Source organism: Pseudopipra pipra, chromosome 13 (genome assembly GCF_036250125.1).
Source record: "Pseudopipra pipra isolate bDixPip1 chromosome 13, bDixPip1.hap1, whole genome shotgun sequence".
Lineage (NCBI taxonomy): Eukaryota > Metazoa > Chordata > Aves > Passeriformes > Pipridae > Pseudopipra > Pseudopipra pipra.
In genome coordinates, this window is record NC_087561.1 from 1,924,850 (window position 1) to 2,067,598 (window position 142,749).

General features: G+C 49.5%; 1 protein-coding gene and 2 long non-coding RNA genes across 4 annotated transcripts; 1 reads left to right on the plus strand and 2 right to left on the minus strand.

The window, feature by feature from the left end:
* Nucleotides 1–4,106: 4,106 nt before the first annotated feature.
* On the minus strand, nucleotides 4,107–23,699 carry LOC135421281 (uncharacterized). Its single transcript, XR_010433948.1, has 3 exons — nucleotides 23,263–23,699; nucleotides 5,494–5,571; nucleotides 4,107–4,529 (listed from the first exon to the last, which is right to left on the minus strand). It is a non-coding gene; the product is annotated as an uncharacterized LOC135421281 (long non-coding RNA).
* A 16,681-nt stretch (nucleotides 23,700–40,380) lies between these two features.
* On the minus strand, nucleotides 40,381–111,660 carry GABRQ (gamma-aminobutyric acid type A receptor subunit theta). Of its 2 annotated transcripts, none has more exons than XM_064669576.1 (9): nucleotides 111,335–111,660; nucleotides 107,650–107,738; nucleotides 85,481–85,548; nucleotides 63,801–64,021; nucleotides 50,878–50,960; nucleotides 46,580–46,717; nucleotides 44,924–45,076; nucleotides 41,998–42,242; nucleotides 40,381–41,509 (listed from the first exon to the last, which is right to left on the minus strand). In XM_064669576.1, exons 1-9 carry the CDS (start codon nucleotides 111,412–111,414, stop codon nucleotides 41,132–41,134), a joined length of 1,455 nt encoding a protein of 484 aa, XP_064525646.1. In that variant the 5' UTR covers nucleotides 111,415–111,660; the 3' UTR covers nucleotides 40,381–41,131. The 2 variants fall into 2 exon arrangements, with proteins under 2 accessions (XP_064525646.1, XP_064525645.1); XM_064669575.1 differs by having other exon boundaries at nucleotides 41,986–42,242.
* A 659-nt stretch (nucleotides 111,661–112,319) lies between these two features.
* On the plus strand, nucleotides 112,320–115,104 carry LOC135421283 (uncharacterized). Its single transcript, XR_010433949.1, has 2 exons — nucleotides 112,320–112,620; nucleotides 113,094–115,104. It is a non-coding gene; the product is annotated as an uncharacterized LOC135421283 (long non-coding RNA).
* The last annotated feature ends 27,645 nt before the right edge of the window (nucleotides 115,105–142,749 follow it).

Consider the following 142,749-nt stretch of genomic DNA (forward strand, 5'->3'; position numbering starts at 1 on the left):
GATGGGATACACCTCATTAAAATGCTGCACATACAGATCTCCCTTGGCAAGACAGCAAAGGGAGTCCAAGTCACAGCAGCAGGGTGACCAGGCACTGGTGTGCTGCATTCCAATGGCTGTTCAAAGTCCTCCTCCAGGAACATTTCCCCCTGCACCCCCAGCCCACAGCCCCTCCTGCATCTGCTCACTCATCCCTGAGGCCTCACTGAGTCCTGCTCTCTGTTTGCTCCTTGCAAAACCCCCCTCCCAGTTGGCCAGGCTTGTGCCTCCCCATCATCCTGCAGGCTTTTCCTCCAGCTCAGCCTGGGATAGCAAGGGAGAGACGGTGTTGCCAGCCAGGCAGCAGGTCTGCCCTCAGCCCCTGCTTCCTCGAGCTCCTCTTCCATATGCAAAGCCAGATTTGGGAGGATTTCATTGTCTAACTCCATCCCCTAAATCAGCTTGTTGGCTAATCCTGTTTTAAATGTACTCCACATTTCAGGGAACATCACTGGTTGCTGAAGCCCCTCTTGCTCCAATTAATTACAAGGAATAACGTTAAAATCAGCCTCAAACTACAGGAGCCTGGTCGTCACAGGGCAGATGATTTGCAAAAGCAGTTTCCTTTCCACTGTGAAGGCTATAAAAATTAAAAGCAGGAGCCACCTGCATTCATCACAAGGGGAAAAAGCTGGACAGCTTCCCATTATCAGGACAAGTAGTTCACAGTAGCAGCACTCACTCAAGGTAGCACTCCTATCTGATAACTCAATTTTTCTTTGAGTTTCTTAACCACTTAAAAAAAAAAAAAAAAAGCCAATTTAAAAATAAAAAAAGCCACTTCACACTGAAGTGTCCAGGTGTTCAGATCTGCTGTTTTCCAAGGGGAGTGTTTAAACTTTTCCTGTCCTTTTCTCAGCTGAAGTTAATCAGCAAATTCACATCAATTCCTCAAAGTGCATCTTTAGAAAAAGAAATCAGTGCTGTTACTAAATCCTACTCTTACCATAAGAAGGTGTGTTGTCAGTGCCCTCCAGTGATCCCAGGTGTGGAATGGGACTGGCAGCTACTCCCACCTTCAATCCCAGCTGCTTTGCCAGCTTGAAGGACCCCAGTGGCTGTTTAAGGCTCACAAGGGGCCTCCAGCTGCTCACAAAACCCAAGCATCCCCCAGCATGGGGTGGAGTTCCAGGCAGCTGCACAACAAGCAAGGCAAAGGCAATCAAGCCCTGGACAGCCCATCCAACCAGGAGACTCTGCTGGCACAGCTGCTCCCAGTTTGGGGGCTGCTGCACACCAGAGATGGGTGACCAGCACTGGGTGGGAATGGAGACCTGGCTCTGAGCCTGCACTGAGCACACAAACCAGGGGAGGTCTAACTACACTGAGAGGTCATTCCAGTATTTGTGAGGATAAAGCAAAAAAAAAAAAATAAATAAAATACCTGAGCAAATCCAAGTCAAAATGCTGATTGCTGCTGCATTTTAGGTAGAAAAGTACAGTCTGTGCTCCAAACCTTTTGTCTGTTGACATCTATAAAACACATCTCCCCGAGCTCAGCACAGGCACAAATGTCTCCCCTTGGGACTGCACCCTTGTTTCCTGCTCTGTCTGCAGCTCTCTGCTCACAAGAGCATTTGCCTCTCTGCTCTCTTCTCTTTACCTTTGCTTCTTCCTTTCGAGGAGCCTTCCTTCAGAGCTGACAGTCCAATACTGCAGCTCTTCCAGATATGTCACCCTCCAAAGAAAGGGGAACATTTTCCTGTGATTAGAATCCTCTCTCCTACTAATCCACTGCCCACCCTGCTGCAGGCCTCTTACCTCCTGTTGCATCTCAGCCTGGTTTTTAACATCATGAAGCAGGAACACCTCATTAAAGGCAGCAAAATTCAAAAGCATGCTATCACTACCCTGACTGAATCATGGCTAAAAAGTGGCCTTACAAGTGATACAAACAGCAAAAAAAAAAACCAAAACGAAAAACCAACAAAAACACACCCCCTACAACAGCCCTGAGCCCTTTTCTCACCTTTCCTTTGCTTTCCTCCTTAAAAGATGGTGTTTTTGTTCTAGTATTTCTGTAGGTTCCCCACTGTCCCACACAGTCAGGGAAAACAGGCTCTCCCCATTGTTACCAGACAACCTTATTCACTGAATTTGCTTCCTGCATTTCACACTGGAAAGAAGCTTTCACATCACTGCTATTATCTATGTACTTCTTTCAAGTAGTAAAAAAGACAACACCAAGTGCCATTAAACCTACGTGATACCAGCAGTTCCCTTTGTGTTTTCCCACTGCATGGTGTGTCTGTGCTTCCCTTCTCACAGCCCCCACCGAAGAACCAACCCTCCCCCACAAAGTCCCAGCCCATCACACATTTGGCCAATAGCAATAATTATTTTGGAGTCCCACAGCTGCAACTGAGAAGAACCACCATGAGTTCTGTGAGCAGCTTAATTTGGTCATCTGGATAATCTATTTGTTTTCTCAGTGTTAGGTGGTTTAGATTGATTTTGCTATTATTTTCAGCTCCACAGGAAAGAAAATTGGTAAATAACTTCTTTTTTTTTTTTTTTTTTTAAACTGTAACAATCATTAACTATCAACAAACCATCAGACAATCAAACTGCCACCAGCAGAGATCACTCTGTTGGAGGGAAAAGACCACAAGCTTCATAGGCATTGTCAGGTCAGGCTTGGGCAGAGCTGCTACTCCTTGAACACAACAAAACCAGACAGCCCTCCCATCTCTGGCCCCACACTACCACGGAAATCCAGTTTTTTTCTGGAAAAGGAGGCATCGTGGGTCCATAAGGCTGCAGCATGACCTTGCACCTCCAGGAGGGTGCAGGCACACACAGGACATAGCTCTGAGCCTGGCCTTGCCCACAGAGCTCAGAACCAGCTGGGTCAAACCCTGTTCCCAGGCACACAGAAAGGCATCTGCCAACTGCCCTGCTGCCAGAGCAGTTTGTGCCACCCTGTGCCCCCTCAGCAACAAGTCCTGAGCACTGGAGGGGAAAATTAAACCACCCCAAGCTCTGAGCTCCAGACCTGAGCTACAGCCAAAGCCAACTTCTCTATTTCACAAGTCCCTCCCTATTATGGCTTTTCCTATCCCATTTTACTTGCTCCTCCTCTTCCTCGCCACCTACCCAATGTCTCAGGCAAATCTTTAGCAGCAGATCCACATCTCCACACCTTTGTCTTCACACTGAATCCTCCTGCTTCCCCCAGCCCCTGGCCAGTAACACAGCACAGCACACCTCAAAGCTTACCTGAAAACATACCCCAAAAAACCACCCTCCAAACTCCCCCAGCCCAACCCTCCTCCCAAACCAGCCCTGTCCTGATGGGCTGTGCCCATTTCAGCTCTCACTCCATGCAGCTGTGGCAGGCAGGGCTGGCTGACCTGGGCTGGTGACAGGCAGCTCTGCTGTATGTGAACACCATTTCTTCTGAGATGAGGCACCCCACGAGCAATCAAATACCACTTCTTTTCCCCCTCCAAATGTAAGATTTCAGGAAGTCAGGGAGAAGTGTGCATCCTGTTTAGCATGGAGCTCCTCTACAAAGCATTCAGGGCAAGAGGAAATGGCCTCAAGTTGTGCCAGGGGAGGGTTAGACTGGATATTAGGAAAAATTTCCTCACAGAAAGGGTTGCCAAGCATTGGAGTGGGCTGCCCAGGAGAGTGGTGGGATCACCTTCCCTGGAAGTGTTCAAAAGACAGGTGGACGTGGCACTTGAGGAACATGGTGGTACTGGATGATGGCTGGACTCGATGATCTCAAAAGGCTTTTCCAACCTTAATGATTCTGTGCTCTGCAGGTAACATAAACCAAAGGTCCTACTGCTGCCTGCTCCCAGGATTCAAATCATTTGTGGCCTGGGACACAGTTTTCCTGGCTACAAAGATCCTCTCCTTGCAGTGTGTGAGATGTCAGAGCTATGTTTGCCCTCTCCCATCCCTAAGGAGCAATCCATTCTCCATTTCCCTGCAGCCAACGTGCCCGTTTGGTGGCTCAGAAGAGCACAGATCCCTCTGCAAACTGCAGCACAGCTGAGCCAAGGGCAGCACTCTTCGTTTCCAAAATGGTTACACAGAGTCTTTAGCAAGGCCAAATACTTTAAACAAACACTTGAAGACATGTTCACATTCTGGGAATTCTTCAACAGAAACAGATGGATTGGTAGATGCAGTAGATTAGTTTGGGTACAATATGACCCAATATGATACTTGATTGATTCGAGCAAGGGAACCACAGGCAATGCTCTGCTGAAGGAAAAGTAATGTGTTTTCTTGTCAAGAGCACCAAGATGTTCTGATACTAACCCTGCTCCTGCACACATTTCCCATACAAATATGCCCTGCTATCATCCATGGCCAGATGGGCACAGGTTTCTCTGAGTGAGCATTATAGACCAGATTTTGTTCCCACATACCGTGGGTGACAAGGATTCCAGGGGAAACTCCAGGAGAGGATTTCCAGTCAGGCTAGTTCAGGACTGACTCCACAAGCAGTTCTGTCCCAGGAGAGATTTGGGCATCTGGCAGGGAGGAGAAGCAGCATACATTGAGGCTTAATTTTATGCCCAGTCAGGCCTTCACACCTCCTTCTCACCCAGCTCTATATAATAGGCTACCCTTTTCCTAAATATTTGCTTGAAAACAGTTCCTGACTTTATCCTTGGAGCTGGAAAGATAAACTCTGAGGTTCTGTATCAGGCAAAGCTGCTACACCAGCCCAGCTCTGTCTGAAGGCAGCCTCTCTCTCCCCAGGCAGATTTTGAGGAGCTGTCTGCTCTTGGCTGCCAGCCTGTCACCCTTTGTATGCCCTGACAGAGCAAGAAAAGTGCTGCAAAAACTGCAGGGCTGAGGGGGGTGTAACCTTTGTGCAAAGGGGAATGATGACATGGTGGCATCCAGGTGAATTCCCCTTCCTGAGTGGTTCCTGGAGTGTTTTGAGGGTAGGGGTGGGACCTGTTTCACCCAAATGCCTGTGTGGTCTCCCCACCTAGAACAAATCCTTGCTTTTCCCTTGGTACAGTGTCTTTTTTTGTAGCATTTATCTCTCCTGGGAGAATGACTGGTGTGTGTCATGATCAGACAGTCTGACACAGAAAAAATTACACATATTACACCAGAAAGGGAAATGAAAGAGGTTTTTTTCAGTCATCTGTGTTCATTAATAGTCTTTAGTTGCCTGAATCAGCATCATCTGGGCCCCCCTCTCATGTCACCCTTCAGTCTAAGAGCTATACTTCAGCTGTGACACAGTTTTTAGCTTTGTCTTCAGCTACTCCTGACTGAACTGGAGCATGGGCAGTATCTTCTCTTGCCTGATGGTGACCACAGGCTCACCAGAGCTTGTTTGACGTGGTGAGGTTGCAGCCTGGCTGGTGAGGGGACTGCTGGCACCCAGATTGGTTGTCCTTTCCTTGGCTTTCCTTTCCTGCTGGATTTCACGAGTAGACAAGATGGGAAAGAGAGGATGAAAAGAGAAAAACTTACCCCCGTGCTCAGACTGTCACTGGATAAACAGCAAAAGGCTGAAAACCAGGATGTGTTGGCAGTTTGCAGCAGGCAAATCTAGAAAATAGAGAAATAAGTCACCTGGCAGGGGGGGAACACAAATCACACTTTCTACTATCCCTTACACAGCCCTTGTACTAACCTCAAAAAGATGGGGGAATAAGACCTCCCCAGCTCATGTGTTTGGCTGTGAGCATAAGATTAGCTCGTGGAAAACTGCATTTCCAAGGTGCAGCTCAGCCCTGGTGAAAGCCTCTGGCAAACTCCTACTGCTTCCGATAGCAGGCGTGGAGAAATACAGGAACACCAGGCTCTCTGCTGGTGTAACTTGATGGATTTGTCAAACACATTTCTGCAATTTTACCATGTTTTTATGTGGTGCAGAATCATGAGCTTTCTCTGCTTTTGATACAGCTTAAATGCCTTGAATTGCTTAGAAGGGAAAGCTGACCTTTTGTGTGCTGCTGCTGTTGCACACCATGTCGAGGCAGGGATTTTAGAGGCAACACATGCCAAGGCTGGGAAGAGAACAGTTTGCCATGGTGGGTCTGTTCTATGAGTCTTGACTTGGGAGAGTGTGGGACAAGCTGTACTGGGGGTGTTGCTGACTTGGGGAGGGTGGGAGCTCGTCCCTGGGGCCAGCAGTGTTCCCTCAGGTTTGGTTTTCAGGATGGCCCTTGGAAGATGGCACGGGGCTGTGCAAAGGGTAGCAGTGAGGAGAGGACTCCTGGTGGGGGGAGACCATGGCAAGGAGATGCAGGGATAGGGGATAAATGGGTCCTGCTCTGCCAGGCAGTGTTGCCCTGGGGTCTGGAGAGAGAATAAGTGTCCCAGAATATCTCAGGAAGGAAGAGTCAGATCTTGCTGATTGTCTCATGGGAGAGGGAAGGAAGGACAGCCATGCTCTGCAAGATGCAAATGCTAAGCTGGATGCATGTTGGGTCAGGAGGAGATGCATCTGCAGTTCCACAGGTGGGATGCTTGTCCCCTGGGTCCAGCATCTTCACAGCCCAGCTCTGTCCCTCACCATTCCCATCCCTACCAGCAAGGATGGTCCCACACAGACAACGTCCTCAGCATAACTCAGGGTCAGATTCCTCTTGCAGGGGACTTCTTGCACTTTCTGCCTCTCCCTTTGCATCATGCAAGGGCTCCCTGGTTACTGCAGTGTTAGAAGACTTGATTGAAGAAGCTCACTTTCTTGCAGCCAAACTTCAGAAGAGTCTCTCTTGGAGCAGTTTAAACTTTTTTCCCCTTAAGTAAGGCTTTGGCTGTCAGCAGCTGCTGCACTGTCACTGATGACAAGTGGAGAGTAGTGTAGAGCCAAATATGGAGGAGGAGCAGAAGGAACAGTAATGGAGAACAGCAGCATTGCCATGGCTTGTAAGTTTTGGCATCAGCCAAACTGGAAACAGGGACATGTGGGAAGCAGGGTCAGGGGAAGGTGAACAGCAGAGAAGTTACTGAACAAGTCAGCCAAGCCTTTTTATGGTTGCTCAGCACAAGCACCACTGTTGTGAGGATATTTCAAGCTGTTATTAGTCCCTGATCCTTGCAAGTCTGGCTGCAGCAGTGGACATGGGGTGGGAGCAGGGTTTCTCCAAGACATGAGTCAGATCCTCTGACTGCTGCCAAGTTCTGACCACCAGAACTTGGTGGTGTGTGGTGCTGGGGTCCTCTGTGCCTGTGACTGAGGTCAGAGCCTGACCAGGCTCCTTTACGGACCATGACTAAGCCAATCTCTGTTGCACTGCATCTCTCTTCCTCACAGGTGTGACAAAGATGCAAAGGCTGAGCATGAAATTGTGGTCTCAGCCATGCCTACACTCCACATGGGCAGAGCACTGCTCTGCCTTCTTGTCAGGGAACAAAAGAGGATTCTTCTGAACACACGTGGGGTCCACACTCAACACACAAGCAGACCCTGTAAACTACAGAGGGATGTTGCCCCTGTTCACATGGGCAGGAATTGTTAACTGGGGACAGGCAGTGGCACTCAGGAAAATGGAATAGTTTTGTTCTGGATGCTCCTTTCTCCTCATATACACATCCTTCTGGTTGGGCCCAGCCAGAGTCCATCTGTGGCTGTGCTAATGCTCAGTGGAGAGCACAGGAGGCAGGGGAGGCGTGGGTGCTCCCTGCATGGCAGGACAGGCACTGGGGCTGGAGGAACTCACTCTTGCTCACGTCCAAGGCTAATCCTGGCTCTTGGACTCGGTGCAAAGAGCCTCAGACATGAGGTGCATTAACAAGTGGGCTTTAATGGTCCCCAGCAGGCAACCATGGCCCTGCCAGGCTTCCCACAGCACAGTTGGGAAGATCAAAGCTGTCATGTGCCAGTGCCAACCTCCCCATGGTGACATGGGGAACAAACAGGATTAAGCAGGAGGGAGAAGGCTCTGCCCAGGTCTTCCCTGACAGCAGCAGGAGTTTGGACAACAGCTGGCATTGATCTGATGTCCTGTCCTAGGCTGGGAAGGATGAGGAGCAGGTAGGGGAGGAACTGGTCCCCATCCCAGTTTCACATAGTGCTGTGTGGGAGTATCTGCAGTGCCAGCTCCTGGCACTGCAGCTTTCAGCCCTTCCCTCTGCTCTGAGTGCACAAGGACAGTCTCTCCTCCTCCCCCAGACCCCCATCCCCAGTTTGGGAGGCACTGTGGCACACACTGAGCTCAGGCCTTTCCTCTTTCCTCACTGGGAGCCCGAGAGGAGGATGGGGAGTTTCCCTGTGGTGATCCCACTTCTGATGCTGACTTTGTAACAGACACTTATCATGAATTAATTATGCATTATTAGCATCCATTATTCATTCCTATTATGTGTACATTCATTTGTGGTGCTGAATAATAAGGGAATTATGCCAAACAATTAAGGGAAACAGCCTTGAGAGAAGAGGGTGCATCACAAACAGAGGGGGTTTAGTCAGGGCTGGCACCAAACTGGATGGGGGAAGGAGGCAAACAGACCATGCAGGGGGAAAGCCAGGGCAGAAGACAAGAAACTGGAAGAGATGTGTGAATTACAGCTGGTTGAACAGACCATTTTTCATGTATGTGGCTGAAATCAGCAGAAATTTGGGTCAACCATTTTGTCAAAACAAAGTCAGACTTAAGTGGTTTCTTCAACAGGAAGAGAAAAATGTCATTTCTTGTCTAGTCTAGTTTTTAATGTTAGGCTAAACAAAATTTGCATCCGTTTTGAGATTTCAGAAACGGCCATTTCAAAACATTTCAGTTTCATGTCAAAACAAAACTGTTTCAACAAAAACAAAAACGTTTCAACATGTCCTGCAGGCTTTTGGCTGAAATTGTTTGTGGAATTTGACCTAAACTTGCACAAAGGTTGGGTCTATTTCAAAAAGGAAACTTTTCAGCAGTTTGGTGTATTTGTTTTGATTATTCGTGACACTGTGGGGAGGGGAGAGGAAGGAGTCTCCCAGTGCGCAGGGGAGAAAAGCAGATCAACCAGCACAGTTCAGAGATACAGCATGTCCATGAAACACCAGAGCTGCAGCAGAGCTGGAGAGAGGAAGCTCAGGTTTTCAGAATCCATCTCAATTGGAGGAGATAATTACAGGTGCCATGTTCCCAATTTCTTCTTCCGAGGATTCTCTTCTTTAATAAACTCATTCTAACAAATTGATCACAGCCTCTCCGGAACTCAGCACACATCAAAGCCATTTTTAAGATTGAAGAGAGCACTTTAGGTGAAAAATAGGAACCAGTGCCAGACTTTGTAGAGATCTAAATCTGCCTGAGCTGTAATACAATTGAATTAACTTGCTGTCTTCACACGCCTGCTACTTAATATGTTCATGGGTATCTGTCTGCTTCTGAGCTTTGGTTGGTGCTGAAACCAGAGCCCCAAAATCTCAGGAGAGACAAGGACCTGTGGGACTTGCCCCTGGTGTCCTCTGGGGGCTGCACCCAATTTGAGGACCCCCTGGCAAGCTCAGATGAGTATCACACTGAAGTGTCCCAATGCAGCTTGGATGCCTTTCCTCTGTTTCAGCTGTTTTGGGCCGACTTCAGAGAATCAGAGAATCACAGGATGGTTTGGGTTGGAAGGGACCCTAAAGCTCATCTTATTCCAGCATCCTTTCAGGGGCAGGGACACCTTCCACTAGCCCAGGTTGCTCCAAGCCTCATCCAGCCTGGACTTGGACACTTCCAGGGATGGGGCAGCCACAGCTTCTCTGGACAACCTGTGCCAGAGCCTCCACACCCTCACCCAACAGGATAAGTGCATTCATATAAACAACATAAATGATAAAAATACATTCATAAATTCTGGGGGGGTTGGGTAGGTAACTGCTTACTTGGGTCTAAATGACTCCTCTTGGTCCTTTCCAGTTCTTTTTTCTATACTCTCAATGAAGTGTTTGTACCAACATACACTAGTGAGAGATCTCACAAGTCTAGCGAGATAACTAGACAAAGAGTAACTTTTTCACAGGAGCATCCAACATGTAAAGACCTTGTTTTCTAAACTGGTATAATTAAACCAACTCCAAAAAGAAAATCAACAATTGCTTTAAACCCAGGCTTTTAAGTGCATTTCATTAGACACAGGCAAATGCCACGAGGATGCCCTAATTTCCTTTTTCGAATTAGTCTGAGCTAATGAGGAAAACATCACGATTAACTCCCATGACTCCAAAATAAACACTTCTTAACTCAGACTGTGAGCACCCACACTGGTATTGTCCACCTGAACCAGCTCCCAGTTCAGGTGCAGCTCTGTGGAGATGGTTTGCTCCCCACACAGGGAGCAGTGACCCACTCCCCCTGATCCTCCACAATCCAGGCTGCCAGCTGTTTACAGGGAGCAGAAATACAGGGATAGGACTTATGCTGGACTGTTTTCCTGGTGTCCAGCTTGAACAGTGCTCAATCTAATGAGGGCTTCACCTTCTGCTCTGTAAGTAAAGCAGGGGTGGTGGAGAGAACATGGTTTGCTTCCCTCAAGGCACTGTTTCCCTTCTCTGGACGTGCTCCAGCCCCTCAATGTCCTTCTTGCTGTGAGGGGCCCAAAACTGAACCCAGGATTCAAGGGGCCTCCCCAGTGCCCAGCACAGGGGACAGTCACTGCCCTGGTCCTGCTGCCACACTGCTGCTGGCACAGGCCAGGTGCCCTTGGCCTCCTTGCCCCCCTGGGCACACACACTGGCTCATGTTCAGGTGCTGTGGACCAGCTCCCCCAGCTCCTTTCCCCACGGGCACTTTCCAGCCACTCTGCCCCAGCCTGGAGCTTCAGGGGGCTGTTGTGATCCAAGGGCAGGACCTGACTCTTGGCCTGGCTGAACCTCATCCAGCTGGCCTCAGCCCATGGATCCAGCCTGTCCAGACCCCTCTGCAGAGCCTTCCTGCCCTCCAGCAGATCAACACTGGCTTACAGACAGATACTTCTCAGGGCATCCCACTGAGAGATCAAGCCTTTGTGGGAACAGCAGCAGCATTTTGCAGGGCTGGGACTGCAGGAATGAGCTCCTGGCAGACCCCTCGTGCCCAAAGGGACTTTGCAAAGAGCTGGGTGGGTGGCTGACAGCCTGGGAAATGAGCCATTTGTAAGCAGAGGGAAATGCTGTTTTGGTTTTTTTTTTCCAGTTCAGGTGTGGTTTTAATGTTTCATATGCATTTCTTCAGCCTAAATGAGGGTGAAAATTTCGAAATGAAAACAGAATTTCAAATGAAAAATTAAGTTCTAAAATGGACCAAAGAGCTGCTGAAACATCGTTCCTCTAATTTGTGTTTCACTTCAGTGTTGACTGTTTAAATGCTGTGTATTTTGAGCTGTGGGTGGACATAAATTTACTGAAAAAACATGTTCTTTTTGTTTAGAACACATTTATATAGGGCTTTTTTGATTATTTTTTGAAAGTGGTTAATTTACTGAGACCTTCTCTGTCCCACATCTACTTTTGATTTTACAGAAGTGTTCTCTGATTGCTTTAAAACAATTTTTCAAGACACTCACAACCCCTTTCTGGCTTTCTGCAAGGATGATGTAAGGTAGGGCATGTAAGGCATGGTTCATAAACCCAAAGGACCTTATAATCTAGACTCTCTGAGGAAATGAAAAAGTTGGAGGCCTGTGGCCTAAGATTCATCCTGAGTTAGTTCAAAAGCATTTGGTGAACTAAGGCTAAATTTCAGCCTTGTAATGAAAGATGAAGGAGGGCAGCCATCATTTGCTCTGTGGGTTTCACCCAGTGGCAGGGATCAAAGGTAAAAAGAAAGCCACGAGTGGGTTAAAAGCAAAGCACTGAAATCCAGGAAAGCCTGAATTTGGCTTGTAAGAGCAGAGAAAAAACCTGGTGGAAGACCAGAGAGCACATTTGCTGCAGGGAACTGGTCTACTTCTGCCTTATTGCCCACCTGAAGGTCCGTGAAGCATTAAGGCAGCACCAACAATCCATGGAACAAATCCAAATGCACAAATGTAAAGGAGACAGATTGCTGTGCTCCAGAGGCTTGTGCCTGCACCTCCCCACTGCTGGGCTGGGCTGCCCTCTCAGGGACACTGAATGCCCCTGGGCCATCCCCAGTGTGGTGACAACAGTCACCTGGGCCAGGGGAAGGTGTCCCTGCCAAGGTAGGGGGTTGGAGGAGATGGTCTTTGAGGTGCCTTCCAAACCAAACCATTCCATGACTCTGTGATTTCCCGCTCCCGGGGGGACAGCAGGAGCAGGGCAGGCACCACGAGCTGTGTTTGGGGACAAAAGGCCTTTCCTGCTCTGCAGAGCAGTGCCCAGCCTTAGCTGGTGCCTCCAGCAAGCTGGGGGGACTGAGAGAGTTCTGCTGTGGATTCATGGAGATGCTACATGGCCCTTGCTCTGGTGCCTTTCCTCACTGTCCTGCAGCCTCTCAGCCCTCTTCTGGTACCCCTTCCTCTGTGTCCTTGCCACTGCCCTGCTGCCAGTGCCTCCCTGCCCCCAGCACCCCTTCCCTGCCCATCCCTGGGGGATGGACTCGGCTGACTTGGCAGGAAAGTCCTGGAGAGAAGGGCAGCTCATGCCTACCCTGAAGTGGAGCAGGCAGGACACCCAGCTGGGCCACTGCCCCTCCAACCTTGCTGTACTTTTCATTTTTGGCTGGGGAGGGGGGCCGGGGGGAATTTATTTTGCTGCTTTGAACACATGCAGGCTTTTCTGCAACGAGAACATTGCTGTGCTCATTAAAAGCAAACCCAGCACGCTGACTCCCAGCATCAACATCGATGCAGAGGGACAAGGGGAGAGCTGGCAGCCCTCCAGGGAGTCCATGAATTTTCTGAAGTGAGGACAACTGGCCTGTTTGGATGAGATGAAGACACTCTCCAGACCAGGCTCAAGATAAAGAGTCCAGCCATACTCTGGAGAATAAGAGAAAGATCAAACCATCTGTCCCCAAAACATAAATAGTCAGTGCAAGACCCTCAGCTGCAAGAAAAGCACATTATTGGTCTCTATAACTCCCTGAAAGATTGTAGGGAGGTGGGTGTCAGCCTCTTCTCCCAGGTTATAAATGACAGGACAAGGCCTCAAGTTGTGCCAGGGCAGGTTTAGATTGAATATCAGGGAAAATTTTGTAACTGAAAGGGTTGTAAAGCATTGGAGCAGTGGTAGAGTCACCATCCTTGGAAGTGTTCAAAAAACATGTGGATGTGGCTCTTGGGGACACAGTTTACTGGTGAACATGGTGGTTCTGGGTCGACAGCTGGGCTTGGTGATCTCTTCTAGCCTTAACAATTCCACAATTTTATAATTCTATTCCCTTGGCTTCCCATCATCACTGCTGTGCCATCAGTTTTCCACAAGACAAAACTACACTGACCAGGCCTAGTGATGTTGGCAGCCCTGTGCTGAGGTCAGAATAGGTGGTCCCCACCACCAGTACCTAAGGCATGAAAACCAGGGGGCTGATTGAAGGAGATTCCTCACCAGAACCCAGCGGGACTGGCCAGGCACCCTCAGCATGGATAACAGCAGACAGACAGAGGGTTTGCCCACACTGGACAAACCCTGGAGCTGGGGGGCACTTCTGCACCCCCAGTTTGGCTCACAACCTCGTGGCAGAGGATACATCATGTCTGAGACACACCAAGGTTGAATTCTGGTGTGGGAAGGTCCCAGATTATCAGCATGTTAACAAAAAAGCACCTGCACCAGGCAAGACCAGGCAAGAAAGGTCAAATCTATTACAGCAACTTCTATTTTGGCTTAAAAAAATATATTCACTTTTAGCATTAAAAAAAAAAAGGCTTCTCCTGGGGTTAGTATTTTTGTGGCATTTATGAGTAAAACAGCCCCCTGCTGTCTCGCTTTTCAGGAGTATTTTAGGATTTGCTGAGGCTCCCGGGGTGTCCAAAGCTAAAAATACTATTTGAGTTTTTGTTGTTACTGCTTCCGAAAATAAGTCCAAACCAAATCCCCCAACAGAATTTCATGAGGGGTCATTTAAAGGTCAGTTTAAAGAGTCCTTACGAGATGGATTATCAAGTTTGTGTTAGGGCAACGTGGCCTAGAGCTTGGCATGGGTCTGGAGAGGTCCAAGTCCCCTCCTCTCTGCCAGCCTGCTCCCTTGCCCTCGTGCCCACCAGAGCAGAGCCACCCATCCCTGGGAGCAGCAGTGAGAGCAAACAACAACACAACTAAGCCAAAAATCTCAGTGCCCCGCGGGGCCTGGAGCTGCTGGAGTGCCCCTGGGGTGTGTGTCAGCACTGGCATTTGGGAAGGAGAAGCACACACGGAGAGGGAGCTGTGGGGAGGGAGGGGAGGGAAGCCACGGTGCAGATGAGCTGCAGGAGCCACGGCAGGACATCACGAGTTCCCCCCAACAAGCTGGTGTGTGCAGAGAAACTCAGGCTGAGGAATTCTGAGCACTGAATTTACATCTCTGAAACCAGCAGCCTAAGGGAAAAGGTTACACTCTTTTTTTGTTTGTTTGTTTGTTCATTTTCTTAAGTGGCAGCTCGGATTAGAGCTGACACCAGAAGGATAAGCACTCAATCCTGGGCTAAATATTTCATTTCCACAGATGCTGACACCAATTTGGTTACAAAGAAACTCTTTTGCATTGGGTTTTTGTTTGGTTGGTTTTCTTTTTGCTGGCATTCATTTAGTTTTATTTGGTTGGGTTGGTTTTTTTTTACATAATTTTGGGGTGGACATGGGAAAGACAACTGAGTTCCCAAAAATCAACTTGGAACTGGAAGGAGATAAGTCACAAGAAAAAAAAGGCTGAAGAAGTAAAACCACATTACCTCTGCCTTTCTTAACAATTTTCACATGCTCAGCTGACCTGCTTCATGCAAAGGTCAAGGGCTGCATTGCCCTAATTCGGGGCAAAGAAGAGACTTTTTCACCAGAGGTGGGCTTCAAATTTAGGCAGAAGGGGCTGTGGCCAGGGCCGTGGTGGGGCTTTCAGCTGGCTGTTCCCTGTGCTGTGACAGGCAGCCCTGACCTCAGAGAGCCCACCTGGGACAACCCCAAGGACGTGCTCCTCTGGGATGCTGCACTCAGCCACGCAGGGGACATGGTGCTGCTGGGACAGACAGCCAAGGGCAGCTAAAGAAAGGAACGATGCTGAGGGGCCACAGCTGCCTTTTGTTATATTTCAGAGAATCACTAGAAAACTTCACCAGGGAAATAATGTTTATGCTTCAATGCAGTGAGCAAAAGCATCTCATTTCCCTCCTCTGCCATTCAGGCTAAATCCAGCTCTCCCTGACACTGGTCTATTTGGAATTCATCCACTGAACTTATTCTGGATTTCTGCAGTGGCATCTGGGAGCAGAGCACGGAACCTTATTTATTTATTAAGGCTGTATGGGTTTGAGATTTGCTCTTGCAGGGGGAAACTTCCTCAGCATTGTTGTTTCTGCTCGGCTGGGGAGGGCTCAGTGCTCCATCCCAGGGAGCAGAGCCAATTAGCAGAGACAGGGCTGTGCATCCCAATCCTCCCGTGCCACTGCCAAGCTCCAGCTCCCAGAGCTCTACCCAGGGTCTTTCCTGGCTGAGCAGCCTTTGACGTCGGCGCTGATGCTGAGGCAAGGGAGACACAGATGGATTAAAATAGCACAGCTATTATCAGCTTTGCTCAAAATTCTGGTTCAGTTTAAATTCATTTGTCAGGAGAAGAAGAAAACTGACTTTTCCTTTGAGTGGCTATTCTCCCTCCTGGCTCCAGAAGTATCTCAGTGCCAGGAATAGCAGAGTCCAAGGCCTCACAGCAGAGGCACCACTTGGCTCCCAAGGATGCTCCCAAATTCTTTCCAAACCCAACCGAGCGCTGGGGGCTCAGGCTGCCTGTTCCACTGGACAGCAGTGAGATACAAGAGGCCAATCCCATCCTACTGCCCCAATTACTTTTGAGGTAAGGAGCCAGCCCACACAAAGAGAATTCCCATTGGCCTGCCCTGGTCAGAAGACAGTCTCTGAGTCAGGAACTGGAGTTCCAGTTTCATATTCATTTTGGGGCAAGTGGCTCCGAGCCTCTGTCTTCTCTGCTCACTTAGGAAAACAGCCATTAATGGCACCTTCCACTTTGCAAAACGTGTTATCTCTGAATGCAATTCTCTCTGCATTTGTGCAAGCTGGGATCTTATCAGACTGGTCTTTAGGAGCTGGCACATTATGTTTCCCTTACAAGCAAATTTAGGTGCTGGGTGCTCCAGAGCTTGGTTACATCCAGGAGAACATCCCAGTTGTTAAGTTGGTCTAGACCATGAGAGTGACCCCACTGTCTCCTTCTCACCCCAGCTCTGCCTTCCTACCTTCCCACCCTGCACACACCGAGCTCCCACAGAGCCCAGGGTGATCCTAGCACTGGGTTGGTTACCTACTCTCCCCGTGGTTTCTGGAAAGTCCCTTTGCCACCCAAGGCTGCTCTCAAGCAGGTGACTTGCTAATGCTGCTGACATATCCTTCCGTGCTTCCCTTTAGGTGTTTGAAGGGGGTAAAAAGAAAAATACAGAGCTGTTAGGCAAGGATGGTTTGCTTCTCTCTGCCTCTGAGTTTTCATTCAGGAAGACAGGCTGAAAACCCTCGTGCCTTTTAGTTCAGAGTTTGCCTCAGCAACACCTCATTTTACAGCACTCTGAATTGAGATGTTAAAAAAATTTCTTCCCTTGCTAGTCCAGCACATTTCCATTAAATGTTTCCCTGCTGCTTTGGAGACTACAGGAAAGTGAGAGCTGTGTGTATAGTAATCTCTCCCCCACATGTGATTTCTTGCTCCAGTTCTTCCCACTTGCTCTGCCTGGCTGTTTGGCAGCAACACCCCAAACACAGCTGCACCCCCAAAGGGAGCTGGTCCCAGGGAATTCCAACCAAGACACCCGCCCCAGTGGAAGTATGGATGCTGTTTGCAGTTGCTTCATGCCTATTTGACTGGGCAGCTGTTCCCAGGAGGATCTGGGGGCCATCAGCCAACCCTGGAGCTCAGATCACACCTTCAGTGCAGGACAAAGCACAGGAGGCGGCTCATGGGGACCTCAATGAGGGCAACCTGCCCCAGGGACTTGGATCTCAAATTTTGGCTCTTGTTTCAAGCCAAATTCCCAGCTCTTTGGAAAGCTCACTTAGGAACAGACACCTCTGGCCTCACCCAGCCTACCCCAAGCCTGAATTAGGAACAGCAAGGGAGCAGCTGGACTGGACTCAGTGTCCTGCTGCTCCCCGGGTGCTCAGGTTGGAGTAGGTTTCTCAAGAGCTGGAGTAGGTTTCCAGATCTAAAACCAGCTCCCAGTCCTCAGTGTGCACCTGCCAGAGCCACTTTCTGCAGCTGGGTTTTGGCCACCAAGGGAAAGAGACTTGGTGCTGCTCCTACCCTCCTCCTGGAGTGGCACAGCCCCTTCCTTGTTTCCCACCATCCCCAAGCAAGAGAAGTAACAGGAGTGTGATGATGTGACTCAGAGGCAACTGCTCCTCCTTTTGGTGTGAGGTACATGGACACCCTGTACTGTCCCCAGCTTGTGAGCAGGACAGGGCTGTGCTGACAGGCAGAGGCCAGGCAAGGAGGAGGAATGGGGAAACTGGGATAAGCACAGACAATGGAGGAGGACAAGCCATCACAGACAATAGCCAGTGCATTCACAGCACCTCTGCTCTAACAGCTACAGGCTTCCTCAACTGACCCCTTCTCTCCTCTCCCTCCTCAACTCCACTTCCCCACGCCCTCCACTAGGATCAGAAGATGTTTTCCTTTCTCCTTCCCCCCTTTTCTCGTGGTAAATCTTGCTGAATTCATGAAAAAAAAATCCAAACTAAAAAGATGAACACATTTCACACATAGCTGCCCATCTCTGGAGACCACTGGAGCGAGAGCAGGAGCTGCATCACAGGGTACTCTGTGGCAGAGCCCCTGGGACCCCCCCTCCCCTTCCCTGGGGATGGGGCTGCTCTGCTGATGTGCTTGGCTGGGCACGAGAAGGGTTCATTAGGGACAGAGGCCTCCTGCTGGCCCTGGCCATGGTGCAGGCAGTCCACCCCTTGCTCACTCTCCTCTGCATGTCTGAGGAGGGATTCACCACTTCTCAACCCTTTCAGAGCCTCCCCTGGTCTCCAGCTGGAGACAGACCCTTCCCTGCCATCCATCCATCCATCCATCCCAGTCCTGCAGCACACTAGCAGCATGTCCAGGAAAGGGGGATTCAGGAAGGGGAGCCTGGGTTTTTATTTAATTTGTTAAGTCCTGCAGCTGCTTCCAGGCAAGGAGATGTGGAATGCCTGCCCTCCTGCAGAGCCTGCCATGGAGTTTGGAGAGGATTGCTGTAACCCTTCTCTGAGCAGGGGCTCTCTAGGACCACCTGCCCTCATGTGACTTGCTGCACCCCTGGCTCTCTCTCTGCTGGTCCTTGCTGTGCTCTGCAAACCCCCCTGACATGGTTATCGAGGCTTTTGCTGGCTCTGCTCCCTGCTGTGCTGGCATCACCTTGTTGGATTGCAGGTGTTCTCTGGGCCCCAGCTCTCCATCAAAAAGGAAGGGGTAACATGTCACCTTGTCAACAGGCTGGGATAGGAACAAGCAGAAGGAGCAGTCAGCTGCTCAAAAGATGAATTCAGCAGACAGCAGTGATTTTGCTCAGCTCCCCATCACTGCTGACCACAGCTTTCTGTGAAGCAGAGCTGACACAGAGTAAATTTTGGGTGGGAATAGCAGCATTTGGCCATAATGGGAGTTGATGCTATTCTTTCTGTGATGCTGGTTCCTCAATGCCCCTGAATCCTGGCCCCCACCATAGAACTGCTCCCTGCTGGATGCTTAAGCGGGGCCCAAAGCAGAGCTGAACCAGGAGCAGGATTACACTGGTTGGACTTGTGGACTGGCCCCATCACTGACTGCAGTGACAATATGTGCAAGACTCTTCTCCAGACACCACTTGTACATGAAGAAGTCTCCACTCTGGGCATGTCAGAGACCTTATTTTGTTCCCTGTCACTGTTCACTCGAGTGAAGCATCTGGCTGATTTGGGGCAGCTACGAGGGTGTGCTAATTGCTGCCCACATCTACCTCAGCAATGCAAACCATGGGCTGCTGGGTATCTGTATGGGGGTACATGAAAAGACTACAGTGATACCTCTTCATCTGCCCTCTCCAAAGACCAGACCTTACCCTGGAAAAGCACCCACTGATGAAGAAAAGGGCTGCTCTGAGGCAACACTTTTTCCACCACATAGTAGCTACAAAAACATGCAAACACTTGACCAGCTCTTGACCATTCAGTTGAAATCCCAGAGCTTAAAAAGCAACCGGGGAGAGGAAAGCAGGATTCTCCTATCCCTTTGCAAAGGTTTGTTCCCTATGCAGGGAAGACCCCTGCTTCCCACTCATCCCAGCTTTGGAGGAATTGCCCACACTGTTTTGATTTGGAGTTTCCCACCCCTCTCTCTCTCATTTCAAATCCCTGGGCTTGCCACACCTTCTGCACTGAAAACAAAGCCATAAAAGAAATTAGAGGAGAAAGGGAAAAGACAGCCCACTGATCTCCCAATTAGCACAGAGCACTTAAGCAGTCAGAACTTTGCATTTTAATTGTAATCACTCCAAACACAAAAAGCTGAAGTGACAAACCCCACAGCTAATTCCAGTTGATTAAATAACTCCCCATCCCCAACGCCTGTGTGTGTTTGTGGTTTAATTCCTTGGCCCCTGGACACAGCCCAGTGATAAAGGCAGTGTTTTATTTTTACTCTCCTCCACTCAAATCAGTGTGCTTCACTGAATCCTATTCCAGAGCTATGTCTGCACACCTGAATTCTTTCCCCTGGCCTGGACCATGCCCAATGTTGAAGGCTGGAGGTGTGGGGTGAAAACAAGCCAACACAGAGTTCACAACATAGCAGAATAACTCAGGTGGGAGGGAGCTCTGCAGGTGCCTGGTCTAACCTTTGACCAAAGCAGGACCACCTTTGAAGTCAGCTTAACTAGTTCAGGTCTGTTCAGTCAAATAATGAGTATTACAAGTAGAGAGATCCCACAGCCTACCTGGGCCTGTGATTTGATGGCTAACTGCTTTCACTATGGAAATTTTTTCCTTTTATCTAGTAGAACTTCTGTTGCAATTCTGCCTCTCATCCTCTTACTGTGAAAATTAATTAGGACCAAATTACATCAGAAGGGAGGCACACAGACCCAAGAAGAGCTCTCGATTCTCCGTGAAGAGCAAGATGTGTGGTGCAGCTCCAAGCACAACAGACCCAAACCAAGCCACAGATCCAGATATCCTGGGGACTGAGCTCCACATCAAGATGTGTGTAGTTATGTACACCAAGAGATAAGGCTCTCAAGAAGAAGCTTCCCCACAGCCTTCCCCAAAAGGGGCTTCTCTTTCCAGTATTCAGTATGGACATAGCATTGGATCTTCCAAGATGGTCTGTGCACTCTCCCCACCTCCTACCCACAGTGCCACCTCTTACCCTTCAAGCACAGGGTCTCTCCATTTGAGTCTGATGTGCTCTCCCTCCAGGAACAGACACCCAAGGCAAAATGAGGATGGAGACCAAAAATGATGACGTTTGTCACCAGCTGAACCAACATCACCACAGCAACACTGTGTGTGGAAGGACGTGCAGCAGGGAACTGCATATGTACCACAACAGTGCAGGAGGAGTTGTGTGAAGAGGAATCCAAGACTAGGGATGCACATGGTGGGTCAGTCTCTTTCCATTAATGGTCCTGCATCAGGTCCTAAAGGTGGAATCACAGGATCATGGAATGGGACCTTAAAGGGACCTTAAATCTCCTTTAGTTACAACCCCCCTGCCATGGTCAGGGACACCTTCCACTAGACCAGGCTGCTCAGAGTCTCATCCAACCCAGTCTTGAACACATCCAGGGATGTGCCATCCACAACTTCCCTGGGCAACAAGATGTCAGGGACATTACGTGTAAGGGCAGGATCAGGGTGTGGACCTTTAATTGTGATGCTGGCAATTCCTTTTGAAGGTCCTGACTGAGAAAGCTGGGACAGACATTGGGAAGAAAAAGAGCTACGAAAACTGAGCACAGAGCCCTGTAACACATTTATTAAATCAGACAGCAGAGAAGCAGGCAGGAGGTGTAAATCCAATGTGACATTACACAGGAAACTCCTCCTGAAGTGGAATCTGAGGGGCACAATGCTTGGGACCCCACTGCTTCACTATAAAATGTTGCTCTGGGGTAATCATGAGCCTACTCAGGAGGAGCTGGTTGTTGAAAGAGCCAGAGGACCGAAGGTTTGTGTGACCTCTCTGGTCCCCGTTGTTCCTGCTGCTTCCACACAGCAGCTGGAATGAAATGTCAAGTTGGTCTTTAGAGCTCGGAAGCAATGAGGTGCTTCTGCTGTTCTACAGAGTTCACACAAGGATTTTTTCCTTTTTTTTTTGGCTTATTGTTGCTTTGTAAATTAGTTCTTTTAATCAAAGTGTCCTTTACCTGAAAACAATTCCTGGAAACAAAAGGACAAGTAGATGTGAGGGCTCTACCCTCCTCTAGAACACATCCCTCTCGAGTCCTGCAGCTGGGGCAGCACAGCTCACACCAACGAGCAAGGGAGAAGCAGGTTCCTAGTCATTCCTCCCCAGCAGGAGAAGGGATGCACAGTGTCACCTCAGCTCTGACACTTTAAATTGTGCAGGTTCTCACCTGCACTCAGATCTTGCACAGTCAACCATGCACTTCAAACATATCCCCTTTGCTGCAGGGGTAGCTCAAACTCTTTTTGTTTAATACAATATGTTCCAGGATATCAAAGCCCAAGACTGTGGGCAACTCTGAACTTTCATTTCCTCCTGTAAGTAGGGCTGTGCTCACGCAAACACACTATTTTCTGTTAGTCAAAGTGAAGAAGCAATTCTCACAGAAGGGTGGGAGATGCAGAGTGTATGGCTTTACACTGAATCAGATATTTCATACAGAAGGCTTAATTCTTTTTTTAGCCCTCATAGGAAGAAAAGAAATGAAGAAACTAAGTAGTCTCACAGAACTGGGGCAGGAGGAAAAATCCCAACATAGGCTCAGCAGTTACAGTCAGGATGTGGACTCAGCTCCCCCCTCTGCCCAAAGGGGTTGGAAGCAGCAGGTCCCACATCTCTGGGGTGGACAGGACATACCAGGCTGCTCCACCCCTCCCATTTCTATGGCTTTCCAGTTTTCATGAGCAACTGAACGTTCACTGTTAAAGAAGGTAGAGGCCATGAACTGCATCCCCAGAACATGTTCTCCAGCAGCACCAGGGAGTGGGTTTGACCTTGGCCTAAGAAAGGATCAGGAGATGGTAGGAAGCAGACAGGCTCAAGTCTCCCTTTGTAATTCCACTGTCTGCCTTTAGGGCCTTTTTGGCTGTGCTCAGGAAATTCCTCACCTGTAGGAGTATCATGAGATAGCCCCGTGCACCACAAAGAAAAGGATCAAAGGAGCTTGCTGACCAAGGGGAAAAGGAAGGCAGCTGCACACCTCTCCCCTGCTCCCTGCTAAGTGCAGAGAGGGACCAAACCTCAGGAAAAGGCCAGATTTACTGCTCAGATTCCTCGCTCCACAGATCAGCTCGAGCCAGACCAGCACTAGTCATTCAGACTTCCAGCACACACACTGCAAAGTGACCACATCCAGGGGACAACTCCTCTGCCAGGGTCCCTGAGAAGAGCTGTTTGGTCTACAAAGAACTGAGGAGCGACCCAGACACTTGCCAGCATTGATCCCTCAGCCTCTGATTAAGCAGGAGGACAGAACTCCCCCTTGAACACGGCTGGGGCAGGGAAATCAGGCACCTTTCCACAATAGAAGACTGTTTGCTCCAGTCTCCCTCAGCCCCCTTCCTTCCCTCTTGCTATACATTTACAGCAATAAATCATTTCATTAATTTGCCTTAAGGGGAAATACAAACCCCATGTAGGTAATGGAATTTCTAGGGACAGAAACCCAGATCAATCACTGGAGCTCACCATTCATTCATCTCCATTAGCAAATGCATTTGCCTGCCCTGCTGGCCCTGACCCCCCAGGTGCAGTGCCTGCATTTCACAAAGCCCCATTTTCTACCACTGCACGAGCAGCAAGACAACAGAGTTCAACAACTTCAGTATTAAGAAACAGCCTGTGCAAACCTGAACTCTGAAGCACTGGATACCATGGAATTAGCACACCTGAGGAAATCCCTTCACACTTCAAGACCTCCTTAGAGAACTTGCCACCCCACCCCTTCTCCAAGAGCTCAGGGCCTCCTGCATCCCAGCCATGGAGGACAGGGCTTTCACCGATATATTCTGTCTATCTCAGATTTTACCTTTTCAAAGCCAGGAGTTGTCCCAGGAGTCCTGTCCCAAACGCCAGTAGATCTTCTGGGATGACGGGAAGCAGGAGGAACAGAGCTGCTCCATGGGCTGTGACAAGGGCAGTTACAGTGCCACAGCACCCCAGCACAGAGGGCTGGCAATGAGATTAACTGGCAGCCCAGGAACTGTGAGAAAAATGTGAGGTGAGGAGAGAAATCCAATGCCAATCCCAGCAGCAAGGCAGGACAGAGCTGAGCACAGACCCAACAGCAGCACAGCTCATTGCAGGACCAGATCCCAGGTGGGATTTGTCCACAGTAACAAGCTCAAGGCTGAGCCCCCACAGCTGACATGGGGAGAAGTAGGGCTGGGTCCACAACAACCTTCCACGTCCCAGACACACAAAAGAGAGTAAGGACAAATCTCCATGGGCAAGTTTGGTGTGTGTGTGAGTCCACTGGGGTATTGAAAAAAATAACAGCACATTAAATAAAACAAGGGCATTCAACCTGTCGAGGACTATGGGCTGTGTGGCCTGGTTAGCTGTCACTGCTACCAAGTTCTTGCAGCTCCAGTCTTACTCCTTATTTCTTTCTTTTCTAAGCATAACTGACAACTGTGAATGACCTTCTGTGTTTCATTCATACTCTTAGGAGCCTTTCCCCTCTCTCGTTTTTATTTCCGCTCTGCATTTTATTTCTGCTCTGTATTTTTTATTTCTGCTCTGCCTTTGTACAATGCATCATCTCTTCCTTGTTTGCCTTCTGGCTGAAACACTTAACCAGCTGAGGTTTCCCTCTCCTAAGACTTTCCTGTCCTCCTGGAAAGCTTACAGAAGTGCTGAGGCTGCAAGTTCCAAGAAGATGCATGGAGCAGGTGGGGTTGCTGTCCTGGGACTGTGGGATACTCTCAGGTTAATTTGGGAAATTAACTTCAGACTCAGCAGCTGCTGTGGCTGTTAGTACTTCAAGGGAGCAGGAAAATGCTGATGGTAACAGCTGCCTCTGTGATTTATAAGCCATACAGGAACATCTAGCTAGCTCTGGAGAGCTGCATATGGAGGGGAATTTCCTGTGAATGACCTTCTTTAACAAAAGGTACAAGGCATGTGTTTGAGGGGGAATTGCAAAAGATTCCCTCAGTGGTGAACAGTTTCATCTTCCTTTTGCCTGTCTACACATCAATCCCCTCCCAGCCATAAAGAATGATGACAAAGTGCTGATCTGAAAACACTTTCAGGGAAAGGATCCTCTGTAAAATACTGTCCATTCACCTCTGAGTTCTGTGAAAAAGATGCTTATCACAGTTCCAGCCCCTCAATGTGACTTTGCCTATGAACTCTGCATAGTGGCAAATAGGACAATGTGCATGCAAATATCTGAGGTGGTGAGGTGATGATTAAACATCCTCATCTGTTTTATCACAGAACCACAGAATGGTTTGGGTTGGAAGGGACCTTAAAAATCCAACCCCCTTGCCATCAGCAAGGACACCTTCCACTAGCCCAGGTTGCTCCAAGCCCCGTCCAACCTGGCCTTGGACACTTCCAGGGATGGGGCAGCCACAGCTTCTCTGGGCAACCTGTGCCAGGGCCTCACCACCCTCCCAGCCAAGAATTTCTTCCTAGTATCTGATCTAAACCTGACCTCTGCCAGTTTAAAGCCCTTCTGATTCCTGACACCCTCCTGTGGACACCATTTTCATACCATTAGGGTGACCTAGGGTCAAACAGCTCTGCCAATGCAGCACTCACATTGTCTTAATAGGTTGCAGGAGTTTCTCCCCAAGCTGCACAGCAGATACCTTATCCTGCCTCCAAAGACTCCAGTGCATCCCACTACTCCAGCTGGACAGCTCTACCAGTAAATAATGTCATCTCATTGGGATGACAGTCTGCTCTTCCCAAACCATCACTGCAGCAGGAATAAGCTCTTCTCAGCAAGAGGAATTCTTGTACATTCCCTATCAAGACCACAAATGCTCTGATTCTGCCACTCTCCAGTGGAGTGGGATCTGCACCAGGGGACCTGGAGACCTGAACTCTGTTCAGGTTTATACCTATATCTGTTTCTTGTTTATACCATTCTTGGGTGGTCATTCTTGCTCTGCTCACGTACCTCCCGGGGCATTCACATGCTCCAGTCGTGGGATTCCTCATCACTGTTTCATAACACGAAGCCAGGTGGAAACTCTGTCCAACAAAAATGTAAAAATGAGCAGTCATGTGCTTCTGTGCCACCCTTGCTTATACTGCATTGATTATACCTTTTTCTTTGTCCAGCAAAGCTGATCAGAAACACTGTTTTGAGAGAATCCAAGAGGAGAAAATTATCTTCTCCCGTGGGGGTTTGGGGGTGGGCACATATATGTTCATTACAGGGAAAGGGACCTCAGGAGATTCTGGCCTGGGAACAGAAAAGCTGTTAGACACAAATATTCAATAATCGTGAGTTATTTGCAATTCCATTTCTCCAAAGTCTTGTTTTTGACTTGAAATCTATTACCTGGTTAATAACATTTAATGACAGATTCCTTTAATTTATCTTCTGCTAACAGGCTCCAGCAGTCACATTTATGAGAGCTTGTCTCCATGACAGAAACTTACTTTTCATTTTTAAATGCAAACACAGCCCTGGATACATTCCCATGAATCTAAGAACATGTTGTTGTTTTTTTTTTTTGAAGAAGGACTTAAAACTAGGCTCATGATTAATTCACCAAATTAAATTAAACCAAACCAGTTGGCAACTCTGATTTCAAGTTGGCTCATTTTCACCCATCTGACTTCAAAATGGCAGAAGGGATTTTGCTCAAAATTTAGAATAAAAAAAAACAAACAACAACACACCAAAACTTGCCTTGGGAAAAGGAACAGCAACTATGAATAAAAATATGAAATATTACTTTTGTATCCTCCTTGGTCATCCAGCGCTGAGCAGAACAGTCTTGCCAGCAGGGGCACGGCAGGCGAGGGGTGTCTGTGTCAGCCAACAGTGGTGTCCACCTGCAGAGCTGAGATGCTGCAGCAGTTCCTGCTCAGGATACAGGCTGAAATCCACCTGCATGGCTGGTGGTGCTCAGCTCCCTGCTGAGTTTCCACCCTCCCCTAAAAAAGAAGTTCCACCTGTACCTGCAGCACCCGCCTTTAAACTCAGGACTTTGACAAACAGCTCCTGCTGTGATCTGCACGGCACCCGGGGAGGGTGAGCCTCCCCATGGCAACAGAGACATGAATCCAGCTGAAAATGAACTCATCATTCACCAACAAACCCACGGAGTGAGAGAATATACAGCGTGAGGCCGTGGGTGGGTGAGGAGGGATGTACCCCGTGGGACCGGGGACGTGCCGGATGGGCCATTTCCAACAGCGCCGCTGGGAGCTCTGGATCACGCCACCAAAATGTGCTGCATGGAGAGAGCTCTTCCCTCAGGGCCTGTGCAGCAGGAATTTTAGACATGGGGAGTGAGGAACACAGTCTCGTATCTGCCCTATCTGCTGGTGCTGCTTCTTATTTCACTGATTACACTTTCTGATTGGTTTTGGGAGTTTACCTGACAGCATCTCCTCGGAGTGCTGGGAGTGCTGGAGAGGAACTCTTCTGGTGTCACACGAGTGAAAGTACAGGTGGATCTTTTTTCCATATATTATAGGATACAGGCTGAAATCAGACCCCTCCTTAACACAGTAGGGAGCTCTTCTTTAGGGAGCTCTTCTAAATCTTGATCCAGGACCTGCCCTGTAAATACACAACACAGATGAGAGTGATATTTAAAACAGGCTACAGAGGTGAATTTTTGGTCCTAAAACTGAGATGATCATACAAACCCACTGTCCATAATGGGTTATATAAGTCACATTTTTAACCAGGAATTCCTCTGCAGACTATTTTCTGAGCTACAGACCTTGTTATCATAACCTGTGCCTTCATTATTGCAAGGCCAGGCTCCTGCACAGTGTTCAGTATGATGTCAAAACTTAAACAACACTTAACCAAAGCTGGTGCAGATCCTGACACAATCCTTGTCAGCAAAATCTGTTGTTGGGTTGTTTGACCCCCAGAACTTCATCTGGTTTGTATGAAGCAGGTTTTACATGTTGTTTTTTTCTTTTTCTTTTTCTTTTTTTTTTCTTTTTGGCCAAGTAGCCCCTGTTTTGGAGGTAATAGGTCCTCAGTTTGATGGAGGAGGAGCTTTCATCCCTTCAGCAGACACACCATGGGATGCTGAGCTACTTTTGCACTGTGTTTGCAGCAGCCTGGCCAAATGGACCCTGCAGTGGTGGGAAAAGCCCTGTCTTCCCACACAGCCTTTTGGTGTGAGAAATGGAGTGACACTGCTGGCTGTTGGAAGGGAATGTGGGCTCTCTCCAGGCTGTTCATGACTGCACAGCTCTGCCTGGGGGAAGAAGTCCATGGGTGGGATTCAAGGTTAAATCCTCTGGCTGATCCTGCATTTCCCACAGAACAGGGAATATTCAAACTGTTGACACAGTGTCTCATTTTGGCAGCTACTTCAGCATCACCCTCACTTGGAGAGGTGGATTGTCTGGGGGGAATGATCCAAACAGCAGCACAAAATGTCAAGGCTCCCCCAAAGCAGGCGTTGCTGTTGCAGCTGGGTGGGTTTGGCTGCTCCTGCTCTCCAGACAGACAGTGACTGACAAGGGCTCTGCAGCACAGAGTCTGTCAGGTGAGATTTCACAAGACAACTGGCTGGATAACGTTGGTTGTTCTTTTCCTTTTCCTTCAAAAATATGCATTTTGTCAAAAAACTGTTAAAAAAAAAAAGTGAAGTCACGGTTTCAAAGGAAATGCTCTTCAGCTGCATTGAAATAAAATAATTTATTTCATTTAAGTTTCAGTAGCAATTTTGCGCTCAGTTTTTCTCAATTTCCCTCCTTCTGCCTCTGCCTGCCTGAAATTAGTCAATGAAAATTGTGTTGATACAGATAAAAATGTAATTTATTCTCAAACACAAAATGCCATGAAGACATATCAACAAAAAAAAGAAATCTTTTGACACTGAAGGTTTCACATGCATCAAAGATATTACTTTGAAATTTCCAAAACAACTCCTGTTTCTTTTTTTTTCAAGAATCTCTCCTCATTCTCATATTGAAGAGACTGTATATTTGCTTTAATGCACGACAGTTGGCAGAGCAATGCACTAAACTCTGCCTTGTTGCTCACTTCCAAACTTTTGGAGGTTGAGCTGCGGTGGCATTTCCTGCAAAGAGAGTTAGGAGAGAGTGTATTGATGCTGTTATACAAACTGATCTTGAGGGTTTCTTCTTTCCATCAGCAAGAGAATTTCCACAATAAACCGGTCTGAACATGCGTTAATGTTTTTGCAAACTTTGCATATCACTTTGGATATTTTACTATTACAGAACTTAAATGCCCAAGCCATTGAAAAGTCAGAGGAGCATGGATGTTTAATCACTTAAGGACTTGTGAAATTGTGGAGCTCTAGCATTATTTGAATATTAAATAAGTTTACTAGCACCATTAATGATCATTAATAATTGCCTTTGACTGTTTCTGTTGGGGAACAAAGTCTCTTTAGCTTCCATCTGTGGCTTTGGTGAGGATGAGACCCTCAAGAGTTTGGACATCCCGGACTGAGGACCAGAAGCCTGGCTCTCCTGTTAGCTTTCAAAGAAACTTCAGCTCTAAGCAAGTGTGGAGTCAGTGCTTCTCACTCATCCCACATTTGCTTAAAGCTGAAGTTTTACAGGGAATGAGGAGACAGTAAGAGAGGGCAGTGATACTCCCAGGGCTTCCCCACTTCTGTGGCTGTAACTGCAGCTTCTGAGCTCAGCAGGGCTTTTAAAGACCAGAGCTGTCCTGATGGCTGGTGAGGAGAGCTAAAAGTTCACCTGTCATAGCTGAAGAAAACAGGATAATGGGTTTATATTATATATAGACTTCAGTGGGAAAAAAAAATCCAAAGGCAAAAAAAGAAAAAATCTTCCTCCCCATTATCTGCCAAATACCACACAGTCAGTTTGCTGGGCAGATGGTGACTTCAGTTGGTGTTGGAGAGGTGACCAAGGACTGGATTTCACATGTTGAGGGCTGAATGCAGTTCCTAGTATGATTTTTTTCCCCCTGACTTCTCGTCCTAACATCCACACTGATCCCACTGGCAGTAGGTCCCAGCTGAGAAGAGCTCCAGATGCCTGAATGCCCACCTGGAGCACATCAGGCAGTGTAAATGTTCCTGTTTTCCTGCCTGGCTGTGGGGGGACAGCATCTCTCTGCTGCAGGGATACAAGGATGGTATCAGTGCAAACAGACTTCCAGCATCCCACCAGCATCCCTGTACTACTCACTTTTCCTTGTGTTTTCAATCCTTAGATTTATGTTTACAGAGTAAATCCAGATCAAGCTGTGAGGAACAGAGCCTGGATGGAGCATGGACACCCAGTGCAGCTGTGGTGAGGGACTTTGGGGTGGTAACACTGCTTTGCACCACAGGGAAGGGGTATTCAAAGCCAGCTCCCTCCTTTAGCCTGCTGTCAAATCTGACCAAGTATCCCACCCCCTCCCAGCATCCCCCCACACCCCCAGGACACTTCAGCACCCACTGAACACACTCTCCCACTCTCCTGGATGGGCAGACAGGCTTGACTTGCACATCCAAAGACTCCTAGATGGTCTTTTAAACCTTTAAAAAGAAATTTGGGAACTGAAGACAGCCTATGATCATTAAATACCTCAATACCCTGCTCTAAGTGCATCACTTGGTTCTGAATATGGTCCTGTGTAATAAAGCAACCTGTCCTAGTGGGAGGTGTCCCTGCCCATGGCAGGGGCTGTTGGGACTAGATGATCTTTAAGGTCCATTCCAACCCCTTAACATTCTAAGATTCTGTGTTTCTAATTCACTTTTGGTTAGCATGGCAAAGTCTAGAAGGCCTTGAGTGCTTTACTCGCTCGTGGAAATAGGATTGAAGACCCTTTGAAAATGTAATCTCTGATCTTTGTTCCCCAAAGTTAGGGTAAGTCACTCTCACTGAGGTGTAAAAATAAGACTGGGAGTTTATTCCAATTTTCCCTTCTGGTCTAGGCCATGTCATAGAGCTTGTGCATATTCCAGCTTTGGGTTCAACCCAGCAGAACGCTTGGACAAGCAGAAAACTTTGCTTAAGCCTCAGCAAAGTCCTTTGGACACACATTTCAAGTGGTATTAATGCAGTTGTGTTCAAAGTTAAGGACAACTTTGAGTCCTCTGGATGGCAAGGTACAGATCTGGCCTAAAGACAGTGCCTTGAAAATGGAAACACGTAGAACATTCAGACCAGCAGAGAAGGAGTTGATTGTTTCACCTTTAAAGGCTGTATTTTATAAGTGTTACTTTTGTTCTGGGTATAGGAAAAAAAAAAGCGCAAACCCAAAAGCCCAAGAAAGATTCCTAACAAATTAATAATCAACAGTGTTCAAGTACATTTATGTCCACATACAGCATTTGTTAAAAAAGAAATATTTTTTTTTGTGTTTTAACACCTTTTTTCAAAAAAAAAAAAAAGGAAAAAAAAAGAAAAAAAAAAGAAGAGAGAATAAATTAATGTACACATTACATTATTTTGGCACTGGTATGGACCATTTTTAAAAACATTTGCTGTTAGTATTTATAATGTTTGTACAAAATTGTAAACTATTTTCAAGTTTGTTGGTTTTTTTACTTTTGTTCAACCATCACCTTTCAAAAACTGTCACTGCAGGAACAAAAACACCCCGAACAAAACCCCCAAAAGAAAACCAAGGCAACTCTCTTTGCCCCTTCCCACCCTTTCCTGCCCACTCTCCCTACAAGAAGGTGAAGGAGACAGTTTTTGAAAGCACCTGGCAGCAGTTGGTGAGCAGGTCCTTCCCAGGAGCCTCCTGCAGTGGGGGGTGAGTCCGTGGGCTCCCACAGACACAGCCCAGCTCTGAGAGCAGCAAGTGCCCCCCACCACTCACACCTTCCCACCTCTAGAGTAGACAAAGATGGCTCTTTAGGTCATTTTATTTTATTTCTTTGTTGGTTTCCCCCCTCCTCCCCCCTCCTTTTTTTTTAAATAATTTTCTCTTTTTTTTTTTTTTTTACAAAAATTTCTACATCTAAATCACTTTGCTAGAAACATTATTTTTCTTTCCTTTTTTTTTCTTTTTTTTGTTTTTACATTAGTTAAAGCAGAATCTGCTTTCGTGAAAAAAGACAAGGATCAAGGTCTTATTTCATGCAGAAAATGCAAATTAAAGATCATAAAAATGGGTGGTTTGTTCCGGTTTGGGGGTTTTTTTCTTTTTTTTTTTCTTTTTTTTTTTTTTTTTTACAACGCTGTACAGGATGCAACGCAGCCACTCAGAGTATGTTAAGATGGTTCACAGCAGTCCCTTGGATAGAATACATTGACACTGACATTTTTCTTCCTGTCCTGTTGTCACTGTTGTCCAGTTGTTTGAATTTCAGGCCACAGAAATTGTCCCCAGTTAGAGAAGACGCCGCGGCTTCTTCATCTTCGAGAGGAAGATGGATGGGTGCAGCTTGAGAGGATGAGACATTGGCAGAAATGGAATAGATTTGCCTGGGAAGGATGCCCCAGCCTTGCTTTCATATCTCTTGGCATAACACCCCTGTGGTGAGCACACCGTGAAAGGCCATTTGCCCTTCAGAAACAGGTCTCTCTTTTGAAAGGGGATGTGATTTCACACAAAGACACAATATTATGACATGCCAGGCAATGGAAAAAAGGAAAAAACAACCCACACCACAGCCCAGACAAGAGTCCTGCCACCAGGGTCACGTGTACGTGCCAGCGGATGGGATATTTCTGGGTAACTCCTGAGGCTTTCCTTTATCCTCAGTTTTTCCATTTTCTTCTCTAGCACCTAGCTGCTCATCTTCCCAGACACTAGAAACCCTTCTCTGTGACAAATGCTGAGTCTTTCTAGGGGTTTGTTCACTCAGAGTCTTCCCTTTTGGCCTGCCAAGCACATTGGCCCCAGCCCAGTGAAGCTGTCAGATCCAGGCAAGATTTTAAGGAGATGCACAGTCACCAGGGCTGCTCCTGTGCTCAGGCTTGAGCAAGGCGTGGGGCTTTGCTGGACTGGGACACTGGGTGGGCTTAATCTCTGCTTTGCCCATCCCCTTCTTGCTTCAGTGCAAGTGAAATGGGAGAGGAAAGGTTGCCAACTCCCTTGCTAACCTTGCTAGCCTTGGCAGGGGCTGAAACTCAGGGACTTCTGCCCAGTCTCTGCCTGACAGAGCCTCTGGAACACGTCTCCCTTCTCTTTGCCTCAGAACTCAAGGGGCAGGAGGGTAACAAGATCTCTGACAACAGCCTGGAAGCTGCACTAGCAAAAGACCTGTTCCTGTTCAGAACACCCATCGTGGGTCCCCACACGTCCCTGAGGTGGGAGCCCAGTGGTCCCCAGAACTTCAGGTTCTGTGGGGCACAGTCTCTGGAGAAAAGAGGTTAAGCACCACCAGTTATGCCAGCACAGCTCTCTCACAAGGTGTGCCTCCTCTCTGGCCTGCCACCTGACATGTCATGATTTTGTGCAGCAGCCACCCCTGCAGGGAGGAGTTCCCTGCCCCCCTGCTGCACTCACCACTGAGACCCTCTGGTCCTGCTGGGAGCCACCATTGCCTCAGCACAGCCAGGAGATGGTGATGGGAAAGAAGAGACCAACGAAAGGCATCACCCCCTACAGCTGAAATTAAAGAGGATTCCCTTTAGGACCAAGTGGGTCAAGCAGGTTTGTCCCAGTGTGGGGCAGAGCATCTGTCAGCCAAGGGGCAGTGCCAGTTCCTTTCTCTGCAGGTAAGAGGTGAGATCAGCCACAGAGAGAAAAGCCTCTGCTAACCTGTTCCTGATGCTGAAAACCCAGCCACTGCCCTTTGTCTGGGTCCCCAGGAGGCAGCAGCATCACAACAAAGAGAATCACAGTCTCCTTCCTTGCTGGCTTGGCCTTTTGGTCCCCAAACCCTCCCCACCAGGCTCAGCAGCAACAGGACTATCTGCAGCTGGGCAGCATAAGCCACATGATGGCACATCCAGTGAAGCACACTGTGGTCAAGACATGTCCAGAGGTCTGGGAAAGTCAGGGAAAAGATCTTTGGCCCTTCTGCCTGGACACTGTCCACCACTTGCCCAGCAAGGTCCTGGACTCAGCATCTAACCAAGTACAACAATTAACCCTGGTGCTGGCACAGCACTGAGAGCTGGGAGGCATTAGCCTTTACAGGAGGCAAACCAATACTCATCTACTGTGTAAAACACATACTGGAAGAGAAATTATCACCCTCTTCAAAAAAATAATGTTACTCACCACTATGCTATCTCATCCTTTTGGGGGGAAAAGTCTGCCAGCATAGATGCCAAGCTCAGCCTGTGCAAATGATAAAATGTGCATCCCTGGATCACAAATGGGTCTATCACCTCTCCCCTCTTTGTCATACACATATTCAGTATTACTCAGTTAAGTGCTTTCTGCCTGTGACACTGGGAAGTTCTGTCTATCTTAGATGGGAGCAGGCAGCCCACAACCTGGAGCTGGGAACTGGAGGTTTGGGATGGTTTGGATCCATTATCTCCAGGGGGGTTTGATGACAGTATCAGATTCTCGGAGCAAGGGACTACATTTTGTCCAAGGGTTTTGTTGTCTAGAGCACAAGGGAGTGCAGAAGCTCCTGCTCACACAACTCTTCTTTGTTTTGTCTCAGCAAAACCCCTGTCCCTGGTTACCCACCAGTCCTTGGGGCCTGTTTGTCAGCAGAAAAGGCTGAGTTGGGGCTGTGGGGCTGCACCACACTGGGACACTCCAGCTGGAGTGGCAGCTACAGTGGAAGGAAGCCTTTCTGCTGAAGAACAGCCTTTCCCAAGAGGATTGAGACTTCCCCTTGGTCTGCCTTCCACACAGAGTGGTGTTTAAGTTTTGCTTTTTGCCTTTTACTCTTGCTGTGATAACACAAACACCATGACACTCGTTGGCTGAACTGCAGAGAGAAGCCACATTTCTGCCCCGTGGAGGCAAGACTGTCCCTGCTTGTCCAAAGCACTAAACGTAAGACAGGCAATTTCTCATCTTGCTTGTCACCCTTGACACTCCCCCCAGCCCAGGGTTGTAACAGAGGGTTACCCATATGCCTCAGACCCACTGCCATCATCATCACCCTTGGCATTCCCCATCACTCATTTCTGCTAACCGGAAACCAGGTGACCCTCAGTTCAAATTCAATCAGTGCACCACACTTGAGACCACTCATTTGTACTTCTGACTTTCTGTACTTCTGCTGAAGAATTTGTCTGTGCAAGGACAAGGACCACTCCAACAGACAACTAAGCTTAACACAAGGTCCCTGTTTGCACTCTGTTCCAAACTCATCCTTCACAAAGTCATGAACCCACAGGCAAGGTTCTGTTGAATTGCAAAGGATCTTAACTCTTTTCACATGGAGGACTGGCTTTGTACCTCTTCTGAGCAGCTGGGCATTGCCTAACATGTGTCACCCTAGACTAAGACACAGGGAGGAAAGCAGCAGCAGTAGCAAAAGCCTCTCAAAGACAGTTCAGGCTCATATTGTCTTTAGTCCCTCTGCATTACATCTTTTGTCCAAGCGATATCTGATATCACCTTCCCCTCCTTCACTACCTCTCAAAACACAGTCAGGCATAATGCAGGTTGGCTCTCTGGGAAGAGACTGTGTGTGCAAGAGATTGGAATCTAATACACAGCCTCCTCCTATTGGCCTCAGGGATGGTGGGATCAAACACTCCAAAGTTACTTACATACCATCACTTCCACCTCTACTGCCCTCCTCTTCTTTACTGAGCTTGGAGGTGGATCAGGGAGCCAGCCCTAAGGTCACCATCCCAGTGGGCTGTGCCTTTGTGCAGGCACAGGTTTGCCCTCCAATCCCCGTGGGAAAAGTCTGGGGAAATGGTTATAGTAGCCTGAAGGACAGTGCTTCTTTATTACACTTGTCACCTTTCAGCTGTTCTTTACTTCTGAACGTACAGAACCATTTTTATTTGGTTTACATCAAGACATTAGAAATCAAACATATTTTTTTTCTTAAAAAAAAAAAAAGAACAAAACAAAATGGAAAATAAAACCCAACACTATATACACCTTCTTTTCCCCAGTCTCTGCTCCCCTCCCTCCCACCCTCCCACCCTCCCTCCCTCCCAATGTCTGCGTTAGGTCCTGCTTCCAACATATTGGTTTCACATCTCTCACCCAACTCATGCCCCCCCCCCCCCAATTCCACATCTACTGTAAAGACATCCCACCCTGCTTGGTAAGCCCAGTCTCATCTCCAAGAAAGCATTTGGTAACCAGCAGGACACTTCTTGCCTCATTGTCTCTGATCTATGACACCAGGGCAGGGCTCGGCCGATGCCCCAGCCTGGCACAGCTCCCCTGCACATCCCAGCCCAGCTCCTGCAACTTTGTCCAGATGCAGCTGATAGTCCCTGCCTGCAGGGACTGAGCTCCTGCTGAGGGCCCTGCACCGTGAGTCTGCCCCTGTTTGCCCCACTCCTGACCTCACCATCTCCAGAGCCCACGATGTGCCCGCGGGGGCTGCTGCCATGGCTGGGCTTCCTGGAGTGCTGCCTGCAGCTGCACCCAGCCTGTCTGACTCACTGATGCCCCCGGTTTGCAGTGCTCTAGTCCCTTCAAACCTAGTGCACGTGTATTTTCACAACCTCTCTCCTATTTGCTCTGCTTCTGAACTTACAGCTCTGTCCCAGCAACTTTCTCCTCATCCCATCCCCTTCACCAGGATTTCAGGAACTACCTTCCCTAAAGCCACAGTCCTTTGGTCTGCAGCTCCAGAGGTTTTTCTTCTGTCTGAAAACAGCTCAGCGATTTAAACCCCTTCCTCCTCCCTACAATAAAGAAAACAAAACCAACTCACTTTCCCACCCCTTATCTCCTCCTGCCAGAGCCTCTAGAGCAGATCTGGTCAAATAGACTGGCCAGATCAGTTCCCTTCCTGGCTCTGTTTCTGGGAAGTGGATGTGCTGTCCATTGGACAGTGGAAGTGCCAAGCCTTGGCAGGTTCCCTACTTATTTGCAAGACATAAGCTGCTGGCACGGTGTCAGATGTGCATGCAAGAACGTTGGATGCCAGTTAAAACCTACAGTCCTGTTTGTTTCATGCACTGTGAACTTATCCTATATACACTACTGGCTGGTTTATGCTTGAAGACATGAATATAAAGGTATACATTTTCCTTTTGCCTTAGTAACCAAAGTTTTACTTTCACCCATGGAATAGCAGGGGTTTGCTAGCAGGGCTCTTTTGCACATTCTCTCATTGTCTTTTCATTTCTTAATACTCAAGGTGAAGGGGGGATAGGAGGGGGACAGATAGAATTACAGTCCCAAGGTCCTAGTTACTAAAGGTCCCTGAGTGACAGCACTATACAGTATCAGAAAATGAAGCAATAGAGTTGCGTTGGCCACGGATATCCTGAGAGAGATTGCATTTCTATTTCTGCTCCTCCTTCTCCTCTTTCACGTGGTGCACAACATTCTCCCCCAGCTCAGCTCCCTCAGGCAGCCTGGAGCATCCCTCACGTTCAAGTTCTAGCCTCTGCTAAAAAACATGACCAACAGCAAGTACCAATCCTACCCCAAGCTGCCAACAAACCAAGCCCTGACCATTGCCTTCTGCACCACTGCAAGAGAAGTCAGAAGCAGCTCCACTTTGGAACAGCACTCACACTCTTTCCTCCCCCTTTCCCCACTGCTCTCCCTTTGTGGAGGAAAGGAGGACAACAGTGGGCACGCAAGATGCAGCATGGAAATACCCTCCACCCTTCCAGTAACACTCGTGCTTGTGTGATGGCTTGAAACCTCTGAGCCTTGAGTATGATTAAAATGCCTGTTTTTCTTCACTATCTCCTTTCTGGATTGCTGGACCTCGAACCAAGGCGTGGGTTTGTTGCCTTTCTTAGGGGTGGACGCAGACAGCTGTGGAGGGGGGAGGTGGGGGTGCCACCTCAGTTTTGGAGGAGGGCATTTCTAAAGGCCTTCAGCATTCTTCCCTCACCCCAGGGCGAGAACACATCTTCTATTACTCATCTGACTCACAGGACATTCGGTTGTTCTCCAGCATTCTGCCCCATCATCAGAAGTTATAAGGCAGCTCCTGAACTGTGAAAAGTCCTGACTGCACACTCTTTGGCAAAGATTATTGTGTCGGACCAAATAGTCCAGATGTCTGGATATACTGACTCTATGAAGTAAAACTGACCTGGTAATACCAAGTTAGGAACATTCAAAGAGAGAAACTAGGATGACTCCTGATAAGAAAGAGAACCCAGCCAACAGAGGACCGAGGCAACAGCAAAGGAGCCTGGCTCCCAGTCCCAGCAGGTGGAGAAATCGGCTAAGCAGTGCTTTTTCCCTGGAAAGCTTTTGGATTGTCACTATGAAATTCTGGGCTCAGTCTCTGATTGAAGCCTCAGATACTAAACACAGCCCCCCTGTGCCTGATGTCCAGTTTCTGGAGGCCCTGGGCTGTACCTGCAGGGCACTGGATGCAGGGGCTCAGCAGGGGGCTGAGCACCCAAGGAGCAAAGAGCATCAGTGGGTTTTGCAACATCTGTGTGCTGCTGCCCCTGCCAGCCTTTGGGACCAGCTGAGAGAGCTCTCAGGTGCCTAATTCCTGTCACACATTTGTCAGGATTTTACTACAACCACCAAATCACTGGAGTTCCTGAGTCATCTCCCTCAGCTTCGTCATTTCTTACCACACAGCCATTTGTTTTCCCTCCAATCTTAATAGGCTTCTTATAACTGCCTCTTTTTTTCCTACTTTTATCGTTCTGATCACCCTTTACATTGTAATCACATATATAAAGGGTAAGTGTTTAGATATTTTATTTAATCGTCAATCATCTGGTTAGACTCCCCTTAAAAACTGAACCTGCTGATAGGCAGTCTCCAGCTGGGAACTGCAGCCACGACATGCATATACCCACTGACTTTATACTGCTGATGTCATAAAACATGACTTTATGACTTCCACTAAAACATTGAAAAGATATTTCTGAATAGAATCCCACTAGACAGCGTGACTTCCTCCATTGGCCAAGCTTTAAATTCCTATGTCTCGGGTGGAGAGGGCTGCCCAATCCAGCCTGAGCCCTATTATCCAGCTCCAGTCACTCTCCAGACTCTTATTCCTGTACAGACTCCATATAAAAACTGCAGTAATAGTGGGAAAACCCCATTTTCAACAGCATTGTTCCTGAATGTGGAGAGCAGTGAGAGACTGTTCTGCAGGGCAGCGGAGAATCTAAGTCTGATTTAACAATTGTGCTAAAACCTTGGTGAGTCCAGGGAGGCCTGGACCAGATCTGTGCACACATGGACATGAGAGAGGGAGACAGAGACGGGGGGACTGGGAAGGATGGATGCTCTACTTTTATGCTTCGGACTCTGCATAAGACACCTTACTGATACAAAAATAATAATACTTATTACTCTGATGAGGCCTGATCCTGCTTCATCCAAGTCATGGCAAAACTTTCCATGACTTCAGTGTCACTAGGTCAGGCCTGTAATGATTCACATTTCCATAGCACTGTACAGACACAAATTAGTGAATCAAAGATGTGCATTAGATTTATCTGCCATCTGAAAAACAGGAGTTTCCCTGGTCTCAGAGGATCACTCTGCTCTCCCAAGCAATGGGAATTGAGGAAAAAGGGAAGAGAATGCTAGCAGGAAAATAAAGGGATGGTTGGATAAAGGGCAATGTGAGTGTCTGTGGGTCTCTCAGGAAAAAACTACCAGGTAGGAACAAGGTTCCCATCATTACTCCAGGAATGGCAGAATGACCCTAGGGTTAAAGTTTTGCACTTGTGAATAAATTATTTTCATGGCTTTTATTAATATTATAAGGGAGATTATCAATCATCAGTGATTGCCAAAGTGGCCAGTAATTCAGTGGTTATCCTGAAAGTCACTGGCTCCTTTGGAAAAAGCTGACCTTGCTCTCCAAGGCCAAATTACCCTTCTGGACCTTCATAATGATTGCCCATGGATGGAAGCTGCTAAAGACTTAGGGGCTTCCACTAGCACTGACAAGCTCAGCATTTTCATTGCAACCTTCACCCTGCCCAGCCTTTGAAGACCATCCCCTTCCAGCAGGATGATGTTCCACGGAACTCTCCTGCATCCTTAGCCACATCATCTGTAAAGAAGGGCACATGGGGCTTTTCTCTACATTCTGCATGTATTAACAGACACAAAGCAAGGCCTGATAGAAGCAGTACAGAACAGAGGTTCCCACCCCACCATTTGCTTCTGAACTTCTTAGGAAAGGGGATAATAATCGTTTCCATATTTTTTTTCCTCCTGAAGCATAACAAAGTTAAATGACATCCAGCCTTTCCTGCACCTTGATGTAGGCTATGGTCACTTAGTGGGCTGGAGTGTGGAGTCCATTGCCTGGCATAAAGAACAGGAAGAGAGGGGAAAGGATTTTTAGAGTCCTGCAACTGCTCTTCTCTCCAAACTCTCTAAGAAAGATGCAGGGTAGGAATGACTAGGAACAACCTCTCCTTTCAGGACCGAATCAGCTTAGTCTCCTAGAGATCAGATGCCAGTGGTGAACAGCCCTGTCCCACTGCTGATGCCCAAGTCCCCTCTCTGTCCTCAGCAAGCAGATATTTGCACACTCTGCCTCCCCAGCTCCGCCTCTGTCCATTCAAAGACGGGGCTCCGACCTCCGACCCCACCGAGTTGCAACAAGCAAACAAACCCCTGCTATTCCCCCCAGAACACTGCCAGTCAAATGTCATCTGTGTTCTCTTTCTTTCTACAAAAGATATTACAAAACCCCCCCTCCCCAGCTCCCCTCCCCAGAAAACATGCTTGCACTCACACGTCCACGCTGACACACGTGCCCACACACGTGCCCACACACACACACACACACACACACACACACGTACATTCATCCAGGAAAAACAGCTTGCAAACTCCTGAAGGTGGAAAAAGGCATCTTGCAAATGTGCCTTGTTTTTGATAAGTTCCCTCCTCCTCCCCCCCCTCCCATAACCCCATGTTGCCCCTTCCCTCCCAGATAATAGCCTTGTCCTCCCCCCTTCCCGGCTCTTCCAAAATAAATATTCTTTTTATTTGTCGGTTTAAAAGATTCTTTCAGGCTCGTAAGCAAGAGAGAGGGAGAGAGGAAAAGAAAAGAAAAATCTCCTAAGCATGAGAATGAAACCCCATCACCTCATGAATCCATGAGAGAATAAACATGAAGGGGTTAAGAGCAGTGACAGAAATATTAAAAATATAATAAAACTGAAAAGTGAAAGATGAAGTTCAGTAGTGAAATGGAAGTGAGGATAGCACATTAGTGAGCACAGCCAAAGATAACCTATCACCCCCACCAGTTTTTGACTCAATTTCTTTAAATCTCCCCCCTCTTTTTTAAAAAACTTTTCTTGGTTTTGGGGGTTTCTTGTGTTGGTTTTTTTTTTCTTTTTTTTTTTTTTCTGTCTTTTTATCTTTTTTTTTTTCTTTCCCTTTTTTTTTTTTTTTTTTTTTGGGTTTTGGTGTTTTTGTTGATTTTTTTACAATGGTTTAAGTCCTTCAGCAGGAAACCAAAATCAAGACAAACACATCCCTCCCTGAAACCACACCCCCTCCCATACCCTTCTCTCCCTCACCCCGCCCCACACTCTGTGGTTCTACGTGTGCTGAAAAGAGAAGAGTAAGCTTAGAATAAATCTAATGAACCAGAGGAATAAATGACAATGATAGTAAAGAGTAAAACCCAAACCCAAAAGACCACAACACTCCTGTGTTGTCATTGTCTGAGTGTCTGTCCCTATCTCTCTCTCGGAGGCCGCAGGCATCAATTTACATAGTACAACCAGTAAACAAGGTTGAAGAATCCAAAAGTGATTGGAAAAATGATTCGTGACCACTTGTCAATGGTGCTGACGTCTGTCAGGTCGGGGATTTTGAGCTTCAGCTTGGACGACCGCCGGCGCAGGCGGCAGTTGGCGCGGTTGCGCGCCGCGGCGTGGTGGCTCAGCGGGACGTGGCGGTCCAGGGTCGGGTGGTGGCCAAATCCATCCCGAGAGGCCAGAGGTTTCCGGAACTGGATTCCTGAGCCTTCAAAGGACATGACAGAGTTTCGAGAGTCGCCAACGCTGCTCATCATGTCCGTGGCCAGCAGCTCATTGTTCATCTCCAGAGTGCTGAGGAGGATGTTGCCGTAAGGGTCAACCTAGAACGGGGGAGACAGAGAGAAGGGTAGTGGGGGTATCCTGTGGAGGGTGTACACACCAGCAGGGGGGATTTTGAACTGTTTTCTGTGTAGCAAAACCACTGAGCGGGTCATTTGTGAGCTCTGAACATGCTGCATTTGTTGTCCGCTGCCGCTGGAGTGGAAGGACCAGCCACATGTGCCTGCAGCCAACTTTTGCATGGGGTGCTGTGATTCTGCCAACACAGCAGGACCAAGAGCCACAGGAGTGCTTTTGGGTACACCTGCCCCATGCACGAGGGCAAGTCCTGATGAGACTGGTTTGAGGGTGATGAAAAAACGATCAAAGAGAAAAAAAACTCCCAGTCGTCACCAGACGAGGGGAACTGGAGTTCACCTCTCCTGGTGAGGACAAAGGCTGCTCCACAGCTCATCTGGGACAGAACGAACAGCGGGGAGCCTGAATTCTCCTGCCACAATGAAAGTAGAGGACAAACCTGCTCTCTCACCCTCTTCTCCTCGTAGCGGTGGCGCTCGTTGTTGGCCTTGCTGATCCGCTCACTCTGCTTCTTCTGCTGCCGGGGCCCTCGCCCGAAGAATATGTAGTTGACAAAAGCGTATTCCAGGAGTGCCAGGAACACAAAGACGAAGCAGCCCATGAGATAAACGTCGATAGCCTTCACGTAAGGGATCTTGGGGAGAGTCTCCCGCAGGTGGGTGTTGATGGTGGTCATTGTAAGCACCGTGGTGACCCCTGTAAGGAGAGGGGAGGTGCTCTGTTACCAACGTGGGATGCTTTCCTGAAATGCCACCCTTGGCTTCCCCGTTCCTCCCTCCTAGCTGGACAGCCTCAGGAGGGATGGGAGCAGTGCAACTGGGGAGAAAATCCTCATTATTCTAAGCCCAGGTGCCCAGCACAAATCGCTGCAGAAGATAAACCAGCTGCAAACAGTGGGAGAAAATGCCAAAGCTGAGTATCATCAGGATGATGGGCATCAACATCTTCTGGACCTCGTTTCTTTAAGTCCTCCCTGATTCTCCTTTCCCTCAGTGTGGTGGGAAATATTCAGTTTTCTTCTGTTTTTTAACCTCTTCTCCTCCCCTTTTTCTACTTCATGAACTCATCAGGCCTCACTGTGTGCTACTGAATGCCTCAGTGTCCTTGACATGAATTTCTAATCTTCTATGTCTTTCCAATGCCATGAATAGGAGAAAGAGTGAAGAGATTCCCTCTTCATGGTTCTCTCTTTTTTTTGCCTTCCTCATAGGCTTTTGTCCACATCCTTGACCCTGTCAGTTCCCACCTTCCTCTCACCAGCTTTACCACTCATTACTTCAATTATCACTTGTACACATTCCTCCCATGGTTCTCACACTCTCTTTTTTAGGCCTACTCATATTTCTTGCATCTTAAATAAGCATTTCATTAACACTTTTGTCCCCATCCACTCAGCCTCCAAAAGCCTGGTGCACCATGGTTACTCTCACAGCTTCAGGCCTCTCCTTCAGTGTCTTCTCAGACTCTTCCCTTCTCTGGACTGTCAGAGTGGCCCCAGATCTCTTGATTTCTGTTGAAATCTCAGATTTGACAGTCTGTCACCTCCAAAAAGATGGCAATGAGCCCTCATATTTCTTTTGGGGGTGGTAACTCTTCAATTCAGTTTTCTTCTCTCACTTCTCTAGCTCAGCTGCCCTCACTTACTACCTTTTTCTCCTTTTCTTCTAGTGTCCCTCCTCCTTATCCATCTGTTAACAGCATTATTAGTCTCAATGACCTTCATTTGCTCCTCTGGTTTCAGCCCTACCTCTACAGTGATGGCTCTCAAAGCTCTCTGGGCATCCTGGACCACTGCTTGTCCTGTTCCCCCTTCACCCTCGTTGTGTCTCTAGTGTAAATTCTGATTAAAGACTTAAAGAACTGTTAGTCTCCTGCTGAGTAAGCAGAAGGGAGATGTATTTATATACATACAATATAATATTGTCTAAATTTAGACAGCAATCTAAACATCCAGAAATCTGAGGCAAAGGAAGGGAAATAGAATGTTCTCTCTGGCTCCATTAAGAGCTGGACAAATTGCAGTGGAGACTTAGGGCAAAGGCAAAGAAGAGCTTTTTGACTATGTGACCAGGTAAACCTGGAGATTAAATGACCAGAAGAGCAGAGAGTTTCCTTTGGAGTTTTTAAAGCGTAAGTTAGATAGAGAACTGTCAGGAGTAGTTTTGGGAGAGCTGTTCCAATTCTGATCTACAATGTTTTTCTTCTGTCTTTTCCTTCAAATCCAGATGTCAGAAGACATTCACCAGCTGTGCATCTCACATCCCCCCTTCTGCTTGTGCTTTCACTGTGCCAGCAATGTCTGCCACGGTCTCTTTTTCTTCTCTCACTGATTGTACTCTTGTCAATGTAACTTACCTTTTTAATTTACTGTGTTCTTCTTCTTCCCTCCCTGTCTCTCTGCTCCAGCCTCTCCAAGCAAGCACAGCCAAATTACCTATTTTATATCTTTGCACAAACCATCCCTCCCCTCTGAGTCTTCTCAAACTCTGTCTTCTCCTACAGCTAATTCAAACCCCAACCTTTTCTGTAAGACCTGTGCTGCATTGCCTCTGAGCCTTTTTCCACTCACAGATCCAATCCTGCTCCCTCCCTGCCTCTCCTAAAGTTCACCTCTGAACCTTATATCATGTTGGACAGCTCCATTCTCATATGTCAGTCATCCCCTCTTTCTCCTGTTCCTTCTTCAAAATCCTCATCTCCAATCCACCCCCACTTCCCTTCTGTTGCTAAAAGACCTCATTTTTTTTTCTTCTCATAGGAAAACGTTTCTTTTTAGGAATGCTTAAGAAGAACTTGGACTTTAACTACTGGCCCACATTTGCCTTGGCTATGAAGGTCTTCAGCTATAAAAAGTGCCTGCAAGGGGTCTGAACTATCACAAAAATGTGTAATGCCCCTTCCTCCCTTTCTTTCATCTTTTAACCATTCACATTCTGCTCTTTGGCCACCCACCCTCAGCATTTATCATCCAACTAACCAGTCCTGGCACAGGGAGGTGCCCAGATGTATCTTCTTAAGAAAACCAGCACAAACCACAGTGAAGGAACCAGTGGCATGTCAGAATCCCACATATCTGAGAATCTGTGACCATCCCTGTTTTTGTTCAGACAGTTTAAACTCCTGTGGTAGAACTTTTACTGACTCAAACAAAACAGACTCCAGCTTGGGAAGTACTAACACTTCAGAACAAAGAACTATAGCTCTCCTGATTGAAAATTTAAAGTTTGATCTCAAGAAAAAAAATGTCCATTTGGGATGATGGCTTTGCCAGATCTATGGGCTTAACTGCTGCCTCATAAAGAAAAGGTATTTTCTTTCTTACAGGTGACCTCCCTCATGGAAACACCTTCTCTGACATATTATGGGAAGGTACATACCCAGTGCCACTCGTGCAGCAGAAGCATCATAATTGATCCAGAAGGAGACCCAGGACAGGATGGTGATGAGAATAGATGGCATGTAAGTCTGCAGGATGAAGTAACCAATGTTCCTCTTAATCCGAAAACTCAAGGACAGGCGCAGATACGAACCTGCCAACGAGAAATTAAAGGGAGACGTTGTTTGAGAGGAGGGCGAGGCTGTATTTATGGTAAGAGCTTAGGTTAGGAATCGAAATTTTATCTGGAAAATGTTCTCAAGAGGCAGGAATAAAAATCTCTTTTCTTCTTCATTTGGTTATGCAGACTCATCAGTTTTTGAAAGCGGTCTCTTCAGAATCCGCTCAGTTGTCTCAGAATATTAAGAAGAAAGAAACTACATAAGTTACATTATTATATCAGCCACCATGGGAGAATGGCTGTTATTATGGGATCAGCCAATTTGATAGAGACTTGCATGGGAGACTTTAACCCTATATTTGGGTGCCATGAGATGATTTTCCAATGTTTCATGTGCTACCTTTGCCTCCAAACAGCAATGAAGATCTGAATCATACTTTTCCCATGCTGTTCTAAAAATGGGTTATGGTCAGGCTGGGCAAATTCAGATGCAAATAGAGTGGTGTTAGTTAATCTGTAGGTCTCTTTTTTATTATTTTCAAATTGTTGCAACTTCCTCCTAATCTTTTAGCAAACCTAATGAGGATAGTGAGGACAATAAGTACTTTTACAGTCCTTCCACTGGAGCAGGCTAATTTTGGCAGAGACTCTTTCATTGCTGTGAAACGAAGTCCAAGTCATTCCTCCTTCCCACCTCTGTCCCTTAGGGAACACAGCAGCCTGAAACATGGGTTTTAATCCTGGTTTAGCAGCTAAAGTAATAAGATAACAACAGATTTTAATGATCAAGGAGTCAGACTGGGAATAAGGAGGCATTGTTCTCTCACCACCCTGTGCCACTTTCGTAGCTTGAACACAACATCCCACCAGTCTTTTTTTTGAAGGTTTTACCTATTTAGACTGCAAACTTCTTCTGGAGCAATACTGCCTCTTGTAGTGGGTCTCTGGGTTGCCATTGCAATGGGACCCTGCTCTCAGCATGCCCCCGAGACACTGCTGGAACATCACCATCTGCCACCACTGCTGATACCCTCGGGCTGTGTTTTCATGGCACTTCAAAAGTTGTCCTGTTTAACAGGTGTGGGGTTTGCTGTTTTGGCATTGATCCCTACATCACAGCAAAGTGAAGGCAGCAACCAAAATGCAAACCCCTCCAACCTGCCAGCTGGCAGTATCTGAATCGTCCCAGGTATTCTCACCAAATCTTTTTACTGCCCTGTACAGATGGGTTTGCATAATTTCATAAGCCACTTGCTTTTCAATGGATATATTCTTCTTCTTACTATTGCACCTACATTAGACCCAGGTGTACACCACATAAAAATTAGATAAAGGCTGAGAACCTTCTAAAGAGGTTCTGTTTTGAGCTCAGTTGATGTTCTGACTTAGAAAGGAGAACAACTGCAGCAAAGAAAATGATCCTGTAAGTCTTTGAAGAGGAGCAGCTGAAAAAAACCCAACAACTAAAACCCAGGAAAGTTGGCAGGCCCAGAAGCTGCCTCTTTTCTAAAGGAACAGAAGCCTGGGTTGACTCACCAGTGGTGAAGACCACTTCCCTGCTGACCAGCCTCTGCTCAATGATGGTGAACTGGGGCAGCTCGAGCACCTCCATCCCCGTGACAGCAGAATCATTTCCTTGCCAGAAGAAGACAATGTCATCAACCGTGTAACCATCTGCAGGGAGGAGGAAGCACAGAGGGAGAAATGAGCTGACAAGCTGGACCAGATGACACACCCCATTTTCAATAAGGTGATCTGGAGAAGGATCCAAAACAAAGTCCACACCATCAGACAGCAAGCCTAGACCCTCCCTCTCCTGTACTCTTCTGCTTCAGCTGAGCTTGGCAGTACAGTCCCCAGGAGACATGGAAATATTGGTCAGAACACCCACTTCTGGCTAGAATTCAGGAGAAAAAGGTGAGACGTGGCCCATCAAGCCTTGACTTGTGCTACATAATCTCCATGCCTGACATGACAAGGATTTGTGCACCAGAAGCCTCTGTCAAATGCACCAAACACAGCATTCTGCTTTTTAAAACTGCCTGCTTTTACCAGGAGGGGGAGACCACACAATATAGACTGGTGGGGACTGAGTAAACAGGGCATTGCACTATTAAAAACTCCCAGAGACAGAAAGATCTACAACAGCAGTTGAAAGGAAGTTTGAAGATCAGAGCACCTTCCTCTTCCAAGTAATCCCAGTTGAAATTGGGATCCAAGAAGTGGACAGAGTCTCTGAGACTGGGGGCTGCTTTTACCAAGTGCTGGCTGAGAAGGGCAGTAATGGGACAAGAGAGGAAGGGGAGTCAGGCTCATAACAAATATTCATCCCTTGCATTCCAGGGTAGTGGGTTTGTTGACTCAGCCAAGGGTACAGCCTCTTACTTTAACCCCAAACTATACACACCAAACAGGGCTGCATGGGCTGGAAACACTGAGAGACCCAAAGCCACAGTCTCAGAGGAAAGACCCCCCCAGATGCTCTGGACTCGTGGCAGACGAGTGGAGAGGTCAAGGGGATGAAACCATCCAGCTCCCCTCCCATCAGTGTGTTGTTCACTGCCTTGCCTGTTGCCCTTGTGGGCAAGGATTCATCTCTACTTGAAAATTCACACCTCTCGTGGCAAGCTGGGTTTAGGAGCCTCTTATTCCCAGCGGAGTGCAGAGCTGCACGGGAGCACCTCTGGGGGCAGTGGGATATGCCCAGGCTGTGGTACAGCATGGTGCAAGGCTGCCTTGAGAGCCTGAGCCTCACCTGTGCCCACAGAGAGCTTTTATTCAGCGCCTGCACTGCAGCACAGCAGCCTGACTTATCCACACACCCTCGCAGCACAGAGGCAGCTCCCTGGCAATGCCCAGCAAGGTTAACATCCACTAAGGAGGGCTGCCACCAAAACCAGCACCAGTGGATTAGTGGGATCAAGGGAATAAAGAGCCACTGAATATAACATGAAGGAGAAATTCTTCTCCCTAGCCTTGGGGGCCAAGGGTTACCCCAGATCAGAGCTGAACCTTTGAGGATGGTCTCATTCTGCAGCTCCTGAGTGGACGAAGGGCTCAGTAACCTGGTCTGATCTCAGAGCTGACCCTGCCTTGAGCTGCAGGTTGGACTAGAGACCTCCCGAGGTCTCTTCCCAAACTGAATTATTTGATGACGGTGCAGTCTCCAAGCCCACATCCTGTGCTCTCAGTCATTACCACGCTTATTCATGGGTGCTAAAAAAATAAAACCAATCTTCCAAATGCCATGCCACATCTGCTTCTGATGTAAATCAGCTAAGCCAGGGCTCCACCTCTTCTCCCAGCTGGCACGCTCCTGCTCCCACAGCAGTAAGTGCTAAAGCCCCCACACCCATGAGCCCACCCTCAGGTTTATCCTCTCATCTGCTCAGTACCCAAGCTCTGTGCACAGGAACTGATGTTTGCATCTGGATGCAGCATCTCTCCCAGAGCACTCAGACCCAGGGTAGGAAGCAGCAAGAAACAGCCAAGTCCCCCACTCCTCCCCGTGGCTGATTCCAGCAGCTCCAACACTCTCACAGCTAAAAACACTGCATGCAATTTTACATTCGAATTCATCTGGCTCCGACTTTCAGGCTCTGATAGTTGCTCTGAATTTCTCCAGGAGGTTCCCAAGCCCTTTCCACCCAGCGCTCCCCCTCTGCAGAGGTGCACCCAGCCTGTAAACAATCCACCTCTCCACCTCCTTTGCAGTAAACAAACCAGACTGAGCTATCGAGGTTTCTCGCTGCAAAACATCCGCTCTAGCCCTTGAACCACTTTTTAGCATCTTTCCTCAAACTCTCCCAATTTGCCAACTTCCTTTCAAAATTCTGGAACCCAAATACAGACAGAGCCCTTTTCCCCTCTCTCACCAGCAACGAGGCCAGTGGATTCTCTGCTCTGCCCCACGGCTCCCCTGGTTTATACAAGCCAGGCTCACTCACTCCAGCCCTTTTTGCCAGAGCCCTGCCACGACCCCTCCTGCCCTGGTGCCCAGGGCTCCCGGCCCTCCAGCACCTCCCCTGGTTGGTGCCCACGAGAGTCCAAGCCCCTGGGGATGGCAGCCTGGCCCTGCACTCCCACACCTGGACCTCTGCATTCATCAGCACTCGAACACATTCCGGACGGATTCAAACCAGGAAGGATTCAAACGTGCAGCGAGCCAGCCCCGCACGCTGCTGTCCTCATCATCCACAAATTTAACAGCAGTGACTTCAAATTTACTTCCTGAGCAGCAACGCAAATGTCAAATTACGGTAACTAATTTTAGGAGGTTTTGCAGTTTAACCAGCTCTGTTCCATTTATTTGCTGACCTGCTGGTATCGGGTACCAATTTTTTGTATTTTTATTTTTTATTACGGCGTTATGCAATGTGAAATCAAACGTGTTTTTTTTCGGGAAGCCATTTTTCAAAAGTGTTTCAAAAGGGAAAGGTTGTTCGGTCTAAAAATAAAGGCTTTGCTTTGATTTCTAGCTTTAAAAAGAAAACCAAATTTCCATTTTCCTTTTTAAAAGGTAAATGAACTTTCACAAAGACAAGTCGTTTCAATCTGAAATATCAAAAAGTATTGATATGACATCCTAAAATGTCAGATTAACAGCCTGTTTGCAGCCTGCCTCATCAGGTTTTTGTTGAATCCCGGTGCACAGATGGGCAGGGGTACAGGGGGTGAGGGCTATTTTTGGGGTGGATGGATGGGATCAACAGGCAGTACCAGCACTGGCTTTTCTCCTGCAGGGAAGTGCCTCGAGCTGCTGTGGGGCAGGAGACCCCATCTGCCTGCTGCTGCTTCACAAACCCAGCAGCCCTGCACCACACAAAGGCTATTTCTCTGAGGTTTGGGTTGGTTTTCTTTTCAATATACTTCAAGGTTTAATCCGGCCATAAGACCACCATTATTCCAGAGTTGTGTGGTCTTGGAAGCAAAGAAAATGGAGCCCTGCAGGTTTCAAATGTGCAAGTAAAAGACAAAAGCTCTGAGGAAGGAAGCAACTGAATCTCTTCATCTCTGCCTGGATCTCAGGAATATTGTAAGGAATCGTAGCTTCAACTAACAAATTGGCTTGACATGACCCATTAAGAACAAAATCGCAACACGGGGAACTGTGGGTAATTCTCTGCCTTCTGTTTTCTTGGTTGTACTGTAAACCATTCTCAAAATGCTAAGGAGTGCCAGGAATGACATGACATGGCATTAGTGCCTCCAGCAGGACCTGATTTCCATCCCATTACCCGCCACGCCAAGCGCTGCGGTGGCAGCACATCCCGAGGCCCAGGCACGGGCAGGATGGGCACCTTCCCACTGTGGGTGCTGTGGGACCTCCAGGGTGGGAAAAGCAATTTCCTGAGAATCACCACTGAAGGTGCATCATCATTAACTGTGAGATCTGCTGCTCTGGACCACTCCTGGAGGGATGCTGCAGTGCATTTGTATGAGGGAGAGCTGGACCTCCTCTGCCAGTGCAGTTGGGAGAGGATTTCCGTGGGAGTCAAGGGAAGATCCAGGCAGGGAGGGACTGTGGGAGGGCTCGGGTCCTGCTTCCCACACAAAATAGAGCCAGCCTCGAGTGAGGACAGGTTCCCAGGGCTTCCTCAGGGCGAGTCACTCCCGAGAGTGATTTTAACGCCCAGCCTGCTGCTGGAGCTACGTTTTCCCAGGCATTTCCCCCACGGGGTCCCCTCAGGATAAAGTTTGGATGAGGGAGCCTGGTCCTGCCCTAGGGAACATCCTCCAGGACGGGTGGCCCGTAAGGAGGCATCCCAAGAGCGGGAAGGTGTGGCTGGGGCGGGTGGCACAGGTGGCACGGCGCGGGCAGGAGGCATACGCACAGCTCTCGATCTCCAGCGTGCAGTTCTGCTGGTCCAGGGGGTACCTCCGCAGGTCCATCATGCAGGCGGCCGTGGTGGTGATCCTGAAAGGAGAACACAGAGGGGAAAAGAAGAAAAAAAAATCAGTTGTGTCTGGGTTTTTTACTTACCACAAAAAAAAAAAAAAAAAAAAAAAAAAAAAGGAGAAATGAAAGGCAGAAGCGAAAGTCAGGCAGCATTTGGGGCCGCTGTTTCCCTGGAAACCAGGGAGATCCGCGGTGGGAGGTGTGCAGGGCGGGGGGCTGGATGCGGCTCACCCCCAGCGGCACATGGCACAAACCCCCCGTGATCACGTCAGCGAGGCAGCGTCTCTATTAACCGGGTGGGGAGGGATTTGTGTTCCTCCTGTCTCTCCCTTGGGAGAGACAAAGAACCCGGGAGTAGGCAGAGCTAGGGCTGGGGGGGGGAAGAGGAGAGGCATGTCCGTATGTAAGAGGGAGACAGCAACGCGTGTCCGCGGAGCAGATGATGTATCGATTGAATCTCCCAGCAATGACCTGTGGAGAAGAATATCTGACCACATCATCACCCCCTTTCCTTCCCTAATTGCCCCAACGACCCTAATTGCAGCCCCCCCACTGTCCCCACTTTGGCACTGCCCCACCCAAAGCCCAGACCCCGCTGGCAGAGCCCCCCTGCTCCTGTGGGCTCACGGCTCCGGTCCCGGAGTCACTCGTGCGCAAATGATTGCGGGATCGAGATTCACTAAAGACACTGGGGGGGGTGTGCAGCCCCCTGGAAAATAAGTGTGGGGGGAGAATGAGGGTGGGTGTTGCCCTGGGGGTGTTGGAGCATGGGGTGGGGGCAGAGCAGCACAGTGGTGAGGGTCAGACAAGGCTGCAAGGAGGGTTTGTGTGTTGCATGTTGTACATGCAGGAGCATCGCTCTCCGGGATGGGGAATTTTGGGCTGGGATAGATAAGGCACAAGGGCACGAAGCAGGGACAGAGCTAACTCACCAGCCTGGCAACACCGCCCTGGAGCTGACAGGCTGCCCCTATTTCTCAAATATATTGCTCCCTCACCCCTTAATGCAGTTTTCTTCCTGTGCGATATATGTGTGCAGAGTGCTGGAGAGGGGGGAGAGATTGGTGCATTCTCCCCCTATTTTTTTCAATTAACCATCTGGAAGGCATTAATCAAGCTACACATTTTTTACTATGTAGGCATAACCAGTGAACTGTTAACAAGAAAGCTTCATCTTCTGAGCCCTGTGGCCTGGGAGAGAGAAAAGACAGGAAAAAAGGAAAAACAAGAAAGCAGAGAGAATGAGATGGCGAACCAGTGAGAAAGAAGGGGGGAAAAATAGAAAAAAACCCATCAATGGTAGAAAAAGAGACCAGAAAGGGGGAGGGAATGGGTGAAGCTGGACAGAAAATTGGAAATGGGAAGGGGGGAGGAAGAAGGTGGGGGAACAAGCACCCATGGGAGAGGGCTGCCCCAGGGGGGGTATCGGGGCAGGGGCTGTGGCAGGGCAGGCTGGTAGCCCTGCAGAGCTGCTGGCTCTTTAAGAAATCTCGTGTGCTAAATTTATCTTCTCTGCTGTCTGTGAAGTCTGTTTGTAGGAGATGAAGCCTTGAGGAGAGCCTTTGCCACTGCCTGCCGTGCTATAAATAGATCCGAAGAGACGAAGGGAATTTATATATATCCTCACTGGGTCTAGATACAACACTGCAACTGCCCTCTCTCCGAGCAGGGGGCCCAGGCGAGCTCTTAACCCTTTTATCTGTAATGCAGTTGGGGTGGAGGAGAAAGCTCAGAGGGGGAGAAGGATAACAGGACAAAAGCCACTTAAAAATTGCCACCACGGCTTTGGAACTGCATGCAGTGCTTTTACAGCCTCCCAGCTTGGCACCTCCAGGAGGGCAGCTGGAAACACAATGCCTCTCCCACCCTAATCCTCCTGGACTGGGGTAACAGGGCACAGGAGACAACGGTGGGGAGAGGGGTGGGAAGCAGATCCAAAGCACACCCAGGGGGAGCTGCAACCTTGCCAGGAAAGCCCAAGGTGGGAGGTGCAGAGTCCATCCTGGCCGGGCACTGAGAGCAAGGAGTCATGCACGGGGATGACTCATCCCCCGATGCCGCACACAGCCCTCACTATATATATTATACTGCACCCCTGGGAAATGGCAGCTACAAATGCGTTTTCCTGTTTTCCCTAAAGTGTGAGATGCAAAAAAAAACGTATTTAAATGAAAATTTTCCACCCCATTTGTGGACCCCGTGGGCTAAAAAACCTTTCCACGGCGCCCATCCCAAAATTGCAGCCTGGCTGGCTGAGTTGGCCACACAAAGGACATCCAGGGTTCCGCCTTTTGTGCTTGGAGAGGGACCCTCTGGCCAGGATTCGCTTATCACCTGCAGTGCTGGTTGGAGGTGCAGAGCGTGACACAGTGAGATATGGCCACCACACTCCATGCACCAAACCCTGCTCGCAGCAACAGCCAGCATAAATCCAGAGCCACTCCAGTGATTTTTGCAAGATCACACCAATTTGGATCAGCAGAGATTTACAGCAGGGCAGAATTTATCCCTGTTGATTCAAAAAGAAGAGAGCCATGGGACAGGTAGGACAGAAAGGAGAAAGACAAGATTAAGAGGACGTCTGTCCTCAAAAGCTGGATAATTTCCTTTTCCTTCTGATTAAAGGGTTGGTTTATCCACACCACACAGCTCAGCACCCTCCAGAGGTACCCCAGTGAGATGCAGGTCACAAACTCCTCGTGATCTGCCCAGGTAACGTGGCTTGGGCAGGTGAACATTGGAACCCTGTCAGGTTTGCTGTGTCTTTGAAGCAGAGGTAGCACAGCTCTCTGCGGCTCCTCCAGAGCATTTCAACTGCAGTGCCTGGCAAGCCCAGGAACGCCAGCAGCACAGGAGCACCTGGATGTGAGGGTCCTGAAGTGTAACAAGATTCAAGAGGCACCAGGTCCAGCTCAGGTCCTGTCTCTGGGCTTCCTAGAGCCTGATAAATCAGCCCAAACTTGCTTTATCACTTAGGATAAAGCAAGTGATATCCCAGAGAGGATGGGGGTGTTTCAATTTTTAGACTTCAGATCTTAAAAAGCATCCTGGACACCAGCTTCCCTTTGATATACCCTGCTCCAAGTCCATGGGTGTCCCACAGCATCCATCACCTGCCACTGTTGGTGCAATGCCCACCTGCAGCCTCTGAGGCTGACTCACCCTTCACCTGCTCCTAGAGAGGCCAACAAGAGCTTTCTCAAGCTCCTTTGGTGGCTGTCAACTATGGGCAGGTGGGACTCAAGAAGGGATGAAGAGGCTTCATGCACCTCTGGCAGTCAGAGGGGGATGTAAGCAAAACTCAGTCACCCCAGTGACCTTTTGGGGTCACAACATGTGCCATCTCTGGCTCAGAAGGACCAACCTTTGCCTCATGCTTTGATGGGTATAACTGTATTACCTTGATATTCTCTGAGCTGCTGGCTGAAGAGATGTGTTTGCTCATGGAAGACTGCATGGGGAGGACTGGATGGAGAGATGGATGGGGGGGATCCTGTCTCAACAGGGTTAACAGGCAATCAAAATAGAAGGAAAGTAAGAGGTGGAAAAATGAGGAGAGGATCAAAGAGTGATGAGAGCATGAGCACTGATGGGAGAGGTAGGAGGGGACCTGAGAGACAGAAGAGCAGATATGCAGGACAGGCCACCAGGGTGAGGGAACAGAGGAGAGGGATCAGGGAATGCAAGGAGTAAACCAGCCTGGGGAGGAAAAGCTGGAGAAGAATGAGAGGTTAAAAGACAGAAAGCAGAGGAGTGGATACTCACTCTGTGAGAAGGGAGATGAGGAGACAGAGAGCAAACCATCACCCTGTAAACAGCTCTAGACAGAGGCACTGCCTCCAGAAGACACAACCACAGTGAAAGGGAGCAGGGACCAGAGGGAACGCCAGGGAAGGATGCCACCTTCCCCCTGGCGTTAGCATGAGGCGCTGGCGCCCGGCCAGGCTGCATCTTCTCCCTCCCCCTCCTCCTCTCCCGCTTCTCTGCCCACCTCCCTCCCCGTTTAAATTCAGAAATTTGTGTGGTGTGAAATTTCCTCTGCTTTGACGGCGATTCATAGAGACACTGCCCGTGGAGGGGAGAGCCTGCGCCGGGCACGGGGAGCTCGCTGAGGCATCCACATCCACCCCCTTCCAGCTGCCGAGCCCGGCCACCCCCCCCCCCCCTCCAGCTCCAGCTCCCCTTCCCTCCCTCAGTCTCTGCCCACCCCACAGGCATCCGGCTCAGCCCCACCACAACCTTTACAGCTCCTTCCCCACATTCATCCCCTCGCCCTAATTGTTCCTCCTGAGGTCTGTAGGCAGTCGTGCTATCAAGTAGCCAAGTCCTCGCTGCCCTGCTGCCCCACTGCACAGCTGGCTGGCAAACAGTTCATCTGGGGGGAGAACGTGATGTGAAGAACCACTGTACATCTCAAAACAAATAAAAATAAAAAGGGGACATGTATGTGATGTTGAGCAGCTCTGGCAGGCCTGTGGGCTGATGGAGATCCCCTCCTCTGCCAGCATGGAGTGGGATCAAGCAGAAGCCAAAGCAACACCTCACTCTGGAGAGTGCCCTTCGCCCCCAGGAGAGGTAAAGACCAACTCTATGAAAACTGCCACGGAGCTCCAAGTCACACAGGGCTAGTTCTGGATCTCTGTTACAACAAGAAAAGCTGTGCCCACTTGAAGCTTGTGTGGACAAAGCAGAGACTGGCACAGAGAGGGTGATGCAGCCTCGACTGCTGCCCCTCTGCCTGCTCTGCTCCCCGAGCCTGGCAGCAGCACAGCCCCACCACAGCTGCAGCTCAAAAGGCACCACTCAAGCTCCTGCAAACCATCAGCCCTCCACAAATATTTCAGTTCCCTGACAAACACCACCAGCCATTTCATTCCCTCTCTGATCCTCCCCATCACTGTTTATTTATTAATGGCTTCTTCTGTCTTATTTAGAATGATTATATAAGTTCACAGACATAGAGCAGCTTTGAGCTCCAACCTGCCATTAAAACCTGATGTGGCCAAATGCCTTCTTTCCATCTCCTCCTTATCCTGTTGCTGGTTACCTTCAAGGGAGCTGCCCATTCAGCTCCTGCCCCAGTCAGATCTCCCTTTACCAAACTTCAGCTCTGAAGGCCCTCAGCCACCCATTCATTCTCCAGATCATCTCCAGTATGTTGGGAGAACCAAGCTCACCAGCCACAAGTGTAAGGGGTAAGAAATTACTTCCCCAAAATATGTTCTGTTTTAAAAGGAGCAAGTCCAGACTCTCTAAGGAGGACTGGATTGAAAAGAGGGGAGGACTATTATTACCTTTGAGACATGCCTAAAACAAAGGTGGTCCCTTAAGCTCATCCTCACAAAATAAACCACTGCACTGTCTGTATCATAACTTCATCTATACCAGCAAACTAAACATGCCTGGCACTGTTTTCTGAGGCCAACATCAACTGGTATGGAATGATCTTTGTCTACATTTAAATTCTTACCCCACAAAAAAAGGGTCTGGCTACAGGCAGAAAGCCTGTTGAGAATGGTCACCAGCCTCTGCTGTGCTCCAGCTGGGAAATACCTGACAGAATGTTTATAGACACAGAGCAAATCCAGAAAACAAACTGACTGTGTGGGACACTGAGGTTCAGTGTCCAGGAATATTCCCTGATACCTCTGGCTTCAAAAGGATGCTGACCAAAATTCAGTATGGATGAGAACAGGAGCACAGTGCAAATCCCCCCACCACTGCCTTTCTAAATCAAGGGGAAACACAGCCAAGAGTCACTTTACCCTATTTTACAGTCATGGATTAAGTGCCATTATGCAGGGACTAACACAAACACTCTCACAGCAAAAGATAAACATTTAAGTTGCTATTTGCAACTTTTTGGATTTCAGATCTCCTGAGAAGCTAAAGATGCTCCTGTCCCCTCGGGATACAGACTCCCAAAGCTCTCACCAGTTTGCAGCAATAAGGAGAAGGGATGGAAGCAGCTCAGGTTTCACAGGACTTAGGCAGGCTTGCCCCATGGGGCAAGTGAGACTCCCAGGGGAATTCTGGTGACTAAGAGGTAGAAAGAGAGGCAAAATTACTGTTTTGCTAAACATGGGAATAAAAGCAAAACTGAATTCTTATTCTCTACTCTACATTCTCAAAGTCAGCCATAAAAACGTGCTGGCAAATGTCACCTTCTGCCTGGCAGTAAGCACAAACTTTGAAGGGCCTGGAGGGATTTATAAGTCTGGTGAATTTTGCCATTCTTTTAACACAGTCTGATCTTTGCAAACTCCTGGAGGTCATGACTGAACCAAGAGCAAGGCAAGGATATGGAATATTTTCCCCTTGTGTATGTTTGCCTAAAACTGACTCCATAAACCTTGGCACAATCCTGCTAAGGTCACTGTTTCCAAAAGCACCTGTGCTTGCATAGACATCCTTTGATAAATAACAGTGTGCACTGCACTTAGATGGAAGAGGAAAAAAAAGCTTTTTCTAAACTAGTACTCAGGGTACCAGCCATCTAAATCAACCATTTTTCCACCCTGAGAGAGTACAAAGCAGAGTTGCCTTGACTGCAAGGTTTTGCTTTTCTGCCCCTTTATTCTATCCCAAATGCACTGTGTCTGGCCAGTCACCAAGTGGACTGGGAGACGAGAAAGTCCCTCATGGAACACCTTTAAAAAGAGTCATTTGTTATGGTTGCTTCAGATACCAGTGACCTGCACTTAACAAAGATATCTCCCTTCAGCAGCATCAGGCTGGGCTAAGCTGCATTAATAAAACAGCAACCCAAAACTTAAACCTGTGGGACGTGGCAAAGAATAGGCAAAGTCCAGGGATGGGCTTAGAGGAGTGGCTGGGATAGGACAAGCAGGAAGACTAAGAGGTGCTGCCAGGGTGAGCTGGGGGTTCAGAGCCAGCTGTGACACTGATCTGTCAGGAGACAGTGGATACTCCTTTGAGGTGGTGCAACCTTAAAAAACTCACTCACCACATCCTTGACCTCTATCTGTGCTAACAAACAAGTCAGACTTACAGGAGATGTAACACAGGCAGCAATTCAGCCAGACCCTGATGTTGCTTGTCTTTGTTCTTGCAACATTAAGGAAGGAGAAGCAGCTCTGGTTTGCTGCTTTACCCTGTTTGAGTGACCTCCAACTTCTTCCACAGCTTCCAAGATTATTCAGAAGTTCCGTATTATTAAACTTCCTTCCACTGTTTCCTGTTAAATCCCCGATCCTGATTCTAGGAGGCAAAAATAAGAGGAGGATCTTTCCTCAGCCTCAGCTGGGGAGCTGAGCTGGTAATTAAATCCTCATTTCCTCTCACCCACCTAACAAACTCTTCTCCAACCTCCACATCTTTGTGCTAAGGAGCTGGGCCAAGGCAGAGCTCTGTGGTGAGAGCAGGACAAGGTTGCAGAACTAGCTCCAAGGGGGTGGATGGATGGATATAAGTCCGACTCTTTGCACCCAAGCTGCCAAGGGAGAGATTTCTGTTGCCTTTGGCAAACCTGGGGAGGGAGCAGGGAGAGCTCCTAGAGACAGGGCAGAGCCTGATTAATCTCTCACATTTCCAGAGAAACCTCTCTCAGTGAGGGAAAGGGAAGCAAAAAAAAGAGGATTTATTCCCTTCTGGCCTGTGAGATGGGAAAAGAAAATTGCTCAGTGGTCTCGGTACAGAAAAAAAATCCTCAGTCTTAAAAACTCCTCCATCTAACCCATCAGGCCACCTTGTCTGCAGAAAATCACATAACACCCATGGAGAAAATGAGGACATGGCTGAAAACAGCTGGTTTCAAGTGAGACAGGAGCAGGAGAAACCTTTCTATAGACTGGAGAGCTAAATAACCCCAGGGTGGGACCTGGGGAGGGTAATGCTGACAGGGCTGGGTCCTGGTCAAGTGGCAGGTTGGAGATGGGGGCTATGAAGGAGCCCCCAGAGATGAGCTCCAGCAGGACCCTAGCCATGGGGAGCAGGCAGGGCAGCCCTGGAGGCTCTGACAGTGTGGGTGCAATGCTTGTCACAGGTCTGTCAACCTGCCCAGCCTCCCTGTGCAAGGTGAGCCAGAGGTGGTGCCCAGGAACGAGGTCTGGTCCACAAGTGGGTCAGCAGTAACTGGCTGCAATCAGAGACATCCCCCAGGAGCAGCTGACTGATGAGAACTCACCAAGAGAAGCAGAACTGAAGCACAGCCCAAGCAGACACAGCCAGCTCCTCTCAGTTTCAAACTGCAAACCTGGAGTTGTTTGAAGCGTGACCGTTCTCTCCCCCTTGCTTTAAGCACTGAACAGGTACTTACACTGATGAGGACAGCAGGGCTCTGCCTCCCCAGGCTCCCCACATGCCTTGGCACCTCTGCGTGCTCCCACACTGACTCATCTCCAAAACACACCTCGCTGCATCATCATGGACAGGGATACAACAACTGACAACACACATGCACACGTTTCCCACCAGCACTCCCACCTTCGCAGGAGGAGATCCCTCCTTCTCCCTGCACAGGATTCAGTCTCCATCATCAAATTCCTCTGCAGTTTTCCAGTTGCTCGGTTTACACTGCCTGGGCTCCTCGCCAGCCAGGCATCACATCTCGTTTGCTGTCCACCCTGCTCTGTGCCTGCTTCCCACCATCCCAGCTCCCCCTCGAGCTCAGGGATGCAGCCCGGGCTCCTCAAATCACCTGTTTTGCTGAAATCCAGTTTTGTCCCTAATTAGAACGAAATCAAATAGCTCCGAGATTTCCCTGAAGGGTTTTTAAAGCCGGTTTCAAATACGATTTCCAATTACCACCCGAGAATTTCAGCATTGTTACAGTTGTTTCTATTTTTAGGTCTCTGAAAACAGACAGCAAAATACTGGTGACATCAGCACTTGACCAGTGTCAACTTGTTTCACTACCAAATGGATGCTACATGGTCTAGAAAAGGAAATAAAAATCTCAGACTGTAATGTATAGCTTGTATGTGTGACAGTGTAAAGCTTATTGAATATTGTGGCAGGGGTGGACTAGACAGTCTCTGGAGGTCCAGAGAAAGCCTTGGCAATTCTTCATCTTAGACATCAGTACTGGTTCCAAAGCAGCTTGAAATAGTGAGGGAAATATTGAGATAAGTGAAACATTTTCTACAGAAAACTAGGAGCGAAGCATGGACATTCTCTGAAATGCTTTTTCTTAAGTGAAAAATTTCTCCCTAATTTTTTTATTTTTTTGCTTAAAATTTGATGAAACCAATGCAATTTCTGACCAAAAAAAACCCAAAAAACCACTAGGAGGAAAAATATATTAAATTCAGCCAGTGCTATCCAGCTTTTCCTCACTATTTTATCCACCTCCCTCCAATACCCAGTAGCTGACTGCTTTATCTTTGTGGGTAGCACCTTTAAGCCTCCCTTTATACTGCAGAATTTCCACAGCATTTTAGCACTTCCCTGTTTCATGCCACAGCTCTCCTGTGCTTCACTTTGCATTCCCACAAGGTGTTCACGGGCCAGGTGAGTTCAGGCACCTTCATGCCAGGTTACACCTTCTCCATCCTCCCATGCCACTGGGTGTTTGCAGAGGTAACGGTGCCCTCTGGGCTCAGTCTGGGCTCCAGGCCCCTCCTTGGCCCTGTGGGATTTGTGCCATCTGCCAGCCCGCTGGGGAAGGGGGTAGGGAACACCAGTCCTGCCTGCAGCCCCGCAGCATCCCGGCATCATCCCTGCTCAGGCATTCCTTTTGTTGGAGACCTGGCAACCAGCTTTTAATTTGAGCCCAGTGAGATTTAATTTTGGAGTAAGCTTTTGTATTGAGTGCTTTCCTGAGATGCAGCTACATCACATCTGCTGCACTCCCTTCAGCCCTTCATTTGCTAATTCTACCCAAACCAAGAACATGCTTTTCCGACACCCAGCTTTCACAGTGGGTCAAAGGGCTTCATTTACTCGTGCACACAAGTTATCTGGATCCTGATCTTGTTCTCCCTGAAGTCAGAAACAAAACACCCATTGACTTGGGTGCGAGCTGAGCTGGACCCTGGGATCTGATCCAGGGCTGGAGCCCGATCCTGCCAGTCCATGGAGCACTTGCTGAAGGCAGGGGCCTGCCAGGGTGCCATCCTCCCTGGTCTCTGACATCAGAGACTGCTGGAAAGAAAAATGACTGTGTTGTGCCACAAATAGCATGATTGAGTCACTTTGCTACAGGATCAGCTCAAAGGAGGGGGAAGTGGCTGGCGAGAAGGTAGCAGGAGAAGGAGCGGAGATGTGGGATCTTGCTCAGGGAAAAACAAACAGGCAAACAACAGAAAAGAAACAGGGATTTCCCCCTTTGGCCTTCTTCCATCAGGGTAACTCCATCTTATAAATTCTACCTCAAAATTCAAGACAAGAGCAGGCTTCAAAACACAGGGTGAACCTGCAGCTCCCTTCCTGTTTGGAGGACAAGACTGGGTGCATATTCACAAAGATGAAGGGAACACAGGTGAATATTCAGTGACTGTTTGCTTCCTTGCTTACATCTGCTCTGCACAAGGCTGTGTATTTTGGAATGGGATCACAGTTATTTGCACCCAGAAAACTGGACCTAGTATTTCTGTTTTCAGCAAAATTGCAGGTACAGGAGTCGGTACAGAAAGCAGCCCTAAAGAAACCATTGTCCACACCATTATGAACAAAGCTAGAGGGACTTCAAGCATTCAGGGCACCGGGGTTGTCCCCCAGTACTTTCAGATCCTGACCTGAGGTGTAGTTTGGGAACAGGAACTGCAGCTGCTCAGTGCTTCATTTTCACAACTGCCATTTCCTCCAGGGGCAAAAGAGCAGCTTCCAGGAAAACCAGCCAAAAGTTAAACCAACACAGGCAGCTCTTACTCTGGCCCTGGAAATAACGGGCAAACAGCTGTGATTTCCTTTCTTTTGGCCTGGATGCAATTTTCCCCATCTCAGCCTTTTACACAGGTCATTTGAGGGAGCTGAGCTCCCTCCCCTGCACTTCTGGGCCCTGTGGGAGGGGAGGGGAAGGGACAGGACAGTGCTCCAGGTGCTTGCACAGTGTCCCAGCCCCAGCCAGCTCGAGTGCAACCTCTCCAAGGACTTCCAGTGCCTGTCACCTGTGCTGCTGGGTTCACACCACTCATTATGTGAGCTGACTACACGGCAGCTGATAAAAATACACCAGCACTTCTTCTTCTTTTGCTGTGCAGGTGTGTGCAAAGATTTCCCACCAGCCTGGGGGAGGCAGCTCTGCACCCAGGTGGGCTGGCTCAGCAGCAAAGAGCTCAGCAGCACTCTTTGCCCCCTCCTTCCCACCAAGCTGAGTTTATACTCCTTACCTGCCCTTACTCGCACATCTCCCTGCCCAGCCTTCACTCCTGTCTTTGTACAAGATGGAAATTTGGGGCAGTGAGCTGTGGGAAGGCTGCAGCCTTTCCAGTGGGTCAGTAAACCTGGCTCAGGGCTCCCTGGCAGTATCAGCCAGACAACATCACCAGCCTAAGGCAGAGACATAAATGTACCTGTCCCAGGCAGGGAGAGGCACCACAGGGTCTGAGTCACGAAGCTGGGCTTGTTGCACCTTTTGCTGTCTCTGGGGGCCTGGAGCAAGAAGCATCCACTAACTGGAAGGGAAAAACAGTGCAGACATGAGTGCATGTACCACAGGCTGTCCCTCAGCACCAGCAGTCACTTCTGCTCTTTTGGCTTCCCAGGGCTCTGCTACAGGGAGAGCACAGAGCACGACCACCTTGCTGCCCTGGCAGGTTGAGGTCCTGGGCACCCTCCTGCTTTGCCATGCCCACACCCAGCCCTACCCTCTCCAGAACAGCCCAGCTACTTAAAGAGGAGGAAAACAATCACACAAGTCAGACTTTGCCACAAAACATGAAGCAGCAGAGGAGCTGACACTGTAAATGGGAAGGGGTGGGTGTAGGGGAAAGGTCCTTCCTCCCCCTTTTGCTGCAGTAAGCCCAGAGCTATCACAAACATTTGTAGTTGTGGAGGCAGGTCGAAAGAGCCAGCTGTGAATTTGAGTAGTTGAAAAAGGGGTAAAAACCCCCAAAACCAAAAAACAAACTACCACAACCAAACCAAACCAACAGCAGAAAAACCCAGACCCCAAACCAAAAAAATATTAGGAGAAAAGCAGACAAATACAGGGCTGGGAAAATCATTACCAGGGTTTCACTACAGCATTCCACAGTTGCAAATTCCCTTTTTAATCCTCTGCTACCTCCATTTAACTTTCTTACCTACTCTGGCCCCTTCACATAGCCAGATAACAGCCCAAACTTTGCTCCCTCCACCTCACACAACCACAGCAATTTCAAAGGCTTTGGACTTGCTTATGTCAATTTATTCCAGACACTATAAAAAGCCTTCTCACTGAAGACCATTACTATTAGACACCAACTTTCAAGCCTCAATTTTAAGAATTACTCTAGTAAACACACATTGTTTTTAACCATACAAAAACCTGTCTTCTATGACCAACTCAAAAATTACTCAAGTGATTTGACTCAAACGCTCCAGAAACTCGGCCTTAGACACAAAAGTAAGAAAGGCTCATCTCCATAGGCCAAACCCTCAGAAAATCACAGGCATCTGAAAAAGAGTGTTTCAAATGGCAGTGTTATGAAACATGAGTGACAGTGACCTGACACACCCAGAGCAGACTATTCCCATCTCCAGCATCCATCCCTGGCACCACAGGAAACGCCGGAGGCTCGAAGGAAACCCCCATTTCCAGCTTGGAGAAAGAACAGATAACACAGAACTTTGCAACACCTGAGTATCTTTTAGGCTTTTGGGTCCTTGCCTTGCCAGACTATCTTTGGAAATGGGGGAAGTTTAGATGAGGTTCCCTTTTGGACAGCAACCAACAGAGACTCCCCTCAGACTCACCTCAGGCCGTACAGGACAGTGCCGTCGGGATGGAGGCGAATCATGCGGTTCTTCACTGTCACCCCGTGCAGAAAGGACTTCTTGTCGTTCAGGAAGTAGGTGTCAGGCAGCCACAGCTGGTCAGCCACCCGGTTGTCTAGGGTCAGGTTGAGAGGAAGGTCGTTGTACGCCAGGCGTTTGTCCCGCCAGCTCTGCTGGAAGTACATGGTGATGGTGTAGTCCTGGGAGGGAAACATGAAAACATCACCCTGTGCCACTGTCACCCCACCCCTTCACTGCTGTGTTTGTGTTCATACCTCCACAGGGTCTTTATTTTTTGGAGGGGGGGTGTGCTGTGTTTGGTTCTGGGAAAACAGGAGCAAGCCTGAGCTCTGTAGGGGACAAAATGGCACTACCTGACTTCAGTCCAGCAGAACTGCATCCCACTCATGTCATCCCAGCCTACTGAGGGCTCGTCTACATAACCAGCAGTCATTTGGAGTGTGCACTAAAGGATGTCAACCAACAGCTACACAGCACCAAAGACTTCAAGGGTTCATCTCCCAGTGAAGTCCCACAAAGGTGTCTGGACCCCGGGCAGTTGTGCCCATCCACTGCTCGTTACCACACAGTTGGGAAAAGCCAATTCTGCTACCAGCAGAAGCTCAGGAGATTCCAAAGGGCACATGCAGAATCTTTCCTCGAGGCCAAAGTTTCAAAGTCAACCCAGGCCAGCCGTGACAAGCTATTAGCACTTGCCTTGTTACACGAGCTAAGCTGGGAATTCATTGTGATTCTCAGGAAGGGACATATGTGGAGGAAATCTGTTGTCAGTGGAGCATGATCCACTGGTAAAGGGGCAGTTCCCTGAAAAATTTCCCATAAATTTGGACATCAGAAGGAATTTCTTCATGGAGAGGTTTACTAAACAATGGAAAGGGCTGCCCAGAGAGGTGGTGGAGTCACCATCCCTGGAGGTGTTCAAGAAACGACTGGACATGGCACTAAGTTCTAGCTGACAAGGCAGTGATTGGCCAAAGGTTGGACTCCACGATCTTGGAGGTCTTTTCCAACCTAAGTGATCCTGTAACTCCTGAACCACACCCAGCTAGCACAATGCCACACATCTCCTGCTCCTCTCCTGTTCAACAGCAACAAGCTGGCACTTAAAATTGTTCCTAAGACAAGAGTTTTATAGAGGGCACGAGTTTGCTGCTCTGGAGCCCACAGCTGGAGTTCTGCAGGAACCATACTTGTGGCTGCACAGTAACAGCACTTCCAGGGGAAATCCAGAGGCCTCGGATCAGCTTGTTCAGAGGCACAGTATGGTGCCACATGCTAGAAGAAAAATTACTTATTCCCAGGTAAACAAGTAGTACAGGAAGGAGTCTTGTACACACTAATGCCAGGAAACATTCTCACAACAGCTCTTAAACAGGCTAGGAGCCAAGATTTTTGGGGTAAACCAGATAGCATTAAAATAGCAGGATGTCAATTAGGAAGTGGGCACAAGTCTTGTTGACAGTGACCTTACAGAAACCAGTGACTATTTCCCAAGTCCTAAAATAAAAAGCATTTTTGCAAAGGCATGCAAATGATCTAGAACAGGTGGGATCAGATGGTCTCTTCCAAAGCAGACACCTGCAGTGCTACAGGAATCCTCTTGACCACATGGATTTGCATGACAAGCATTTCAACTCTGCAAATTCCAGCTCTGTGCAAAAGGCTGATGAGGAACTTGCTCATGCACCAACATCTGGGCTGAGCACTGAGGCATCCTGCCTGCCTGTCTCCTCCCACTGACTTCACTCAAAGCCAGGTTTGATTAACACCTCCGAAAACAAGCTCAAAGAATCCCACATTATGGGTAATGGCAGCTTTTGGGTATCTAACTATGATTCAGAAATTGAGACCCACATGCATATCTGAAAGGTCACAGAGTAACTCTGTGGAGTACACCAGATACAGAAGCTATAGCTGTCACCTTCTGTGTTATCTTGAAAAGAACAAAAACACACTGACAGCTTTCTGGCCAAGGAACTGTTTTGTTTTGCTTTTTAAAGGACTGTAAACTCCTGCCTCAGAAGCCTCACAGTCCATCTCTCAGGGGCACAAACATTTTTGTTTTGGTCAAGACCTTGCAAAGGAAAATGTTGTGCCCAGAATCCCTTCCAGGGTGTTTGGACCTGCATTGCAGTGAGAGCACAGAGGAGCAGAGCACCCGAGTTCCTGGAGCCATTTACCCTCCTTGGTAACAGACTCATCCCCTGCCTGTGGGAAACTTGGCTACAGAGGCATCGTTTCCATTCTCCCCCTTTGAGAACTCCACCTGCACACCCTGCCAAGCTGCTTCACTGACCTGCATTTTCCTGGTCCTTGACAGAGCCCTGCAACACCTCACCCCTAACCAGGCCACCCCACTGTCACTGCAGGCTCCTGCCAGCCTTCAAGTAGCAGCAGACAAGAGGTGTTACTGATCTGCAGAAGGCAGAAAGGGCAAGCTGCTCACAAAGTGAACAATACACCTTCTAAACACATCTTCTGCACTCCCAGGATTGATGGGAACAGACCCAGAGGGGTGCAGAAACAAAAGCCTACGCCCCAGCCATCAGGCTGATGAGGTTCTCCAGGTACAGAGACCTTTCTGGGGAAGAAAAGCCAGCCCAGCCCAGGCCTGAGCTCTGTTCTCAAACCTTCCTGGGTTTCTCTGGGCAGCATCTTGGAAGCCTGGAGCACTTGATAATCATGGTTCCTGTAGTGCCTGAGATTTCCCTCAGCCTCTCTCTCTGCTGATTCCTGTGTTCCACTTGTTCTCCTGCTTTCCCTACCCCATCCCATCATTGAACAGTCAGCTTCAGAAAGAACATTTCCTCTCTCCCTGCTGGTCCAGTGATGGCCAGATCCCTTAGTTTGTCCCAGAAGCCTGGTACCCAAGTAGCTCACAAGCTGCACAGCTCCAATGCTGCCTCCAGCCCTTTTATTCACCACAGCATCCCTGTGCTGCCCTCCCTGCCTGGCAAGGCAGAGCCCATGGCCCAGCTGTGTGTGGGATGGCACTCAGCACCACAGCTCCCCTTCAGCCCCTCACAGAGCTCAGATGGCACCTGAGCCTGCTGGAAAAGCTGCTGGGAAGCTGCTCAGCACAGCCATCCCTGTGGGACCCCTCTCCACATGCCCCTGCTCTGTCTGCTCTGCTGAGCAGTCCCATGCAAGCTGCCAGTCCCAGCCCCCTCCCCATCCCCTGGTTTTGCAAAGGCTTTGCTCTCCCTCTCTCCCCTCCTTCTTCTGGGAGAGGCACACCAGGCAGGGGACAACATGTGGAGCTGGCAGGCAGTCCTTCTGCAGAGGTGCCTCCCTGTGAGCAGGGAGGACAGTTCACTCAGAGGGCCACAGAAGCACTGGAAAAGGAAGAGGAGCTCACCCAGGGGGCTCACATGTTGGAATGCCGGTGCATCCCACCAGCTGCTGAGGACAGGGCTAGAATCCATCTCTAGGCAAGAGGATACTGGTAATTACAGCCCTCCCTGGAACTCAGCAGAGACCCCAAACCAAAGATGATGCACATTGTGAAAGGCTGAAACATTTACATGACAGGGGCACGAATGGAGGAAGGTATTTCCTGTAGAACCCCAGAGGCAACAAATTCAGTCAAGCACACCCAGGGATTCCCTAGGTTCTCAGAGGACAGGGTAGATAAGGGAACAGCAGCAGAGACACAGCAAGAAGGGAAATAAGCTGGTGGTATTAGTGTGAATTCAAGAATGAATTTCCACTGGCTCATACTCCAGACACCTTTAACATCTCTGAGCCCCTTTGGAGTGAAATGCTCACCTATCCTTAGAAAACTAACCTGGACTTGTCCTGGACCCTTCCCCACCTGTGTTGGGTCTGTGCAGTTCCAGGGCAGACACAAACCCACTGTCACAGGAGAACAAAGCTGCCTCTTGGAGGAGAAGTGTCCCAGGTGAAGATGCCAGATCTGAGCCTAACGGGAACAAATCCACTTGTGCAGAGGAAGACAAAGTTTAAGGAGGCCAAGGCAGTGAGAGGACATGTGAATCCAGGAAAGGGGATTAACAGAGGAGAGGAGTCACTTCTGGCGTGGTGAGCACAGGTTGGCTGCCCCTGGAGCAGTAACAGATTGGAGGGCAGGAGACAGCAGATACTATTTGAAGCCACCACAACCCAGGTGAGGACAGGGCCAGACCACCAAGGGACACAACACTTGAGGGAGTCAGTTCAGGGTGGGAACCTGAACTTTCTGGTCCACAGATCAAAGAACAGCAAGAGGTAGAGCAGGACCAGTTAAGGCACCACAGCAACAGGACAGCCTTCTGCAGGCAGCAGCTTCAGTCTGGAACTAGAAAGCCACGCAAGGATTCCTCCTCTGCCTGCAGTGACACCCTGTCAGAGCCCTGGGGCTCGGGGCTGCCCTTTGGGGGACAGCAGCACGTGTCCCTTTGTGCTCACTGCAGGGAGGTGAGGGCACAAAACAAAGGAGCCCCCCTTCCTCAGAGAGAAATTACCTTCTCCTGCAGCCTTGTGCCAGCATGCAGAACACAAACATGGTGTGTGTCCCAAGTGCTACTCTTAAAAATGTGTCTGTGCTGATTTTGGAGACACGGTTGTACTGTGGCAGACCAAAAGTTTTTCTACATTAGTATCCTGTCTCCAGCAACAGTAGAGAGAACATCAGGGAAGAATATAAACAAAACAGTCTTTGTTGTGATATTCAATTCTCCAGCTCTTTGAGACTTAAGGATCTCCCCAGGCAGAGCTGGTACCTTCTTAATTGAAGATATTCAGCTTCTCTTATGAGTTTGTCTTATTTTTCAGCCTTTGGCATCTTCAATCTTGTGGTAGTGAGTTCCACAGTTTAGTTCTTCACTATATTTACATCACTTTAAACCAGGTACAGATCAGTCTTTATCTTTTCTGATTCCCTGTAGTGCTTGTATTAAAAGTAAGTAAACAATCATAACCTTGTATTACTCAGGCTTACAGGGTCCCATCCCCTTTTAGACACTTCAGGGTTACTCAACAGGACACAAATAACAACAGACACTCTCAAAAGCAGTTGAAAGGCTCTGATGGAGGCAGGAGGCAACAAGGAGGGAAAACTGTTGCATGAGTTAAACAGAGCAGGGATATATGATGACAGTATCTGACATTCAGCAACGGGTTGTTGCACAAGAACAGACTGAAGGCAAGGTAAGGGAAATAACTTTCCATGGAGCCTGTGGAATTTGATGTTACAAAAGCACGAAGTCAGGAGCATAACAGCATTTTGGAAGGTCTAAGCATCAATGTGGGAAATACAGTCCAATTCATCACAGGAAGGGACTAATAGGAAAGAATTGCCCAAGGACACTGAGCCTGCTGCTGCAAGGCCAAAGTTCCACCCTCTTCTATCTCCCAACAGAACTCCCAGGCAGCTGCTTCCTAAACCCTCAGCACAACTCCCAGGAGACACAGATCACAGGTGAGTTGGGTCAAAGTATTTTCCTTTGTGCTGTGACCTGGAGAATCCTCTGCACTAAACCAGTCCAGAGACAGGAGTGTGCATGCTCATTAGGGGCTACATTAGACTCAAAAGCCAGGATCAGAAAGGGAAGGAATAATGTATGTAAAAGAGTCAAACATTTTCTCAGAATACAGTATTTCTGGCAATATGGATGTTTCCCGTGAAGGTGACTATTCCAGGCCAGTGGAGGTTGCATTTCCCCAAGCATTGTAAGGTGCTGGAAGCAGTAACTTCTCTGCAGGGGAGAGAGTTCACTGCTCTTCTGCTGCTGCAGGACTCTGGGCATGAGGGATAAAGGAGATTCTGCAACTCACCTCTAGCACTGGCTGCGCAACTTGACTTTTTTTCCCCTCATTTCCCCTCAACCCTGACTTTGATAAAGCACCTCCTTTTGGAGAGGCAACCAAATAAAAGTCTTTCCCTATATAAGCAAATGACATATGGTCTCCTTGTCCAAGATCACAAAAGAACATTAGGAAAGCCAAGATGCTCCAGAAAGAGGGAGAAAAATGGAACATCTGACTTAGTAAAAACCAAGCTGCCACTGCCAGAGACTAATGAACAGTTTGCTGGCTTCAACTTCTTTGATGATTAAACACCATCTCCTGTTCCCGTCATTCTTGGGAAAGAAATTAAAGGACAAAGTAGTCCTCAAGTATGTTCCATTTGAAGGAGGGGGTAGGGGAATAATAGGAATTATTTTGAAGGGGAGAAGGCAGGATCTGCCTGCAGTCAGTTGCAAAGAACTGGAGCAGTGTAAAACATCCAGGGGAATACAGGAAGGACAGAGCACAGTGGCCACAGTTCTCCTTTAGCAAGCTTGTGAAAGAAAACTACTTTGCCCTCCTAAGGGATTGTCCATTTCCAAACACATAAATGGATGCATCCCAGACCTTAACGAGCACCAGTTAACCTGACATCAGTAAATACCTGAGAACAGCCTTTCCAGCCCTAAGACAGCACAAAGTCTGTTCAGACTCTCACCTTTGCTTAGGGAAGGAGGCGGCAGCTTTTGTACCTCCTGTACTTTCCATGGGCACAGCACTCTGCCAAAACGCTGCTTTTAATTTCTGTTTTGCTGCTGGTGCCAGTGCTCAGTTTTACAAATCTGAAGTTTTGCGTGACAGCTGTTAGACATAAAGTGACAACCATCTCAGATGCTGCCCTCCTCCCTGCCTTAGCAGGTGAGAAAGACACAAATCTCTCTCCACTTTCCCTCTTTTTGAATAACAAGGTGTCAGCACTGACTCGGGAATTCGGAAGAGCACCTTCCACCTGCACTCCCTCTGTAAATAATGCCAGGAAGGACTGGCTTCCAGGGTACAGTCTATGCCCTTCTGTGCTGCAGGTCTTTGTGCTCTTGAACTCGTTTTCTTTAGGACCTGAGAAGTAGTTTGCATGGATATGTTCCCCTCACTAATCTGATCTACTTTTCTAGTAATTTGCATGTATTTAATTGCTGAATGCATGTCCAGAAACTGGGACAGGTATCAGTGACATCCTCAACAATTAGGGGGGTGTGAGGAAAGTGTGGCTTTGTTGCCCTATTTCTCTCCTGCCTTGCCCTATCCCTGCAGCACCTAGAGTGGTGCTGGTCCTGCAGGTGTAAGACAGAGGACATATCTAGGTGGCTGCTGAGCCAGGAGGGCATTGATCTGCCCATGACAAGGCCTTCAGACTCCTGAGCCTGTACATCAGTGCCCTGTTTGAGCAGGAGGCAGCACCACATGTCATCCTGCTTAACAGCCCCAGTCCTGCTGGAAGCAGAGGTCAAGAGGAAAAAGCCAGAACTGAAGGGCACAGGGATGAGCATCACCTGCTCTGTGAACACAGCCTGAACAGCAACCTTGCTCAGTGTTACAGGCAGCAATCCCAAAATCACCACCTGCAGCATGACATCTTCCTCGGGCAAGCTCTTGGAAAACAATGCCAGGCAGTTTCTATCCTTAAGCCATAAAATCTGTGAGCTAATTCACAACATACCTGCTGGGCTTCTCTCCTCACTTGCTTCCTCATGTGCTGGTAGCTGAGCAAAACCCAGAGCCCATTCCATCCCCAAAAAACAGCACTGTTTGATCTCCCTGTTTCTGCATTACCAGCTTGCACTCAAACCCCATCATAACTTGAGAAATTGTCTTTTCCAGAGAGCGGCCACTTCATGAGAAATGGCCAAATGCATTTTTGTTTCCTACAGCTTCCCATGCAAACAGAAAGGCACACCTGGGCCAGACACCCAACTAAGGGCAGAGAAGCCAGGCCATGCATTAAGTTCAGCAGGAGGCAGTACATGAGTTTGACCAGTTTTCAGGCAGAAAGTCAAAGTGGTGGTGCTTACATGATCTTCTCATACCCAGTGGGCTGGGAACTGGTAAGGACTCATTGTAACTCCAACAGAACTGGGAACAGGTCAGATGCTCACCCAAACAAGGAGGGAGCTCAGGCAGCAGGTCCCCAAGTAGGTAATTTCTTCCAGGAAAATAGCAAGTTAGAGGGATGACTGGCTTGGGATAGTGCAGGGGGGCAGTGAACTGACCCCCCCTCCATGAGAATGTGATGTCTGTCCTCCCAGGCATGACACAAGTTCCAGACACTGCAGGTAACATGGGTTCTGCCCTTTCCTAGAGATCCTTAAAGACTCATTCCTTGACGTTTTGCTAGTGCACCACATGTCTCCAAATGGCTGCTCCAAGCCTTCTCAATTCCCTTCTCTCCCTTCCCATGTTTACTTAAGGCAAAGTCTTCACTTAGCCCTCCTTGTTAATTCTCTGAACCTCTCTGTAGGAGAGCACAAGGTCACCCATTCCCACAGTGGGACACACACAAGCATTAACACAGTGTCCCTGTGGAGCCTCACAGTCATGACCAGGCTTTGCAGGGCTGAGAACGGGAGTCTGAGGACTTGCCTATATTACAACAATGCCTTCTGGTTTGATGTGCTGGGTAATTCAACACAGATTATGCTGCCATGGGCTTCTGCTGACCCCTGGCAGGGGACCATGGTGCTTCCAAAGGCCATCTTCACCTTCCATTGTCTGCCTGCACTCATCTAGTCCTCTACACTGCTGCCTTCCACGCACCTAGAGGCCACAGGACAGGGCTGCTGCCTGCATCCCACCCCTCTCCTCCCTTCTCCCAACTCATCTTTTCTCACCTTCCTGGCACCACCCTGGCTGCCTCACAGTACGTTGTTGCCATACACATATGGGCACATTTAATATCCAGCCATGAAAGCTCAAAAAACCATTTTTAATAATCACTTTGCATTTAATTAAACGTGCAACAACTAGCCTATTACAGTAAATTAAATTTAAGTGAGCCATTTGAACGGTGACTAGTGAAGGTATCAGTTTCTAAAGCCCTCAGAAGGATGGAGGAAGAAAACTGGATTATGTGAAGGGAAAGTTGATGCTGAAAGACAGGAGATGCTCTCTAAACCTTTTCCAGGGGTCTTCATCACCTCTGCATGTATCCCCAAAACCCTTCAAAGGGTCTTCACAGCCCCTCCATATATCTTCAAGGAATTCTCACCTTGTAGTGACATTTTTACCTTATACTGGCTGAGGTAAAGCTCATTTTAAAGTGGTTGCAACTCAATAGGGATTGTAGCAGGATCAACCTGGAAATGGAAAAAGGCGATTTCTCCAGAACATTCCCAGAACTCTTCACTCCTCTGGACCTTTTTTATATTTAAATAAAACATTCTCTTCACCATGACAATAGTTTTACTGGACAGTGATCCAGGCAGACTTTACCTCAAGCAGGAGAGATGGTCTCTACTAGTCAGTGTCTGTGTGGAAGACAATGGGAAAAAAGGCTGGAAGAATGGGGAATTAAAGCAGTTAAAGGGCTTGAAATCAGTTACTCTAGAAAACACCTCTGGGTACCAATTTCAGCTCACTTAATGCTAATTCTCTAGATGACTTTGGGTACTTTCACCAATGCTTCATTTTCCCTTATCTGTAAAAATCAGACCCTGATTTTAACTGACTAGCACCAACCCCAAGCTCCATGCTGCAGTTTGGGATCTCCACATCTCTAGGCAAGTGCTGTGTGTATAAACACAGGAATGAGTCTTTCCTTCCTGAGGAGAAAAAAAATTAAACAGAGCTTGTAATTCCCAGTGCAGTCAAGACCACCAGTACAGTTTGTGGCTGCATAGGTGGGGAACCACGTTATAAATGAAGCAATATTACTGCTTTACACAGCAAAATCAAATGCCATATATGCAGCTCTGGACATTGAAACCATGAGACTCTCTGCAACAATATCAAGGCACAGAGTGCTTTAAAGACACTGCTTTAACTTAGAGAAGGAATGTTTGCTACTTCAGGTTCTGAGAATTGCCAGAAAGATGTCATTTCCCAGGAGGCAGCCAGAGGCAAACACGTCCTTTAAATGATTTAAGACAACTAACATGTCCTGGGTGAAACAATCACCTCAACTAGGCTGGCACAGATTGGCTTGACCAAAAAGGTTAGAATGGTGTTTATTTCCTGCAGAAAGCAAAGTTTGATTGTGTAGGAAGGGTAACTGGGAGTAAGCAGATTAGATGGTGAAGCACAGAAGAGCAGAACATATTTCTGGCAACGGGGTCAAGTGTAGTCTCCTAAGCATAGAGGATGGAAGCCCTGGGGTTTGAAAAGCAAGGCCTACTTTTCAACAAGCTCAATCAAACTAGATGCAAACTATTGCACTTGAAAAACTCCTGCACCCAGAGACCCAGTTCTGTATCTGGGGTGACTGTTTCTACATGGGAACATTCTGCACAGCTGTGTCTGCAGCCTCTGAGTTGACAAGCTCAGTAAGATGGAGTATTGTCAGAGAAAAGGGCTAGAAATCAACTTTCTCAAATGTGGTGTGCACAGAGCACTGTGCAGTCATTCAGGGACCACCAGGAAGTATTGGGGTATCAACAGACCTGTTCTAGGAAACAGCTCCTACTGCCAAGGTTGCTGACCAGGCAGTGCATCCTCATGGATTTAGTGAACCTCTGCCTCCACCCATGGGTTAGTCTGCCCTTGGCTGTGCCAGGGTAAAGCCAAGGCAGCCAGTCCAGGCTGAGGTCAGCAGCAGTGCACACCATATGGCCCATCCTGCCCCTCTCCCACTCCATCCATCCCAGTGCTGACAGTGGGATCACAGACCTGATGGATGGGAGCAGGGCAGTTACCTGACAACAGCACTCAGAATGCAGCTGCATGGAACACTCCTGAATCTGCTGAACACAGCTCAAGTTTATCACAGGCTGCACAAAGAAAAATAAAAGAGGTTTCAGCAGGGTGTGGAGGTCCACAAGCAAGCAGACTTGGACTTCACAGCCAAGTGGATGGCTGAGAACAAGCTGCAGTGTCTGTCCATGCTGAGTGAGTGCTCGCTGCAGTACCAGGACCAACAGTCCTGGAGCCAAGGAGCTCTATTTGCAGAGCTGGCAGGGAGCCCATGTGAGCTCGGTAAATAAAGTATCCAGATAATAAAAATACCCAAAAGCACTGCTTAATTTTTTTTCTGAGGAATCTGATACAGACAGTAATATTGAGAGGGAACAGAAGGATAGGGCAAACCCATCCTTCCAGAAGAGTGGAACACAGGGCATCTGATAGGGGTGATGGCTCTCAACTGGCACAGCTAAATACCTGACACTCATTTTCAGGGTAACAGCGGAGATTCAGGATAACTGGGCTCAGACAGGAGCTTCTGCATTGTAAAACCTCAAATCCCCTGCAATCTTAGCTACAAACTCTTGATAAATAAAAGGGTCGATACTTTGTGTATCCATAACCTAGGAAAGCATCAAAGGGGATGGACAAGGAGACACAAGCCACAGACTGCCTTCCCCTGCAGCCACACTGAAGTTACAGGAAACACTGTGGTAGCAGGTTGCTGCAGAGGAAAAAGGAGAGGAGATCCAACCTCTAAGCAGTGAGTATGTTTTGGATTTGCTTCCCTCTTCACTAAAGCCTCAGATGGTAGTGCACCCTGCAAAGAGTGGGCAAAGGATATCTGAGAGGACATCCTCCAGCCTGGTGACCCTGGGCACTCTGGCACAGGTAGTAGGAGACCAGCTGTAGGAGACAACACCTTGCAAGCAGTGATGTGGAAGGGGCCAGTGGATCTGCCTGTTACTCCCTCCTCCTCCACTTTTTTCTGGCTGGAGCTGGCCTGAGATTCTGCTTGTGTCAGAACAGCAGGGACTACCCACAACTCATCCCACATGCATGCATGCCCTCCTTCCCCAAAATGATCCCTTCTGTCTGACTGGAGAACCTTTCTGGATCTCCAAACAGCTCAGCAGATCCTCTTCCTTTTACCATCCCTTTTCCTTGAATGTTCCTTTTTCTCTGTAGCCTAGCAACTCAGCACAGACTCAGAATATTAACAACTCCTGTCCCCACACACGATCTTCTCCAGAGGCCTGAAAAATGTGATAGCAGGAAGGCTGAGAGGGGTAGGAGCAAACACGAGAGATGTGGGGAACGTGCAGAGAGCCTCTACCAGCATTCAGAAGCAGCAAAGCCATTCAGCTGTCATATCTGCCACCTTCACTTAACATGTACATAACATATAGAGCTATATATAGCCCCACTTATTTACATATTCAAATAGCAACACCACACGCACGCACTCGTATTTGGATTTAGGTTCTATATTGAGGCACTGCCACTCTTGTGCAGATACATCCTCTGTTGCTAGATGCTTTAAATGTATATGTGACAGGATGTCAGAAGGTCAGATTCTCAAGGTCTAATTTGGTTTTCAATCAAATCAGATGAAGCTTTCACTTGGGGGAAGATAGTTTAGCATTCTGCAGTAATCCTCTCCAGTGCTGCAACGTTGCTATTGGAACAGGTGGCAGTTTGGAACATTGCTCTCAAATACAGCCAGCTTTTTATTACATATATATATAAATACGTATATAAGGCTGTGGGTGTTCTACCCGTGTAAAAACCTGAATAAAAAATTAAGCAGGGAAAAAAAAATAAAAGGAATTTATCCTGGGTAAAGTTTTCTGCAGCAGCAATTCTAACTACTACAGGAATGCCAGGGTGCAAGCTGAAGTGGTTCATACCACCACCATACAACACTGACAATGTTCAGATCTAAAGATAACTTGGCTGATACAGGAACAGATGGAACACTGCAATACATAGCAGTGTTCAGCTGAAAGCATGCTGCAAACTGTAGAGCCACAGATTCCATCCTCCCCAACACGACTCCTCTCCTGCTGTGGGGTGGAGTCACCTCTGAAATGCACAGTGAACTCGGGCCTCTTCAGAGGGAGCACCGGAACATTTCTCATCTGGGAAATTGCCGAGTGAGCAGAACATGTGAACTGTGTTTCTGAGCACTGGGGCAGGGTTGACTCAGCCTCCCGAGGCTCGAACGTGCACTGGAGGACTTGCAGAGCTGCTCCTCAGGGATAACAGCACTGTGGAAGGATGCACGGGGGGGGATCAGCTGCAACAAGAGCTGCCACTGGATTTTATTCACGCTGCACACCCCAAGGTCTAGGCTAAGAACCAGCCAGTTTACCCAACAGCTTTCCCATAACCAGGAATTCCCAGTTATGCAGACAAAGGGCCTTCTGGCAAACTCACCCATTAAGATATCAGGCAAATGCTGGAAGATCCCTAGGAAGAAACAAGCATAGTAGGATAGAAAGCTCCAGGGGCAAGAGAGAGTGGCCCTACTCCAGCAGTTCACAGGCTTTCAACTGAGAGCTCGCTTCAGGAAGGTTTGTACAGTTCACCACCTACTCATGGCAGCATCACACCATTCAGGCAGCAAAAATATTTCATTCAAGGACATCATTAATGTTGAAAACACCAGAGTCCTTCAGCACAAGCACAGGAGCCACCTTTTAGGGGAAGGGGTAAAGCTGTCCCCTCTCACACAAGGACAACCCCAGGCTGGCAGGACTGCTGCTTCACCAAGCAGCACATGCACACAGTCCTTGAGACCTCTGTCTCAGAAGGAATTCCTGGGGCTTTGTGCAGATCCAAGCTTCCAGCTGGCCCCAGCATTTGAAGAGCCTGGATGGTGATCTTTGGCTTGTTTCTTAGCAACTGGACTCTAAGTAGTAGTGATTTTACTGTCACTGCAGTCAAGCAACACGAGGACCAAGGGCAGAGGGAGGATCTTGTCACGGGAACGGGATAACTTGTGAAATATTATGGAAGGCAGGCAAGATTTTTGCCCTCTACAAGTTGCCATAAATGCAGTAAATATTGACATATGAGTCACACTGACCTATTTTCTAGCTTTTAAGCCAGGACAATCTCTTTGCAACTGATTTCAGAACCAATGAATGGGGAGTACTTCAGGCCCCTTCAAGAGCTTGCTTTATGCTTAACTATTTTATGCCAGAACCCTACCCTCTTGTGGAATATCCATCCCTGGTTTTGGGGCAGAAAAATGATCACTGCTTGTTTAAACTTGAGCATCCAACACCCCCACCCCCACACTGCAGAGCACCCCTGAAGCCAGATGCTTTACTTATCCTCACGCACTACCTTAGTCCAAGGGATTTTTCAGCACAGCCAGTGGGAATTCTACTGAAGAAAAGCACAGTGTGATGTGAGCAGATACCCACATCTGATTCTTGACTTGTTAAGGCACTATCAGTGCTGCTGAAAGTCACCCTAAGCCTCAGCAGCCACAGGATGTCACCACTGCAAGGACAGAAACACCAACCACAGATGGCAGGTGAGATGGGTCCCTGGCATCTGATTTGTTGCCAAGGTGTTCCTGGGAGCTCAGAGATTTCTACTCTCAACATCTATCTAGATGAGCCACAGAGCAGGCTGTTGTATCTCCTGCCTGCAAAAGAGACCACCTCAAAGCTGGCATGTCCACCATGGTTTGGAGGTTACTCTCCACGCTGCCACAACCATCTTTTATTTCTCCAAATATCCCTCCAGCAGAAGGAAAAACCACCAGGATGCTGCTGCTTCCCTTCAGCTTCCCAACTGGTTATGTTTCTCTGCACAAGCTGCTTCCTGTTGCTGGAGGAGAAGAGACATGAGGAAGTCCCCAAGGTGCCTGGATGTGACTGATGGCAGTGGGCACAGTTTGCCTCCCCTGGGAACTCCTCCCCTCGGGAAAAGGCTGTTTCACATGTACAAAAGGGCCACTGTTTGATTTCCCAAGCACCCAATGCACTGCAGCCCCACACCCCAGGACCTGCAGTGACAAGAGCTGCGTGACCCCAGTTGTGCTGGAGCAAGAGGAAGGCACAGATCCTTGTCAGCTCTGGAGAACCCTTCCATCCCAGCTGCCTGCTGCAACACCTCACTTCAGATCATAGCACACAGAAGCCACTTGTGTGTGGGAAAAAAAGCACAAACCCCACCTGTCCATGCCAGCAGGGATCCCTCACCCTAAGTCAGAGCTCTGCCATTCTTCCCATGCCACACTGCAGGATGAGTTGACCTGATCAGACCAAGACTCTCAGAATCATAGAATCATTAGGGTTAGAAAAGACCTCCAAGGTCATCAAGTCCATCCTTTGACCAAATACCACCAAGCCCATTGAACCATATCAAGTGCCACATCTGCTCACTCTTTGAACACTTCCAGGGGTGGTGACTTCCCCCCTTCCCTGAGGAGCCTGTGCCAATGCTCAACCCCTCTTGCAGTGAACAAATTTTTCCCAGTATCCAACCTGAATCCTCCTCCAACAGAAAGGCCCCTCAGCATCCTCTGCCACCTGCAACTCCACCATCCCAGGAGCCCACAGCAATCCAGCAGGACTGCAGCTCAGCACCAAAGCTGTCCCCTAGTTTTTCCCATATTTTGGAAGTCCTCAGTAATCAGCAGCCTTGAATACCAAGGTGTAATGCACACACACACACACACACTGAATTTAGATACCTCAGTGTCCCAGAGCTGGGGATACCCGAGGCTACAGAGAAACATTAACAGCACTGGAGTGTCATGTCACACCTGTGCCTCATGGCATATAACTCCAGAAACCTCTAACTGTAGGATTTAAATGCTTTAACCTTTGCTTTTTTAAAACATTTCAATACCTAGGGAAATAGAGACTAGGAAATATCTGTATGTCATTTCTCCATTGAAGAGAGACAGCAACAAAGCAGAACATTTTCAGTTAAGAGTAAGAAAAATGTTGATATATTTGAAGATAATAGACCGTAGTAAAAAGTACAGTATAATAGTAAAAATTTCTTCTTTAAAATCTTGGCTTTTAAAGCTCAAGACATCTATAACAATGGAAAATCCTTTTCAAGGGCATATCGTTGCAGAGTTGTTCTGTCCATTATCACAGGTGTACAGAGGGTCTGATGAGGGTCCTCAAAGGCCACTCCCAAAGCTGCATCAGCCCCGAGGACACCAGGGTTTTACACACTCAATTTTACTGTCAGGACAGTTCCAGAATGGATTGGACATCACACATCCAGATCAGAGATTCCCCATGCATGTACATTTTCCTGCATTTCCCTTCCCCTTTCCTGAAAGGGCCCAAAGGTCAAGAGCTCTGACCTGGAGAATGTACAGCCCAAGAGGCTGCTGTGCTGTGCACCAAGGACAGCCTCTCCTCTGGAGCCCAGCCTTCCAAAAACCACCTCCTTTCATCAACTGTCCAGCACACAGCAGAGTCAAACACATCTATTACTGTGCATGGGTTACACTGAAATTGAGATTCAACTAGTCCATGCATATATTCCTGTGACAACAGAACTGCAAAGCCTGCTCAGGACAGATTCCACTACCAAGTCTACTTCAGGCATGCCCAATAGATGGAAAATTTGATGTAGCAAGAAGAGTGATGCCCCATTGATGGCATAATGTGTTGTAGGATAAACAGTCCTGCTCAAAAACACCCTTACACAAATCCTGATCCACTTCCTTTTGGGTTAAAAGCCAATTTTAAACCCTTGCAGCTCACTGCTGTCTTGGGGCATGCTTTACATCTCTCTTGAACAGGGAAAACTGCCAAAGGAGACAGCTTGTTTTTCAAGCAAGCCTTGAGAAGTTGGGCAATAACAGAGATGATGCTTCCTGCCATAACCTCCAAGAGCTCCAGTGCAGCGTGCCACTGTGAGAGCAGTCACTCCAGTGAGACAGCAGTGTGGCACCTGGTCACACAGGGCTTGGGAGTAGGAGGCCACGAGCCGCTGGCACAGGCTGCCCAGAGAAGCTGTGGCTGCCCAAGGCCAGGTTGGACTGAGCTTGGATGAACCTGGGATAGTGAAAGGTGTCCCTGCCCATGGCAGGGGGGTTGGAATGAGATGATCCTTAGTGTCCCTTCCAACCCAAACCATCCTGACTCTACAAAGCAAAGCATCAAGGTCAGCTTTGCTGAGCATCCTGCACCACCCTCCAACCCACCCACGCTGCAGACTGTGCCCCAGCAGAAGGTGCTGGCAATCCCACGGGCACCATTCCTTTCACACATATATTCCTGCAAACATTTCTATCTGGAAGCCTTGCTTCTTACACTAGGCCCTCTACAACAATCCTCTTGTAACTTTTCAACTTGTCACCGGGTTTATAAAACTTTAAAGCCAGTGCTATAACAAACTGAAATGATGTTATTGCAGATGTAGGAGAGCATCTTGGGATGAATAAATTATAGGAGGCACAAAGAAATCATGACTATAATGGCTGGATGCTCTGAGCTGTCTACGGTGTGCAGACACACAGGAGGGAGCAGGTTTAGGACTGCACAGATCATGGGGCAGGAAAATTGAAGCGTTATGAAGGGTAACCATCTCTTATTTCAAATGCATACAAAACTTCTGGTAGTTTTCCTCACTGAAATAGTTCATTAATGCTTCAAGGGAGTCTGAACTGTCTGGTACTAGAAAAATATGTCCCCAAAGATTACTCAGAGAGAGAAAAGGCTACACTTGGAAGGATTATCCTCTAGTCCCACCATGCAGAAATATAGAGCATACCCTGAAAAGGCCAGTCCTCAGCTGAGAGGACATGCAGGAGTAGGGGAGGACTCTTTCTGAAATTATTGGCACTGGACAACATCAGAGTTGGACGATCAGAGCAAGCTGGTTGAGCCAGACCATGAAGGTGATAGTGACTTTGGGCAGCATTCAGGCCAGGTAGCACAAGGACAGACACCTGCCCAGCCTCAGAGTGCCCTTTGTTCTCCTGAGTCAGCAGCACTGCCAGACTCCTCAGTGACTTGGGCACCATATTAAGAGATCTGAATGTATCCCTACCCAAGCACCACTACACACCAACAAGCATCTATAAATACCTGCATGCAGTTCCTTGCTTATGGCAATTCAACCACCTGCAGCAAAACAGCATTTACCAGCTCACCTGAAAGGAGATGGGCTGGGCAGGGAACTAGGAGATACCACCCTTCTGTTCCTTACAGGTCATCAGAGCTACTGAACAGCAGTATGAAGCCATTCCTCTTTTCAGCCTGTCTTTAAATCCCCAACTTGCAAATTTGTACTGGATATGAAAAGACTCCAGCTAGGCCTTTCATCTTTGTGGATCAGCACTTCCCGGAGGGTCTGCCAGTCAAATGTGCCCTCCCCAATACCTATTTGGCCTGGCCCCTGGCATCCTTTCCCAGACATTTCAATTGATGTCACTGATCTTGGCTCAGCAAATAATCCTTCTAATCACTGACAAGAACAGAGGCTGCAGCTCAGTGTTGCTCAGCCAAGCTAAGAGGAGTACACAGCAACAAAGCATTTACTCTAGAAAATAAGCTTGAAAACATGACTGACCACACACAGGCAGCAGCTGCAAAGGGCAAGAAGGTGATATTTTTTTAATTAATTAAGGACTGTAGTTTGGGTCCTTCATCACTGGGAGATGGTTACAAATCTAGCACTGTCCCTGTGAACATCCTCCATCCTGGCATGGCTCATCTTCCAAGCTGGATCATGGCACAGTATCTGGGCATGGCCCTCAAGGGGGTGGAGGTGCACCAGTTTTGGGTGTCAGAAAACACATGGCATCTACAGGCAGCTGCAAAGCATTTTGTGTGTCAGAGTGTCTGGGAACATCCATCATGAAGACACAACGACACTGCTTTTCCAGAGAGCCCTGTAACCTCCAGGATTGAAAGATCACCACATCATCATTTTGGGAACACAGTTCCCACGGGAGGGGAGGCAAGGAGTGCTCCTTCAGTCATGGATGGAGCTGTATGCCTCCACAGCACCACATCCAGCTGGACTCCTATGGAAAACAACTTTGGAACCACGCAATGGCTGGTCACTGACAGCACTTGTTCCCCACCACCACGCAGCCAACAAGCGCCAAGAGTCCCAGGGAAAGGCCTGGGACAGCCGGGGGCTCTCCTCAGCCTGCCCAGTCCCAGCACCATTGTTCCCAGAAGGACGTCTGAGGATTAATTAATTATCCTACAAGGGGCAGTAAGTAGTAACACTCCTTGTGGAACAATAGAAGCTATTTGGTTGCCATGGCAACCCGGCTTCACTTGTGTGCCTTTAATTTATTCATTGCACAGTCCCTTTCCCAAGCACACACGATGCCAAAAAAAATGCCTTGTTTTTCTTGCCAGTATCTGTGTCCAGAGCAGGGGTAAAACACAGCCCTTTCCCCGGGCATCTGTCATACAGAAGAATGATGCACATAAAACCCCTTCAGCCTGGAAACTCACATCACATGAGAACCCTTCTGCTCCATAAATGTCCGTTCTTTAAGATGGTTTTGATTTTTAACCCCTTTTTGAAGCTGCCTCACTATGGTGCTTATGGATCTTGATCTTAAGTTCTCACATACAGCCAACCTTGTCTCCCACCCCTTCCCACTATATATGTAGGAAAGATGGGCAGGAGATTATTCTTGTCAAGTCAAAGAGAGAGCCAGGAGGGATAATCAAGAGCCCAGAAGTGACATCCCTTCACAGCATCCACAGGAGCATGGCATGGACAGTGCCTGGTGCCACCACCATCAGAACACTCAGTGTCCATTACTGTGTTGCTCAACTCCTGCAAGGTCCAGAGCAGTGTGGGGATGAAGATCCTTGCCAGGAAGTCTCTCTGTGCATCACACAGAGGTGTTTTTGTTGCTGCTGCTCCTCCCCAGCCCTGAGTTGTTCCGTGGCAGAGGGAAGCAGGTGGTCACTGGAGAGGGGAGAGCATCACACTCACATGGCAAGGGCTGAAAAGCACAGCTGGGTGAATGGCTGCTGGGCTAGGACACAGCATGCCTGGCCACAACTGCTCACAACACCTGCAGGACAAAGCACTCCACCAGCCCTTGTAGTCTGTGGCCAAATCTCCAGCAGCAGGTTCATCCTGCATCAGCCTCTGCAGTGCCCAGCTACCTTCACAGAACCACAGAATGGTTTGGGATGGAAGGGACCTTAGAGATCATCTCGTTCCAACCCCTTGCTATGGACAAGGACACCTTTTACCAGATCAGGTTGCTGAGGACTTACTCCAGACTGGTCTTGAACATTCCCTAGGATCAAGCAGCCACAGTTTCTCTGGGCTACCTGTGGTGTGCCAGGGCCTCACCACCCTCACAGCAAAGAACTTTTCCTAATATCTAATCCAAACCTACTCTCTTTTAGTTTGAATCCATTCCCCCTTATCCTGTCACTCCATGCTCTTGTAAATAGTCTCCCTCCATCTTTATTGTGGGCTCCCTTCAGGTACTAGAAAGTCACCCCTAAAAGGGTTCTTTTTTTCCAGGCTGAACAAACCCAGTTCTCTCAGCCTTTCCCCATAACAGAGGTGCTCCATCCCTCTGATCATCTTGGTGGCCTCCTCTGGACTTGCTCCAACAGGTTGATGTTCTCCCTGTGCTGGGGACGGACCTTCTCAGGTCTACAGGGACAGTTGTTACAGGTAAGCTGAGAATCAAACCTCTCCTAGTAATGTTTATGCAAGGTGGGGTCTTAAGCTGCATGTCCAGCCCCCAAAACATTGATGCTGGCTCTAGCAAGGAGGGTGACAGCTGGTCCACCACATAAGAACATTCAGGTCCAAGCTGAGACTGGGGGAGGAGATGACTCAAAGTTGAGTTCTGGCCTGACAGGCAAGATAGACAGAACTAGGTTAAGCCATCTGGCTCTTCTAAGTTAAGCCTAACCTCAAGCTCTACCCAGTGCAATGGAGACACAGCTCTGTACCTGAATCTAGGGCTGTACACCCTGTCCAGTGTCACCATCCCTTGGACTGAGGTGCAACATGTCACACAGATAACTGGGGTAATGAGGGGATGGGCGCAGAGAGTCAGGAAAAGAAACTGTTCCATACAGGAACCTGAAGGCTCATGGTTGGCTCTTCACCCTGGGTCACACCAACTTATGCATTCAGGGTTTTCAAGCAGTTTGGGAACAAAAACAACTGGTCAGATTTTCTCTCCTCCCCTCCGTGCAACAGCAGAATAGTTGGTGGGCAAGGGAAGCAGGGCAGGAGAGTCCAGAAACAGATAAATAGGACAGGAGCCTTGGGAGACCAAGGTTTTAACTGACTTGAATGGCAAGAGCTCTAAACTGGCCCAGGATTCTCCTGCATGGCTCAGGAACTGAGGAACGGGACAGCTGCTGTCAAGAGGTTCCCACCAGCCTTCCACTCCACTCAGCCTCCGGGAAAGGAGAGGAGTTTGGAGGAAAAGCCTCTGGACAGGAGGGAGAAAGGCAAGTTTAGGCAGTGACAGCACAATTCCTGTCCTCTGCTGGGTGCTAAGAGCTTCTGAGAAAGACAGCACAATCCTGGATGTGTACCCAAAGCAGACCAAAGTAATCTACAAATTTAACCCAAATCATTTCCATCTGAGCAGGTATTTTTGTTCTCAGTGGCACGAAAAGCTCCAGTCTATCAATGCCACCACATCTCCATTAGATGCCTCTCTTTCCAGCACAGATCTGCCAGGAAATCCCAAATTACCACCAGCAAACACAAAAAGCCACCGTTTCTCAACTTGGCAGGGACAGGCTGACCATAAAGCCACCTTTGTGTCAACCAAAACACACAATTCACACATCTACTCTTTTAAGGTGTAAGCATTACTGAAGAGGTGGCTGTGCAACCAGCACAGAACCTAAGGGATAAGAATGGTTCTGGAGAAGATGCCACTAGCTCCAGAGGTGCCAGCAGAGATCCAGATGGCTCTGAGGAGCCACTGCCTTGGAAGCAAATTTCAACCAGAAAATGGAAGAACAGTCTATCAGGCTCTTTTTTCCTTTCTTTCTTTCCAAACTTACCATGTTGACTTCAGAGATCTGGTCAATGCTGGAGATGTGGATGCTCATTCCCACTGTGACAGGGTTACCTGAAAAACAAACAGACTGCTTCAGGACCACATTCAATCCCTCCCCTCCCATCTGCAATAAAAGAATTGCCTAGAAATGCGTAGATATGATTTTTAAGCAGCCCCACATTCCCTGAGTATCATGGACTTCAAGTTGCATGTGCTCAAATGATTAGATTTCTCTAACTCCGAGACTTACAGATTCACTCCTAGGAGTGGTGCAGCCTAAGCCTGATTCTTTAATTCCTGGAAGTTAATTACCCCCCAGTAATACAATTATCTCTGCTTATTCCAAATAATGCCTTCAGAGACCATCAGTAGGCTCCTCGTGGGCTTGCATAAGGTGTTACTGATTGACCACACAAAGAACACAGCAACCAAACCCCTGGAATCTCTGGGCAGGAAAGATAGTCCAGCTCACTGCTCCACCACTCTGTCAGCTCTGAGCGCTCTGTCTGAAAATCCCACGAGAATTGTAACACCCAAGATATCAGCAAGTACAGGAAACGGATCCATGAAGTGAAAAAACAGGATTTGTGTAGTGGCTTTTCAGAGCAGAGCTTGGATTAGGCAACAGATTCCCCATTTTACCACGAGCACCAGGGCATGTGTCACCCCACACCCTCCTGCCTGCAGCCACGGAGCTGTGGCAGACATCTGTGCACAAGTTTCCTGGGAAAATCAGATATTCCCCTACCCAGTGACCAAGCTACCCACACACCACAATCAGTGCCCCTGGCTGTCACATGTCAGAGGAGCTGGTGGAGAAACACCACAGCAGGGCAGTCCCAGACAGGCCCACTGCCTTCTCTGGCCCAAGTTCAGCAAGGGTGTGTTACTACAACCCACAAACCTATGAAGTCAGGGCAGAAACAAGCCATTTCAGCCAGTTCCTCCAGGACTGTGGGCATCCCAGCTTGATCAGACTCACACCCAGTTCTACCTGGGCCCCTCTGACCAGCAGCTCCCACAGCCAGGCAACAGGACAGCCCTTTCAGTAGGATTTGAGCCACATGAAACAATCTGCAGGGAGATTCACTATCCCAAAACCAGCAAGAAGCCTCCTGTAGCTGGAGATGGGGTTTCTGGGTGCTACCCCTCTCCTGCCAGGCCCACAGCCCCAAAGGCAGAGCACAAACTCAATCCCACCACAAGAAAAGCCCCTCTCCTCACACATGCAAGGTGGAAAACAATCCCTTGCAATGCATTACTGGAAAGGGAACATCAAGCAGTTCTGCCACTCAAGGTATTAACTCTTCCATGGACTCATTAATAGATCTAAGCACTGAAATATTTACAGATAATCATGAGATGGCTTAGAAAGTAATTAGGAGACTGGGGGAGAGGGGAGAACCACACAACTGGAAATGAAGTGATTTTTTAATTACGTGTTACCAGAAGTAGGGAAGCAGTGTCATTAGGGGTGCCTTGTGATTGGGTGTGCTCTTCACCGAGACCCTCCGCTGCAAATTAAGCAGCATTATCCTTTAATGGAATATGAACAACACCGAAAACATCAGAATCAACAACTGTAATTAGGCCCTGCTATGCAAATCTCCTTAAAGAGGCAGTGCTCTCCTCCAGCACGCCCAGCTCGCTGGCAGGGCTGCCCGAGGCAGGGGGGCTCAGGAGACCTTGTGGAGCCTCTGAAGATCCCCACATGGACACACTCCCAGGCACATCTTTGCTGTACTTCCACCTTCATCTTGCACAGGGGAACCAGGAGGGAAAATAACCAGGAGTCACAGCAGGGAGAGAGGATTCTCCCGCACCCCCCTTTGCGCCAGAGGCTGACAAGGGCACAGCAAAGCTTTTAAGGAAGTCTCACTTTGATAGTTTGCCTTTTTTTTGCTGAAATCAGGGCCCTGTGATAGAAGCCATAGCAGGAGGAGGAAGTCATGGCTGCCCTGAGGATCTTGCAGACTAATTAGTTACAAGAGGAGAATCAGGGCTATGCACAGGGCTGCAGCAGAGGAGGGGAGAAGCCAGATCCCCACTCCAGACCCTTTCTGCCACACAGTGTTGCTCCCTCCAAGAGCTGCCCTACTGCCTGCTCGCCTTCCAGCGTGTCCCCAGCAGTGCTCGTGTCACTGTGGCTGTGCATCCCTTCCTTCCCTCAGTGCAAAAAGTGGTTTCCCCCCCCTGCTGTGCCCAAGCCCCACTGAATCCAGCAGACTGGGTGGGTATAGCAGGGGAGCACTGACAGTGGGGATATACAAATATTTGTCAAACCCAGAGTCTATCCAATCTATTCTATCTGTCTAGACATTTGTGCTGTGTTCATCACCATGGTATCTGAGTGCCTGAGGTCATGCAGTGACTCAGTGGCAGAGCCATGGATAAGCTCCAGACCTTCCTACTCCCAGCTCCAAGAGAAAGGCTGGAGTGGAGAGATCAGCCCTGCTGCCCCCCTCCAGCCCAGGCTGGGCTGTACCCAGCTCCCATGCAGAGTCAGCAACACTCCTCTTGGCACTGCCTAGTCCTCTCCATCTCATCCATCACAGAAATGAGAGCCTACACTGCCCACCTGCAACCCCTGGAATGTGTGCCCACCAACCCGCGGGCTTCTGAGTGTGACTGTCATACAAACACCCCAAAGATGAAGGCAGGAGAAGCCCTGCCTTTACTAGACCTTAGCTTGATCACAGGGAAGCCATTTCACCTTCTCCATCCCTGTTCTGAAGGCTGGCTTGCAGACAGGGATTGAAGAGCATGAACACAGCCACCAGGAAAAGCATGTCCTGACTCCCACTGCAGCCCAATGGAAAACCAGACCGGCTGGTGGCCAACATTCAGGCTTTAAGTAGTACACAAAATAAACAAAGGACATCAATTCTGCCAATGTTAATAGCTTCAGGCAAGAGGCATACAAAAGTAGGGTATTTGAAATATGGGATAACATCATCTGTAAACTTGCCCTTAGAAGGAAGAACTCTGCATTTGTGGATCTGAGACAAGGCAAAAGAAGTAAACCTGATATTAAAGGCCCGTGTTTTTATCTGTGCCTTGCCAACGGGTGCAAAGAACTAGACCTTCTGCCCTTACAGCAAAAGAGGGGATTTGCAGGCAAGATCACGAGTGAGGGAATGTGAGAAACTCTGCCACTTTCACAGTGAGCAGCACCCTCCCATGTCCCCATTTCTCACCACCACTGGAGAATCACCAACACTTTGTCCCGAAAGTAGTTTGATGCCTGTGAATAATGTACTCGAGAAGTTGGAAGGTAAGCAGACAAAGGAGTTATAATAAAACCTGTCCTTTTTCTGCCACTGATACTTGTCAAATACAAAACCAGCCAAGGTAGAGAACAAGTTGTGCTAATATGCAATATTTTCCCAGCAACCCGTTATTACTTTCACATTTTATTTGATAATGCATAAAAGCCCCAGAACCTGGAGTCATGTTGCTACAGCAGTAATTCTGATGGCACACCTGCAGAGGAAAGGTGTGTTTCCAAGCCTGTGTCTGCCTGCAGTACAGCCAGAGGTGAGGGCAGCCTGGATCAGGACATCTCAGTCTGGGATCTCACCTGCAGAGTGCACTGAAGCACAGAATTCAGTGTAATGGGGGGATGGTTACTCAGGCAACTGCCCTGAACACAGGTCCAAGCTGCCCTCTCTTCACTCCTACCCAAAAAAGCTACATTAGAGCAAGCTTGGGTTCCTTTGCCATCAGGTCTCCAACTGCAATACAGACACAGCCAAAAAGACTCCAAACCAGTGGGCAGATGAAGAGAAGTCACTTTATGATCCACTGAAGCCACACCATTTTATGAACTACAGCCAGTGCTTTGGGGACCCTGGTTGCTGCACTTGTGACCATGTGAATTTGGCAATGCTGGCAGAGCCAAGGCACTTGCTAAGGAACAGAGATCAGCCTTAAAATTACCCTTTACTCTAAACTACAGCAACAAAGGCATTAACAGGGTGTCAGAAATTTCACAGCTCCCCTGAATAGTATCTTCCTGCATTTCATTGCATTGAAGGCTTTTCCTAAATATCCAAACCAAATCTTCTCTGCAGTTTAAATGTAGTTGAGTCTCATCATTCCCCCCTCACTCCATGATAGTGAAAGAATAAATCAATCATCCTTCCTTAACAACAGCTTTTATGTACTAAGAAACCATGACATCCCCCTCCCTCCCCCACCAATACTGTCATGTCTAGATTAAATGCACCTGATTTCTTCACCCTCTCCTCAGAGGTCATGTTTTCTAAAGCTCTGACAATTAGTGCTGCTCTCCTCTGGCCTTTTGCCAATTTGCCTACATCTCTATTTTAAAGCCTGGTATCCAGAAACCAGCCAGTGAAGCAAAGATCACATGTCACCAGTACAGACAAAAGAAAAAAGCAACCTCCCCTGTACAGAATCCTCCTAAAACCGCAGAAGCTTCTCCAAACCTGCTGCACCCATCCTGGGAGCTGCTCCCTTTGTGTAGGAGGTTAGAGATGGTGAAGGGGCAGCTAAGCTCTTGCCATTAGAGTGCATCACACATGCAGGAGGAGGGAGTACAGCCCTGTCTCTTTTGGACAAGAGGAAAAATTATTCAAGACAGCTTTGTGCATGAGCCTCAGCGTTCCCTGCTTGCACCCTGCCTGTGGCATCACCAGTCCCTGAGATCCCTGCAGCAGCAGGAAAGCTGCTTTAAGGTCTTCTGCTGAGTAAACAAAGCCAACCAGAGGGAAATTAGAGGCTTCAGTTACTAAACCTACATATAGAACAGGTCTGTGCCTTACCCTGCAATGGTAAATGCCCGCAGGCATAAAGAATCCATCCATGTAAAATCCTGTTCCTCAATCCCAACCCTCCAGAAGCTGAAGGACAGAAATGGCACTAGAGCCCCAAAACAGCAATGCCAGATGAGGTTGCCCTGCACTCTGGCAGAACAGTTTCTGCGCACACAGGGTGAGAGGCATGAAGGGGGCAAGGTTAGCTGACACGAGGAGCTGTAGGCACTGCAGGGCCTTACTTGCCTTTCCAATGATCCCACCAAACAGGACCAGCTGTCAGGACATTCTCAGGCTCGCCAAAGGCACACAGTCTGCAATCCCACTCCCAGGACTTCTCCCATTTAGCCTCACCCCCACATTCCTGAACGATGGAGGAGCATTCAGGGTCTGCTCGCTCCTCCCGCAGCAAACGGTTTGCCCACGTTGCTGCCTCTGCTTTGTTCACAGCACTGGACCTCGGGGCACCCTGGCTTTGTGTTTACAGCTGAAAACCACGACCCACGTCACTGCTACGTGCAGCAAGGAGCTGGTTACACAAGGGCTGCCAGACGTGGGGCGTTGGGAGGCGAGAGCTCCAGGTGATCGGAGGTGCAGGAGGCGGCACGTCCAGCACGAGGCTCGGCACTGGCTGAGGAACCACAGCCTGGACCCAAACACACCATCTCTGCAGAAATCCCCCCCAAACACACACCCTTGAACCATTTCCAGCTGATAGACTAACTGGTCCTGTGCCACAGTTGTTTTAAACCCACCCAAAAGATAACTCAGAGGCCAGTCTACTGTCGGGACACTTGGCTTTACCACACCCCAGTGCAGGGAGAATGGAAGTGCTCCTGGGGTTTCAGCAGACAGGAGGATTCTAAGAGGAGTTCACAAATTGCTGTCTGCATAATAGCTGTGCTCACAGATCTCAGGAATGAAGCTCTGCTACAGCAGTAAGAGAACATCTAAAAGATGCCATCCCAGCAGGCTACACGAGCCAAAACACAAAGAAGTTTCCCAACACTGATTTTCCTGTTCCTTTCCTTTCATTTTAGCTTATGTACAGCATTAAGCACAAACTCAGCTTAGTGTTAACATTGCTTGAGGAGCAAGAAAAGTTGACCATGTATCATGAAAGCAGAAATGTTCTGGGAACCACTTTCATGCAGCATCTCTGATTTGCAATGACATCTAGAAGCACCGAGTTCAGCAGGGTCCCTTAAGAACCTACTTAAACTTTTCCAGTAAAATGTAGCTTTAAATACCCATTTAACACTTTCCAATCCTTTCCCCCTCTTATTTCCATGATCTCTACTCCCAGCCACAGTCAGTGCTGTGCCCTTCTCTTACCAGACTCAGCACAACAGCCAGAAACATCAAAAACATTTAGAGGCTGTTATTGAAGCTCTACCTTTATCCTCAGCAGGTCACCCCATGGCTTCTCTTGGATTTAAAAGAGCAAAGCACATCATGGCATTACAATTTTGGGCACTGTTCTATACTACCAGAGAGAGAGGTGGTCTCATGGCAGATCAGCAAATATGACATTGCCTTCCCACCTGTGGTGGAATAGGGTGTATGAGGGAACTGCCACTGCTGAGGAATCTCCTCCACAGGAAGGATGGACAGTATTTTGGAGGTGAAAGGCAGGGTCCTGGTCTCCAGGGTATCTGGGGCTGTCAGTGCCTGCTCCTTCCGCATGGACCCACTGTTCTGCAGGGGCAGGAGGGGCATCTACCACCACTAGTTCTCATGGAGACTGCAGCCAGTCTCCAAATAGGTCTAGCAAAAAGCAGTTTCTTCAGCATGACAGGTTTCCTACATTTTCCCATACTGTTTTAGGGAGTGTTTGGTGCTTTTTATGTCACTGAGCCTCTGCACAGAACAAGACTGTGCCTGACCCAGGTATGCTTTCCACCCAACCACACCAGACCTGGCAGTGTCTGGCTCATAAGAATTTTCAGCCTGTGCCATTCTGCTCTCCTGGCAGCCTGGCAAGTCATCTCATCCAGTCAGAGGATTTGCAATATTCATCTAAGAAGGTGGAATACTGGGGACTCCCCAAGAAAAAAAAGCTAAGTTGGAGCGAGCTCTCACCAAGGTGGTGATATCAAGGACAGCACACGTTGAACGGGACATCTGAGGGAGGGTACAACCATAGCACAGCTCTTCAGTGGACTTTCAGGGTATCCAAACACTGAATAAACCAAGGTTTCAGTAAGAGGCTTTCCTGCAAGCAAGCAATGAGGCCAGCCCTTCAGCAAGGAGCCAGGAGACACAGCACTTGCAGAGCAGGCAGAACTGACCACTGCTCCTGACAGCACTGCTCTCCTGTGATGCTCCCTGCAAACACTCAGGTTAGCCTGGACAACAGCAGCCACAGTTCCAGCCTGTTGTCACATGAAGCTATCCCTGTAGATCTGAACAGTCACAGAGCATTTTCTCCAGCAAGCTGTGCCTGCTCCTGAGCCCGTGCTGAGGGATCTGCTGGAGGAACACTGCTTTCCCAGGGCAGATGTAGCACCCATTCTGTGACTGTTCCAGGGAAAGCAGAGAGTTAAGGAGCACAATCTGTGAGGCACAGCGGATTACCTAATCTATCTCATGGGTATTTTTAATGGATTAGTAGGTATTAGAGTTGGGATACTGCAAATATCCCATGGAAATTTGGAAGTGAGAGAGAACAATCACCAGGCTGCAAAAACAGTGTAAAGGTTGTCCCAGAGGTATTGAAGGATTACAGAGGAAGCTAAATCAAGGTTGATTTTAAAAGATGTTGGTAGACAGCTACCCAAGCTGAATAGAAACAAGGTCTCAAATGTACAGGCTTAAAAATGGAACAAGAGAATAGACACCAACCCTTACAGCATCTGTACTGCCAGTGCACCCAGTACAGCAAAGCACCTGTACACACACACAGGACTTTCAACACTGAGAAAAATTACTGACTACTCAGAAAATCATCTGTTCTTGGAAGAGGCCTAGGCCAATATTCAGAAGAGGGATTTTTAAAGCTGTTTCATCCTCAAGTGATGATGATGATAGTCTTCCAAAGCCTCCTGGTTGTGTATCTCTTGCATGGGTGATGCACACTTGGTAAGGCTACAGCAAAGTGAGGGGAAAATAAGCTCCCATGTTTGTCCAGCTATGTATTTGCTCTCATTTACAGGCACACAGAACTGCATCACCTCACCAGAACTGAACATTATCAACCTGGCCCCACCCATGGGTCTCAAGAAACCAAGCATTTAAGAATAACTTTCCCAAGGGTATCAAGTGCCAGCTACCATCCATCCCCTAAAGCAGGGAGCACCCAGCTCATGCAGATAGAGCTGGCTCTGAAGGGCTGCCACAGCCATTGGAATCTTCGTTGGAGCAAAGAAGGCAGATCCAGGCCTGACCCTCAGGAGAGGAAAGTAGCACTCTGACCTCCTGGTGCTGCCAAAGCCAGGACTGGCACCTGCCTTCCCCTTCCAGGGACACCCTTCCCCATGGCCCCCAGGGCACCCCCACAGACCAACTCTGTTATTTTGCAGTCTGCAGGGTGCACACTTGGTGTTCTGCTTTTATATCCCTCTCTGAAGAGCCAGCACTGTGAAACCTTACATTTCCCTGCCTTTACACTGAACTAATCCTGGGAAAGCAGAGACACTGAGCATCCCAGATCCCTTCAGCTCTTACTCTCTACCAACAGCAACAGCAGGAGGGCGACAAGGCTTCCTGAGCAAGTGCATATCATAAACCAGCACAAGCCAGGCATCTCCTCCCCAGCAGCAACGTGAAGCATCAGACCCACGCTGAGCAGCCACCCCCACGTTTCTCCACCTGAGAAGATTTCCCTCCTACCTCTGCCAGGATCCTGGCAGGCAACTGCATCTCCCCGTGGGCCCTGCAGCTGGGGGGCACAGTTCTGCCTGCCTGGGGAGCTGGGCTGCACCCAGGAGTAGTCCAGTCCTTTTGCATTTTCTCAGAGCTCACCTTTGGTCCGTCTCCCACAGCCAGCCAGGGCACTGGTCTGCACTCCCGGAGCTGCCACCCTCCTCCAGCTGGGGCAGCCTCAGATGCCTTTGGCACACTGCCTTTCCTCATTTCCCAGCCCCATTACCTTGCTTTTGAAGGGGGCTGCAGGAAGGACTGCACGCATACAAAGTATTTTGAATCCCCAGGGTAAACACGCAAAGGGTATTTAACCGCGGACCTACAGCTTCCTACCAGAGCACACTCACCACACTCCTTTGTGCAGGCAGCTGCCCCCTCCTGCCCCACCTCCAGCTCCCAGGACTCACCACAGCCCGGAAAACACCCTTTACAATGCAGAATGCTCACTTCCCATACAAGTTCTGGTGCTACAACATCCACAAACACACACGGATTTTTCAGCTGGATCAGGGCTCAATCCCTAGTGCTGCAAACCCCCCAGAACCCCGACATCCCTTGCAGCAGCTCAGGAGGCAGGAGTAGCAGCAACCTACCTGAAAAACCACATCACCATCCTCCTCCTCACCGGCAAACAAGCCACAAAAGCAAGGGTTGGGCTGTTATATAGGAGACATCCCTCCCACCTCATCCCACAGCACCCACCCACCTCAGGTGGGGCTGTCAGTGTCCCACAGCTGAGCCCATTTAGCAATTTTCCCTGCACGCCAGCTGGCAGCTGTGGAAATTCCTCCCCTGTTGCCCATGGGTTTGTCTCACATCTCTCCTGCCCACCAGAGGCACAAAAGTCCTGACCCAGCTTCTCAGTGCTGGGCTTTTCATGCACCTGATCAAAAAACATTTGCTACGTGAGGAAGTCTCTCCCTTATGTGCACTGGAAATATCACCCCCCAAACAACTGCAGACCTGGCCTGTGCTACAGTGTGTGACCTGTCTGGGAAAACACTCTCCCAAATCCTGAGCCATCTAATCCCCTCAGCTGAAAATGAGCTGAACCAAATTAATTTGAATGGGTTAACACAGGCTCCTCTGTTCATATCAAATCCATTACTCTGTCTTGGAAGTGTTTGTAACAACAACAAAATATCTGGACTTGTCATTTTTATCAAAGTGACAACAACAAGGTGTTTTCCCTTCCCCCCCCCCTTTTTTTCAATTTTTTATGAATTAGTCACACCTCCTCATCACTGTTTACAGACTCTTGTCTTTAAAGGATACCACAGCGTGTAACTCCTGGATTGAATCCAGTGGGTCATGCCCAGCATGAGGGAAAAAAAACCAAAAGAGACAAGATGGCCAGGTTGGGATGTGCTAAACTTGCACAGATATTGAAATCAGGGCTGGGCCATCAGGGAGCAGCAGGGGACAGCCCTGCTGTGGCCACACCTCCATGGGAGCATTTTCTGAGTGTGCTGGACATGGTGCTTCACCCCCCAGCACGGTGCAAAGCCAGTGGCCAGGCTCTCCAAGGGAGAGAAGGTCACTCTGTTCTTGTTACTTCTGTTAAGTCCTTTCTGGAGATACAGGGATTTTTTTTCCAAGTGTCCACTTTATCCTTCCCAATAAAGCCTTCCATTAGGGCTTTTGTTGGTGCCTCCCATCATCACCTCCCCATAACCACACGCTCAGTCCTCTCCTTACCCCATGAAGGGCACGTGGCTCTTGGGCTCAGCTCAGAGGCAGAGTTTTGGGGCTGCCCAGTGCCCAAGGCTCATGCTCAGTGGCAGTCAGGACAATTTACAGTGCGAGGAATGAGAAAATGGAGTGAGTCAGGCCTGAAAATATCATGACATCCACATGAAAATCATGAGTCTGCACTAGGAATCCTGAGAAGCAAAGCACACACACAAACAAGCCTCCCCTTTTCCGAATGTTAAACATGGGATTGTAAATTTTCATCCCTTAGTTTCTGAGGCTCTTGGACCTGCTTTGTTCAGGTCGTTCTGCCCTTTTCTCCACAGTCTGAAGAAAGCAAAAATCTTATGAAATTCGGTGATGGCTGAGAATTGCAAGAGTTTAGTGGGAAAAAGAATTCAAGTTTCTAAGTTGTTCACTTCTGAGGGATTGACCCGTGCGCTGGTCAATCCCATCCACTATTTCAGTGAGGATTGATTTGCAAAAATGTCCTGGAAATTCAGCAGGACAAAAGCTGGGGTTGCATTTTACCCGAGAACCCCTTCATTAAGACATAAAACTAAGTGCCATTTGTTCACCAAAACAATTGATTTCACTCAGGATGCGTGGGTCAGTGGATCTTGCAGAGCTTTTACATATATATCTCCAGCAATTCATCAACAAAATAATCACATATTATTGAGTACTCACCAATTTTTTCTTTTTTTCTGTAGCTTCAAAAACTAGCAAGTTGCTAGTGTGCAATAGGGAAGAAAAACATGTAGGGGAACTTGTGATGAATGTTCTATTTTTGCTGTGAAAGGAGGATAAGAAGAATTCAGCCCATAGCCTACCCTCTCCCTCAGTTCCAAAAATTTCCTAGCAGGATGAGACCCTTCTCCAGGGGGCAGGAGATTAGGCTTTCCTGGGCTCACATCCCAGCTGCCTGCTGAGCCTTGGTCCCAAATGCAAGCACAGGGTGATGAAGTGTCACAGGAACCAAGTCAGTCACACTGTTTTTTCCATTGCTCTTGGGCTGTGTCACAGTGAAAAGCCTCCCGTGGCTTTTAGTGGCTGAAATGACTCTGTGGGCTCAGAGAGTTGAGTCTTACATGGGGACAGGGAAGGCTCTGGGTGCCCCTTGGTGCTGACAGACCCTGATGGGATTCACTACAAAAGCACAGGAGTGAAAGCTGAAGGTAGTGCAATAACCAGGACACCTTCCCATTTTTCTGTTCAATGGCACGTTCACACACAGTGAATATATTATCTGCCACATACCATTAAAAAAAAATATTCAGCCAACAATCAAATTTACAAAATTTCAGGGTTTTTGGGAAGGACATGGAGGAATGCCTTCCTGCTCCATCCACCAGAAGGGGAACTACTTGTGAACAAAATCAATGCCCATTAATTAAGAGCCTTTCCTATGGCTATACCCCTGCATTTCTCTGCAGCAAGGAGTGGGCTCATCTGCCTTTTCCCTGTGGGATTTCACAGGGCACCACAGTCAAAGGAAAGGTCTTGGTTTGCTTGGTTTATTGACCAAGCAACGGGCCAGAGTGCTGAAGGTGCTTAGGTCTGTTGTCACAGATAAAGAGAGTAACAGGAGGCAGAACTGCCCAGTGCCATTCCCTGTGCTGCCGAGGGTTTTCACTCTCATCCCCAACAAGCTGCCCCCCCTTGGTGTCCCTGAGGTGTGACATGGACCCAGTGGTGGCCCATCATCCCCCAGGTGGTGGGGAAGATTTGTTAGTCAATATTTGTAGAGCACAGGAGCCTTGCTGCTCTCTGTCACACAGAGCCCGTAACACCACTCGAGAACAAATTATATTCGTGCATAATCAACCTCACCTCCAGCTCAGCCCTGATTTGAGAACCCTTTTTGGCTAGTGATGATGTCCAGAGCAGAGAGAGCACAGCTTGATTTCCAGAGCCCAGGCTGAGCTGGCAGAGCTGGCAGGTAGAAATATCTTGTTTTGACTGGTAAACTGAGCAAGTTTGACATGGAAACCACTGAGGGAGAATAAATATGGAACAACAAGATGTAATTTTACAGAGGCTCTTTTCTAACTAAAACTGTACTCGGAGCCATCCCAGACTTGAACTAAGAGGTCCTGAGGTCTGGGGAGGGAAATTCTGGACACGGTAGGTTTGGTTGAGGCTTGACCCTGTCACAAGCAGGGACATCTATAAGCACACAATTACTTAACAGCACAATTCCTGCAGGACTGCAAAGAACAGGGAGGGGAGGGGGGGAAATATCGGAGAAGAAAAAGAGTTTTTAGCTCTGACACAGAACCAAGGATAAATGCCAAAACCAGAAAAACAGCCTATAGGAACTGTGTGATCAGTGTTTCCCAAACCAGCCTGGAATTCATACCCTGCTCAAAGCAAACAGCAGCGCTCCCACATCCTGGGAGGAAGGGCTGGCTGAGAAGAGCTCTGCTTCCTTCCATTTAGTGGGAACAGTATCCATCACTGGATCCCCAGAATACCTGTTTTTCTGACCAATCTGCTCATGCTATGGAGCTCCACCGTCCAACATTTCTCTTTCTCACATATGTGGTGTCAATTCCTTTAATGAACCTTCTGCCATCATTAAGCACATCATTTGTCTTGCCCATGTTTCTAGGAATGCTTTAACAAGCGCATGAAACATCAAGATATAAAGAGACACTTAAAAACCTCCACCAAGGGCTCTCTGCAAGAATGGATCTTGCAGGACCAAAGAAACCATCTTACATCCCTTCAGCCTGACACAGTAAGTAGCCTCCAAATTTTTTTCTTTGAATCAGATTTAGGTAAGAAAAGTGACGTGAACACAGAGAGACTCCTTCACGTCGCAGTAAAACTGCAGCATATTCCTTGGCTTTTGTATTTTGTGTTATATGGGTTGAAAATATTTTTCTACCTTACTGGGATACTGGGAGTCTTAGGAAATGAACAATGCAGGTGTGTAAAGCTGCTCTGATGAACAGCTCTAGGGCTGTGGGAATGTATTTTGAGTAATCAAAAGGACTTCTACTGATGGATTTTACACTCTTTTTCTATTTTGCTTTCAGTGACAGTCCCTTGAAGGCAACTTTGCCAGCAGGAATAATCTCAGAAATGGTGAGTGTTATGTAGATGTTAGTCAAGGAAGAAGATGGGCCCAGGTGAGGTGGTAAACATCCTCCAGACTTGCCATAAACAACCATCTGCTTTCAGGCAGTTAATTAATTAAGAGGTATTGGAATTATTCTACTAATCAGTAACTCAAATGCATTGCATTTTGTTGTAAAAAATCTACGACTAAGAGTAGAGGCAAAATTAATGGAATAAATGCTTTGTTAAAATGATGACATCTTTCTTTTAAGAGGGATATCTGAGAGCCCTTTGCTGGCCACAGTGCACTGCCAAGGACCAGCTCCAGCAGTGCTGGAAAGCAGCTGTGTCAGGGCCTGAGCAGAGCTGCAGGGAGAGACTGCACCAGCCAAGGGTGAAGAGGAAGGAGAAGGGCAACCAGATGCAATTATGTGACACAGGCTTTGGCACGAGAATCAACATCTCCTCCCGTTCCAGTGACAGTGTGCTGTGTAATGGATGACAGCAAAACTTCATGTTCTCCACTGGATACCAAACCCCAAAAACAATGCTTGGTACTGCCAGGCACAGCTCTAGGGCAGGCACATGGGTTTCTCAGAAACCCAAGACCAGTTTGACTCCGGGCTGAGGCTCAGGGGAACTCATCTCCGTTGCTGTCTTCAAAACACCACCCAAAAACTCCCTCTGCTGCTCTGGGCCAGAGATTCCTGTCTCTGAAGGAGGATAATAAGTGGGGCCACACATGAATGCACAAGTATGTTCAACATGCAGCAAGAGGTTCACAAGCTCTGTCACACCGGAGAAAGGTCTGATATTCTAGAATATTATTGCACTAAAAAAAAAAATTCATGAGAAAACAAAATGGTTGAAAGTTAGGTGGAAGGATGCCCAGTGCTGAATGGATGTTACAGAGCCAGTTCCTAATGAAACAGCCCACTGTATCCTTGTTCATTCCTTTTCCTTGTTTGACAGAGGATGGATTTGCTCTGAGGATGGTGCAGAGTAGCCATGCAGTGAGCGAGGGGGAAGCCTCCAGGAAAGGAAAGGTGTTTCTGTGGCTGAGCTCTGTTCTCCAGGACTGGATGTGTACAGGGGTTCCTGTGCAAGCCACCTAAACCTCACAGATTCCCATGAACTCTCTGTGCCTCTCTCCTGGGGCACTGGGGCTGAACACTCACAGCTGTGGCTGAAATCAATAGGAGCTGTGCTCCAAACATGCAGTGTCTGGCTACAGTGCTGCTCAGTATCCCGGAAAATCACATTTGGACTGGGCACCCCTCAGCAGGGGGAACCTTTGCCTTCTTGGAGGGGAGGTGTGAACATGTCCACGCTGTACTGTGTGCTTGAAACAGTTATAAAAACAACTGATTGTGTGCTGTGAACAGGTCTGAAAACAGAGCAGTCAAGAAAGCACAAGTCCAGGATGGTCTTTGACTGCTCAGTCCCAGGCTTTGCATCAGACAAGCACCTCACTCCAGTCTGGCTCAACCTGCTCCAGTCACCTGCTGTGACCATGGTCCCCTCTGCCATGGTCCCAGCCTGTCCCCTTCTGGAATGAAGGGAATGGGGAAGGTCAGCTCCTTGTGTAAATGGCATCTCTGGTGTGCTCTGTAAGGGTGCTAAAGTGGAAGTGACTCTCAGATCTTGCCTCCTGATGAACCCTCACAAGGGGACCAAATATAGATCCGTGGAGAAACCCTAATTCAGGCTTTTATGAAGTCCTGCGTGTCTGACTTTACAGCCTCAAAGTCCCTTTCACAGCATGGATTTCCTATAAAAAGAGCAAAGTGAAAAAAATAGAAATTCCATCATGTGGCAATGTGTTAACATCCACATATGTCCCAAGAAGGACTGGATCCTTTCATTTCCTGCCACTTCAGTTAATGAAGTAAGACACAACAGCAGGAGGTTGTCATCTTCCTTCTGGATTAGCCCCAGAGAGGATGTGACCCATGGTCCAGAGCCAGGAGTCACATAAATTGGGGAGGAAGTGAGGGCTGCACAGCTGCAGCCAGTTTGACTGACCAAGAACGTCCTTTTCTCAATACTCTTTTTTTTAGGAAGTAAAATGGGACTACTGGCAGCCCTGGTGGCATAGCCACCTTTTCTTTGGCCTTGAGTGACACTGGGGTTTACAGACTTTTCAGACAGCTCGTGCCTCTCCTTCCTCAATTAATTCATTTCCCCAGCCTGATCCATAATTGCCCCTCTGCTTTCAAATCCAGAACTGCTCTTCTGCCCAGCCATGGCATAAGGGTGGAAGGGTGATATTTCCCACTGGAGTCAGGCCCTGTGAAGTGCAGCATTTCAGGTTAACTGTGTCCAATTCTGGGCAATTCCTCCTGCAGGCAGGGAAAGAGTCATCCCTGGTGGGATGAGAGCTTTCCTGCTAAGTCTCGATTCCCTGCCCCAAAAGAGTTGGCTCAGGGCATCTCAGAAGCAAAGGGAAAATTGAATCTGGCTGCTCTGAGATTTAAACATTTTTGCCACAGAAGAGGAGGGGAAGAGAGCTGGAGGGCTGGGAACTAAACCCTAGAAAGGCAGGTTTGCAGCTCCTGTGGTTCCCAGGACAGGCAGCCCAGGACTTGCACCCACTGCCCTCTTCCAGCCCCACACCCTGGTCCTCCTGCAGCAGCATCAGTGCTCTGGGATGCTGCCTTGGCACCAGAGGCAGCAGGGCCACAGCCCTTGTGCCAGCCAGGTTGCTGGTGGCCCTGGGTGCCCCCCTGCTACTGCACATGGGCCAGCCCTGCCGTGGGTGCTCCCAGATTCATCCTCCAGCATTTTGGGAGAGAAAAAAACACCCCAACCCCATCATGTACACGCCTTGGCTTGGTCTCAGGAATTTCTGAATCATTTTTCCTAAAATTCCCCCCCCTCCCCATCAAAAATCTAGGCAAGGTAGCTGCATGGAAAAAACACAGCCTTACACGCAGTGGAAAACAGGGACATTTTCGGGAAGCCTTGACAACGTGCAACACCACCAGCCTTGGCTAGGTAAGAAACCAAATTCCCATTCCTGCCAGTCCAGGGCCATAAAGACCAGCTGTTTCCCAGGCACACAGGGCTGGTGGGCCAGGTTTTGGGCCCCCCTGTGTCCTGCTGCATCCGTACCAGCCTGCCAGCCCCGCCAGCTCTGGAGCCCTGAACTACTGACGATGCTTCACTGCAACACTTTATGCATCAGCAATCATTTATTTTTACAGTTCTGGCTTTCAAGTGATGCTGTTACACAGGGAAAGACTGAGGATTTCATCCCCAGGTCCACTGAATTTGGAGTGGCCTTTGAAGGAGAGATGCTGGGGAACAAACAGGATGTGGGGGCAGGCTGGGCACCCCAAGAGGGTGGAGGTGTGATGGAGCAGAGAGGAGCTGAGAGCAGGAGGGGCAGGGGACAGAAAGGAGGAAGGCCAGGATATTGCAGCTAAGGAGGGTTTGGAATGGCCAGGGAGAGTGCTGGGACTGAGCAAGGGTGACGAGAGCTGGGAAGACAGGTCCTTGCCATAGAGCAGGTGAGGAGCAGGACACAGGCTCATTTCAATCCAAGACCCCTTAAACGCTAATTAGGGAAGTTTGAATTAAAAATGGGGCAGGGAAAGCTGCTGGATCCACAGGCATGAAAACACAGGATTTACTGTGCAACCCCAAGGGCTTTCTGGTCATCCTGTTTTTCACCAGGCATTTTCAGGCACTGTGTGTGCCACCCAGGGCAAACATTAGGAATCCTGCACTCTAGGTGGGCTGGCAGCAAGGAGTAGAGAATGCCCTCACCTTGCTTTTGGATACCAAGGTCTGCAAATGATGTTGGAGAACCATAAAGGGCCATCTGCTTGGAACTCTTGAAAAGTTTTGGGCAGGAAATGTTGCACCAACAGAGAGCAGCTGAGTCACTGAGCTGATTTGGGATCTTCCTGCCATTCCTTCATTGCCTTCTCTACCCTGGGGCAATATGGTCTTCTTTTGCTTTCTTTTTCTTTTTTTTTTTTTTTCTCCAATGGAACTAATGCTTCTCAAAGTGAGTGCCTAAGAGCACTTACAAGAACCAGTGTGCTGCTCTGAAAGCTCCCTCTCTCCCCTACCCACGGCCCTGCAGTGCTTCCCAGACATTATCTGCAGCATTCCCTGCTCATCCAGTCCTAAATCGTGAGCATCCTGCTTGTCTTGTGGTGTAATTATTGTGTATAGAAATTGCCCCTATACTGTCCATACCTCAAGCCAGGGCCAGCTGGATGGCACCCACCTGTGATTTGATCTCCCTGTGAGATACATTGTGGTGTTCCAAAGACCATTTGGTCTGCATTGTTGCTGATCTTGCAGTACCAGGACCGAGATTTCCCTCTTGGAGCCCTGGCTTGATCTTGCTCCTGTCCTGCAAATCCCTCATCAAAGGAGTTCCAGATCCCTATCCCCACCTTGGCCAGACCCCTTAGACCTGCTTTGCCCTTTCAGTCCCAGGCCATCTCCGTGCTCAGCCCACGAAAACTGGGCTCTGTGGTCCCTACGTGTCCCACCCCGACACTGTCCCACATCTCTCCAACACGATGTGCTGCTCTAGGGCTTGGGAACTGTGGCTGAGGCATAAGAGGGGTCTGTTCAGGGCTGCCCAGGATGGAAGGTTTATCACCTGTTCCCCAAGGGCTGATGTACCTGGAGACCCTTCAAGACCAGCCCCTCCACCTCACCCTCGGGCTGCCTCCACCGAGCCAGGATGGCTTTCTAGAGGAGTTGCTCCCAGATTTTTCCATCAGCTTTCCCCCGTTGTGTCCCCCCTGTTCAGCCCAGCTCCCCAGGTGAGCACAGAGCCCTCATTGCCACGGCACTGCCCCGAGAGCCGACCTGCTCCTGGGCCTAATGGGTTTCCAAGGGGGTGGGGGAGAGGGAGAGGAGCGAGTGGCTGATGCTTCTCAGCCACTCAGCTCGGCCCAGAGCTAACGAGGCATCTCAAAATTAAAAAGTGAACTGCAATCCCCAGCAGGCCTGTCCTCCTTTTGGCATTAGTCGGAGTTCTCCTTCTCTCTCAAAAAAAGAGGACTGGGGAGCCGTGAGATGCATTTGGAGCCGTGGAAGCACCTCATCCCTGGAAGGGTGGGGGTGCTGGCACGAGGCAGACAGCCTTGGGGCTGCTGTGCCATGGGAGCAGTGGCTCTTTTAGACAGGCTGTGAGGTGCAGGCTCACCCTTGAGGTGCAAGGAGTGCAAATGGTACACGGGAACAGGCTCTTCCAGTGCCTTCACATCCAAAGGTCCCTCCTGCTCTATGGGCACAACCACGGCTGTGTAGAGGAGGCACCCCAGGGTGTGGAGGTGGCACCCTGCCCACAGGGCTGAGCGGATGGGGACAGTGCAGGGTGATTGCCACTGGGCACTGATGTGGGGGGAGGATGGCAAGAAGGAAACAACACTGCTGGAGGAGGAGAACATGGGGAAAGCAAGCAGGGAAAGAGCGGAGAAGGGAGGAAGGGAGGGCAGCCTGGTTTATTGCATTTCTCTGGTGGGAATCTGCCTGGGAAGGACTTTTCTGTGCCCACAACTCTGGGGTGTCCAGCACTGGCTGCTCTGACCTTCCTGCCCCCAGTGCCCTCATCCTTGAGCCACAGAGGGCCGAAGGCTCTGGCTGGTAGAGGTGCTGTCTGGAGCAGCTTAGCCTGGCTCACAGGCAGCTGAGTGGCAGATGCTTTGCCCTAGACCTGTCCACTCCCACAGGCAGCTGCCTGTCCAGTCCCCTGTCACTGCTGGGCCAGCCCTGAGACAGCTCCATGACATTCCTCCAGGCCACGTGGCTCCAAGCAGGACCTGCCACCCCTCTGAGGTGCTGTCTTGGGCATTCCCAGCTCACCTTCACAAGTTTTCCTAGGAGAAGAACACAAGCAGGTGGAGGGATCATCTCCCCCAGCAGGGATGGCTTACACCCATTTTGCCCAGCTGGAAGGCAGAGGAGGGGTAGCAGGACAGTCCAGGTGGAGCACAGGGTGGGCTGCAGGGCAGTGTCCTGGAGAACAGCCCAGTCCTCACAGTGGAACTGGAGTTCAGCCCAGTTCCACACGTCCCTGAGAGGTAGCAGGGCTGCATAAACACACAGGTTCCAGGGTTTTACCCAGGGTGTGATGTTTCCATGGAATCATAGAATATCCTGAGTTGGAAGGGACCCACAAGGATCACTGAGACCAACTCCTGGCCCCACACAGGACAACCCAAGAATCCCACCCTGTGCCTGAGAGTGTTGTCCAAATGCTCCTTGAGCTCTGCCAGCCTTGGTGCTGTGCCCACTGCCCTGGGGAGCCTGTTCAGTGCCCAACCACCCTCTGGGGGAAGAACCTTTACTTAATATCCAGCCTTACCCTGCCCTGACTCAGACTCATGCTGTTCCTTTAGGTCCAATCGCTATTCCAGCTGCACACAACTTACTGGGGGGAATTCCACCCTCTCCACAGTAGGACCGTGGATGAACTGGAAGCCACACAGAGTTAGACACATCCTGGTGTGATCCCATAGGATTTCTCCTAGCAGTGGGTTTGGTGAAAAATCTCAGGGAACTGGTGAGCTCTAGGGACAGCAGTGGTACAAGGAAACATGCACCCCTTTCCTCTGGGCTCATAATGCCAATGATCTCCAGCTTCCAGGCTCACGTCTCAGCCCAGCTGTAAATGCTGCAGGGGCAATTTTGTCCAGATAAGCTTGTCCTCGGGGGGAGGGGGACCAGACATGCTGACAGTCTGGGCATTCCTGCACACCCAGCACCAAAGGCACAGCCACCGGTGCTCCCCAGCAGGACTTTGCACTCATGAGCAAAGGGAAGGACAAGAAAGGGTGAAGGGCAGCAGCGAGGTGATGACAGGAAAGAGGGTTATTGTCATATTTCTATTCCTTTGCTTGAGTGAGGGGAAATGCAATTTGTATTTGGGAATTCAGGGTAAAATCAAATAAAACGCAGCGGTTGCCCAAACCCATCCGTTTTGTAGCCTGGAAGGACGCGGTGCCTGCCCAGCCCAGCCTGAGCACCGCACGGATCCAGCAGGGCCAGCAGAGCCGCCGGCTCCCAGCCCTGCCCTGCCCTGCCCAGGCTGGAGGAGGGGCTGGTCCATGTCCTGGGGGGCAGCTGGATGCCCTGGGGACCTGGCAGTCGGGGCAGACAGGATCTGAAATGACCCTGGGCTGCTGGACCTGCAGCCCCACGGCTGCCCCTGCGCCCCCTCTGCTCTGTGCTCTGCGGAGCCGGATCACCTACTGTGTTACTGTATCACAATCATCCCTGCGCCTTACAAAGATGGTTTTCTTCCAGTTTTGTGTCATCTCCGCAGTTCTCCCCCTCATAAAATGTGACTGCACCAATTTCTGTGATCAGGGCCGGTCAGGTAACAGGGACATTTCATGTTTCCCAGACAGAGCTTTTAAATCAAACCCATCCATATCCCAAAGGAGAGAGGGGAGCGGGGGAACTCCTGTTTCCTTGCAGGATGCTGCAGGCCCCTCCAAAGCGACTCCCCACTGCACGGAGGTGACCTCCCAGATGCTTCTGAGCACTCTGGAGGGATGAGCATCTCCCCCACCCCACAGCCTTCCCTGAGGCCAGTGTCCAGCAGCACCTAGTGCTGCCACCTGAAAGACCCTGTTCCACCCCAGGATGGAATAGGGAGGCAAGGGCAGTGGGGATGGTGTATGTGGGGATGGAAGGCAGTCTCTGCTATGGGTAAGGGGTGGTGAGTGAGAGGGGGAAGGTTTGGGTGAGGTGCAGGACATCAGAGGTTTCAGGATGGGACGGGTTCTGTCATGCAGTCCTGGGAAACTGCAACACGCTGGGGTGGCTTCAAAACCTGATGAAATCAGTGAAGATACTCCTCCACTCCCACCTTCAAGGAACTATGGATCAGGCCTTTGGGAAGAAAACTCTTCCTTTGAATCACCATATAATTGGCCTTGGCCTCTCTTCCCCTGGAGAACACAAGCATGAATCTGTTTCCCATCAGTCAGCAGGAGAGGGACATCTCGATCTGTACCTGTCCTCCTGCGGGCTGAACATCCCCAACCCCACACACCTCCTCGGGAGGAGGAAATAACATTGCCAAGAAAAGGCATAAACCAGCCAATCTTGCCAGGCTGAAGTCCTCCAAATCCCCCTCCCTGTGCAGTCAGCTGTGCTTCTCCACTGCCTGCTCCTCTCCAAGAAATGAACCTCAGCTGGACCTCAGCTGTGCCCAGGAGTGCAATGGTACCCAAGGATTTTCCATGTTTTGTCCCTACCAGGCAGTTGCCATTCTCCTTTTTAACCATAGGACACAAGAGAGGAACTGCAGATCCTTGCACCTTCTACTGAATAGCCACCAGCTCCCCAGGGAATATTTTATCCCATATTGTTGCTGAGGAGGCAGCCTTGCAGACCATGCAACAGCCCTGCCAGCAACCACCCCAACCCTCCACAGGGAAAAGAGCCAAAATATCTGGCATTGGGAACAGAAGTGGAGGAGGGATGACTTGTCTGTGATGGTGGACAGTTTGGAGTGGAGGAAAAGCTGGGTGAACCTATCCCAGCAAAATATCCCCAGAAGGATCACACCACGGCCAACCCACCTGTGTGCAGAAATGGGTGACGGTGGAAGGAGAAGAGCCAGTGAGAGGAGAAGGGAAACCAGGAGGTGAGAAGGAAATGTGAGGGAGAAGGGAAGAAGGACGTGAGGGCAAGCAAACAGGAGAGGGTTGGAGCATTCCAGGAGGTTGGTGTGTGCAGCACTGGCACACCACAGCTCCCGCTCTGCCCCCCGCAAGTAGTGTCACCATACCTCCAAAGTCAGGCCTGAGGCGGACATCGTAGCCCTTCAGCAGTTTGTCCACAATCTCTTTCACCACAGAAATATTTCCGGTGGATGGGCTGAAAGACAAGAGAAGAGAGTTTCTGTCACCCTGTGTGCCACTGGCCGCTTGGGCAGGGGTCCTGGCCAGGTAGCATCCTTCACACCCCAGGGCACCAACACACCCCTGTGTGCTACAGACACTCCAGCCACGGGCAGAGCCTCCCTGTTTTCTTTCTCGCTTGTGTTTTCTGTCCTTGGCACAGCTCTCAGCCCCCAACCTGCACACAAGCCCTGGCCATGCTGGGTTCTTGCTCCTGGTCTCACACTACCCAGCACAGATTTGTCTTGCCCTGAGGTCCTCACTATACAATGTCCCCACTGCACAAGTGCCCCCCAGCAGGCCCCCTGCACCATCACACACCCCAGTGCAACCTCTGCTTCTCACTGCATGCAGGTGTTTTTCATATTATTGAAGTAAAGGAGAAAACAACACTCCTTTTTTTTTCATACAGCCTCAACATACGGCTGATCTTTGGCATGTAAGAATCTCTGTCACTCAGCATCACCGTGACTTCTTAGCAACGCAGATCAAGAGGCAGAGACAGGGAGGGAGAGTCCATCTTTCCCTCTGTGTGCCAGAGCAGCAATCCTTTCCCTCCCAACCCTTTAAGTTGCACAGAGGGGGGGACAGCCGTCCTCCCTAACACCAATCCAGCCTTTACAGCAGGAAAGGAGCTCTCTCTAAAATCAGCCCAAGAGCCAAACCGAAACCGAAGGTGGGAAACCAGAAAGCAGGGGATGCTAAAAATATTGAACCTATTCAGTGCTGCGGGGTAAATAGGTTTTCTGCCTGAATACCCAGCCTCTGTGCCACCCTCGTCCCCTGCTTTGCATGAGAATAGAGACCCTGCCGGTGACAACCGCTGCTCTTTGCAGTCACCCACCACAACAGCATGTCTCCCTGTCAACACCGCCTCCCACATCCATCCCAGTCAGGCTGGAAAGCTGCACCAGAGCACTGCCTCTGCCAGCCAGCCCCCTGCCTCGCTGGGCACGGGGGTTTGGCTTGACATGTCTGTGTATCTGCACACACAGACAGACAGACGTGCTGTCCCCGCTGTGGGGGGGGGTGTACGGACTCCCTGCCTGTGCACATGGACATGCAGACACACGAAAGCACTGGAGCTCAGGGGGGCAGTTAAGGAATGTGCACAAACCTGTGTGACCACAGTCCAGTCAGTGGTTGGAGGTGACTGGAGGTGACAGTGGGTGCAGACCTTGCTCCACTGGGATATGATGAGACACTGGGCTGCGGACACAATTTGTGGGTGCCTGAGGCTGGGTTCTCAGGTGCCCAGGCTCTCCACAGAGGTGTGGGTGGAGGCATGTAGGATCACTGGGGAGTCAATCTGGGAGTGTGTGTGTGCAGGGATTTCTCAACCAGACAGGGATGTGCAAAAGTGAGACAGCACACACACTTCCCAGGCCCAGCTCTGGTGCATGGACAAACCATCAGGCACTTGTGCTGTGTCTGAGCTCTGTTCCTGAGCATGCACCTGAGTGTGGTACAGCTCTTCGTTGAAAAGGCCAGAGAGTTGCACACAGGTGGGCATTTTCACAACACTGTGTCTAGGCTTGCAAGGTCCACTTGCACCTGTGGATTTCCCTGCAGTATGTGGGGATTTGCAGCATGCTTATGTACTGTCACTGTGGGTTACTGATAGTGTGCACCAGCATTTGTTCATGTCTAGAAGCCGTTCCTACAGGTACACAGATTTCCATGTTCATAGGTTTCCATATTCATAATATGGACACTATGTATTTCTCAGGGGATTTAAACCCTTCTGTTTAGCTTCCTACAGGACATAAACTCAGGAAGAAGTGTTACTTCTTTAATATAGGCAGGGAAACTGAGACAGAGACAGTAACCAATGTGCCAGGGGCCCTGCAGAGTGGAAAGGGGGATACAGGGGGTCTTTCCTCCTCAGCAGCTACAAGTTGGCCTAGTGAGGGAATAAACTGGCATCATGGTTAAGGGCAAGGTCTTTTTCCTCTCAGCACTCCTTTTGATCCAAAAAGCCACATCCCTCCTGCTGAAGAGGCAAGTCGTGCGTTTGCCCAGCTGTGGGCGAGCAGCTGCATGTCAGAGCTATTCCTGGCAAATGTGGGTCTGCATCCGCTCAGGGAGCGCGCACATCCCGCCCGTGAACTGAATTCTGGAGTGCCGTGTCCCTGATTCCGGGTGGGTGGGCATGTGCTTTGCATATCTACACGTACACTTGCAGCCAAGCATCTACATACATGCGGCCCGTGCTGCTGGCTGGGGGGTGTGGGAGTAGCCGAAGGCATGTGCACACGGGAGAGTGTTTTGTCTCCGAGCCGTGCGCGGCCAGACGGGCAGATGCAGGTGAACATCACGAGCAGGTCTGAACACACATGCAGAGACAGGGGGGCCACCGTGGGCATCATTCTGCACACATTTCCTCGGACCGTGCCCCCGGGCACGCCTGCCTGTGTGTCCCACACAGCGGGACCACGCGTGGATGGTGTGGGCAAGGTGGGCGTCCGTCTGCGCATGTGCGTGTTTATAACTATGGGAACCCAAATCTGGGCATCATCCTCAGCCCCGCAAGGCTGTGCAGGGACCTGCGTGTGTGCACTGGGAACGCGCTGCTCCCTGTGCACGGCTGGGCAAGGAAATGCCACAGCACCACCTCCCCGAGCTCCTCGGCAGGCTCGGTGCACACCCGGCGTCAGCAGCGGGGTACAAACCCACCTGCTCGCCTGGGCGAGGAGGAGGAGGAGGCAGCGCTACTCCTGCGTGTGAAGGCGGTGGATAAGCACCGTGTGGGAGCAAACAGGTGTGCTCTGTGCACCTCGCCCGGGCTGGATGGGTGCCTGCAGCACTCGCGGCGCTCAGGGCACGCGGCAGGAATAGCTGCGGCTGGGGCACGCAGGGCATCCAGTGCCAGCGCTCAGGGTGCCATGCAGAGCAGGTAGAGCGTGCCGTGCCCTGGGTAGTGACACACATGCGTGTGCACCCGGAGGGGGGCGGATGAAGGCGCACACGCGGGGATGGATGGGGAGGGACGGCACCCACAGACCGCGGGGCTGCATGCCATAAATCTGCGCGGAGGCACGGCCGTGGGCATCGCCTCCGGAGCACCGCAGAGCCGGGGCTGTGGCACGGCAGGGCTGTGAGTGTGGCTGCGTGTGCGCTGCGTGTGTGCGGGCACAGGCACGGCCGAGGCAGCGAGCGCTGTGCCCGGCGCGGCTGCACAGAGCGCGGTGCCAGGCGCTCCTGCGGCTCCCACAGACACCATGTTCCCCGGGAAAACGCTTCGGTTTGCCATTTCCCCCCCAGGCTGAGTAGCGGGGAAGGGGGGAACACACACACACACACACACACACACACACACACACACACACAAGTGGGCTGCGAGGTGGGCTCCGTCTGCAGAGTGTGCTCCACATCTCATGTATGAGCATCCCTCCTCCTCCCCCTAAAACGACACGGACCGGGAAATAACAATAGCGGGCAGCAGGGGAAGCAATTTGGGGAAAGAACCCCCTCCCCTTTGCCACATACAGATCGATGGAGAAAACCCCAAACACCACAAACAAATCCTGTGTCAGCCCCCCTGTCCCTGCAGCCTGGGATCGCAATCCTTACCTTTGCGCACAGCAGGCGAGACAAAGAGCTGCTAAAGCAGAGACAATTCCACTCAATCTGTCTGCCTGAAATGTCCACATTTCCACAAAGACGAAGGATGAAAAAAAAAATCTTTGGAGGGGAGGGGAAAGAAAGATGGATCTTCTGAAATCCCCCTCCAAAAAAAGGGGGGGAGGGAAAAAAGAAACCAACCCCCCCCCCAGTTAATGATTTCCTAGAGAAAAAGTATAATGAAAAAACCTAAAAAATGTGGGGGAAAAATACCCCCCCCCTCCTTCAGTGCCAGTCAAAGAATTCGTTTCTTCTTCCTTTCAGCATCCTCTCAACAAGAGACATCCTCTGGCAATGGAGAAAATCCCAAGAGAAAGCAAAATAAAATGCCCCAAAATGGGCTCAGCAAAATGTGAAATCGAATCTCACAGGTACGCAGAAGAAAAAGAAGAAGAAGAAAAAATAATAATTAAAAAAAAAGGAAAAAAAAAAAAAAAAGAAAAAGAAAAAAAACAACTCAGTGTCCCCTGAGCACTCCACTTGGATTATTTTTCCTCCTGCTCTTTTGCCATCCGGTTCTGCAGATGTTGCATGGCTCCTGCTACCCACCTTCAGAGAGGAGGAGGAGGAGAAAGAGTGTGTGTGTGTGTGTGTGTGTGTGTGTGTGTGTGTGTGTGTGTGTGTGTGAGGGAGGACGTGTGAGTTTTCTAGCGATAGGGTTTTATTCTGGATTTTACCTATTTGCTCCCCCTTCCTCTTTTATTTTCCGAGGGGGAAGGGGAAGCAGCCCAGCCCCACCGTGCCGTTATTTTATTTTAGGGAAATCTCGGGCTCGTCACTCGAGAGGTTTTTGTGAAAGGGTTAAAAAGGAAAAAAGGAAAAACAAATGCAACCCAGAAAATAAATAAATACATATATGCATGTGTAGAAAATAAATAAATCCCTGTCTGTGGAAAGTGCTGCTCTCCGAGGGAGGGCTGGATGTCTCCCTAGTGCTGTTGCCGCAGCTCCTGTGGAGTTTTGCTGCTCATTGCAAAGTCACAAGAGGAGGGGAGGAGAGAGAGAGTTTGTGGTTGGGGAGGGGGACTCTCCGGACAAATTGGGATCCTGACGTCATGGCTGACAACATTAACCCCTGCTGGCTTGCAGAGGGGATGGAGGAGGTTTTTTGGTTGTGCTTTGCTGTTTTGCTTTTATTTTTTTTCCCCCAGGGAGATGGGAGCAGGGAAGATGGTGGGAAAGGTGATGGCATTTTGGCAAGCAGGGGGATGCACCTGGACAAGAGTGGCTCGGCTGTAAGTGCTGGTGGGTGCTGTGGTTGCCTGAAACAGTGTGATCAGCAAAGGCTGAGCTCCTTCCTTCAGCCACAGAGATGAAAAATAAGGTGATTTACTGAGACTGTCTCCATGCCATGAGGCAGAATGGCCTGGTGGCCTCCTCCTGGGGAAGATCTGAAGACTCTGGTGGGGCTGAAGACTTCCCCAGACCAGGGAAGCCCAGTTCAGCAGGGATGCTTAGCTCTCGCTGAAGGGTGCTGTGTTATGCATACAGTAGAATTTGTGGAAAACGGGGAGCTTGAACTTCCAGAAATGCTGTTGAGGATCAGCTCCTGGTGCTGTGTCTTTGACTGCTGAAATTGTAACAGCCCTTGAGATTGTCACAGCCTCCTGTGCATCAGCTTCTGATCTTTGCCTTAAAAAAGTAATATAATTAAGGAACCCTGCATCAGGCATGCAGGAGGGTGTTACCATGAAGGATTTTTTCCTAGGAAAAGGAGATCCAGCAGCACTTTGAATGCAGAGCAGAAGCCATGGCTCAAGGAGGAAACATCCAAGCTCTTGTTCCAGGACTGTCCTGGATGCCATTTGCTCTGTGCCTGCCCAGCAGCTCAGAGCCCTCTGAGCAGGTAAGTCTCCCCTCCCCTGGTGCTGGCTTACACCTGATGTGGGGATGGTCTCCAAAGCCCTGTGGGCCAAGAGGGCAGAGCAGATGTGTCACTGCAGCTGGATGGGACAAGGTCCAAAATGCCCCTGAAGAGGCCCAGGGCAGTGCCCAGTGGCCACTGGGCAGCACCTCTGTCCTGCCTTTCCCTATGAGGAGGTCTGCCCCAGCCCCAGCTGGAAGAATCCTTGGCTCTGGGGTTCCTAATGCTCCTTTTCCTCACGCTTGGCTTGGCTCTACATGGTTTCCTCATCAGAGGCACGCCATAGATCATACACTCCCAATCTCCTTCTCCCAAACAGAGGAGCAGAGAGTGACCCTTTTAAAGAGCTTCCTCTTTGCATGCCAGACTGAACTGTTGCAATGCAGAGACACTAAACCAAGGAAGAGCTGGGCTGTGTGGTGTCCTGTCCTGGTGACACTGCAGGAAGGTCCTGGGGGCAGCAAACGTGGGGTCTGTGGGGAAAAGGAAGGCTCAGGGAAGGTTTTGCATGTACAGTGATGCTGTGCTAGAACAGGAGGGGAAAAGACCTCACCTGCTGCTAAGGATGGTGGATAATATTCTCTGCTTGGTTTAGAGCCTGGACCACCCCTGCTCCTCCAGACTTCCATGACTAAAGCCCCGGAGTGCTCTCCAGTGTTTTCTCAAAGACCAAAGCAGGTCAGTGGCACTTGTCACATGCCAGGGAATGTGTCTGCCCATGTGGAGTCAGGAGTCAGGATGCAGCATGCTACCGAGAAATTTGCACTGCAGACCACTCTCTGTGGCCTCCCAGGCTGCAGTTAGTGCAGAGACTCCACCAGGACATCCAGCTTGGCTGGTGATACTTCACTGCATCGTGAAGCCCAAAGCAACTGCTGCCTGTCTGGGCTGTCCGTGCTGGCCCAGCACTGTGTCCTCAGGATGTTCCTTGTCTTCAACAGGCCCCATGTCAACCCCCCCAGAACCTTATGGCTCCCTCATTCCTGTGGTCCCCTCATTCCTGTGGCTCCCTGATTCCTGTGGCTGAAAGAGCCTAAAGAGCTCCCCTTTTCCTAAGCAGCTGTGGGGAGACGGGCCAAAACAACAGGGTTTCCCCATGAGCCTATTGAAGAGGAGGAAGCAGCCCAGTAGATCAGGGCTGTGCTTGGTCAGGCTCAACCTCAGCTTGAAAAGCAACTGGTCCCACCTTTCCTACAGGCCAGTTTGTCTCCAGTGCCTCAGCTGGTGTGCCTGGGTCTGCAGTGCAGGGCACAGCCAGCCTTGGCAGGGTCCTGCAAGATCTCCCCATGTGCACAGGTAGCACTGGGAGCCCTGAGCCTGGGAGGAGCTGGTGGTGCCTCTCAGGTGCCTGCTGCTGTACAGGTACAGTATTTACCTCCCTGCTGCTGCCAGCACACTGGTCTCCTGACAGCAGTGAGTTTCTGAAGCATTTATTCTGAATTAAGCTGCTGGGTACCAGGGAGGAGCTCTTGGAGAGATGAGAAGAAGCATTTGCCTCTGGGCACCGGCGGCCCCATTTAGCCCCTCCTGGTCCCTTCCTTTTCTGGCCCCTCGGCACTGCTCTCTCCCACCAGCTATGATTGCATGTTACTGGCAGAAAAGGTAAGTGGGAAGCAAATGTCAGAGGCATACATGAAGAGGAAAAATTATGCTCACAAATGGTGACATTTGTGCTTGCAAGTTCACCCAGTCGGGAGCAGAAACCGTGTCACATGAATTATCTGACCACTCAGCCACAACGGGACACTCTGGAGAGCCGATTGCTTGGCAGTAAATGCAGTCAAAGAAGCTGTTGTGTGCTCCTGAATAATCTACCTGAAGCCATGTTCTTGAATAAAGGACTGCTTTGGAATTAGTCACCCATCTCTGCTGAGTCTCATTAAGGCTGATGCACACAGGTACGTGACGATGCTCGCTGAGGTGTTTGCGTCCTGCCCTCCGGAAGGTGGGCATCCTTGAGCCCCTCCCAGAGTCCCAAATGCTGTGTCTCCTGCTCCTGCCGGGGGCTGTCTGATCTCCAGTGAGAGCCCAACAGTGAGTTTTTCTGAAGTTGATACTTTGAGTCTCAAAAGAGGTGTGAGAGGCTGCTGGAGATGATGTGCCGTGGCCGTGATCACCCTGAAGAGGCCGTGGAGGATTGTGTTTGTGGCCATTTGTAATGAAAGAACATCCCTGCACATGCCAGCCTCCTAACACCATAGCCACCTCCTGCCATGCCCAGACAGCCTGCAGGGTGATGGTGATACCATGTGTTGAGCCTGTGGCACAGGAACAATCTGCTCCAGCCATACCCAAAGGCTGGTGATGGGGAAGACAAGTGAGCCATGACCACAGGGCAGCCTTAGGGCTGACACACAGCCACAGCAGAGCTGTGCTACCCTGGGAGGTGTGAATCCATCCCTGCACGTGTGTTGAGGGATGTAGAGCCTTAATCTCATGAATGCATGGCTCCTGACTACTGGGGAGAGCAGGGCCAGCTCCTGCAGCTCCTCCTGCCTGGCCCTGCTCACTGCAGGGACGTGCCATCCACTTGCCCCACTTGCACATCTCACCTCGGGGCTGCAAACACAAACTCCTGATGTGTAGCAAAGGCCTGCTCAGGTTTGAGTTTAGCATGTCAAACAGCCCCAGTTCATTTTCTCTTTGCATTTCCACGATGGTGCTCAGGAGAACCAGCGATGCCCTTTGGGACTGGCATTTCTGATCATGTTATGACTGGCAATATGAAGGGCAAAAGGCAAGAAAAAGGCCCTTCAGCCCCTGCAGACAGTTGAGAAGTACCAAAAAACGTCTCCCCTGCTCATTATTGCTAATGATAGAGAATTGTTCTGACACAGAGTGTGTCTGTTGGGTCCATGTCTCCCACGAGGCATTCCCCCTTCAGAGGGTGTAGCACCTCTCATTCCTAGGGAAGCTCCTTCCCATGTATACCAGCAGAGAAGTCCCCTTCTGAGTCAAAGATCCTGGTTTGAGTCATGGAACTCCAACCAAAAGTGCTGGAAGCAGCAGTGGAATGGATTACAAGGATTTGGGTAAAAAAATTCCACCTCTGACCACCACATGGAGGTGTGGATGGTTTCAGCTCCTCTTTGTCCCTCTGTCCCTGCAGTTCTCCTGCTCTGAGAAGGGCCAGGGGTCAGCACCATCACCCAGGAGGCAGAGGGAGCTGAGAAACCCAGCTGCTGGTCCCTCCTGGCTGCAGGGACAATGTGTCCCCAGAGCAGGTGCCACCCCTGCCTCCTCCCAAATCCCTGCAGCATCCACCACCTGCGCTGAGGGGACACAGCAAGTGTGACAAGAGATGGTTCCTAGGGACACCTGCACTCCATTCCTCTGTGGCCTTGGTCTCCTTGGCCTCAGGGAGGTCAAGTCCAGATCTCCCACATCACAGGCATGTAGGAGAGAGCAAGCCCTCCTCTGTATTTTATCCTGTGACAAAGCTCGTGGTGTGAACTCTGCAGACAGACAATGTCCTGGGGGTTGGAGTCCCGTGACTTTCCTGCTCAGCAGGGGCTGGGTGGGTCACCAGCTCAGGGCTTGCATGACAAATGGGGGGCCATGCAGGGGGGCTTGTAGGGGCCACCAGGCTGAGTCACACCTGGACAGTGGTGGGAAGAGAGGCCAGGGATGTCACGGGTGGGGGCAATGTCAAGGGGTGATGCCGTGGGGAAACACGAAGGCAGCATCCCAAAGGTGTGTGAGCTGCAGAGAGAGAGGCAAATGCACCAAGTCCCCAGGCTGTGTCATCAGTGAAGGACACTGGTGTCACACAACACTGGTGTCACACACATCAAGATGCCCATATGGGCTCTCTGCTCAGAGCAGAGCTGAAAGAGAGAACATAAATAAAGTGTGTTCAGGGTTTCCAAGACAGTTCCCAATCCATTGTCCACACTCTCACCTACCACCCTCACTGTCCACTCATCTAACCCACTCTTCCTGAGCTTACCTATGAGGATATTATGGGAGACAATGTCAAAAACCTTGCTGAAGTCAAGATCCACTTCTCTCTCCTCATCTACTCAGCGAGTCATTCCATCCCCCAAGGCTATCAGATAGGTCAAGCATGATTTCCCCTTGCTGAACCCACACTGATTACTCCTGATAACCTTTTCCTCCACATGCTTAGAGATGATATCCAGGATGAGCTGTTCCATCACCTTTCCAGGGATGGAGCTGAGACTCACTGGCCTGTAGTTCCCTGGGTCCTCCTTCATGCCCTTTCTGAAGATTGGAGTGACCCTGACTTTCCTCCAGTCCTCAAGCACCTCTCCTGTTCTCCGTGACCTGTAACTGTGGTGAGACTGGGGCTCTGTGACCACACAGAGATCTCTAATTCCTCTTGTTTGTTCCCCATGCTGTGTGAGTTGGTATACAGGTATTTCAGAGAGCTAATCAAGCATGAAGGTTTCCAGTAAGAGATGCAAAAGGATCCACCAACCTGTCACCTCACCCTTTTCCAGTGTCACACTGTGCCAGGAAGCTGCTCAGTTGCTTCCCTGGAGCAGATCAGGACCCCCTCAGCCATGTGCTGGATTGAGAGGTCCCCACTAACAGTTCAATTGCCCTATTCCCAGTTGGGAGGTTTCTTTCCAAGTTTAGTCTCTCTTAGTTTTGACTTGGCACCTAAGCCAGCCAGCAGGTTTGTTTCTGTGATGGAGACAGTATGGTGAGTGCAGTTTTTAGTGTAGAAATGCAGGAGGACACACCTGAAGTGTGCTTTCTAAAGGCACATGCTGCTTTGGGAAAGTTGTGCTTCCTCCCTCCAGAGTTCTCCTGCCTGGGACAGGGTATTTGCAAAATGTTCTCACTGGGAACGTGATGTGTGCTCCTCGTTAGCTCAGCATTTCATGTGAGATATTATTCATGTGTGCTTTCCCATGGTGTTCAACCACTGCAGTGGTTGCAAGGAGCTTTGGCTGACAGCTCTAAACAGGTGGCCGAGTGCTGAGTGACTTTTATGACCTGAAAAGGGTGATAATTGTGCCAAAATTTGCTCTCAGGAGTGTTATATGGCTGTCATGAAATGCAATTTGTACATTAGAGGTTGGAAGACGGTCAGACATGTGTCTTGCTCCTGAAATAGATCTGACAGTCCATCAGCCTGTTGACAACAAGTAATCTCAGGTCATGCCTCAACTTCTGAAGCCACTTCAGCATTCACTGTGCAGATGTGAAAACAAAACTCCTGTGTAATTATGAAGAGGATCAAATTAATGACCACAAACTCCCAGTCCTGTGCAGGCTGGAGGTGGGGCACCTGTTAAACAAGTCCCCGTGGGAGACAAGGATTGTGCCAGTGTTTCCTACCACTCCAAATGCCTGGCTCCAGCTGCCTGTGGGTCTGTGCCTGGAAGGAGCCACTGCCTTCAAACAAAACTCAGTGTGTGACTTCTCAGGTGCAAAACTGGCAGATGGGGAGGTAAAAGGAGGAGCTGTGTGTTAAGTATGGTCCATCTTGGAAGAGAAAAGAACTGGGATAAGCTCTGTGTTCCCTCTTACACTGGGATCAACTGTCCTGATCTGAGCACAAAACACAGAGCTGGTACTGCAGGCTGGCAGAGGCCTTGCTGCCCATCCCTGGGGGCTGCAGCGTGGGTGGGACATGTCAGGCATGAATGAGCCACCCGGGGGGACAAGGAAACTATGGTTGGTTCCAGCAGGAGTCACAGGTGTCCCCTCTCTGCCTTCATCACCCCACTCTCTCCCACCTCTCCTGCTCCAGGCAGAGCAGCACCACAGCAAAGCCAGCAGCCAGCAGTGCCTGCTGGAGACCCCTCACTGTCTCAGACCTGCCAGTGAGGCAGGTGAGGTCCCTTATTGGAAAAGCAGGAGAAAAATCCCTTCTATCTACAGTTTATTTTGGAGCTTGGGAGTGAAATCCATGTGATGCTGTGTTGCCTGGCAACAGGCCGAGAGTGATGGAGCACGGGCAGGTTTCTCCTGGAGAGGAGCATCTCCAGCCAGGGTGCCTGCATGTGGCAGGAGATGGAGGGGAACATCTCCTAGTACCAGAAGAAGGAGGGACTGCTCCAGCAGAGAGGGACTTGTCCTGGAGCAAAAGGCAGGGGCACAAAAAAGTGGAGCAGAACCAAGAGGGAGATAAATGCCCAACTAAGGGTAGGGAGAAAGAGAGAAGTCAGAAAGAAAAAGAGGAAAGGGGAGCCTAGAGAAGACATCTGGCCACTCACTGAGCTGCAAGGGCTCGTGGCTGTCACCCCTCAGGGACAGCTGCTGTCTGTCCTCAGGTGTGTCACAGCTCTGAGGGAAGAACTGCAGGAAAATGCAGTTTTCCTCTGACACCTGTGGCATTTCCTCACCTATAAGGGATTCACACAGTCCTGCTGCCCTCACAACCACTGGAGAACTCAGACAAGTTTTGAAGCCAATTGCACTGATTTGGGTTAAGGGAATTGTTCTGAGCAATGAGGGGTTCCCACTCCCAGTTAAACTGGTTCAGGGGGGCACTTGGACTAAGGGGACAGGCATGGTCAGCACAGAGGGTTTGAGTCTAATCTTAATTTCCTTTACCTTTAACTGTTTGGAAATAACAAAAAAAAACAAACAAACAAAAAACACCACCACCACCAAAAACCTCAAAAAACACCAAACAAAACAAGACAAAAACAAAACCCCAAATAAAACCAACCAAACAAACAAGAAAGAGAAAGAGCGAGAAAGAGAGAGGAAGGAAGGAAGGAAGGAAGGAGGGAAGGAAGGAAGGAAGGAAGGGAGGAAGGAAGGAAGAATTGGCAAATGACAAGGAAAACCATTGGTTTCCATCCATACTAAGTGCCTTTAGTCTTTATAATCCCTCTCAAAGCCATAGATCTCCCTACACATGTCCTTGCATTTGCTCCACAACAACTCCCAGGGGTCCCTTTCCCCACATCACTGTGCAGGCTCCCTGCCTGGAGCTGAGCTCTGGCTCAGGGAGGGGGCACAGGCAGCCCCTGGGGGAGATCCCTGGGAAGCCACAAGTCCTGGCTGCAGAGCTCTGCCCTGGATATCCCAAAGAAATGTCTTGGAGTGCTGGTTTGTCCCACACATGGGGTTTCCCCAGCTCCCTCTGCTTGCATTTCAGCCTTTCTTCATGGCTGAATGAGGCTGGAGGTTGAGAGCTCAGCCCTCTGCATCAGTCCCCTGACACCCAGACTGCCCCTGCACAGAGCACATTGCACAAGGGACATTGCCACCACTTTCAGCCACCCTCTAGCTTTCCCTTTTGTTGTTTTAGACTCCCCACACTGTTTCACAGTGTCCTCAGGAGGAGGCAGTCATCCATGTTGCCTTTGGGGCACATAAAACAAGGTATCTTGTTCACACTCACACAGTGAGGGAGTAGAAGGGTTGTGATAGACTGTGCTTTCCCCATGCTCAGCTCCAGAGTCTTAATAATTAAGATAAACCTTTTAGCTCAGTGCTTGATGCTTTTTCACCCAGTCTGACTGAAAACGGTGTTGTATCAGGACTTTGACCTGGCAGAAAATCCCAAATCTGGCTGTTGATTTGTCCCAATTTGGAAAGATGAGTAAAAATACTTTCTCTAAGTACAGCTGCTTCCGAAATGTCAGGATAAAGTATTGTTTTAACTGTACCTTTCTTGTCATTTCTAATAGGAGGCAATACTAAATTTACACTGGTAAGTATTGCAATACTTATCAGAACAAAGTCCATTACAATTTTCTATCATGAGCATTGAGGAACAAAAGTCCATCTCGCTCCACAGAACATTTCCATTTCATACCGTGTTTTCTGAGAAAATTAATCTTTTGCTTTTCCTTCAAAAATTAAGATTCAGCACAACACGTGAGAGCAGGAGGGGAGGTGGCATTTCCTTGGGCCTGGTGCTCTCAGGGTGAGGCAGCTGCAAGCCTGGGATGTGCCCTGGCCACTCTGACTTTGTGTCAGCTGCATTGCTGACCATGCCTGTCCTTGCCAGAGCCACAGCCTAAAGAAAATCACTGTTTTTTTTAAAGGATGACGCCCAAAAAACTTGACAGAGAGGAAGGTTATAGCATGGCAGGGTGGAGAAAAGCTCTGAATCCTTTCCCAGCCATCCTCGTTCTTGACTGCCATCCCTCTCACTCCACTGCAGAGGAGTCTTTCCTCAGGAAAAGCTATGTATAATTGAAGCAATAGCTGAAACATCTGATTTTCCACCAACCAACACCTCCTGCTGCAGCCAGCACTGGCCTAAAGTGAGTGCATAAAGAGACATAACACTTCAGCAGCATGTTACATTTGCTTTATGCTGGTGCCAGCTGCTGTAGAAGGTAGTAGAAGGTGATTTGAAGCTTAGAACAGGAGCTTTTGGAAAGCCATTGGCACAAATCTGGGCCACATCCCATACGTGCTGAGAACCCAGGCATGGATATAGGGGTACAAGCTTTCTCAGTGTGTGCCCACTTCTTCTTCACCGAGGTACTTCTAATTATTTCCACTCAGTTTTGAAACTGATGCTTTCTGTGCTCACCAAATCCATTGAGGGGAAATGTTTCCATCTAAGGAAAGTCCGTGGGGAAAATTAACTTTTCCAAGGAAACGGCAGGGAGGCAAGAGAACAAAGCAACTGGAAGAAGGAGTATAAAACATTCCTGCAGTGCTGCTTGGTACAAACCTCCTCAGGGAGGGAAAGGCAGTTTCCTTTATGAATGGGAAATGGGAATGGCCACAGTTTTCAGCCTTCCTGTGGGATGTGCAGGGAGGAGCAGCAGCCCAGGTGAGCAGGACCTCTGGGCTGGGCCATGCTGGGACCAGCAAACCCTGCCTGAGTCAGTGGCAGGTCCCAACCCCGGGATCTCACTGACTTCTGCCACATTCCCTCAGGCTGCCATTTGAGCTCCCAGTTCCTGGAAACATCATATTTTTCTTTGCTTTCTTTCGTGTTCCTGGACCTCATTTGAAAACCAAAAGGATGTAGGACACGACCAGGGCTGAGCTAAAACACAGGCATAGTGTGGTCACACACATTTGGCTGGTCATGATTTTCCAAGGCCAGCAGCTACCCATATTGGGCTTGCAGACACCAGGGATGCATTTTTCCTTGTTTCTTTAATTGAAGCCCACTGCTGCCTTCCCTGGGGGCCCCAGGGAAGCCTAAAGAACCCACAGTCCAAGCTAAATCCAGACCTTTGCATCTACTTGGGTCCTTTTCAAAGGAGGACACAGCACAACACTGCTCAGTGAAGTGAGGTGACCTGTATTTCTGATTTCCTCTTGCTCCAGTCTCTGTTACCCAGAGCAGGGGATGCTTTTCTTCCACATCTGGAGGGGACAAAGCACTTTGAAGACATAACCATAAGGGACAGTCTCCAGAGGCCAGCCCAGGAGCAAAGACAGAGCTGGATGCCTGTGTCCCCAGGGAACCTGCACCTAAGGTGCCTCAGCCAGCAGCCACCCAGCAGAAGTAAGCACTTCCAAGCCTCCTCCCCAGCCCACCACTCCAGTTTCTGGCTGTGAAGTTGTTTTCCAGACCACCAACATAATTCTTCCGTGAAAAAATTCCAGCCCAGCCCTGCAGAGAAAACTGAACCAACAAATTGGGGATGCCCAGACATTAATCACAGAAACACTGGTTGCAAGAGAGCTCTGGAGCTCCAGTCTCACACTGCAACCCATCCTCGCCTTGCAACCAGCGGGCAAAGCAAGGGACACTCCTGATCCAAGGATTCTTGTTTTCCCAGGCTCAGGTAAGTGCTGGTTGGCATGTTCTTGCTTTCTCCTCCAGCACAAGCCCTGGGCCACTTCCCCACGTTGCTGTGCTGACACTTTTTTGCCCCCAGAAGGGAGGAGAGCCTGGTGTGAGCTTAGAGCCAGGCAGCACATCCACTGTGTCCCTGTCCTTGGAGTCAAGCAGCTCTCTGTGGGGGCTGTGATGTCCCCTGGTGGCACTCACATTTACATCCACAACTCCCGAGGCATTGCAGGGACTGGAAAGGCTCTTTGCTTTATTATATCTAATTGGCAGTGGAAGTGCAGGGGTCAGGAGAAGGCTGTTTTTCATGCCGAGATGTCCTGATTAAGTCAAGCACCGATGACGACGTCTTAAAAGGGCTGATGAGGGGTAAATCATCTGCCAGCACTGGAAGCTCGGGGGGAAAAATTACCCAAAAATGCCGTGGGTAGGGGTCCGAATCAGCCGGACACGTGTGCATCCACCCCGTCGCCAGCCCGCGGCCCCCAGGGAAGCGGAGCGGTCCCTCACGACACAGGGGCTGACAGGCTCTGTTGGCATGGCAACGCGGGATGCTGCGGCGGGGACGGCCGGGCGGGAGTTTGCAATCGGCAGAACGGAGAACTGTTTGATAGATTTTAAAAAAATACAACCGCACGCACTCTCCCTCCCTCCGTCACTCCCTCTCTCACTCCGTCGCTCACTCACTCACTCCACCTTGTGCTGCCAAGTTGAATAACGATGTTATTGTGGTGGGAGAAAAACAGCATAATCTGTACCCCGGCTGTCAGGGAGAGGGGGGAGAGAGGGTTTAACCACTTTTACTCTTGATATTCCCTCATTTTCTGCCCAATATCTCTCTCTGGGGAGGCAAAGCCAGGAGGTGGACAGGGCTCTGGGGTGCAAGCAGGACACCCAGGCTCTGTGCTGTGATATCTCATGTATCTCATCACCACCCTGGACTGCTTTACCCTCCCCATTACAGGATCGAGAGGGTGACTCTGAATTAAATTTTGTAAAAAAAAATTCAAGATCCTGGGTTTTTCAAATATTAGCTAATTCTTGTTCACTATTAGAATTCACAGAGTGTTCCCTAAGGGACAGTGAGGAATGAAGAGGTAGAGGGGTTAAAAAAGCAGATCTGTCTGCATGGCCAAAACCTTCACTGTTTCCACATGGGATCTCTGGGACACTGGAGAAGACACCAGGGATCCCTGAACAGTTTGCAATCACAGTGGTCCCTATTCCCACCCTGGAGGGGACGTCCCAACCCAAAGGGGTTTGTCCCCCACCCACAGCAGGTAGGCACATGTTACCCTCATGCCTGTAATTTGGGACAGTGTGACACACCCCACAGTTTCACCCAATTTTGGCTAATTCCAAACTAATCATTCTGCTGCCTTTAGTCTGGGTATGATGTCAAGGGGATGTTTCAATCTGGTTCTGGTTTCTCCCTGGCCAGGACTTGGCAGATTGGTCCAGTTTGCACTTCAGGTCTCTTGCAAGGGCCCACTGAGGTTCCTCCCTGGCCTCTGAGCAGCATCCAGCTCTGGTTCTGTGAGCCTTGTACTTCACCCCAGTGCTTTGTGTGCTGCTCCTTCCCAAACCACAGACAGCAGCAAAAAGCAAGATGTGATTCCATGAAAAGCAACCTGTGACACCTGAAAATGCTCAACCATCAGGACACACCCACCCCTGAAGAGTTTTTATGATGTTGCAGCTGTGCAATGGCCCTGAGTGCATCACCAGCCCCACCTGGGGGGTGGGAGGTCCCCCTATATCTTCCCCAGCCCAGAGGAGGAATGGCTCTCTCAGAACTCTTCTGCAGCTTGTGTCCAAGGAGGAAAGCAGACAGCAGAGGTGCTCCTGGAAAAAAAGGTACCAGTTCAGTCCCCTACAGGGCAATTTTTCTCACAATGCTCCCTAGATAAGCAGAGCCTTCCATGGGACTGGGCAGAACAGGAGCCAGTTCCCACTCCTAAGCAGTGACCAAGGTCAAAGTAAAGACGATCTTTCCCTTGGCTAGAGGGACAAGAAGAGTAGTGTCCCAAGGTTGCCCAGGAGGTCTGTGCCGGAGACCAGAATTTTATGACTAAAATACAACTTAAACTCAAGGAAGGGGTTTAGGCTTTAATATTTTGCACTCAGACATGGTTGGGCATGATCCTAAATAGGGGGGCATACAGTTATGTCTCTTTTTCATGAAGGTGAAAAGGCAAAAGGGACTGGTCAGTGGGAAGCACACAGCCCAGGTCCCACATCTCCTGGGCTGCCTGTACCTCCTGCACGTACAGAAGCACAACTGCTTTGCAAGGCTGATTGGTGTCTGGGTGTCTCTTTCTGCATGGACAGACAGACACTCACATAGCTGTGGGGGTGTCTCAGTGACAGCAGCCCATGTGTTGGCTCTCACCAGGGACTGGGCTTTGGAATCCCTTCCTCAGAGCTCTGTTGGTACAGCAGCCTTCCCCCGAATCCTGCAGCCAGGCTGAGCACAAAGCCCAGTGGATTCCCCTGAGGACAGGCTCTGTGGGTCTGTGTGAGTGCTCAGCCCTGGTGCGGAGCGTCGAGCGGGAAGGAATCACGATCCTCTGGAGGGGAGCAGAGGGGGATGGGGCTGCAGTGTTCCTATACCTCCACCACATATGCAGGGAGGAGAAATCCTCTCCAGCAGCTCGTCACTGCGCCAGGACCAATAGCGGGTGGCAGAGGGAATCCCTTTGCAGGGGAAGCACCGCTGAGCCCAGCCAGCCCCTGACAGGGAGCCTCCACAGAGCCCCCGCGAGCTGCATCCCACCTCCATCCCCCCGGGGGAGTCTTTGGAGTTTCCACTCTCCTCTGTTCCTTTGTCTCCCCCAGTAGAGCCACCTCCCTCTCCTGAATTTCTTCTGCCTCACTCCACACTGCTCTGCAGCTTTCTCTGCTCAAAATAATTTCTGCTCAGGGAATTCCTCTTCCTCTCTCTCTGCTCTCCTGCAGTATTTCTCCCTGCCCTTTGCCCTGAGAGATGTAGTTGAGCATTAGCCCAAACATCATCTCTCACCAGTGATCTGTAGCAGACTAGATGACTTTAAAGCCCTTCTGCAAAAACATCTTGTTGCAAAACCAGGGCATTAGAGAGGAAGACTTTGCTCCCCAGGTGGGGTGTTTGCTGAGGAATTATTCTAAGCACTGAGTATCTTAGAGAAGTTCTGTCTTCACCTAGGGCACTCCCAGCCTCAGCAGGAACAAAATCTGAGCCTGAGAGCAGCAATCTCGGCCCTGCTGCCAGCATCCATCTCCTCTCCAGCCACAGGAAGGTGCCAGCCTTCAGCAGCAACCCGTGCCCACCTGTGATGCTGTCGAGAGTCTCTGTACCCACCCCACAGACTGCAGTGAAATCATCTGCAGCTGATCACCTGCAGATGACAAGCAGCAGGTTTCCTGGCTGGGAGGTGCTGTGTTTCTGTGGGAGGTCTCACAGGTGGGGCTTGGTTAATCCTGGCAGCAGAGCTGTGGGACAGAGTTCCCTGGACCTTGGTGTGGGACCCAGGGTCAGCAGTACAACCAGCTGCCCCCAGAGGGAGGGGTCTAAGGCCCTGCAGAGCCTGCTTTTCAGTCTCTGCTTTAATTAGGTAGCTTCTTGCTTCTACCTTTTGTTTTAGCCTTCTTCCTTCTGTAGTGAGCTGCTGAGTTTTGTGATTCCTCTGCAAACTGTTGGGGGGACCTGAGCAATTACTGCCCCACAGAAAATGTACTGGGTTTTGGCTATTGAGCTGGGCATAATACTTGATGAGCCCTGAAGGCAAGTGTTTGCCAGGGTGCTGTGCATGCTGTAATATCTGTGTGTATGCTCTGCAGCTGCTGATCAGAAATTTAGTGAGGTAAGAGTAGGAAACTGCATATATAACCTTCCTTTTAAAATACTACAGCAGTTCTAAAGCAAGCCTGTGATGGGGGTAGAGCAGCTATTTTTAGCAAAATGCTTCAGGTGAATCGAAACTTTCCCCTTTGTTGCCTGCATCTTCAAAGCACTTCTTTCAGCCTGAAGAAACAAGGCTAATAAGCCTCTGTTGCTCCTCAGTTCTCCTGTGAGCGAGTCTGCAGGCTCTGCAAGGATGGGCACGGTGTTCCAGCTGCAGCCTGTGTCACGGTGCCAGGTAATAAAATGAAGTGATATAAAAACACCATGGCTGTAAGAAAGCTGGTGAACCCTGTAGATGATCTTTTGCTGAAAATGGGCTGGGGTGTTTTAGGAGCTGCCCTTCATGGTTTCTACAGATGGTGACCTGGATTAGCTCCACCCATGCAAAGGCAGGTGATGTTGAGCTGTAGCTGCCATGAAGATGTGGGCTGTGGCAGGGGAGGTAGGAGGAACACAGCTAGTGCAGGTAGCTTGGTGTGCAAGCTCCCTGTTTTGCCCTGGGTGGCAGGAAAGGGCTGGAGCCCCTGGACAAGGAGCTGGGAATTGGCAGTGACCATTTGCCTGACAAAGGACGTGGAACTTGCAGGGCCAGCTGGCCAGGGAGGGGCATGGCCAGTCACCCAGAGATTGTATAGAACCCTAGGGACAGTGAGAGGACCCCAGACCAGATACTGCCTTTGGACCAAGGGCACCAAGGGGTGTGAGGGGAGTGTGAGGAACGGGTGCACAGACTGTAAAGGCATAAAAGCCCAGGGATTGCTTTGCTGGGGCTCCCTCCCTGGCTTGAGCTGCTTTGTCACTGTGCCACAAATGAAATACTTAAAGGAATTGGGTGTCTGAGACTCTGCTTTGGGAAACCTGGAGTCAGGTCAGTAAGAAAAACTCATGTGGGGTGTAGGGAGGAGAGCAGGGCATTTGTTGGCTCACTGGAGTTGCCACTGTGAGAGGACTTTGGTCCCAGCAGTGACAGTGGTGCGAGTGTGACTCCAGGAGTGGCACCTGAATGGTCAGATGGGAAAGTTTCCTCAACAGCAGCCTTATGTTGTGGTATGTCCTCACCCAGCTGTGACAATGGGCAGAGGGGGCTGAGGGTGCCATCCACCCACCCCCTGCTCCCAGCTGAGGAGGAAAACCGGGTTGGCAAATGGCCATGATCTTAAATTCATGGGGTAGTGCTGAGGATTGTTTGGTTTGTCTCTACAAGACACTTCTCCCCAGGTGATTGGCAAAGGCAGCTCCTGAGGGAGAGCAGTTCTGTCTAACCCAGTTTCATACCATGCACTTAATGCAATGAATCTCCTCGCTTTTCTCAAAGATCTTCACTTACAACAAGATCCCTTGGCACCCTTTTTAAAAAAAGAAGCCTTGCTGACATGCCTTTATTGGGCTGCTCTTAAAGCTGGCACAATTAAGCAGCACAGATAAGAGCTGTTATGCAGTCTGCATTCAGTTAGTAAATATTAATGCTGCCTTTTTTAAGGTGAGTGGTGTGTTCCTATGTTGTTGGCAGTTAGTTAGGCTGGTACAAGAAATGGCTTATAGTGCCTTAACTTTTGATAAGGGTTCAAAGAAGGTTTGAGCTCTTGGAGTTAGAGGCAGAAGGGGTAATTTGAATAAGTTTTCCTATCCAGGGTATCCTGAAGTTTCAGCTGGTTAACACTCTTCATTGATGAGCTCAGTAAATTCAGCTGGATGAAGGCAGAGGAGGTGTTTGGCAAGGTCAGCTTGTTAGAAGTCTTGTATTTTGATTTATAGATTCTTGTAAACAAGGTCCTGTGCAACCAGATAGGCAAGGACTGCAGTTGCAGGCAATGTGATGCTTAATTACCCCTGCCATTAAAAATGTTTGGTTACTGACTTTTCCCCCTTGGCTAACTTCAAACTCTGAAGATCACTTCTGATAGAGAAGTGTTTCTTTGTCTTGCAAGGAAGTCTTGTTTCTCACCTTCATTCCCCCTGGTCCCCCATGGCCAGACTAACTCAGCTTTATGCTGGATTTAGAGGGCTTTGCATTTGAAGCTTCATTTTTAATGATGGTGGGCACCTGCAGCCTCCTAACGTGGGTACAAGATTTGTTTAGCTGGGAGAGCAGGTCGTGGGAGTGTTTATTTGGCATTTAAGCTCTCCTCACTGGTAGCTGATAAGGATGTCCAGTGTTGGACTCCAGTCCAAGGGATTAGGAATGATCCCATGGAAGACCCAGGGGGAATGCCAAGTAGTCTGTGCTGTCAGTGTGATGGTGTGTTACAGAGGCAGCTTATCCTCAGTCCAAGATTCTGTCTGGCCTAATGGGTCAGGTAAGCACAAAGGGGAGAGGAAATCTGTGGCTAAAGCTCTAACTGGAAGGCAGGTGTTAACTCTGAAGGCTACCACAGACACAGATCACACCAGGAACAATCCCATGTCTTGTTTGCTGTGTCTCAGCTTGAGGCTGCCAGGGAGGAGTCAAAGGTTTCTTGCCCCCTCTTTGCAACACACCCCCTTCATTAAGCTCTGCATCTGCAGACACCAGTGTGACTTGGACCCACTCAAAAACTTAATTGGACAAAAAAACAAAAGCCAGGGTTGGCTGGTGAGATGCTGGGTTGTGACGCTTTCCAAGGAAATATGTATAATGAAGGCAATTTATGCACCTCTATCATAGGTGGTAATGTATGTACACATTTCACACAGGAGAAATTGCTGGCTCTGTGGGGATTGAGGGCTGTTTGGCAAAGCAAGCACTCTGCCATCAAATGAAGAGATCAGCCACGCTTCCTGGAGCCAGCCAGCCTCAGTTATATTTAACCCAGCAGCTTTCACACTGGGAGGGTAAGTGCATGCTTTATATCTCATTTCTGTCCTGGGTGCCATGTTGCATCACAATTGTGGCAGAGGTGATCTGATCCCCATTAACACCTTCACGGGCTGCTTAGCACATCTGAGGCTGCTGGAGGGTGGGGGAGAGGAGAGGGAGGCAAAAGCAACTGCGGAGCTTGGAGCCCGTGGTCCTGGCTCTCCTCCCCTCCCTGGCTGGCTTTGACACCCTTTCAGACCTGCAGGTAGTGGGGCAAGCAGAGAGTTAACTCTTGAATGTTGGGCATGGGTGTAGAGATTAAACAAAGGGAGGAAGAGGTGCAACATCCCCACCTCAGAAGTCTGGGATGAAGTGCTGCCCTGCCCCTTGTAGGGCGTGGCTTTGACCAGGGTCACCACCACTTTCTTTCAAGCCACGTAGTTCAGACTGGGAATGTCCTTGATAGACCAAGGCTGAACCAGAGCAAGCTGGGCAGGAAGCTCCAAGATGTGTGATTGCTCTGGTGTCCTTCCTCTGCCCCACCCTCTGGGAAGTGCTGCTCCATGGGTGTGGTGCCCCGTGCTTGGCAGGGCTGGGGGTGGCTCTGCTCGGGGGCTGCTTCCCCAAGAACAGAAAGACATGAGGGATGTGGTGTCTCAGCTCTGGATGAGGGAGTTTTCTAGGCCTGGAGCTGAGTGCTGGAGCAGGGAAGGAAGAGCAGATAATGTATGTCTGGGAATGCTGAATCCCCTTCTCACCCCAGAGGTGAGTTGTCCCCTCGGGCAGGGCTGAGGCGCGATGCTGGAACAGCTTAGGCAGAGGGGACCTCAAATGTCACACTGCTCATTATTTCTCTGTACCCTGGGGGAAGGTGTAGCATCCAAAGTCTTCAATCAACATTAATCAACACCCTTTCTCCTCGTGGAGAGCCATGAGTGGAAGCTGACAGGGGTGCAGGAGCAGAGCTGGAGTGTGCAGAGCTGCCCTGGTGGCTGCATGAGGGGCACTGTGGGACAGGGACTTTCCAGCCCACTTCCCCGTTCCTTGGGGGCAGAAGGGTCTGACTGTTGCAAGATTAGTGCTGAGCTATTAACTCTGCTTGCCCTGTCTGGCAGAGTGCAGAACAGCCTTTCCAGGCACCTCTTGCCCTGTGAAGGCTCCTGTCCCTCCTGTTCCGTGGGACATCTCACATCAACAGCTCTGTTTACAGGTTATATGGAGACAGGATGCATGGAGAGATAAAAATGCTTTACAGGAGCAACTTTATAGCACCAGTCCCTCTTTAAAATAGGGGGAAAATGGGGCATGTTATTATAGCACATGATCAATACATCAGCAAGTCTGACAGTCAACAGTATAGACCTTGCAGGCTTTCCCCATCCTAAGCAAGACTAAGGCTAATTGGAGCAGGGTTGGGAGAGTATGAGGAGGGCTAAACATGTTGCCTGCATAGCAAAGGCTGTATGTGTGCCTACTGAGGCCTAGGAAGGGGTGGAGATGTGGAAAAGAGGCAAGATCTGGGGTCTGGAAAATTGCTGTCGGTAGGCAGGTGACCAGATGTGTTTTGTGAAGGACAGTCTGTGTGTCCTGCCTGACAGAGGGACCTCTCTGAGAGATGGGACTTGGGGCACGGGGTGAAAACAGGGGGGATGCTGGCACTTTCATTTCAGGTTAATGAAAATATGATTAACAGTTGTAATTAACTGATGAAATGGTGGTGAGTTCTCTGCCCCCTCCTGATGATTTATGAGGTGCAGAGGCTGCCTGTGCTCGTGGTTTCTGCTTATGGCAGCACTCCACAGTACCTCAAATTTTCTGCTTCTAACTCGGGCCTGGAGGGGGATTTCCATGTGTAAAACCTGTATAAATACGGGAGGACAATACTAGAGGAAGGCACTGTATGCATGAACATGTAACACGGGTAGGGCAGCTGCTGGGGGGGCAGGGAAACAACTTCCTTTGGTTTACTCCAGTGTGAGGGTGGCATTTGTCCCTACACTGAAGACAGATGGCACTTCTGGTGCTTGTGCCCAAGGCTGATCAGAAGCTGGTGCTCTGTCCCATCTGAATAGCTGTTGCTTTTGCTGGAGCAGTGGTTAAGGACGTGCTTTTTGCTGTAGAGGGGAAGAACAGGGCAGGTAAGCTATATTTTGTTTGTCTGATTACATATGCATGTTCTAAAAAAAGTGACTCTCCATTTTCTCTAAGGATACCTGATGAGCATTAAAAATACAATTGCAAGAATAATCAGGTCAGACTTCAAACAAATGCAGGGAAGCAGATCTGTTGAAGAAATAGATACCCTGTTATGTCACACTTTGTCTGAACAGTTCTTTAAAAAAATTATCTTCTTTTTGGAGATGAAACCAAGGCCTTTCAACCCACTTGCCCAAAAGCTGTGGTTAACCAAGGAGTTCTAATGGGGAAAAAAAAGCAAATCCCATAGTTTTACAGAGCTTTTCCAGAGCTTACAGCAGTGCATGGCTGTGCTTTCAGAGGGGGTCTGTGTCTTTATGTCTCATGGAGGGTGCAGACACAGGGTTAGGACCAGAGTGGATGGGGAGGTGCAGTTGCTGGTTAGGGGTTTAGCCCCCTGTCTTTGCTCCTTACCTTGCTGGGCAGGTTTTACAGGCTGGGGCCTGTCTGGAGCAGCAGAGCTTGTAGCTCCAACTCTTCTGAAAAGCAGTAACTTGAAGCAAGAGCTATCCATAGCTCAGCTTGGGGGGGGGAAAAATCCAGATACACAAAAATGCCATCTTATAGTCACTTTACCTGCAGAGGGACACTTTCATGCATCACTGGGATGCAAATGCTTGAATAAGCTTCAGTTTAAATGGGAGTTCTTCTGGGAAGGGAAAGCAGAGATCTCCCATGGACATGTCCACTCACCAGAAATGCACGGGGTGACCTGAACAGCTGTGGCATGTGTCTGCAGGTGACACTGTTATTGTTTTACAGTTTTCCACGTGAGCTAATGAGCCTTGCAAAGACACTCTGGGAATCCTGGGCTGCCAGAAGTGCTGTGTAAAAGGAAGGGGGAGAGGGAAGCTGCTCTGAGGAGACAGGATTGTGTCCATTGTGCTGGAGTCCAGAGAGTGGCTCTGGGATCAGTCTCCTTCCTCAGGAACCAGGGAGCTCCCTCCCTGCTGTTCCACCACTTCTCTGTGGGTATAAATATGTGTAAATAAACCAGTTGTGTCTTTGCACACTCAAGTCACTGGTTCTGCTCCTCAACCTACTGTCACTACACAAGGGCAAATCCTGTGTCCAGTTCTGGGCCCCTCATTTCAAGAACAACACTGAGGTTCTGGACTGTGTCCAGAGAAGGGCAGCAGAGCTGGGAAAGGGTCTAGAGGGTAAGTCCTACAAGGAGGGGCTGAGGGAGTGGGGATTGTTTAGCCTGGAGAAAAGGAGGCTGAGGGGGGACCTTCTCTCTCTCTACAACTCCCTGATAGGAGGCTGTAACCAGGTGGGGACTGGTCTCTTCTAGGTCACTAGTGATAGGACAGGAGGACATAGCCTCAAGCTGTGCCAGGCGATGTGTAGGTTGGACATCAGGAGGAATTTCTTCATAGAAAGGGTGGTTAGATATTAGAATGGACTGCCCAGGGGGGTGGTGGCATCACCATCTCTGGAGGTGTTTAAGGACAGACTGGACTTGGTGCCATGGTCTGGTTGACGTGGTGGGAAGTCGATGATCTCAGAGGTCTTTTTCCAATCTCAGCAATTCTCTGATCCTGTGAAAACCGCGCGGGCTCGGAGCCGGGAGGCTGCGGCTCTGCGGGGTCCCCGCGGCAGGGCCGGGGGCTGCGGCCAGCGCTGCTGTCCCCGAGCCGCGGTGGCATCCCGGGGGTTGTCCCGGGCCCCGCTCGCATCCCGGGGGTTGTCCCGGGCCCCGCTCGCATCCCGGGGGTTGTCCCGGGCCCCGCTCGCATCCCGGGGGTTGTCCCGGGCCCCGCTCGCATCCCGGGGGTTGTCCCGGGCCCCGCTCGCATCCCGGGGGTTGTCCCGGGCCCCGCTCGCATCCCGGGGGTTGTCCCGGGCCCCGCTCGCATCCCGGGGGTTGTCCCGGGCCCCGCTCGCATCCCGGGGGTTGTCCCGGGCCCCGCTCGCATCCCGGGGGTTGTCCCGGGCCCCGCTCGCATCCCGGGGGTTGTCCCGGGCCCCGCTCGCATCCCGGGGGTTGTCCCGGGCCCCGCTCGCATCCCGGGGGTTGTCCCGGGCCCCGCTCGCATCCCGGCGGCCGCGGCAGCAGCGCTTCCCTCCCGCGGCGGGCAGAGGGCGGCAGAAGCCGCGGAACGGGCGGCGCAGCCCGGGCCGGGAGCTGGGATGTGCCCTGGGGGGGCCGTCGGGGTGCCGAGCACAGCATCGCCAGCCGGGCCGGGGAGGGGGTTGTCCCACTCTGCTCTGCGCTGGTGCGGTGTCACCTCGTGTGCTGTGGGTGGCTTTGGGCACCACAACGTTGAAAAAGGCATTAAACTATTAGAGAGCATCCAAAGGAGGCCACGGTGATGGTGAAGGGTCTAGCAGGGAAGCCATGTGAGGAGCAGCTGAGGGTTCTTGGTTTGTTCAGCCTGGAGAAAAGGAGGCTGAGGGGAGACCTCATTGCTGTCTTCAGCATCTTGCCGAGGGGCAGGCACTGATCTCTGCTCCCTGGTGACCAGTGACAGGACCCAAGGGAAGGGCGTCAAGTTCTCTCAGGGGAGGTTTGGGGTGGACATCAGGAAATGGTTCTTCCCCCAGAGGGTGGTTGGGCACTGAACAGGCTCCCCATGGAAGTGGCCACAGTCCCAAACCTGACTGAGCTCCAGACAATGCTCTCGGGCACTGTCCCACCCACTTTTTGGGACAGTCCCACTTTTTGGGACTGTCCTGTGCAGGGCCAGGAGCTGGACTTTGATCCTGGTGGATCCCTTCCAACTGGGAGTATTCTGTGAGATGCTCGTTTCCTGACTGGGTGGTGGTGCCAGGTTGTGGGGTGGCAGTGCCTGTTGTGGTCAGCCTGGCTTGGATGTGGGCTCCTCCACTGGGCCCCTCTGGACAGCAGCTCTGGGCTCAGGGTTGGCCTGGGTTGGCAGGGGATGGAGCTTTCTCTCTCTGTAGCAGTTGACTCCAGGTTCACATTGATTTCCATTTGAGTCAGACACTTCCTAAAAGGCCCAGAGGGAGCTTGCACAGCATCTGTATCACTGCAGATTCCAGAGTGAGAGTCTTGCCGAGGATCTCGGTGTGCAAATAGCTCAGGGAATCCCTCTGTAACCTCCCTCTTATGGATGCCTCTTTCTAGGTCTCCTGACACAAGGTATTCTGGTGCTGCCAAAGGGTGACAGTGCCTTTTGGAAGGAGGTCCTGACCTGCTCAACCCAGTGCCTCCCCAGATGTGGTTTCCCTTCCCTTTGCATTGCAAGAAAACGTGTTGCTGTTCTGATCATAAAATGGCCTGGTTTGGAAGGGACCTTAAAGATCATCTTGTTCCAACCCCTTGCCAAGGGCAGGGACACCTTCCACTAGCCCAGGTTGCTCCAAACCCTGTCCAACCTGGCCTTGAACACTTCCAGGGATGGGAGATGGGACAGAGCTTCTGCTGGAGACAGCTGTGGGTTGTGCTGCCATTTTATAAATGTGAGTAAGGATGAGACTGTTTATCCATCAGAAACTGATATAGGGGACAAAATACTGGAAAAGAAGGAGGGGTAATGGGCAAGATCCTCTGAAGCTGGGATGGACACTTGAGGAACCTCAGCTTGGATCAAACCAAACCACCTGACAAGTGATCGGGATGGAAAACAGTGATTCTGCCTGCAGGAGGCTCAGATGGGAAAGACCAAATTCCCTGGAGAAGCCAAGGGCTGTGTGTGGCCCAGGGAGGCTGTTGCAGTGGTTCAGGGGCTGCCAAGCACAGGACTGCCATGTCCAGAGCAGAGGCCAAGCAGTTGCTTGTACAGATGACCACAAGTGTGGCTGTTTTACACTCCCAGTTAAAAATATCCCATGGAAGGCAGTAAATTATATCCACATGATGAATCCTTTCTTGGCCAACAGCAGTTGGCCATCCCCAGCTGTTCCAGATGTGTTTGCTGTGGGCTGGAGGCCAAGGACAGCTGGCTGCTGATCTGGGAGGCTCAAACCACAGCTGCACAAATCCAAGCCAGGGAAAAGCATCAGAGGGCTGAAAATTACTCCCTGGAATCAGTGGTGAGACCTCATTGGTGTGGCAGCTGTAGGAGGGGTTAGCAATGTTTGCTGAGTGTGCTTTGCATGGCTTTTAGGATGCCTGGCTTCACTCTGATAGCCCTGCTTTCACACATGTGCCTTCCCACCTCTCTGCTTGCCCACCTTCCCTCTCCCCTGACCTCTACTCTTCATGTGTCTTGGCTTTTATAGGTATGGTTTTTAGAGTAAATGAAGCACTGAATCTTAGATCAGCCTTTTCAAGAAGTTGTGCTTCCTTGTAAGCAGCTTTTTTTGCAAACCTGGTATTCTCTACCTTGGTTTTATTGATCTTTTTGGCCCAAATATTTCTCTTGTTGTATGTGTGTGTGTGTGTGTGTGTGTTTGTTTTGGTGGGAGTTTTGTTGCTGTTTGTGGGTTGTCTGTTTGTTTATTTTTCCCTAGCTTTGTTTTTAACCTTCTGCTCTTTACTAAGCTTTTTCTGCTGTGTATGCTGATGTTGCTGAGATGTTCAGAATTTGAGAAATGAAGATGGAACCTGCCTCTTTTACCTTACCCCGCCCCATGCTGTGCATATGCATCAATACAGCCCAATTACCTGACCCCCATGGATCTTCTCTCAAGAACCTCTGCCTCACTGAGTGCTTGTGTTCAATGTGGCTTTTAGGGTTTTTCTTCTTTTGCCTATTGTAGGACCTGCTGCTTTGCTCAGTAGTACTCATCACTATTGTATTAGAGTGCTTCACACATGGTAATGAATTTAATTTCACACCACCACTACTGGAAGACAGGTTATTTTTATCCTCTCTTCAAATTCGTGAGAATTGACGTGCAGAGCTTGAAGCAGCAAAGCAGTGGATGCTTTTGGCTGTCAGGCTGAAGATATCTAGGGTCACAATGCTGGAATACTCAGCCCCAGAGGGATCTCTGCAGTGCAGCTGCTCCTCAGTAACAGTGGTGAGTGCCTGGCACATCTGTAAGGCAGACCCAGGAGATCTCATACCCCTGGGAATGAAAGCAAGTGGCTCCCTATGGAAACTTGGGTTTGAGTTGTTCTGTAAGTGCTCTGTAAGAGCCAGAGGCAGCACCTGCTCCCACAGTGTGGCCCCACAAGAGGAGCACCCTCCATCCTTCTGCAGCTTTATGGCTGTCTGTTGTTTGTCCCTCATTATCAGCAACAAATAGCAGTTCCCTGTAAACAGGAACTGCTGCTCCTTTGCTGTGCTAATTCAGCCTGGGACAGATGCATCTGGCTGGCTGGAAGAGCTGGAGGTCCTGTAGTGAGGTAATAGGATTATATAATTAAACACTGTCATAATTTGTTGCTCTTGTATCTGTATGTGAGGGCAGCAGGGCTGCTCTGAGTTCTGGCAACTCCTGATTTGAATGCTTGACTCTTTAACCTCTGTGGGCATTGCTTTTGGACAGGCTTCATGGCCTGTTGGCAGCAGACACTTGTGGTCACAGCAGCATTTATGGTCTCTGGTCTCCTCCCCCCGTGCTTTGGCTGCTTTTTATGATCCAGGGTCCCATGTCTTCAGCCCAGCATTTGATCATTTGGCCTTGTCTCAGCTGTTTCTACCTCTCCAGCCAGTCCCAAAATCCCTGACTTGGCAGGTCTCAGCCACTGAACACCTTTTTGTCCCTAATAATTATTTCAGGTCTTCCTTCCCCTCCAAATACCTTCCTCAGCTCACTTTGTCAAATCAAAGGAGACCCTGGTCTCACCATACCTGGATAAGCTGAGCTCAGTTTGCAGCAGTGGAGTCTCCTGGAACAAAGGCATTGCTGAGCTTCAGGTGCAAAGGCCATCAGGAGAAAAGAATCACGAGGAAAGAGGAAACTCTGGTGTGCTCAGTGACCTACCACATCTGGACACTGACTGTACTTTCACCAAGACAGGTGCATTCCTACTGTGGATATTCAGTATGGGCTTGTGCCCTTGCACTTTGAAGGGCATTCAGAAAGGTTGTTTTGGGGCTGAGTGGAGTCCAGCTCTCTGCAGCAGTATGGGAAATCTATGCTTCTTTGTCCCTTGCATTTCTGCTGCTGTTAATACTGATACTGGCCAACACTTTACCAGGGATAATGAGATGGACTTCAAGTGATACCATGGGATCATTTTCCTTGTGGATCAATGCTTGGGTTGGCTCAGCAACACAGCTACAGAGCACGTGTGTGAGCAAGAGATGGGAGAGGAATACAAGTGAAAAGGAAGGTGAAAACTCCTGCTGGAATATGTGACTAATTGCTGTGCTTTGAATCCAGGGGATTTGAGAAATGTCGGTGCAGAGGCTGATTAATTAGTGGTGATGTCACTCTGTTGGCAATTCCAGGGCAGGCCAGCTGAAACATCACCTTTGGGTGTAGATATAATCCTCAACACAATAATCTGCATTAAAGAAGTGCATAAGATGTAGCTGCTTCAAGACAGCCATAGCAAAGCTGAAAATCCTGCCACTGACAGGGCAGGGAAAGGGAGTTTGCCCTTTTGTTTTGCAGTTTGATTGAGGAGTGTGTGCCTGTGCCTCTCCCTGGGACTCTCTGAGTGTGTGTCTGCCCTGGAGAAGTTGTAGCTTCATCCAGTTACCCTGCTGCTCAGCAAAAGCTTTCCTGCAGCAAGATACTCCCTGCCTTCCTTGGCATCTGAAGACTGCTTCACTAACCCCCCCCACCCAAAAACAAAATTAGGGAGGGGTGAAGTCTTGCAGTTGGGTTGTGTTGGGCTGTGTTTGAGGCTGCCATGCTGCACCTTATGGCCATGCCCTGCAGCAAGAGGCTTGAATCTGGATGAATCTTTGCAGGCTGCCAAAATGGCCCTTTAGTAAAAGTGGGTAAAAGTTTCCCATCTGGGGACAAAGCTTCCAGCATTCCTTCCTAATACTGCTGAAGTAAAAAACTTGGGAGGGCTTGTCTTCCTTCAGTGGTCTGCCAAAGCCCTTTCTGCCTGAGGGCTGCTTTGGCTTTGTGGAAAAAGATAAAGATGAGCAAGGGATTTCTGGGTCTACTGGGGTGAGATAAGGGCCAAACCTCCTCCTTCTCCCACAGCCTCTCTACAGTGTCTTTTCATCTGCTGATGGGTTCTGCTTTCTTCCCACCTGATTTTTTTTTTTTCCCTCCTCTTTATATAATTTTTTCAATTTTGTTGTTGGCAGCTCTTCTGTTTCAGATCCTCTTCAAACTTAATTAATGTGCTGCTTATTCCCTCTTCCAGATCTGTAATTATTACATTTAATAAGACTAGATCTAGTCCTGATCTGAGCATTACCTCCTGCTATCTCACCATGTTCCAGTTTGCCATGATGTTACAGCTCACAGGAATGCAGTAGCACATCAGTCCATGCAAAAAGGTCAGAGTAGCTTTCTTGTCAAATAAAGAACAAAAATATATATCAGACCTAGGAAAACAGACCTGAGCTCGTGTTGTTAAACAGAAGGTGGAAAGAGAAGCTGCTGTAGAGGTATTTTTCCTGGCCCAGCTCCTGACATTTTGGGTGGCTCCAGATCTGCAATCCACAGAGCAAGGTCCGTTCTGCTGCTCCCGGGGAAAACACGTGAGCCTGCTCCCCCCTGTGAAAGAGGATTGTGGGTTCCTGCAATTTAGAAAAGCTCTTTCTTCCCTCTCTGCCTGGCTAATTATCATCTCTGCATCTGCAAATTGTCAGGTTTCCATCAAAATCTTGGTGGTTTGTATGTGGAGAAATTTCCACTTGTGAAAGAAAAATAAGCGTCCTATTGACAACCCTGGCTGGGGACCTTTGAGATGTGCTCCACCCCAACGCCTCCCTCCAGACCAGGGAAGCTATCTGGGGGTTGCATATCTAATGCCTAATGCTTCCCACTGATCTATTGTAGGAGAAATGTAACAAAGTAGCCTGATTAACTGGGATTGAAGGAATTAAGCCCATGTTTGTGGAGATAGCGATCAATGAGGTCTCTTTTAACACACTTGTTACTCTGGGCTTCCTTTGATTGGCATATCAGCAGCTACACACCATAAATTACCTTGATGGATTCCCCTGTGCCTCTGAATTTAAAAGAGATGAGGCACAGGGTTATTTTTGTTAATATTCCAGTGTGCTGTGCAGATGCTCTGCAATTTGTCTCGACTCATAACCTCTGTTCTTTCACTTCTAAAGTCCTGTCCATGGAAATAGTGCTGCAGCTGTCCTTGAACCTGCCTCTGGGCTTTCTGTAGCTCCCATGTTCCTTGACCCAAGAGTCCTTTCTGCCTGGACCGTTCCTTAAACAGTAAATGCCTTGAGGAGGGAGCAAGTGCTGTGAGACTGAGGCGGATTAATTACTGACACAGACTCTTGGCAGGACCTTGCAGGTTCTCCCAGGTGACCAGCTGGGGCTGCTGGCAGGGATCCTGAAGAGAATGAGCTAAAGAAGTGTTCCTGGATGCATGTGGGTCCACAGCAGAAATTTTGGTGCTCCCCACTGCAGCCCATCAGCTCAGTGAAGTGAGAGGCTGCCTTCCTCGGATTAGAAAGCACTTGAGGATGTCATTTACTCAGGCAGATTTCCCAGCTGACTGAGCATTCTTATTGCACTAATTACAAATCAAGAGGGTGGTGTGTGCACTGGCTCCCACACAGCAGGAGCTCTCCTCCCTAATGGTGGGGCTGGCTGGACTGGGAAAAGCAGAATGGATCTTGATCACAATTATCCTCTCCCCTCCTATCAGCTGGAGCAAAGTAAAGCTTGCTCTGGTAAATCCTGCAAAGTTTGGTGCTCAGGTGCTGCAGCTGGTGCCCTCTGCATTCTGGGGCCCAAGTCCAGCCCTGCAGATGGAGTCTGTCAGCACTGGGGCTCACTCAGACCTGAGACCCTGGCTCACACTGGCTGCTGCCTTGGAGTCACCAGATAGTCCAGAACCTGGGACTTGAGAGGCACATGAAGGAAAAAAACTACCTGAATTTTCGGTAGGTGTTTGACCAAGCCATTGCAGGACTGTCTTGCTCTGACTGTTTTCAGCTGGTGTGGGAGCGAGAAGACTTAGGAAAAGTTGCTGGTTTGAATTTCCCTGCACTGAAGGTTGGTAGGCTTTGGGGTATGGAGCTCAGTGGAAACATCATAAGCCAACCAGCTTTAGGGCTTCCCTCTGTGTAGGGCTGTTCTGGATCATGCAGCTTGGCCTGTCAGGAGTATTGCTGGTTTGGGGGCAGTTACAGCATCTCCTTTCTCATTTTGAGCGTCCTTTGATTCCCTGGGTCTGTGTTTTCCTATTTGGCTGAGGCTGGCTGCATTTCCAGAGGCTCCATGTCCCATTGCCAGGCAACTGATAGCAGCAGAACATCTGCCTGTCCCTGTGCCCTGGGGCTCTTCCTCCCGTGCAGAACCGCTTTGCTCTGCCCTGTGCCTTCCTGTCATCAAATGCCCAACTCCTCTTGCTTTTTGTCTCTGACCTGTTTACACTGAAAAAAACCCAAACCTCTCCTGAAGCAGACAGGTCCTGGGAGAGCACTGACTATCAGTTGTACATTTGTAGTCACAGCTACAGCTGGATTCTCCAAAGCTCTATGCCAGGAGGGAGTTCCAGCTGCCTGCCCTGGGACCCGTAGCCTCGTGCCTGCCTGAGCGTTGGCCCAGTTCTGGCATCCAGCTGGTGCTGTGGTTTCCAGTGCACGTGCCTGAATGTGTTCCAGAGAGTGGGAGTCACCATCAATCTTAATGAAGTTAGGCATGGATGGGACCTGGACTGATGGCTGAGCCAGTCCTGCAGCATCTGTCCGCTCCTGGCTCCAGCTGTGCAGAGGGAGTGTGCATGAGGAGTTGTGTGAGTGGCAGGGAGACAGCCCTTGGGCTTTGAACTGCTCCTTTTTTTGGTGCCCTACCACATGCTAACACATAAACCATTTCTGGCCAGTTTCTCCTTTCCTTAACTACTGAGCTTGGCTCAGCCTCAGCTTCCACCCGGGTGGCTCCAGCAGCCCGTTGCAGTGGCCTGTCTCTCACAGCCACCACTCACCTTAATATCTTGAAGAGCTCTTATTACCTGGGTCTCTGCTGTTTTATTTCAGCTAATTAGAGCTGGTAAGATCCACTCAGTGTCAGGCAGTGGCCTCAGCTCCCATGCTCCTTGTAAACTTTACCAAACGTGACAACATATGAATCCTTTCAGGCCCCACAGCACAGGCTGTGTGGTGACATTTAGAGCTCTGTTAAAGCAGCAGGTTCAACTGAGGTCTTTGGGAAGCTTCTCTCCTGCTAACAGGCTCTGTCTACAACCATACAGTGTGGCTGACTTATCCTGTTTGATGGAGAGGATCCTAAAATTGCTGTTTTGATGGAAGTACGGTCAGTGTCCAAATGGGGGAGGTTTCTGAGTGCACCAGATTTCAGTCTTCCTGTGGGATTTTTTTTCTCCTAATGGCCTTTGCACCTGAAGCTCCTTGTGCCAGGAGGTTTGCTGCTGTTTGGTGTGCAGCTGAACACTGAGCTCAGCCTATCAAACTATGATGAGACCTGTTGACAAAGAGAGCTGGGGAACGTATTTAGAGGGGAGGGAAGACCTGGAATAACATATTGCATGTGATATGAACATAGGGCATTTTCCAAACACTTCAGCTAGTGCTGTCAACCCTGCAATTTTTGGTGTGAACCTCCCCATATTTGGCCCTGTTTCAAGTTCCAGGTTTTGGCTCCATGCCACCCTTCATTCCTTCTGAATAAAAATTGACTTCACAGCTCCGTGAGTGCAGAAACAAACTCAGAAGGACCCTGGATCAGCAAAACAAACAAGCAGGACTCTTCAGGCCAGCCTTCTTAAGCACTTGATTTAGGTGAGTGTTAGGTATCCAAATTGTTTAAGAATATTTGGACTTGACAAGCATGCGCAGTGTTAGAAATAGAAATGCTGAGATATCCAAAACCTTATGACTCCACAGGGGGATTTTTGAACTGCTGCTGCTGTTGTAACTGCAGAAGAGAAAAGGAAGAGTATGTGAGCAGGTCTGTCTCTCCAGGT

What these genes read in the sequence shown, in the direction of transcription:
- GABRQ (XM_064669575.1), bottom strand. Translation starts at nt 111,414, where the DNA reads ATGTGGACATTTCAGGCAGACAGATTGAGTGGAATTGTCTCTGCTTTA. An exon ending in CTCGCCTGCTGTGCGCAAAG is followed by an intron (nt 107,739 to 111,334) that starts GTAAGGATTGCG and finishes CTTGTCTTTCAG; the next exon opens with CCCATCCACCGGAAATATTT. An exon ending in CACGCTGGAGATCGAGAGCT is followed by an intron (nt 46,718 to 50,877) that starts GTGCGTATGCCT and finishes TCCTCCCTGCAG; the next exon opens with ATGGTTACACGGTTGATGAC.